The sequence below is a fragment of the Bos grunniens genome, chromosome X, assembly GCF_055505025.1.
Source record: "Bos grunniens cultivar Pamir isolate PY7600 chromosome X, Bosgru_T2T1.0, whole genome shotgun sequence".
Classification (NCBI taxonomy): Eukaryota; Metazoa; Chordata; class Mammalia; order Artiodactyla; family Bovidae; genus Bos; species Bos grunniens.
In genome coordinates this window covers 62,771,684-62,915,862 of record NC_141194.1, presented here as the reverse complement: position 1 = coordinate 62,915,862, position 144,179 = coordinate 62,771,684, and the positions used below count along the sequence as shown (strand labels likewise).

Sequence of the window (144,179 nt, the reverse complement as noted above, 5' to 3'; positions counted from 1 at the left end):
TCTAGTCTTCTCCAATCTATGACGGTTTCTTGGTCTTTCCTTGTCTTTTACGACTTTGGCATTTTGTAAGAGTTTAAGTCTGTTTTAGTTTCCAGTTTCCCCGTCCATCCATTTCTTTTCCTGACCATTTTGACCTAGAGAATCTCCCACAGTCTAGATTCTGCCTGCTGTGTGTCTGTACTTCCCCCAGATTGGCAGCTGGATTCAAACACTGGATCAGACTCAGGTTTGAGCCCTTCAGCAAGATCTTCCTTTATTTTTAATACAGAACAATCCTACTTCCTATTTTCCTTTACCCCCTGCCATTGACCTGTCAAAGACTATTTCCCTTGGAGTAAGCCAGTCTTCCAGACCTCAGAATAAGCTCCCAGGAGCAGGAGTGAGGGTGTAAAGCCTGGTGCATTAGTGATCACCACATACAGGCCAAAGTGAGGGACGCAGCAAAGCCCTCATTCTTCTTTCTGATTTTCATCTCTTGCCTTGTTATAATTTCATGCCTGCTGAAACAAATTGAATTGTTGGTGTTTTGTTTTCATTTGATTTTCACTCTTAGAGTTGGTATGCTTCTAAAGGGGTAGGGACCATATCTTATTTTTTAGTGCATCTGCCAATAATGCCTGGAAAGTCCTAGGCCCTCAGTATTAAATGAACAGTGAATGAGTATTTTAGTTTGAGGTCTGTGATTTCTTATGGGTAATGAGATCATAGGAATCCTATGGAGGAGTGTGTCCTGGGTAATGAATTGGGGGGACAAAAAGTTATATAGAAATAGAGGACAAGGGACACGTTGCAAAATAAGAATGAGAGGAAAGAAGGTGAGTGCTGACCTTTGAGTCATTTTGGCAAAAGACGGAGTTCTGCATACTTTGCCTTCTCTGCACCTGGAGGGCTGTTCCCACTTCAGCTCGTCCTGCTAATTGAACATCAGCCTTGCCCTGGAGCAAGCTTGAGCATTCAGGTATTGCAGCATCTCTTGCAATCCTTGTTGACATCCCTGTACTTGGGGGTGAGGACTAGCCCCTGGCAACATAGGGGAGATTAGCGTTCTGCCTTTCCAGAACAGAATTTTCTAGGCCAACATCAACTCCCTGTCCATGCCCTTTCGTCCTTGTAAATTATCTTTTTTCAGAACTCTTCCTGGATTAACTTTTAATAATTTGTGCATTTTTAGTTTTTCCCTTTTATCCTCCTGCCAAAAGGAGGTAAGTTGTTGAGAAGACCCTCAAGCTACAGAGAGTATATGTGTACATATATTTTTCCTTTTAGTAGCAGATCACATTCTTTATTTTCCTATTTTAATGTTTATAATATCATGGACTTCCACAACTATTAAAAATAGATGTATTTTTAACATCCATTGATTGATATAGATAGATACATAAAACAAATGACAGCTCTATGGCTATATATCATGACAGTATACATCAGGACATTTGAAAAAAAGTGTGTAAGCATATTTTTTATTCATTCTAGACAGTGCTTGGGCCATATAGGAATTTCCAGAACCCTTGTAATATAAGTTAGTACCCCCACCCTCACCTACCCACAGTGGTTTGCTGCTTACAGGTTAGAAACAATGGTTTATTTGCTTTTTTCAAAATGGAAATTGATTTATTATTTTCCCTGATTATACAAATAATCCATGTAATTACTAAAAATTTCACACTATACAAGAAAACATAAGGGAAACAAAAGTCACTCATAACCTCACAATCCAGAAATAACAACTGTTAACTGTTCTTATCCTGGTATCTCTCTTTCTTGACTTTTTCCTGTATGAATATAGAGATAAATATTGTGTCACTGTGAAGAGTTTAGGCTCTTGAGTCCAACATATCCAGGTCTGTATCTCAGCTCTGCCACTTAAGGGAACTATGACCAATTACTTAACTGTTTAGTGCCTCAGTTTCCTCATCTGTAAAAGGTGAGTATAATATCTATAGATACCATTGATTTGTCAAGAGGGTAAGTAATTAATGTAAAGCATTTTCTTCAGTTCCTTGTTTATTTATATGGTCATATTTAAAGCTCAATAAATGTTAGTTATTATGTATAATTTCGTAATCAAAAGAGAATCATAGTCTCTGTACTGTTTTTTTAAATTAATTTATTTTTGGTTGGGGTGGATCTTTGTTGCTGTGTGTGGGCTTTCTCTGGTTGCAGTCAGTGAGGGAAACTCTTTGTTGCAGTGCTTGGGCTTCTCATGGCAGTGGCTTCTCTTGTTGCAGAGCACGGGCTGTAGGTACGAGGTCTTCAGTAGCTGCAGCTCCCAGACCCTGGAGCATAGGCTCAGAATCTGTGGCACATAGGCTTAGTTGTTCCACAGCATGTGGAATCTTCCTTCTGCATTGGCAAGCAGATTCTTATCCAACGCTCCACCAGAGAAGACCCTCTATACTGGGTTTAATCTGCCTTTTCACCTACAGTATATTATGGACATTTTTCATGTCAATTTTCTTCTATAACTTCATCATTTCATTGTATGGCTATGCCATGATTTGTTTAACCAATACCCTATTATTGAGGAAGCAGTCATTTTTAGATATGCCTCTTTTACTAATCTGGTCAGATTTCTAGGTCTTTTAATGGTGGGTGAAAAGTCACTGGTCAGAAACACTCACTTACCCACAGCCCTTTCAGTGGGCACTGCTCAGTTTCCTCTCTCCCAGTTTTTAGGATTTACTGGTGCAAAAAGTGGGCCACTTCCTCAAGCCTCGGTTAACCCAGGTAAGGTCCAGTGACCAGGTAGTGTAGTCAGCAGAATCAGCCTCTCTCTCTCCAAAGAGACAACTAGGTCTGAAGAAAGGGCTTGACCCTCTTCTCCAAACGGCTCAGGAAACAGATTTCTTGAAGGCTTCCAATGTACTAGACCTAGCAGGGCTGCTGATTAGTTTCACTTCCGCTCAAACTCAGTAATGTTTAAACACAAGCCAAGTCCAGGGCTGAGGTGAAACATGAAGAAATGGGTCTTGAAGGCTGTGGATCACTGAGATCAGCCTAAACTTAGGAAAGATCAGGGAAAGAAATCTGCCGTGTCAAATCACGTTGTTTGCTTTCATATTGTTTTCTTTTTGAGAAAAAAAAAAATCTAGTCTCGCCTGAACTAAGGAGAGTGATTGCAATTCCCTAGGCTGGGGACTTTTGGTATATAGGTGGTCCTGGCCATTATGAATTGTATCAGAGAAAATGAAGTAATGGATAAAAGAAATTAGGGAACTTGGGAATGTGAGAACTGACTGTTAGTAAATATACTGATCCTTTCTTTTCTACTCCCACCATTTTTTAAACATGACCTCACAGAATTGTACTAATTAAAATTCTTGGTTGATTAGACATTCTCATTGTTTACAGATGTCCCCCTTCCCTAATTATCCACTTACCTATGTAGGTATGTATGTATGTATCTACCTACTCACCTTTGCAGTAGGAATTGCCCTCTTGAGCACTACACATGAGAAGTACTACCTTGCCCCTGGGTCACAATTTAGCAACTAATTATCTGCTCTTGCCCTTCACTTCCTTCTCAGATGTCCAAAGGTATTTTCGTCTTTTTTAGTTTATTTTATTAAAGTATAGTTGATTTACAGTGGTTTGCCAATTTCTGCTATGCAGCAAAGTGAGTCAGTCATTCATATATATTTTTTCATAGTCCTTTCCATTATGGTTTATCACAGGATATTGTTCCTGTGATAATTAGTCCCTGTGCTACACAGTAGGAGCTTCTTGTTTATCCATTCTATATATTGAAGATATCTTCTTGATACTACAGCTTTGGTAATAGAGCTCCTCTTTTCCATATCTTCAGTCCCTGGCCTGGTAAGGTTTCATGATAGCAGCATCAAATCCTTAAGTGAGCTCTCTCACAATAGGAAGTGGACAGCATATAGCCAAAGCAGGTCAAGGGGAAAGATGGACAGGTGTCAATATTCCCCAAAGCTAAGCCTGGTCCTATGGAGAGCTGGATGACAGAAACAAGTTGAAGTGTTAAGATCTGGAAAGTCAGCAAGGTGTGGAGGTCAAAGCAAGAATAAACCAAAAGATAAGTCCATTCCATAAGGTGACACGGCCAGTAGAAACCACCCAGGGCTAGGCTAGGTCAGAGGTGAGTGGAGGTCAGAAGTTCAAATGCTCTCCATCTTTCTTTTCATGTGCTAAGAACAATCGGACTGCAGCCTTGTGCTTTCCCTACCTTCTTTGGCATTCAGTGCCACCAGTCAGCCTCAGTTTATTCCCCAAGTGACCCTGCCTGCCTCTGGCTATCTGCCTAGTCCTTTCTAAGCCTATTGCATGCTAAACAATTGTATGCATTCATGCTGTGTGGTGTGTGTGCAGAAATAGGCAAGCTGGGGGTGGTAGGAATCAAGGGTTTGTTTAGTGCAGTGTGAGCGCTGCGGGAGTGAAAACCAGAGTTTGCAAAGAAAAAACCTGTCATATCACCAAATATGGCTGGGCAGATACTAACTTGGAAGCTGCTTCAGTTTTCCCGGTGCCACTAGACTCTATGGGGCTAAAAACTGATCAGTCTGAAGAAGAACAGTTTATTGGCTGCAGACTCTCTGATGCCTAAGAACCTTCAAGGGATTTTAACTCACAAGTCAAGGCACAGGTTACAGGCAATTATCTCATACTTTATATCCCTGATACAGTTGTTAACCTCACAGGCCCCTTGATGTTGCTGGAAGATTTTCCTTTCCCATCCTTTTCACCTTTGATGCCAGAGAGTCATATAGACTCATTGATTTATTCCTCTTATCTTCTAGGAGAAACTAGCTGGCATGGCTAGACTTTTTCAAGGCCCCACCTTTTTTCTCATAAGGTATAGTTCACTTGCTGAAATTTCTGTAACTGCTGGGAGGAAGGTGAAGAGGGCTTCCTTCCCTATTGCAGGGTACTGGAGAATTACATTAGCTTGTATTGTCCTCTCCTAAAACCCAACCTTCACATATGGTTTGTTCAGGCTGTGGGAATGGCCAAACCAACCATGTACATGCAGGAGACAAGGAGATGCAAGAGGGACCAAGACCTACAAGCTGAGCTACCAGTTGCAAACTCAAATGTCTCTAGGTACCAGATGTACTAGAAATGAGGGAACAGGCTAAAGAGTTATAATAGAGAATGGTGCGAATTATGGTGAAATAGACAAAGCATGCTTCTTCTAAAGGCCTTCAAAGTTAGTTTTTCCAGTTAAAAAAAATTCAAGCATACAGGACAGTTGAAAGAATAGTATAATACACATTTGTATATCATCTATCTCTTCAAGTCAGTAGTTGTCAGTATTTTGCATGTTTATTCTGTCTCTCTCTATAGGAATGTATAGGGCTTTCCTGGTTGCTCAGATGGTAAAGAGTCTGCCTGCAATGCAGGAGACCTGGGTTCGATCCCTGGGTTAGGAAGATCCCCTGGAGAAGGGAATGGTAACAGACTCCAATATTCTTGCCTGGAGAATTCCATGGACAGAGGAGCCTGGTGGGCTACAGTTCATGGCTTCACAAAGAGTTGGACACTACTGAGCACTCACAGACTTTTGTGTATATTTATATATATATACACACACACACACTTATATATGGTATTTCTCTCTGACTTGACTCTTTCCACTCAACCACTAAGATTTTGAGTTTCATCTTTGTTGACATACGTAGCTCTGCTTTTTTGTATTCCATTCTATGAATATGGATGGATGTACTGTGGTTTATTTATCCATGGTCTTATTTGATGGACATTTGGTTTGTTTCCAGCTTATTTTTGCTATCATGAACCCTGTTTCTAGGACATTCTTAACCATGTGTTGTAGTGCTCATGTATAAAAGTCTCTCTAGGGCATATGCGTAGGAGTGGAACTGCTGAATCATAGGTTCTGGGCAGATTCTGTTTTACTAGGACATGCTAGATTGTTTTCCAAAGTGATTACATCATATGCTTTCAGCAGGGTGTGGGTTCACGTTGCTCCATATCCTAACACTTGGCTTTAACTTTAAAGTTTTTGCCAATTTAGTGTAAAATGCTACCTTTTGCAGTTTGAATTTGTATTTCCCTATTTACTAAAGAGGTTGAGCATTGGTTCTTATACTTATAGGTCATATTTCTTCTGGAAACTCCTTGCTTACATCTTTTACTCATTTTCCTAATAGTTAGCTTTTACTTGTTGATATGTAGGATCTCTTGACAAATACTAATCCTTTGTCAGTTGGGTACTGTGAATGTCAATATAGTCTCTGGAACCAGATTAGGTTCAACTCCCAGCTCCTCCCTTCAATAACTGTGTGATCTCCGGCAGTTAATCTCTCTGTGCCAAAGTTTTCTTAACCTCTTTGATCTACATTTTTCTCATCTGTGGAGTACTTAACTCATAAACTTGTCATAGACACACATATATACGCATGTGTGCCAATTAAAGGAGTTAATATATATATATATAAAGCACTTAGGATAGTACCTGGGCCCTTTTGCTCAACATATTATGCATTTCAATAGAATGCTCCTTAAAGGCAGGAATTTTGTTTTGACTTGTCTACTAATTTATCCTAAGGACCATTACTGTCCTGTTATTGTTGCTCAATAATATCTGTTGAATAGATGATCTTTATCCTTGTTTGTAGACGGTCTTTTCTCTTTTTTAGAGATTTTTTAAAGTTCTTAATTTTAGTGTGAATGTATCAATCCTTTCCTTTAAGGTTTGCATGTTTGTGTGTTGTTTTAATAAAAATTTCCCCGAGATTATGAAGAATTTTTTCTATACTTTATTCCAAAATTTGAAAACTTTGTTTTTTTTTTTTAATTTTTATAACTTTGGGAAAAAGACAGAGATGCAAAAATGGCAGGTTTAGTTAGTTACAGAAAACATTAAAATCATCACAAAAGTTGATTTGAGTGCTTTTCAGTCTATAAATGGGATTGAGCTAAGCTTCTTAGCTCCTTTTCAAGCTCATTCCTCCATGTTCTTCGCCTCAGGGTTGACCATTCCATCCTAGGCCTTCCCTCCTCACCTCTTTTTTTTTAAGAAATTATTTTTTACTGGAGTACCCCTGCCTGCAAAATCCCATGGACAGAGGAGCCTGGCAGGCTACAGTCTGTGGGGTCGCAACGAGTCAGACATGAATAAGTGTGCATACACATACACACGTGCATATAGCTGCTTTACAACGTTGTTAGTTTCTGCTATACAGCAAAGTGAATCAGCCACACGTATACACATATCCCCCCTCTTTTTGGGATTTCCTTCACATTTAGGTCACCATAGAGCACTGGCCTTCCTCACCCCTTTTGCCTCATGTTTTCTCTAAAAATTTTTAAAGTCAGTTACTAGTATAAGGGCTTAAGTAAATCTATTTTACTTATCTCATTCATTCATTCATTCAACAAATATTTATTGTGTGCCAACTATTGTATGCAGTGTTCTAAGTACTAGGATTTCAGCAGTAAACTAAACAAGGTCCTTGTCCACATGATGCTTATATTCTAGGGAGGGATGACACAACAAAGGAATATATAATGTCAAATGGTGACATATTCTGTGAAGTAAAATAAATCAGAATAAAGGGGATGGGAGAGAAGTGCCATTTTAGGTAGATTGGTCAGGGAATGTATATAGATATCAAGGGGAAGAGCCATTCTAGACAGAGGGATCAGCAAGTATAAAGGCCCTGAGGTAGGAGCATATTTGTTCAAGGAATTTATTTCAGTTCAGTTCAGTTCAGTCGCTGGAAAAAAACATAGCTTTGACTATGCCACATTTGTTGGCAAAGTAATGTCTCTGCTCTTTAATATGCTGTCTAGGTGTGTCATAGGTTTTCTTCCAAGGAGCAAGCATCTTTTAATTTCATGGCTGCAGTCACCATCTGCAGTGCTTTTGGAGCCCAAGAAAATGAAGTCTGTCACTGTTCCCATTGTTTCCCCATCTATTTGCCATGAAGTGATGGGACCGGATGCCATGATCTTAATTTTTTGAATGTTGAGTTTTAAGCCAGCTTTTTCACTCTCCTCTTTCACTTTTATCAAGAGGCTCTTTAGTTCCTCTTAACTTTCTGCCATAAGTGTGGTGTCATCTTCATATCTGAGGCTATTGATATTTCTCCCAGCAATCTTGATTCCAGTTTGTGTTTCATCCAGCCTGGCATTTTGCATGATGTACTCTGCATATAAGTTAAATAAGCAGGGTGACAATATACAGCCTTGACGTACTCCTTTCCCGATTTGGAACCAGTCCCTTGTTCCATGTCCGGTGCTAACTGTTGCTTCTTGACCTGCATACAGATTTCTCAGGAGGCAGGTAAGGTGGTCTGGTATTCCCATCTCTTGAAGAATTTTCCACAGTTTGTTGGGATCTACACAGTCAAAGGCTTTGGCGTAATCAATAAAGCAGAAGTAGATGTTTTTCTGGAACTCTCTTGCTTTTTCTATGATCCAACAAATGTTGGCAATTTGATCTCTGCTTCTTCCTCCTTTTCTAAATCCAACTTGAACATCTGGAATTTCATGGTTCACATACTGTTGAAGCCTGGCTTGGATAATTTTGAGAATTACTTTACTAGCGTGTGAGATGAGTGCAATTGTGCAGTAGTTTGAACAGTCTTTGGCATTGCCCTTCTTTGGGATTGCAGTGAAAACTGGCCTTTTCCAGTCCTGTGGCCAGTGCTGAGTTTTCCAAATTTGCTGGCATATTGAGTGCAGCACTTTCACAGCATCATATTTTAGGATCTGAAATAGCTCAACTGGAATTTTTTCACCTCCACTAGCTTTGTTCATAGTGATGCTTTCTAAGGCCCACTTGACTTCGAATTCCAGGATGTCTGGCTCTAGGTGAGTGATCACACCATCGTGGTTATCGGGGTCATGAAAGTCTTTTTTGTATAGTTCTTCTGTGTATTCTTGCCACCTCTTCTTACTATCTTCTGCTTCTGTTAGGCCCATACTGTTTCTGGTCTTTATTGTGCCAATCTTTGCATGAAATGTTCCCTTGGTGTCTCTAATTTTCTTGAAGAGATCTCTAGTCTTTCCCATTCTATTGTTTTCCTCTATTTCTTTGCACTGATTGCTGAGGAAGGCTTTCTTATCTCTCCTTGCTATTCTTTGGAACTCTGCATTCAGATGGGTACATGTTTCCTTTTCTCCTTGGCCTTTAGCTTCTCTTCTTTTCACAGCTAATTTTTAAGGCCTCCTCAGACACCATTTTACCTTTCTATTTCTTGGGGATGGTTGATGTTGCCTCCTTGTATATAGATATCAAGGGGAAGAGCCATTCCAGACAGAGGGAACAGCAAGTACAACAGCCCTGGCGTAGGAGCATGTTTGTTTGAAGAATTTATTTAAGGAACAGCAACCTGGTCCTGTGGCTGGAGTGGAGTTAGCAACAAGTAGAGGAAATATTGGAGAAGGCAATGGCAACCCACTCCAGTGCTCTTGCCTGGAAAATCCCGTGGACAGAGGAGCCTGGTAGGCTGCAGTCCATGGGGTCACTGAGAGTCGGACACAGCTGAGTGACTTCACTTTCACTTTCGTGCATTGGAGAAGGAAATGGCAACCCTCTCCAGTGTTCTTGCCTGGAGAATCCCAGGGACGGGGGAGTCTGGTGGGCTGCCGTCTATGGGGTTGCACAGAGTCAGGCACAACTGAAGCGACTTAGTAGCAGCAGCAGCAGCAGCAGCAGAGGAAATATTAATAGTAGGAAGTAGAGACAGAGAGATGGTGGTAGGGTTAACCATGGTAAATCACTGAAAAAGTAAGTTATCTTGGATCATCAATGACTATGTGTTGGGTAAAAGCAAGACCTAAGGCTGGGTTCCTATTCTGGTCTCCTGGTCTTTGGTTTCTTTTCCTTTCTATACTACTACCCACTTTATCTTTTGAGAATTCCTTCTGTACTATCACTTTCAGGGATCCTCTATTGCTCATGAGAGAAAAGCCAAATTGCACAGCCTCTGAAACCTTACTGATGCTGTTCATCTACCCAGAACACTCTCTCACCCCTTTGCTTAAGGTCATATGACCAATACAGTCAAGACAAAAAGCTAGTTGTCTTGATTCCCAGTCATAATAATCAGAGCATGTTAGAATAAGAACGATTTGTTAATTAGGATGTAGGTTCCGTGAATGTGACAGAGATCCAAAATAAAATGTAGTTTAAAGAAGATAAAGATCTGTTTACCTCTGTTTCAGACACCATGAGGTAGCTATTGTGCTGGGCTACTCGGTGAAGTTATCAGGGTCCCAGGCATTTCCATCTCTAGGATGTTGCTTTTATTTGCATGATACGAGATGGCAGCATCTTAATGATCTCCCTGCTTTGGTATGTGAACTTTTAAATTCTGTTTTTTTCAAGGCAGCTAGAGGAAGGCTTCTAAACTATTAATATGTCAGAGTATGTTGTTACCTTGCTCAAAACTAATAATGAGGAAGACACATATGAAGTGATTTCCAGGATATATTTTAAGTGAAAAAAGCAAGGTACAACAATGCAACCTTTAGTCAAGAAGAGGAGGAGGGATATGGATATATACATGTACATACAAATATATCATATAAACGCTTCTAATTGGAAAAAAACCTCTAGAAGAAAAAAAAAAGCAACAAATTACCCATTCCTGTTGAGAAAGGGAAGGAAAACATTAGAGGGGGTAGAGTTGGAAGTGAGGCTTATCAATATACTGCATTATATGAGCTAATAAGTGTAGATGGAATGATAGAAATAGAAAAACATCATTGTACAACTTATGATGAAATAATTGTGTCTTGCAAGGATTATCATTGATTGCTTTTACCATGAGGTGAAGGTTGATGTGGAATATTACCCTGAAAAGATCAGGCTATCACCAACTATATTTTAATCTCAGTAGCATGAAAAAAGGGATAACTCCAATATGAAGCACATACCCATCAAGTTCTCTTACCTTCAAAACTGAGCCAGAATCTAAACAAGCCTCTGGCTGACTTCCAGTTTACAGGAAATAGGAAGGATAAAGGAACAACTTCAAAGATCCCATGAAAAAGCTAACAGACAAATTCAGGTAATGGGACTTTTTGTAAAACAATGGTCTAGGGTTTTCAATAAGTCAATGGTTTGAAAAAAGTGAAAGAGGGGAGAGAGAGAACTTCGTGGATAAAAAAATTGAACTGACATCATAAACCAAGTATAAAAAAAAAAAAACTATTTTGAAAGGAAGGAGGAAAATTTGACTAAAGACTGAGTATTAGATGATACTAAGGAATCATAGTTAATTTTTTAGGTGTGATGATGGCTTTATTGTTATATAAGAAAAGAGTGGACTTCCCTGGTGGTGCAGTGGAGAAGAATCCACCTGCCAATGCAGGGGACACAGGTTCAGTGTCTGATCTGGGAAGATTCTACATGCCGTGGAGCAACTAAGTCCATGCTCCACAACTACTGAACCTGTGCTCCAGAGCTTAAAAGCCACAACTACTGAGCCCCTGTGCTGCAACTACTGAAGCCTGAGTGCTGGAGCTCCGTGGTCCGCAACAGAAAGAGCCCGCAGTGAGACCTGCACACCGCAGTGAAGAGTGGCTCCTCCTCACCGCAGCTAGAGAAAGCCTGTGCAAAGCAACAAAGATCCAGTGCAGCCAAAAATAAACAACAAAACAACAAAAGAAAACGGTTATTCTTTTTTACAATAGAGAGAAGACAGCCTCTTCAATAAGTGGTACTGGGAAAACTGAACAGCTACATGTAAAAGAATGAAATTAGAACACTGTCTAAGACCACACACAAAAATGAACTAAAAATTGATTAAACACCTAAATGTAGGGCTGGATACTGTAAAACTCTTAGAGGAAAACATAGGCAGAACACTCTTTGACATAAATTGCAGCACAATCTTTTTTGACCCACCTCTTAGAATATTGAAAATAGAAACAAAAATAAATAAATGGAATCTAATTAAAATTAAAATCTTTTGCACAGCAAAGGAAACCATAAACAAGACAAAAAGACAGCCCTCAAAATGGGAGAAAATATTTGCAAATGATTTGACTGACAAGGGTTTAATTTCCAAAATATAAAAATAGCTCATAAAACTCAATATAAAAAATATAATATGTATACCTATGGCTGATTCATGTTGAGGTTTGACAAAAAACAGCAAAATTCTGGAAAGCCATTATCCTTCAATAAAAAATAAATCAATTAATAAAAAAAACTACAAACAACCCAATCAATTAAAGGGCAGAAAACATAAATAGACATTTCTCCAAAGAAGACTGCCCCAAAGCACATGAAAAGATGCTCAAGGTCATTAATTATTAGAGAAATGCAAATCAAAACTACAATAAGGTATCACCTCATACTAGTTAAAACAGTTATCATCTGGGAGGGAGGTTCAAAAGGCAGGGGATATATGTATACCTATGGCTGATACATGTTGAGGTTTGACAGAAAACAACAAAATTCTGTAAAGCAATTATCCTTCAATTAAAAAAATAAATAAATTTTAAAAATTAGTTATCAAAATCATACAAACAATAAATGCTGAAAAGAGTGTGGAGAAAAGGGAACCCTCCTACACTGTTGATGGAAATGTACAACCATTATGGAGCACAGTATGGAGGGTCATTAAAAAAACAAAAATAGAACTACCATATGACCCAGCAATCCCACTCCTGGGCTTGTACCCTAAGAAAAACATAATTCAAAAAAGATACTTGCACCCCAATGTTCATTGCATCAGTATTTACAATAACCAGGACATAGAAGCAACTTAAATGTCCATCAACAGAGGAATGGATAAAGAAGATGTGGTACTGCCGGGGTCCAGCCCCGGCTGATCCAGGGTATTCGAAGGAGAGATGGCGTAGGCGAGGATCAGGAAACAACTGCTTAATTAAATGTTAATTAAGGATATAAAGAGTAATAGAATGAGGATAGCTCAGTGAGGAAATTCAGTGGAGAAAAGAGGCTGAGTAGCTTGGTTTACGCGGGAGACCAATAAAACTTCAAGACAAGAAGTTTGCACCACTTACGTAGGCCACAGGCGTCCTTCCGCTCTCCCGAAGGAGAGGAGACACTGAGGCCTCCCTGGTCGGATCTTAGAAGCCCAGGCATAATTAGCAAGCATGGCGGGTTCCGCGCTCCAGATGGAGACTCAGCCAGAATTTGAGAGAGAGAGCGACATGGGGAGACCAAGTTTCGGTGAACAAGGCCCGCACTTTATTTTCCAAAGTAGTTTTTATACCTTAAGTTATGCATAGAGGATAATGGGGGAAGGGGTAGAGTCATACAAGGATAGCAGTTCCTGGTCCTAATCGAAGCCAGGCTTTCAAACTTATCATATGCAAAAGTTCAGGTGATTTGCATCATCTTCTGGCCCGGAGGCCTGTTAACATTTTAAGAAACTTATTTTTCTCTAAAGGTGATTATTCCAAAGTCAGGCGCCAGCCTCCAAAAAAGCATTGGACAAAGCTGCATTCCTATAGGGCAAAGGTGAGGTGGGCTCAATCAAGAAAAGAATTAACTCAAGGGCCCAAGGTTACAAACATTGAGGCTACTACTTACATTTCTATACACCCATTATATCAATCAATACACTGCCAAGGACACAGTAGGTAAGGAGTATGGAGACTCAGCAGCAAACATTGGCCCAATAAGTGAAAAACCCTTCACCAATACAATTTCTAATCAATCTTTTAACTACTCAAAGGAATCTGTGTTTAGACAGTTTAGAACATCTCCTGCCTCTCACAGTTGGGAGGCTCTGAACAATCACATGTGGCCGGAAAAACCTATTCAGGCAGGCTAGAGGACTTCCAAAGGAGTTTGCAGGTTGAAACACTGTCACACCCAGGAATTGTTAACTGGAGCTGTAAGCTAACTCTTTTTTCAGAGAGAGCCCCCGTAAAGTCAGAGGTGTAGGTGAAAGCACAAAGCAGAAAGTAGGCAGACTCTGGTTTTGGGGGTAGATGCTCGAGAATTTCCAGGGGGACTCCTGAGGCTCAATCCCGCCTTTATGTATGCCAAGCCTCCTTCCTCATGACCTTTGCCACGGGCGGAGCTCACTCCCCGCATGGTACATATATACAATGGAGTATATTCAGCCATAAAAAGGAACAAAATTGTGCCATTGGAGAGACGTTGATGGACGTAGAGACACAGAGACACTTACACAGAGTGAAGTCAGAAAGAGAAAAACAAAATATCATATAATATCACTAATGTGAAATCTAGAAAAATGATACAGATGAACTTTTTTGCAAAGCAGAAATAGAGAGACAGATGTAGAGAACAAATATATGGAAACCAAGGTGGGGCAGAGGGGATGAATTGGGAGATTGAGATTGACATATGTACACTACTATGTATAAAATAGATAACTAATGAGAAACTATGATATATCATGGGGAACTCTATTCAGTGCCCTGGAGTGACCTAAATGGGAAGGGAATCCAGAAAAGATGGGTTATATATATACATATAGTTGATTCACTTTGGTGTACAGTAGAAACTAACACATTACAAAGCAACTATACTCCAATAAAAATTACTAAAAAATAAAAAAGGAAAGTTGACATAGATGAAGCAAATGCCATTATCTTAATAGTTGCAAATCCAAATGATATGTTTATGGAAGTTCATGATTATTAATACTATTCTCTCTAGTTTTGTGTATGTTTAAAATTTTTTATACTAAAAATAGCAAGGCTTCTAACAATTCCTCATCTCACTTAGAAAATCCAAAGCTATCACACTGTCTTATAAGGGCCTGCCTGATTAGCCTCTGTCTACTTCTGTCACCTCATCTTTCACTCTCCTCTTGTTCATTCTACTTCAACCAGTTACCAGACAATCTGTACAAAATTTTTTAATTGAAGTATACTTGGTTTATGATGTTAGTTTGTATTAGTTTCAGATGTACAGTAAAATGACTCAGTTGTGCCTCCATCTGTGTATTTTCAGATTCTTGTCCCTTTCAGGTTATTACAAAATACTGAATATAGTTCCCTGTGCTATATACTAGGTCCTTCTTGGTTATCTATCTTATAGTGGTGTATAACTGTTATTCCTAAACTCCTAATTTGTCCCTCCCCTCTCCCTTCCCCACCCTGCTTTTCCCTTTGGTAACCATGAGTTTTTTTTCTATGTCTACCAGACAATCTTGCTGTTGCCTTAACATGCGAGTCTCTTTGTCCTTGGTGGTTCCTATACTAGGACTGCTCTTCCCCCTGTGCTAAGATGACTGCTGCCTCACTTCATTCAAATCTCTATTCCAAGAACACCTTTCCAGGGAAGGCTTCTCTCACCACCTTAGCTGAAATAGGACTTCCTATCACACACTGGTCCCTTATTTGCTTTTTTTCTTCATGGCACTTATCACTATCTGAAGATGCTTGTTTGCTCATCTGCCTTTTCCAGCTACAATGTAAAGTCTGTGAGAGCAAAGTCTCTGTTTTATTGAGTGCTCCAATCCCAGCATCTAGAACAGTGCTTGTCCTGTAGTAGGAATGCCATAGTCCAGTTCAGTTGCTCAGTTGTGTCTGACTCTGTGCGACCCCATGGACTGCAGCATGCCAGGACTCCCTGTCCATCACCAACACCAGAAGCGTACTCAAACTCATGTCCATTGAGCTGATGATGCCATCAAACCATCACATCCTCTGTCGTCCCCTTCTCCTCCTGCCTTCAATCTTTCCCAGCATCAAGGTCTTTTCAAATGAGTCAGTTCTTCACATCAGGTGGCCAAAGTATTGGAGTTTCAGCTTCAGCATCAGTCCTTCCAATGAATATTCAGGACTGATTTCCTTGAGGATGGACTGGTTGGATCTCCTTGCAGTCCAAGGGACTCTCAAGAGTCTTCTCCAACACCACAGTTCAAAAGCATCAATTCTTTGGTGCTCAGGTTTCTAAGCACCTGAGGTTTTTTTTTTAGTCCAGGTTTTCTTTATAGTCCAACTGTCACATCCATACATGACTACTGGAAAAACCATACCTTTGACTAGACGGACCTTTGTTGATAAAGTAATGTCTCTGCTTTTTAATATGCTGTCTAGGTTGGTCATAGCTTTTCTTCCAAGGAGCAAGCATCTTTTAACTTCATGGCTGCAGTCACCATCTGCACTGCTTTTGGACCCCCCAAAAATAAAGTCTGTCACTGTTTCCACTGTTTCCCCATCTATTTGCCATGAAGTGATGGGACCAGATGCCATGATCTTAGTTTTCCAAATGTTGAGCTTTAAGCCAGCTTTTTCACTCTCCTCTTTCACTTTCATCAAGAGGTTCTTCTTCACTTTCTGACATAAGGGTGGTGTCATCTGCACATCTGAGGTTATTGATATTTCTCCCGGAAATCTGGATTCCAGCTTGTGCTTCATCCAGCCCAGCATTTCTCATGATGTACTCTGCATATAAGTTAAATAAGCAGGGTGACAACATACAGCCTTGACGCACTCCTTTCCTGATTTGGAACCAGTCTGTTGTTCCATGTCCAGTTCTAACTGTTGCTTCTTGACCTGCATACAGATTTCTCAAGAGGCAGGTCAAGTAGTCTGGTATTTCCATATCTTTAAGAATTTTCCATGGTTTGCTGTGATCCACACAGTCAAGGGCTTTGACTGTGATCCACACAGTCAAAGGCTTTCAATAAAGCAGAAGTAGATGTTTTTATGAAATTCTCTTGCTTTTTCAATGATCTAACGGAAGTTGGCAATTTGATATCTGGTTCCTCTGCTTTTTCTAAATCCAGCTTGAACATCTAGAAGTTCATGGTTCACGTACTGTTGAAGCCTGGCTTGGATAATTTTGAGAATTACTTCGCTAGCGTGTGAGATGAGTGCAATTGTGCAGTAGTTCGAACATTCTTTGGCATTGCCTTTCTTTGGGATTGGAATGAAAACTGACCTTTTCCAGTCCTGTGGCCACTGCTGAGTTTTCCAAATTTGCTGGCATATTAAGTGCAGCACTTTCACAGCATCATCTTTTAAGATTTGAAATAGCTCAACTGGAATTCTATCACCTCCACTAGCTTTGTTCATAGTGGTGCTTCCTAAGGCCCACTTGACTTAGCATTCCAGAATATGTGGCTCTAGGTAAGTGATCACACCATCGTGGTTATCTGGGTCATGAAGATCTTTTTTGTATAGTTCTTCTGTGTATTCTTGCCACCTCTTCTTACTATCTTCTGCTTCTGTTAGGTCCATACTGTTTCTGGCCTTTATTGTGCCCATATTTGCATGAAGTGTTATGCAAAGATACCTTGGTACCTCAATTTTCTTGAAGAGATCTCTAGTCTTTCCCATTCTATTGTTTTTCTCTATTTCTTTGCATTAATTGCTGAGGAAGTCTTTCTTATCTCTCCTTGCTACTCTTTGGAACTCTGCATTCAAATTGGTATATCTTTCCTTTTCTCCTTTGCCTTTCCCTTCTCTTCTTTCCTCAGCTCTTTGTAAGGTCTCCTCAGGCAAACATTTTGCCTTTTTGCATTTCTTTTTCTTGGAGAAAAAGAAATTGTACTGATTCCTGTACAATGTCACAAACCTCCATCCATAGTTCTTCAGGCACTCTGTCTAATAGAGCTAATCCCTAGAATCTATTTGTCACTTCCACTGTATAATTGTAAGGGATTTGATTTAGGTCATACCTAAATGGTCTAGTGGTTTTCCCTACTTTCTTAAATTTAAGTCTGAATTTGGCAATAAGGAGTTCATGATCTGAGCCACAGTCAGCTCCTGGTTTTGTTTCTGCTGACTGGAGCTTCTCCATCTTTGGCTGCAGAGAATATAATCATTCTGTTCTCAGTATTGACCATCTGGTGATGTTGATGTGTAGAGTCTTCTCTTGTGTTGTTGGAAAAAAGTGTTTACTATGACTAGTGCGTTCTCTTGGCAAAACTCTGTTAGCCTTTGCCCTGCTTCATTCTGTACACCAAGGCCAAATTTGCCTGTTACTCCAGGTATCTCTTGACTTCCTACTTTTGGATTCCAGTCCCCTATAATGTAAAGGACATCTTTTTCGGGTGTTAGTTCTAGAAGGTCTTGTAGGTCTTCATAGAACCATTCAGTTTCAGCTTCTTCAGCATTACTGGTAGGGCATAGACTTGAATTACTGTGATATTGAATGGAACTCCATAAGCATTTGTTAAAATAGTAAAAGAATAGTGTTGTGATAGCTTGAGTGCCCTGAGTGATGCAGCACAGATAGCAATTCATGCTGACATTTGCTGAACTGCTAATCCTCTAGGAACAGTGTGTCCTGTGATGCTCTGTATATGTCATATGGTGGGAGAGATCTTGGGGATAAAGAGTGAGGCATCTCCCAGACTCTGGATATCCTCAGGGAGGATGTATTTGCACAGATGCTTTGGGGCTGTGTCTCCAGACTGTTGGGTTTGTCAAGGGGGTGGAGTTCCCCTCCAGCTATAGGCGTGACTGCTCTGTCTTCTGACTCACCAGTTCCCAGTCCTGGGCCATCCCTAAACTCAGTTTTCTGCCAGTTACTGGGGCAGGGGTGGGGGGTGGAAAGCAAACTGGTTATTGAAAAGCAATACTGGAAAGCAAACTGGTTATTGAAAGTTTGGAAAGCAAACTGGTTATCAGGTCATCAGAGCCAGAGATTAGGCTCTAAAAACTTCTTAGTTTTTCCTCAGACATTATACCTTGAGGTGGTTTCTATGTGTGTATGTGTGCGTGCTCAGTCATGGAGGGTAGCCCACTAAGGTTCTTCTGTTCATGGGATTCTCCAGGTAAGAATTCTGGAGTGGGCTGCCATTTTCTTCTCCAGGGGCTCTTCCCAACCCAGTGATCAAACCTGCATCTACTGTGTCTCCTGCACTGGCAGGTGGATTCTTTTCCACTAGCACCACCTGGGAAAGTGGTGGCTTCTGTACGTGTTCAGTTCAGTCGCTCAGTCGTGTCTGACTCTTTGCATCTCCATGGACTGCAGTACGCCAGGCTTCCCTGTCCATCACCAACTCCTAGAGCCTACTCAAACTCATGTCCATTGAGTCGGTAATGTCATCCAACCATCTCATCCTCTGTCACCCCCTTCTCCTCCCACCTTCCATCTTTCCCAGCATCAGGGTCTTTTCAAATGAGTCAGTTCTTCGCACCAGGTGGCCAAAGTATTGGAGCTTCAACTTCAGCATCAGTCCTTCCAATGAATATTCAGGACTGATTTCCTTGAGGATGGACTGGTTGGATCTCCTTGCAGTCCAAGGCACTCTCAAGAGTCTTCTCCAACACCACAGTTCAAAAACATTAATTCTTTGGTGCTCAGCTTTCTTTATAGTTCAGCTCTCACATTCATATATGACTACTGGAAAAATCATAGCTTTGACTAGATGGACTTTGTTTGCAAAGTAATGTCTCTGCTTTTCAATATGCTATCTAAGCTGCTCATAACTTTTCTTCCCAGGAGTGAACATCTTTTAATTTCATGGCTGCAGTCACCATCTGCAGTGCTTTTGGAGCCCAAGAAAATGAAGTCTGTCACTGTTTCCATTGTTTCCCCATCTATTTGCCATGAAGTGATGAGACCAGATGCCATGATCTTAGTTTTCTGAATGTTGAGTTTTAAGCCAACTTTTTCACTCTCCTCCTTCACTTTCATCAAGAGGCTCTTTAGTTCTTCTTTGTTTTCTGCCATAAGGGTGGTGTCATCTGTGTGTGTGGGGGGGCCTAAAAAAGGGGGGTTTCCCTGTGACAGCCTTGGACCTGGGGATAGCAGTGAATCTGAAGATCTGTTCCAACCCCTAACAAGGCACTCTCCTCTTCATCTGTATCCCTTCAGACCTCTTTGTCCCTCTTGATACCCTCTTGTTATGCAGCCATTGGATAGAAGTGAGCGAGGGCCTGTGGCACACTTGAGCAAAGACTTTTCAGAGATATCTGTGCACAGATCCTATTCAATTCTTCAGTTGAACAAGTTCTGAGGGACCTTGGCCACTGATTTCGCTATGCACTCAGATAATACTTTCATGCTGTGGAATGTGGAACCACTGGGTTGTGGTCCTGTTTTGGTCTAGAAAACACCAGGGTCAAGGACAAATCTTTGTAGGTGCTGAGGAAGCCCTCTCCATTTTCTCCGGAGGGAAGAACCCATGAAGGAACTATAAAGAGAGACTCTTAATCCTGTCAAAAGCTGAAATTCAACTGAGTTAATTTGAAAATCTAATTTGCTTTATTTATTAGGCAATTCATTATTCAGTCAACATTCCCCCTAACAACTAGAAGGACCCTCCCAGTAGCAGTGCAAAATGGAAGGTTTTTAAAGAAAGGAAGTTGGGGAGAGGAAGTTATTAACAAAATAAAAGTAAGGGTTATTTTAGGCCAAGACATCTTTTTATGGGAAAGGAAATTAGGAGATTACCTCTTCCTACTCTTAGGGAGAGGAAGTGGGCAGATAGAGTGGTCCCAAGTGACAGGTTACCTCCTTGGTACTGACTAAAAATTTCAGATTGGTTGATTAGATTACATTTCTGGGGAAGGTCAAAACTGCTATCTTGGGCTTAGGATTGGCATCATGGGTTTTAGCACAAGTGATGCCATTTTGGCCTGTGGTTTTTCTCTTTAATATTTCTCATTGGTTATTATTAGTATACAGGAAAATTTGATTTTTGCATATACTATCTTGTATTTAGCCACCTGATCAAACTCTCTTGTTAAGTCTAACAATTAGTTTATTCTCTTGAGTTTTTATTTTAAAAATTAACTCATTTGCTTCCTGCTGCATGTGGGCTTTCTCTAGTTGTGGTGCATGGGCTGCTCATTGTGGGGGCTTCTCTTGTTACCGACAGAGCACAGGCTCCAGGCACATGGGCTTCGTCAGTAGTTGTAGCACACGGACCCTAGAGTGCTCAGGCTTCAGTAGTTGTGGCACATGGGCTTAGTTGCCCGGTGGCATGTGGGATCTTCCCAGACCAGGGATTGAACCAGTGTTCCCTGTGTAGGCAGGCAGATTCTTCCACTGTCTGAGCCAGTAGGGAAGCCCCTGGCAGGCAGATTCTTAACCACTGGACCATCAAAGAAGTCCCTCTCTTGAGTTTTTCAATTAAACAATCATTGTTTGCAAATAACTTGGAGCCTATTGGTTCCTGAACCAAGTTCAGGCATTAAGCTATTCATATCCTAGTGCAATATAATGCATTTTAATTTGTTCCCGAAAACTCATTTGATACTTAAAATACCAAAATTGATAGTGAAAATAAATGAACAAGAAAACCCAAATATATGCTTTTAAAAGATCCTTATTAATTATGTAATAAAAATATTAAATAGAAATGCTACAGCATAAATGCTTCTTTTGGGGAGAGGTTATTTTTCCTCATGAGCTGACCTAAGACGACCACTGTGAATATATGAAAGACCACTGAACGGTACACTTTAAAAGGATAATTATGTGGTATGTAAAGTACATCTGAATATTTTTAAAAAGAATAAATATAGTTCTTGAAGTTTGGGATGGTGATGTCATATTTTTCTGCTAAATATTCCCCAAGTGAACATAGGCATTCTTTATTACTCTTAGGACCTTCCAAGTGCATTTTAAAATAAGATCATCTCTCTGGAAAGTTTTCATTGCCAATGAGCTGAGTATATATTGGTAAATATTTGAAGAGGGATAATTTCTATGGCAACTTGAACAATGACCCCTTGCTCTCCTATTTCAATAAAATCTTCATGGCTGAGTTCCTCTGAGAATCTAACAATCTAACAATTCAACCACCTCTGCTTTATAGCCAGGTCTTGATTTATATTTCTTGACAGCAGAGATTTGTGACAGCTGTAGATTACAAAAATTCCTGCTTTATTGATATTAGACACCCATATGGAAATAGTAACCTTCCTCTTCAATGAATTCAGTTAACTTTTCCAGGAATTCCTTCAATGCTTTTGTGCCAGGACCTGCAGATATTCCCTCCCCCGATTCTGATTTTGTAGCAAAATTTATTTCTCTCTTGAAAAAAAGGTCCATCTAGTTAAAGCTATGGTTTTTCCAGTAGTCATGTATGAATGTGAGAGTTGGACTATAAAGAAAGCTGAGCACCGAATAATTGATGCTTTTGAACTGTGGTGTTGGAGAAGACTCTGGAGAATCCGTTGGACTGCAAGGAGATCAACCAGTCCATCCTCAAGGAAATCAGTCCTGAATATTCATTGGAAGGACTGATGCTGAAGCTGAAACTCTAATACTTTGGCCACCTGGTGTGAAGAACTGACTCATTTGAAAAGACCCTGATGCTGGGAAAGATGGAAGGTGGGAGGAGAAGGGGGTGACAGAGGATGAGATGGTTGGGTGGCATCACTGACTCAACGGACATGAGTTTGAGTAAATTCTGGGAGTTGGTGATGGACAGGGAGGCCTGGCGTGCTGCAGTCCATGGGGTCGCAAAGAGTCGGACACGACTGAGCGACTGAACTGAATTGAACTGAAATAGAAGTATACTTTGGTCAGGATGAAATGCTCTCTTTTAATTGCTCACTCTATTTTTATGTGTCCTTACGAGAGACAATGTTTTTGTCAAAAATTATTGCTTGGCTCATTATGCATTAATGGAGTCAAAGTATCTTATTTATTTATTTATTTTTGGCTGTGCTATGTGGCTTGCAAAATCTTAGTTCCCCAACCAAGGATTGACCCTGGCCATGGCAGTGACAGCCCTGAGTCCTGGACCACCAGGTCATTCCCTAAAATATCATTTTTTAAGTTATAGTCTTTCTTGATTCTTTATTGATTTGGCATTACTTTTCTCATATATTGGGGAAAGTGAAAAATTTTTTTTTCAAATTTGAAGAAAACTGATCAAAAAAAGTGAAGAGTGTTGTAAAGAGGATCAGATATTGTCACTACCTTATTCAAAACTTTTCAGTGCTTTCCCATCTCACTCAGACTAACATCCAAAATATTTACCATGACTTCAAAGACCTTATGTAATTGAATCCTTGCCTAACTTTCCCACTCTGTTTTTATTCTTCTCCTTGTTCACTCATACCTCAGCTTATTATCAATTGATGTTGCTATTGTTCAATTGCTAAGTCGTGTCCAAACCCATGGACTGTGGCATGCCAAGCTCCTCTGTCATTCCCCATCTCCTGGAGTTTGCTCAAACTCATGTCCATTGAGTCGGTGATGCTATCTACCCATTTCATCTTCTGCTGCCCACTTCTTTTGCCTTCAGTTTTCCCTAGCATCAGGGTCTAGGAATAAGTCAGTTCTTCGCATCAGGTACTCAAAGTATTGGAGCTTCAGTTTCAGCATCAGTCCTTCCAATGAATATTGGAAGGGTTGATTTCCTTTAGGATTGACTGATTTGATCTCCTTGCAGTCCAAGGGACTCTGAAGAGTCCTCTCCAGCACCACAGTTCAAAAGCATCAGTTCTTTGGTGCTCAGCCTTCTTTATGGTCCAACTCTTACATTCGTAAATTACTACTGGAAAAACCATAGCTTTGATTGCACAAACTTTTGTTTGCAAAGTGATCTCTCCTTTGTAATATTCTGTCTAGGTTTGTCATAGCTTTCCTTCTGAGGAGCAAGCATCTTTTAATTTCATGGCTGCAGTCAACATCCACAGTGATTTTAGAGCCCAATAACGAAAATCTGTTACTGTTTCCACTTTTTCCCCATCTATTTGCCATGAAGTGATGGGACCATATGACATGATCTTAGCTTTTTGAATGTTGAGTTTTAAGCTAGCTTTTTCAACATCATTAGCCATTAGGAAAATTGTAGTGTAAGTGCCTGACAATTAGCTTTTTAAAATTATAATGTAAATGCCTGTCATCAAGCTTTTGATTACTGAAGTGTCCATTTCAAAAACATTCATCTCGAATAAACACATTGCCAGCTACACAAAGAGATAAAAAGCCAGGCTGTCCCACTCCTGAAGTTCCCCTTTTAGAAAGCTCTGGACGACCTAGATAACTGAAAGCATGAGTGACCCTGTTTTTTCCTTCCTGTGCTTTAATCCGCACTTTTAAGTTTTAAATTCACCAATAAAGAATGAACCTGTGAAATCCTGAGTACTCCATCCTCGATCCCAATAAGGGCAGAACTCCAGATTCACATTCTGTCTCCCTACCCCATCCCCAACTCCCCATGACCTCTCTGTGCGGCCATTATGTGCTACGTACCATCCAGGACTTAAGAGTAATGAACACTGGTTTTCTAAAGTTCCCTGATGGTTCTTGCTAAGGTTCATCTTACAATTATAATAAGAGCCACAAGAGCTGGTCCAGTCTAGCCACAACATCAGCTCTGCTTAGGGAAATGTCCTTGCAGGCTCGTTCTCAATAGTAGGGCCCAGGTGAGTGCCCCTAGACATCTTAATTGAAAACATCACCATTGGTGTGCTGAAACTGATCCTCCCAATTTCAAATTAAAACTGCAGTGAGATATCACTATACATGTGTCAGAATGGCTAAAATAAAAACAGTAACAATACTAAATACTGGCTAAGATGCAGAGAAGCTTACTCCATATATTGCTGATGGGAATGTAAAAATTATATAGTGACTTTAGAAAATCATGTGACAATTTCTTATAAAACTAAATACGCAATTACTTATATAGCCCATGATTGCACTCCTACCATTTATGACATAAAAATAAAATATGTTCCCTCAAAAACTTGTACATGGTTGTTTATAGAAAGTTTATTGATAATACCCCAAACTGGAAGCAATCCAAATATTTTTCATTGGGTGAGTGGTTAAACTTTTGCACATTCAGACCATGGAATACAACTCAGCAATAAAAAGGAATGAACTGTTGATATATGACACCTTGGGTGAATGTTAAAGGCATTGGCTTCAGGACCACTCCCCACTTAATCCCCTTGCAAATATCCAAATCTGCAAATATTCAAGCCCCTTATGTAAAATGACATAGTATTTGCATATAACCTATGCATGTGTGTGTGTGTGTTAATCGCTCAGTTGTGTCTGATTCTTTGGAACCCCATGCACTGTAGCCTGCCAGGATCCTCTGTCCATGGAATTCTCCAGGCAAGAATACTGGAGTGGGTTGCCATTCCCTTCTCCAGGGGATCTTCCCAACCTAGGGATCGAACCCAAGTCTCCTACATTGCAGGCAGATTCTTTACCATCTGAGCCACCAGGGAAGCCCAACATATGCACATCCTCCTGCCGGGGTCCAGCCCCGGCTGATCCAGGGTATTCGAAGGGGAGACAGCTTCGGCAACTATTTAAATATTCATCAAAGATATAAAGAGTAATAGAATGAGGATAGCTCAGTAGGAAAATTCAGTGGAGAAAAGAGGCTGAGTAGCTTGGTTTACGCGGGAGACCAATAAATCTTCAAGACAAGAAGTTTGCACCACTTACGTAGGCCGCAGGCATCCTTCCGTTCTCCCGAAGGAGAGGGGAGACACTGAGGCCTCCCCGGTCGGATCTTAGAAGCCCAGGCATAATTAGTAAGCATGGCGGGTTCCACGCTCCAGATGGAGACTCAGCCAGAGTGAGAGAGAGAGCGACATGGGGAGACCAGTATTTCGAGGAACTGATCCACATTCTTTATTTTCCAGAGTCTGTTTTTATACACTGAGATGTTATACAAAAGTCACATGGGGACAGCAGTCCTGACTTTTATCAAAGTCAGGTGCTTCATACAAATGTATACAGAGGTCTTAGGGGTGTTACATCATCTTCTGGCCAGGGGGGCCTGTTGACAATTTACGACCCTCTCCTTGTGACAGTGGTCAGTCAACCAGAACACTTTTTTTCTCCAAGGGTGATTATTCTTAAAACAGACGCCATCCAAATAAAGTTACATTCCTATAGGGTGAGGGTGTAGTGGGTTTTAGTTAAGGAAAGAATTTACTTAGCCTAAGGTCTAACGTGATTAATATCAAAGGTTAAGGGGGAAGAGCCAAGATGGCGGAGGAGTAGGACAGGGAGAACACTTTCTCCCCCACAAATTCATCAAAAGAGCATTTAAACGTCGAGTAAATTCCACAAAACAACTTCTGAATGCCGGCAGAGGACATCAGGCACCCAGAAAAGCAACCCAACTCTTCGAAAGGAGGTAGGAAAAAATATAAAAGACAAAAAAAAAGAGACAAAAGAGGGAGGGATGGAGTTCCATCCCGGGAAGGGAGTCTTAAAAAGAGAGAAGTTTCCAAACACCAGGAAACCTTCTCACTGCCGAATCTGTGCCGAGCTTTGGAAGCACAGAGGGCAACATAACAGGGAGAAAAAATAAACAATAAACTCGCAGATTGCGAGCCCTACGGTAACTCCCCCAGCGGAGAAGCAGTGCAGACGCCTGCACACGCCATTAGCAAGCGGGGGCTGGGCAGGGAGGCACGGCCCGGGCTGCATCGCTCAGAGTAAGAATCTGGCCTGAATACCCTGAGCACTATCTGAGCGAAATAATTTGGGCTAGCAAACCAGACTGTGGGATATCTACCACGCGAAAAGCCAGCCCCAACCTAAGACACCGCCAGGCCTGCGCACGGAACAAAGGACTGAACAGAGATAGCCGGCTGCAGACCTTCCCCCTCCGGTAACAGGCAGCCAGAGCCGGAAGGGGACAATCGCAGCCCCAGAGAGACATTATCTATAAAACTGTAAGCAGGTTTCTTTGCTAACTAAAACTTCTTGGGGGTCTGGACAGTCAACATCTGCCTGAGAAGGTGCGCCGGTTTTACACCCAGATAACTGAGTGGCGGGGAGGCGATAAGTCGCAGCATTGGCGTTCACCAAGCACCTCATCACCTGAGCTGCTCGGACCTGGGAAGAGCACAAAATGCAGGCCCAACTGAGACTGCGCCTCTGAGGACTACCCGAGTGCCTGAACCTGAGCGGCTTGGACCTGGGAGGTACATGCAGCCCAGGGCCGGCCTCGGATTGTTCTCGGCGGAACAACCTAGAGCCCGAGCAGTGAGGGCAGGGAGGCTACACGTGCCGTGAGTGGGGGCAGACCCAGTGTGGCTGAGGCACTGCGAGCGCACGCCAGTGTTATCTGTTTGCAGCATCCCTCCCTCCCTCCCCACAGCGCGACTGAACAAGTGAGCCTAAAAAAAAAAAAAAAAAAAAGTTTCCCCTACCGTCCCCTTTGTGTCAGGGCAGAAGCCAGACACTGAAGAGACCAGCAAACAGAAGAAGTTATAACAGAGGGAAACGCCTTGGAAGCTACAGGCAATAGATTAAAACCCCGTGGTTACTACGGACTACATAGGAAGAGGCCTATAGATCTTCAGAAATATAAGTCGGACCAAGGAACTAGCCAAAAATGAACTGAACCCACCATACAACAAAACCAGAGAAAGTCCTAGATATATTTTTACTATTTTTACGATCATTCTTTCTTTTTTTTTTTAATTAAAAAAATTTTTTTAAGTCCTCTATTGTTTCTTTAATTTTTACTTTTATAACCTATTACTTTGCAAAAAAAAAAAAAGACCCTATTTTTTTCTTCTTCAGCAAACTTCATATATATATATTTTATCATTTTTGATCTTGTTTTTTTTTTTTCCTTCTTCTTTTCTTTAACATTGTATTTTTGAAATTCCAAACTCTACTCTAGTTTTTAAATTTTAGCTTTTTGGTATATGTTATCAATTTTGTACCTACAGTTTTTTTTTTTATAATTTCTGTGACTTTTTTTTTTTTCTGTTTCATTCTCTTCTTCTTTTATATAACATTGTATATCTGAAATTCCAAACTCTACTCTAGATTTTTAATTTATGCTTTTTGGTATTTGATACCAAATTTGTACCTGTATCTTCTTTATAATTTTTGCGACATTGTTTTTGTTTGTTTGTTTTCTCTCTTTATGTTTCTTCTTCCTTTTTTTTAACATTGTATTTTTGAAATTCCAAACTCTACTCTAGATTTTTAATTTTTGCTTTTTGGTATTAGTTATCAATTTTGTACCTGTATTTTCTTTATAATTTTCGCGACCTTGTTTGTTTTTCTTTGTTCGTTTTTTCTCTCTTTCTTTTCCTTCTTTTCTTTAACATCGTATTTTTGAAATTCCAAACTCTACTCTAGATTTTTAATTTTTGCTTTTATGTATTTGTTACCAATTTTGTACCTTTAAGAACCCAATGTTCAGGACCCATTTTTCACTACGGACCGAGATTACTGGTTTGACTGCTCTCTCTCCCTTTGGACTCTCCTTTTTCTCCACCAGGTCGCCTGTGTCTCCTCCCTAACCCCTCTCTACTCTACCCAACTCTGTGAGTTTATGTGTGTTCCAGATGGTGAAGAACACTTAGGGAACTGATTACTGGCTGGATCTGTCTCCTTCCTTTTCATTCCCCTCTTTTATCCCTCTGGCCACCTCTGTCTCCTTCCTCCTTCTTCTCTTCTCTGTATAACTCCGTGAACATCTCTGAGTGGTCCGGTTGTGGAGTGCACATAAGGAAGTGACTACTGGCTACCCCACTCTCTCCACTACTGATTCCACCTCATCTCAATTGGGTCACCTCTAACTCCCTCCTCCCTCTTCTCTTCTCCATGTAACGCTGTGAACCTCTCTGAGTGACCCTCACAGTAGAGAAACTTTTCATCTTTAACGTAGATGTTTTATCAATGGTGCTGTATAGAAGGAGAAGTTTTGAAACTACTGTATAAATAAGACTGATAACTGGAAGCAGGAGGCTTAAGTCCAAACCCTGACTCCAGGGAAATCCTGACTCCAAGGAACATTAATTGACAGGAGCTCATCAAACGCCTCCAAACCGACACTGAAACCAAGCACCACACAAGGGCTAACAAGTTCCAGGGCAAGACATACCAAGCAAATTCTCCAGCAACAAAGGAGCACAGCCCTGAGCTTCAAGATACAAGCTGCCCAAAGTCACCCCAAAACCATAGACATCTCATAATTCATTACTGGACACCCACCAGAACACCGACACAAGCTTCCCTAACCAGGAAACCTTGACAAGCCACCTGTACAAACCCACACACAGCGAGGAAAAGCCACAATAAAGAGAACTCCACAAACTGCCAGAATATAGAAAGGACACCCCAAACGCAGCAATTTAAACAAGATGAAGAGACAGAGGAATACCCAGCAGATAAAGGAACAGGATAAAAGCCCACCAAGCCAAACAAAAGAGGAAGAGATAGGGAATCTACCTGATAAAGAATTCCGAATAATGATAGTGAAATTGATCCAAAATCTTGAAATCAAAATGGAATCACAGATAAATAGCTTGGAGGCTAAGATTGAGAAGATGCAAGAAAGGTTTAACAAGGACCTAGAAGAAATAAAAGAGAGTCAATATAAAATGAATAATGCAATAAATCAAATTAAAAACACTCTGGAGGCAACAAATAGTAGAATAACAGAGGCAGAAGATAGGATTAGTGAATTAGAAGATAGAATGGTAGAAATAAATGAATCAGAGAGGATAAAAGAAAAACGAATTAAAAGAAATGAGGACAATCTCAGAGACCTCCAGGACAATATTAAACGCTACAACATTCGAATCATAGGGGTCCCAGAAGAAGAAGACAAAAAGAAAGACCATGAGAAAATACTTGAGGAGATAATAGTTGAAAACTTCCCTAAACTGGGGAAGGAAATAATCACCCAAGTCCAAGAAACCCAGAGAATCCCAAACAGGATAAACCCAAGGCGAAACACCCCAAGACACATATTAATCAAATTAACAAAGATCAAACACAAAGAACAAATATTAAAAGCAGCAAGGGAAAAACAACAAATAACACACAAGGGAATTCCCATAAGGATAACAGCTGATCTTTCAATAGAAACTCTTCAAGCCAGGAGGGAATGGCAAGACATACTTAAAATGATGAAAGAAAATAACCTACAGCCCAGATTATTGTACCCAGCAAGGATTTCATTCAAGTATGAAGGAGAAATCAAAAGCTTTTCAGACAAGCAAAAGCTGAGAGAATTCTGCACCACCAAACCAGCTCTCCAACAAATACTAAAGGATATTCTCTAGACAGGAAACACAAAAACGGTGTATAAGTTCAAACCCAAAACAATAAAGTAAATGGCAACGGGATCATACTTATCAGTAATTACCTTAAACGTAAATGGGTTGAATGCCCCAACCAAAAGACAAAGACTGGCTGAATGGATACAAAAACAAGACCCCTACATATGTTGTCTACAAGAGACCCACCTCAAAACAGGGGACACATACAGACTGAAAGTGAAGGGCTGGAAAAAGATTTTCCATGCAAATAGGGACCAAAAGAAAGCAGGAGTAGCAATACTCATATCAGATAAAATAGACTTTAAAACAAAGGCTGTGAAGAGAGACAAAGAAGGTCACTACATAATGATCAAAGGATCAATCCAAGAAGAAGATATAACAATTATAAATATATATGCACCCAACATGGGAGCACCGCAGTATGTAAGACAAATGCTAACAAGTATGAAAGGAGAAATTAACAATAATACAATAATAGTGGGAGACTTTAATACACCACTCACACCTATGGATAGATCAACTAAACAGAAAATTAACAAGGAAACACAAACTTTAAATGATACAATAGATCAGTTAGACCTAATTGATATCTATAGGACATTTCATCCCAAAACAATGAATTTCACCTTTTTCTCAAGCGCACATGGAACCTTCTCCAGGATAGATCACATCCTGGGCCATAAAGCTAGCCTTGGTAAATTCAAAAAAATAGAAATCATTCCAAGCATCTTTTCTGACCACAATGCAGTAAGATTAGATCTCAATTACAGGAGAAAAACGATTAAAAATTCCAACATATGGAGGCTGAACAACACGCTGCTGAATAACCAACAAATCACAGAAGAAATCAAAAAAGAAATCAAAATTTGCATAGAAACGAATGAAAATGAAAACACAACAACCCAAAACCTGTGGGACATGGTAAAAGCAGTCCTAAGGGGAAAGTTCATAGCAATACAGGCACACCTCAAGAAACAAGAAAAAAGTCAAATAAATAACCTAACTCTACACCTAAAGCAACTAGAAAAGGAAGAAATGAAGAACCCCAGGGTTAGTAGAAGGAAAGAAATCTTAAAAATTAGAGCAGAAATAAATGCAAAAGAAACAAAAGAGACCATAGCAAAAATCAACAAAACCAAAAGCTGGTTCTTTGAAAGGATAAATAAAATTGACAAACCATTAGCCAGACTCATCAAGAAACAAAGGGAGAAAAATCAAATCAATAAAATTAGAAATGAAAATGGAGAGATCACAACAGACAACACAGAAATACAAAGGATCATAAGAGACTACTATCAACAATTATATGCCAATAAAATGAACAATGTGGAAGAAATGGACAAATTCTTAGAAAAATACAACTTTCCAAAACTCGACCAGGAAGAAATAGAAAATCTTAACAGACCCATCACAAGCACAGAAATTGAAACTGTAATCAAAAATCTTCCAGCAAACAAAAGCCCAGGTCCAGATGGCTTCACAGCTGAATTCTACCAAAAATTTAGAGAAGAGCTAACACCTATCCTGCTCAAACTCTTCCAGAAAATTGCAGAGGAAGGTAAACTTCCAAACTCATTCTATGAGGCCACCATCACCCTAATACCAAAACCTGACAAAGATCCCACAAAAAAAGAAAACTACAGGCCAATATCACTGATGAACATAGATGCAAAAATCCTTAACAAAATTCTAGCAACCAGAATCCAACAACACATTAAAAAGATCATACACCATGACCAAGTGGGCTTTATCCCAGGGATGCAAGGATTCTTCAATATCCGCAAATCAATCAATGTAATACACCACATTAACAAATTGAAAAATAAAAACCATATGATTATATCAATAGATGCAGAGAAAGCCTTTGACAGAATTCAACACCCATTTATGATAAAAACTCTCCAGAAAGCAGGAATAGAAGGAACATACCTCAACATGATAAAAGCTATATATGACAAACCCACAGCAAACATTATCCTCAATGGTGAAAAATTGAAAGCATTTCCTCTAAAGTCAGGAACAAGACAAGGGTGCCCACTTTCACCATTATTATTCAACATAGTTTTGGAAGTTTTGGCCACAGCAATCAGAGCAGAAAAAGAAATAAAAGGAATCCAAATTGGAAAAGAAGAAGTAAAACTCTCACTATTTGCAGATGACATGATCCTCTACATAGAAAACCCTAAAGACTCCACCAGAAAATTACTAGAACTAATCAATGATTATAGTAAAGTTGCAGGATATAAAATCAACACACAGAAATCCCTTGCATTCCTATACACTAATAATGAGAAAACAGAGAAATTAAGGAAACAATTCCATTCACCATTGCAACGGAAAGAATAAAATACTTAGGAATATATCTACCTAAAGAAACTAAAGACCTATATATAGAAAACTATAAAACACTGGTGAAAGAAATCAAAGAGGACACTAATAGATGGAGAAATATACCATGCTCATGGATTGGAAGGATCAATATAGTGAAAATGAGTATACTACCCAAAGAAATCTATAGATTCAATGCAATCCCTATCAAGCTACCAACAGTATTCTTCACAGAGCTAGAACAAATAATTTCACAGTTTGTATGGAAATACAAAAAACCTCGAATAGCCAAAGCGGTCTTGAGAAAAAAGAATGGAACTGGAGGAATCAACCTACCTGACTTCAGGCTCTACTACAAAGCCACAGTTATCAAGACAGTATGGTACTGGCACAAAGACAGAAATATAGATCAATGGAACAAAATAGAAAGCCCAGAGATAAAACCACGCACATATGGACACCTTATCTTTGACAAAGGAGGCAAGAATATACAATGGATTAAAGACAATCTCTTTAACAAGTGGTGCTGGGAAAACTGGTCAACCACTTGTAAAAGAATGAAACTAGAACACTTTCTAACACCATACACAAAAATAAACTCAAAATGGATTAAAGATCTAAACGTAAGACCAGAAACTATAAAACTCCTAGAGGAGAACATAGGCAAAACACTCTCTGACATACATAACAGCAGGATCTTCTATGACCCACCTCCCAGAATATCGGAAATAAAAGCAAAAATAAACAAATGGGACCTAATTAACCTTAAAAGCTTCTGCACATCAAAGGAAACTATCAGCAAGGTGAAAAGACAGCCTTCAGAATGGGAGAAAATAATAGCAAATGAAGCAACTGACAAACAACTAATCTCAAAAATATACAAGCAACTCCTCCAGCTCAACTCCAGAAAAATAAATGACCCAATCAAAAAATGGGCCAAAGAACTAAATAGACATTTCTCCAAAGAAGACATACAGATGGCTAACAAACACATGAAAAGATGCTCAACATCACTCATTATCAGAGAAATGCAAATCAAGACCACTATGAGGTACCATCCCACACCAGTCAGAATGGCTGCGATCCAAAAGTCTACAAATAATAAATGTTGGAGAGGGTGTGGAGGAAAGGGAACCCTCTTACACTGTTGGTGGGAATGCAAACTAGTACAGCCACTATGGAGAACAGTGTGGAGATTCCTTAAAAAACTGGAAATAGAACTGCCTTATGATCCAGCAATCCCACTGCTGGGCATACACACTGAGGAAACCAGAAGGGAAAGAGACACGTGTACCCCAATGTTCATCGCAGCACTGTTTATAATAGCCAGGACATGGAAGCAACCTAGATGTCCATCAGCAGATGAATGGATAAGAAAGCAGTGGTACATATACACAATGGAGTATTACTCAGCCATTAAAAAGAATACATTTGAATCAGTTCTAATGAGGTGGATGAAACTGGAGCCTATTATACAGAGTGAAGTAAGCCAGAAGGAAAAACACCAATACAGTATACTAACGCATATATATGGAATTTAGAAAGATGCTAACAATAACCCTGTGTACGAGACAGCAAAAGTGACGCTGACGTATGGAACAGTCTTATGGACTCTGGGAGAGGGAGAGGGTGGGAAGATTTGGGAGAATGGCATTGAAACATGTAAAATATCACGTATGAAACGAGATGCCAGTCCAGATTCAATGCACGATACTGGATGCTTGGGGCTGGTGCACTGGGACGACCTGGAGGGATGGTATGGGGAGGGAAGAGGGAGGAGGGTTCAGGAGGGGGAGCACATGTATACCTGTGATGGATTCATTTTGATGTTTGGCAAAACTAATACAATTACGTAAAGTTTAAAAATAAAATTAAAAAAAGAAATATCAAAGGTTAATACTTATTTCTTCTATATATTCATTAATGTGTGTAAGGGCAGGGGATGTGGAGACTTAGCAACAAACATTGGCTCAACAAATGAAAAACCCTTCACCAATACAATTTCTAATTAGCCCATTATACTTATACTAATAGTTTTCTAACTTTTCTAAGGAACCTGTTTTTAGAAGATTTAAAGCATCTCATGCCTCTCACGGTTGGGAGGCTGTGAGCAATCCCATGTGGCTGGACAAGCCTGTCAGGCAGGCCAGAAAACCTTCAGAGGAGTTTGTAGGTTAAAACACTCTGGTCACGCCCAGGAGTTTTTATTAACTGGAGCTCTAGGTTAACTCCTTCTCCAAAAGAGGTGGTGGGGGACAGCCCCCCGTAAAGTCAGAGGTGTAGGGGAGAGCACAAAGTAGTAAAGTAGGCAGGCTCTGGTTATGGGAGTAGATGCTCGAGAATTTCCAGCGGGACTCCTGAGGCTTGATCCCGCCTTTGCATATGTTGAGCCTCCTTTCTCATGACCTTTGTCATGGGTGGAGTGCCTCACGCCAGCCCCCAACATCTTCCTTTATATATTATTATTTTAAATTTTATTTTATTTATTTTATTGAGGTATAGTTGATTTCTAATATTATATTAGTTCCTGGTGTACAACATATTGATTCAAAAATTTTATGGATTATATTATTTTTATAGTTATTATGAAATATTGGCTATATTCCTTGTGATGTACAATATATCCTTGTAGTTAATTTATTTTATGCACAGCAATTTGTATCTCTTAATCTTCTACTTCTATCTTTCCCCTCCCCTCTTCTCTCTTCCTATGGTAATCACTAGTTTGTTCTCTATATCTGTGAATCTGTTTCTTTTTGTTATATTCACTAGTCTGTTGTAGTTTTTAGATTCCACATACAGGTGATAACATACAATGTTTGTCTTTTTCTGTTTATTTCACTAAGCATAATACCCTCCAGGCCCATCCATGTTGTTGTAAATGGCAAAATTTCATTATTTTTTATGGCTGAGTAGTATTCCATTGTGTGTATATACATAGATGTAGGCTTCCCTGGTTGTTCAGTTGGTAAAGACTCCACCTGCAATGGGAGAGACTTGGGTTCCATCCCTGGGTTGGGAAGATCCCCTAGAGGAGGGAATAGCAACCCACTCCAGTATTCTTGCCTGGAGAATCCCCATGGATAGAGGAACCTGGCAGGCTACAGTCCATGGAGTTGCAAAGAGTCAGACAAGACTGAGCGACTAATCATAGCACTATTTGCATACACACACACTATATGTTGGACTTCCCTGGTGGCTCAGCAGTAAAGAATCTGCCTGCCAATGCAGGAGACATGGGTTTGATCTATGGGTTTGTTGGGAAGATCCCCTAGAGGAGGACATGGCAACCCACTCCAGTATTCTTGCTTGGGAAATCTCATGGACAGAGGCTCCTGGAGGTCTACAGTCCCTGGGATCGCAGAGTCTGACAGGACTGAAGCCACTTTGCATGCATACACAGGGCAGTTCTATTTTTAGTTTTTTGAGAAAACGTCATACTATTGATATTTTTCCTTAGTGGCTACACCAAATTACATTCCCACTAACAGTGTACAAGGATTCCCATTTCTCCACATCTTTGCTGATGTTTGTTATTTGTATTCTTTTTGAGGATAGCCATACTGACAGGAGTGAGGTGATATCTCATTGTGGTTTTTATTTGCATTTATGAGGAGAAGGGGATGACAGAGGATGAGATGGCTGGATGGCATCACCAACTCGATGGATGTGAGTTTGAATGAACTCCGGGAGATGGTGATGGACAGGGAGGCCTGGCGTGCTGCGATTCGTGGGGTCACAGAGTCGGACACAACTGAGCGACTGAAATGAACTGAATAATTAGCCATGTTGAACACCTTTTCATGCACCTGATACATCAGCTCAGTTCAGTCGCTCAGTCTTGTCTGACTCTTTGAGACCCCATGGACTGCAGCACACCAGGCCTCCCTGTCCATCACCAATTTCCAGAAATTACTCAGAGTCATGTCCATCGAGTCAGTGATGCCATCCAACCATCTCATCCTCTGTCATCCCTTCTCCTCCCACCTTCAATCTTTCCCAGCATCAGGGTCTTTTTCAATGAGTCAGTTCTTTGGATCAGTATTGGATCCAAAGTATTGGAGTTTCAGCTTCAGCATCAGTCCTTCCAATGAATATTCAGGATTGATTTCCTTGATGATGGACTGGTTGGATCTCCTTGCAGTCCAAGGGATTCTCCAGAGTCTTCTCCAACACCACAGTTCAAAAGCATCAATTCTTTGGCACTCAGCTTTCTTTACAATCCAACTCTCACATCCATACATGACTATGGAAAAACCGTAGCTTTGAGTAGACAGACCTTTGTCGGTAAATTAATGTCTCTGCTTTTCAATATGCCACCTAGGTTGGTCATAACTTTTTTTCCAAGGAGCAAGCATCTTTTAGTTTCATGGCTGCAATCACCATCTGCAGTGATTTTGGAGCCCCCACTCCAAATAAAGTCTGTCATTGTTTCCATTGTTTCCCCATCTATTTGCCATGAAGTGATGAGACCAGATGCCATGATCTTAGTTTTCTGAATGTTGAGTTTTGAGCCAACTTTTTCACTCTCTTTCACTTTCATCAAGAGGCTCTTTAGTTCTTCTTTGCTTTTCACCATAATAAACCTGATACATAATACCTAATATATAATACCTAATATAATGCCATGTAAGTAGTAAAGTAATGCTCAAAATTCTCCAAGCCAGGCTTCAGCAGTATGTGAACCGTGAACTTCCTGATGTGCAAGCTGGTTTTAGAAAAGGCAGAGGAACCAGAGATCAAATTGCCAACATCTGCTGGATCATCGAAAAAGCAAGAGAGTTCCAGAAAAACATCTATTGCTGCTTTATTGACTATGCCAAAGCCTTTGACTGTGTGGATCACAATGAACTGTGGAAAATTCTGAAAGAGATGGGAATACCAGACCACCTGACCTGCCTCTTGCAAAATCTGTATGCAGGTCAGGAAGCAACAGTTAGAACTGGACATGGAACAACAGACTGGTTCCAAATAGGAAAAGGAGTATGTCAAGGCTGTATATTATCATGCTGCTTATTTAACTTATATGCAGAGTACATCATGAGAAACGCTGGACTGGAAGAAACACAAGCTGGAATCAAGATTGCCGGGAGGAATATCAATAACCTCAGATATGCAGATGACACCACCCTTGTGGCAGAAAGTGAAGAGGAACTAAAAAGCCTTTTGATGAAAGTGAAAGTGGAGAGTGAAAAAGTTGGCTTAAAGCTCAACATTCAGAAAACGAAGATCATGGCATCTGGTCCCATCAGTTCATGGGAAGTAGATGGGGAAACAATGGAAACAGTGTCAGACTTTATTTTTCTGGGCTCCAAAATCACAGCAGATGGTGACTGCAGCCATGAAATTAAAAGACGCTTACTCCTTGGAAGGAAAGTTATGACCAACCTAGATAGCATATTCAAAAGCAGAGACATTACTTTGCCAACAAAGGTCCGTCTAGTCAAGGCTATGGTTTTTCCTGTGGTCATGTATGGATGTGAGAGTTGGACTGTGAAGAAGGCTGAGCACCAAAGAATTAATGCTTTTGAACTGTGGTGTTGGAGAAGACTCTTGAGAGTCGCTTGGACTGCAAGGAGATCCAACCAGTCCATTCTGAAGGAGATCAGCTCTGGGATTTCTTTGGAGGGAATGATGCTGAAGCTGAAACACCAGTACTTTGGCCACCTCATGTGAAGAGTTGACTCACTGGAAAAGACTCTGATGCTGGGAGGGATTGGGGGCAGGAGGAGAAGGGGACGACAGAGGATGAGATGGCTGGATGGCATCACTGACTCAATGGAAATGAGTCTGAGTGAACTCCAGGAGTTTGTGATGGACAGGGAGGCCTGGCGTGCTGCAATTCATGGGGTCGCAAAGAGTCGGACATGACTGAGCGACTGAACTGAACTGAAGTAGTCTTTTGCTTGTGGCTAATTCAAGTTTTTCCTTTTGGAACTTTCTGGAATTTTTCTCTGACTGTTTCAAATATTTTTGACCTGACAATATTTTTGATCTGTGGTTGAATCTGTGGATGCAGAAATCTTGGATACAGAAGGCTGACTGTAATATCCTTGAAGTGACAAAGCAATATAAATGGAGAACAGGTCAGTCATTGCCAAGAGACAGGCACGAAAGTGGAGGTGTGTGATTATACAGGTGTATTATGAGGGAGTTCCTCTATGGTGGTGAAACAGTTCTATATCATGATGATCATGGGGTTACACAATGTATATATGGGATCAAATTGTGTAGATACACATACACACACACAATTGTGTATGTATAAAAATTGTGAAAACTGAATAAAGCCTGTAGTCTAACATGGGTGTCAATTTCCTGTTTTGATATTGTCCTACAATTATATAAGATTACCATTGTGGGAAGCTGAGTAAAGGGCTAAATGGACTCTATTTTTTGCAGCTTCCTGTGAATCTAGAGTCCTTTCAAAATAGTAACTGTTAACATTTTTAATTGTGATTTTCAAACTTTAATACAGCTCATACTTTTACCCTTAAAATAAAGGTTATTTTTTCGAAGTATAATTCCTATTACAACCAAGCAGAACTGTGTGAGGCCCTCTGGGGAACAGACCCTCCCTTCTGCCAATGTCCACTGCCTGCATCTTGTTTGTAGGAGAAACTTGGCATCTCTGACTCCATAATGTAACTATGTTTTCTGCTGCTTAAATCCCTGAGTCATAAATCTCTGCTTAGCCCTGCATGTAGACATGTTAATCACTAAAGGAATTTTGCTTACAGCTTAGGATTTGTGCAAACATTGTCTTACCTGAAACTTGTCTCCCACAGGGAAATAAGAAAGTATGAACAAAAATTGTCTTATCAAGATTTACAGGAACATCATGACCAGACTCACATCAACCAAAGTCAACTGGCTAAGAGCTAAGAGTTTTCACAACCATCCTTGGACCTTTCTTGGCTCCTGGATGTTACTTATTGATCGTAATCCCCTCTGCATCCCCTTTCTTGAGAATAAAAAAAGTTTGAATTCTACCAAGAATTGAGATGGTTCTTTAAGACACCAATTAGCCACCTTTTTGGTTTGCTAGTTTTCTGAAAAAATAAGTTTTCCTTGCCCCAGCACCTTGTCTCAGTTTACTGGCCTGTTGAGTTGTATGTAACTTGGTTACAATATATCATAAAATACACCATTTTTTTTTTCTTCTGAAAGGATGGACATATTAAGAGAGTTGATTTTATAGATTATATAGCTCAAAGCTCGAACTTAGGTACCAAAAAAGTCTTCTTTATTAAACTGTTATTGAATCACTACTAAAATCACTACTAAATTCTACCCTAGTCTCTTAGGTATTTCTCTTGGCAAGGTTCTGTAGCACTTTATATTTGACAAGAGATCAGAATTTAGTAGTGATTCGAAATACACCATTTTAAAGTGTAAAATTTAATGAATTTTAGCATGTTCACAAGGTTGTACAGCCATTGTGCATGTGTGCTCAGTCACTTCAGTCACGTCCGACTCTTTGTGACTCTGTGGACTGTGGCCTGCCAGGCTCCTCTTTCCATGGGATTCTCCAGGCAAGAATACTAGAGTGGGTTTCCAGGCTCTCCTCCAGGAGATCTTCCTGACCTGGGGATCGAACCTGAGTCTCTTACGTCTCCTGCATTGGCAGGCGGATTCTTTACCCAATGAGCCACCTAGGAAGCCCTGTGCAACCATCACTTCTATCTAATTGCACAGTATTTTCATTACCTCAGAAAGAAACCCTGTACCCATTAGCAGTCACTCCTCATCACTTCTTTCTCCAGTCCCTGACAATGACTCTCTGTTTCTCTTTCTGTCTCTCACTGTATCTGTATATTTGCCTATTCTGAACATTTCATGGAAATGGAATATGCAATATATAGCTTTGTATTTCTGGCTTCTTTTTCTTAGAAGATGTTTGTAAGGCTCATCTTGTGGCATGTATCAGTACCTCATCCCTTTTATGGCTGAATGATATTTCATTGTATAGCTGTACCACATTTTGTTTCTCCATCCATAAACTAATGAATCTATGTGTTGTTTCCACTTTTTTGCTGTTAGAGGCTCATGTTGGAGATGTTGTGGGTTCAGTTCCATACCACTACAATAAAGCAGATGTTGCAGTAAGGTAAGTCACATGAATTTTTTAGTTTCCCAGTGCATGTAAAAGTCATGTTACACAATTTATTAAGTGTGAGGTAGCATTATGTCTAAAAAAATGTACATACCTTAATTAAGAAATGCTTTATTGATGAAAAAGGCTATCTGACCCTTCAACGAGTTATAGTAGTAACCTCAAAGATCATTGACCACAGATCACCATAACAAGCATAATAATGAAGAAAAAGCTTGAGGTATTGCAAGAATTACCAAAATGTGACACGGAGACAGGAGTGAGCAAATACTGTTGGGAAAATTGTGCTGATAGATTTGTTCCACATAGTGTTGCCACAAACTTTCAATTTCTACAACTTGCATTATCCACAAAGCACAATAAATTGAAACACAATAAAATGAGGCATGCCTGTGTAAATAGTTGTGCTGTAATCATCCATATACAAATGTTTGTGTGACCATGTGTTTTCAGTTCTTTGAGTATATATGTGGGAGTGGAATTGCTGGATCATATGATAACTGACTGGATGGACATGAGTTTGAGTAAGCTCCGGGAGTTGGTGATGGACATGGAAGCCTGACATGCTGCAGTCCATGGGTCGCAAAGAGTCAGACACAACTGAGAAACTGAACTGACTGATGATAACTTTGTTTAAATTTTTGATGAACTGCCAAGCTGTTTTCCAAAGGGGCTGTACTATTTTATGTTTCTATCAGCAATGCCTTAAAGGCTCCAGTTTCTCCATATCCTCACAAATACTTGTTACTGTCTCTTTTTTTATTAAAGTCATCCTGACCCTCTTACACTGTTGGTGGGCATGCAAACTAGTACAGCCATTATGGAGAACAGTGTGGAGATTCCTTAAAAAACTGGAACTAGTACTGCCATACGACCCAGCAATCCCACTGCTGGGCATACACACCGAGGAAACCAGAATTGAAAGAGACACATGTACCCCAATGTTCATCACAGCACTGTTTACAATAGCCAGGACATGGAGGCAACCTTGATGTCCACTGGCAGACAAATGGATAAGAAAGCTGTGGTACATATACGCAATGGAATATTACTCAGCCATTAAAAAGAATGCGTTTGAATCAGTTCTAATGAGGTGGATGAAACTGGAGCCTATTATACAGAGTGAAGTAAGTCAGAAAGAAAAACACCAATACTGTATACTAATGCATGTATATGGATTTAGAAAGATGGTAATGATAACCCTGTATGCGAGACAGCAAAAGAGACACAGATGTAAAGAACAGTCTTTTGGACTCTGTGGGAGAAGGCGAGGATGGGATGATTTGAGAGGGCAGCGTTGAAACGTGTATATTATCATTTGTGAAGCAGATCTGCGGTCCAGGTTCGATGCATGAGACAGGGTGCTCAGGGCTGGTGCACTGGGATGACCCTGGGGGATGGGATAGGGAGGGAGGTGGGAAGGGGATTCTGGATGGGGAACATGTGTACACCCGTGGCTGACTCATGTCGATGTATGACAAAAACCACTACAATATTGCAATTAGCCTCCAATTAAAATAAATAAATTAATTTAAAAAATAAAGTTATCCTGAAGTAAAGAAGTGAAGTGAAGTAAAGAAGTGAAGTGAAGTGAAGTGAAGTCAGTCATGTCCAATGAGGATGTAAAATGGTATCTCATTGTGGTTTTGTATTGGTTATGTGAAAGTCATTCAGTTGTGTCTGACTCCTTGCAACCCCATGGACTGTACAGTCCATGGAATTCTCTGGGCCAGAATACTGAAGTGGGTAGCCATTCCTTTCTCCAGGGGATCTTCCCAACCCAGGGAATGAACCCAGATCTTGCACATTGCAAGCAGATTCTTTACTGTCTGAGCCACCAGGGATGCAAAAAGCCCAAGTTTTGTATTACCTGTCTCTGCTGCTGCTGAGTCACTTCAGTCATGTCCGACTCTGTGCAACCCCATAGACGGCAGCCCACCAGGCTCCCCTGTCCCTGGGATTCTCCAGGCAAGAACACTGGAGTGGATTGCCATTTCCTTCTCCAATGCACGAAAGTGAAAAGTGAAAGTGAAGTCGCTCAGTCGTGTCCGACCCTCAGCAACCCCATGGACTGTAGCCTGCCAGTCTCCTCTGTCCATGGGATTGTCCAGGCAACAGTACTGGAGTGGGGTGCCATTGCCTTCTCCTACTTGTCTCTAATAGTTATTAATAAGTGAGCATCTTTGTATGGGCTTCCCTGGTGGCTCTGCAAGTAAAGAATCCCCCAACAATGTGGGAGACCTGGGTTCAAGACCTGGGTTCGAGACCTGGGTTCGATCCCTGGGTTGGGAAGATCCCCTGGAAAAGGGAAAGGCTACCCACTCCAGTATTCTGGCCTGGAGAATTCCATGGACTGTATAGTCCATGGGGTCACAAAGAGTCAGACATGACTGAGTGACTTTCACTTCTTTCATCTGTTTATCTTCCTTGGAGGAATATGTCTATTCAAATACTTTGCCCATTTTTAATTGGATTGTCATTTGTTGTTGAGTTGTGATCTATTTACATGTTCTGGATATTAGATTCTCATCAGATACATTATTTGCAAACTTCTCCTATTCTGTGTATTGACTTTTCACTTTCTTGATAGTGTCCTTTGAAGCACAAAAGTGTCTAATGTTAGTTTCTTATATAACTTTATTTATTTATTTTGGCTGTGCTGGGCCTTCCTTGCTGTGTGGGCTTTTCTCTGGTTGCAGAGAGCCGGGGCTACTCTCTAGTTGTGGTGCATGGGCTTCTCATTGCTGTGGCGTTTCTTGCTGTGAAGCATGGGCATAGGGTGCACAGGGTGTGGGCTCAGTAGTTGTGGCTCCTGGGGTCTAGAACACACACTCAGTAGTTGTGGCACATGGGCTTAGTTGCTCTGAGGCATGTGGGATTTTCCTGGATCAGGGATCGAACCCATGTCTCCTGCACTGGCAGTTGGATTCTTTACCACTAAGTCACCAGGGAAGCCCTAATTTTAATTTTAATGAAGTTCAACTTATCTGTTTTTTTTTTTTTCTTGTACTGTTTGCGTTTTTCATGTCATATGTAAGAAACCATTGCCAAATCCAAGGCCAGCAAAGTACCCTAGGTTTTCTTCCAAGAGTTGCAGTTTAAGCTCTCACTGTAGGTCTTTGATCCTTTTTGAGTTAATGAGGTAGGGTTCCAACTTCATCCTTTTCAATGTGAATATCCAGTTGTACCTGCATCATTTATTGAAAAGACTACTCTCCCTGCACCATTGAATTTTCTTGGCACCCTTGGCAAAAATTGACCATAAATGTAGAGTTTGTTTCTGGACTCTCAATTCCATTCTGTTGCTATAAAAAGTTTATTTCATTAATACATTATTTTCCATGAGGCTTAACCTGGGACCACTTGGAGTAGAATCCATGTCATTTTACCCACACTTATGATCTAATTTAAGTAGGGTGCAATGGGACCTAATTTAGGGAAATGAAGCTGATTGATTAATAGGTCTCCAGGAAATGAGGAATAGGAAGTGTGGTGGGTTTTGTATTAAAAACAGCTTTACAGTGGCTTTGGGCAAATTACTTCACCTCTACGAGTTTTGTGTGTGTGTGTGTGTCACTCAACCATGTCCAATTCTTTGCGACCCTATGGGCTGTGTAGCCCACCAGGCTCCTCTGTCCACGGGATTCTCCAAGCAAGAATACTGGAGTGGATTGCCATTTCCATCTCCAGGGGATCATCTCAACCCAGGGATCGAACATGGGTCTCCCGCACTGAGGGCAGATTCTCTACTGTCTGAGCCACCTGGGAAGCCCCAGCTACTGTGAAATGGAGATCATGGCAATCTCGAGGGGTGTTAGCATTCAGAGACAGAGGCTGTGAAAATGATGGCATAGTCTCTGGTACATGGTAGGTTCTTTATTATTACTATTTTTTTGTTATTAGTACTATTATTACTATTTTATTATTACTATGCCACGTGGCTCATGGGATCTTATTTCCCCAACCAGGGATTGAAACTGGGCCCTTGGCAGTGAAAGGGCTGAGTACTAACCACTGGACCACCAAGGAATTCCTCTTAGTAGGTTCTTGACAATAAAGTACACTCACAGCTGGTACGTGGTCTTGTAAGTGCCCTCCTTCCTGACCCAGGGTGGTTATGTAGGATCAGCAGAGATGGGCTACTCAGGTTCTCATGGTTCTACCCTGTGTCCTACACTGTGCAGCAGTTTTGATTCCATCCCGCCACCTTTCTACCAGGTGCAGAAAAAAATGGGCTTCCCAGGCAGTACAATAGTAAAGAATCCACCTGCCAATGCAGGAGATGTAAGCGACGCAGTTTCGATCCCTGGGTTGGAAAGATCCCCTGGAGAAGGAAATGGCAACCCACTCCAGTATTCTTGCCTGGAAAATCCCATGGACAGAGGAACCTGGCAGGCTACAGTCCATGGGGTCGCAAAGTGTCAGACATGACTGAGTGACCGAGAACATACACACACACACAAGAGGAAAAATGTTCTCCACAGACCAGCTTTCGGGTTAGGTTTCAGGGAATCCCAGTAGTGAACCATACACAGTAATTAAGAAATAATTATATCCAGTTTTATATATCTAGAGCTTTATTTCGTAGAAGAAACAGCATCAGATCAGATCAGATCAGATCAGTCGCTCAGTCGTGTCCTACTCTTTGCGACCCCATGAATCGCAGCACGCCAGGCCTCCCTGTCCATCACAAACTCCCGGAGGTCACTCAGACTCACGTCCATCAAGTCAGTGATGCCATCCAGCCATCTCATCCTCTGTCGTCCCCTTCTCCTCCTGCCCCCAGTCCCTCCCAGCATCAGAGTCTTTTCCAACGAGTCAACTCTTCACATGAGGTGGCCAAAGTACTGGTGTTTCAGCTTTAGCATCATTCCTTCCAAAGAAATCCCAGAGCTGATCTCCTTCAGAATGGACTGGTTGGATCTCCTTGCAGTCCAAGGGACTCTCAAGAGTCTTCTCCAACACCACAGTTCAAAGGCATCAATTCTTCGGCACTCAGCCTTCTTCACAGTCCAACTCTCACATCCATACATGACCACAGGAAAAACCATAACCTTGACTAGACAAACCTTTGCTGGCAAAGTAATGTCTCTGCTTTTGAATATGCTATCTAGGTTGGTCATAACTTTCCTTCCAAGGAGTAAGCATCTTTTAATTTCATGGCTGCAGTCACCATCTGTAGTGGTTTTGGAGCCCAGAAAAATAAAGTCTGACACTGTTTCCACTGTTTCCTAATTTTAAAATTTATTTTTGTTATTTTTTTACCAAGTGGCACAGCACATAGGATCTTAGTTCCTTAACCAGGGATTGAACCCATGCCCCCTGCATTGGATGTATGGAGTCTTAACCACTGGACTCCCAGGGAAGTTCAAGAAATGGTATAGTTTTTAATAAACTTTTTGCCAGTGTAGAACTGTATCACAGCTGAGGGAATCATGCCTGCTTGGATTAGGGAATCACAGCTCAGGTCACCGGTTTACTTTGTGGTAGCCCCTAAATTGTAAGGAAAGGGCCTAAAAGGAAACAAAGCATCCCTGTTCTTAAGAAGGTTTCTCCGTGGATTGCCACAAAATATCATGGAGGACAAATGCAAGTTTCAGAAAAGTATGCTTCATATGATCCCATCATCCTTATTTTAATTAAAACAATGACAAAACTATTGGCATATAAATGTATATGTATATGTTTAAAATTCATAGACAAATACAAAATAGCCAAACATAAAAATAGGAAACAAGATTGACAGTGATGGGAAAAAGTATTTATTGATGTAAATGAGATGGTTTTTAATTAATGAAAATAAAAATTAAAATCTTAAATAAAAAAATGCTTCTAAGCCTCAACCTAAACAGTGATGGTGCGGTGTTATCAAGGCTCAGGAGGAAGGACATGGTATTCTTTAGCTTCTTATTCCTCTGATCAGAGTTGGTTGGAATTAGGAAGCCAAAATAACTGGCACACACAGAGACTCACAAGACTCTGTGTACTCACAAGAGACTGCTTGCTAAACTGGGTTGTTGCCCAGTCTTCCCCATAACTCTGGTTCCTTCCTCAGACTGACTCATTAAGTACTTTTTGGCTTCGCTGGCCTCATCATTCAACCCCGAGTTCCTCCCCTCTTCCCAGATTCTCCTTTCCTTGTGGCCCTGCTTGGATCCCTCAATGCTTTGGGAGTTTAATAATGGGGAAATCCAACTCTTGTTAGATGACTGTCAGCTCCTGGGTCTCAGACAGACCATACTGAACTTTGTGCTCATCAAACAGCTTCTGGAGGGCATTGATGTAGAGTGCATGGTACTTGTCCACTGTCTCCTCGTTTGGCTTCTTTATCCTGGGAATTGGCAGGGGCTCCCCAACTGTGGGGCAGGAGAAGAGACAAGCATCAAACCTTCCCCCGCAACTCAAATTAGCATCTCTCAGAGGAAGTCACATACTGAAACTCGGTATCTTTGTCCCCTCTACCTCCTTTATTCTTTCTCCCTGCTCCAACCCCACCCTGTCCCATGTTCTCCAAATACCTAATCTCATGCATGCTTAAGAGAATGAGAGTAAACTTAGGAGAGTGCTGAAGGCACGTGTGTGAATAATGATGCCCTCATGGCAGCAGCTGAACTCTGTCTCTCCTGTGAATGGCCACAATTCTTATCTGCGTAGTTGTCCTCCCTGCCCTACCCTCAACCACAACCACCGAAATTCCCATTGCCCATTCCAGCTGTGTGCCAGGCCCCCTGGGACTTGAGGGCTGGATGGGGGGCATCAAGGACCAGGGTGGTCCAAAGATGCTGGAAAGCTTACCAACTGTGGTAATGGGATGATTGAAAGGCAGGAATCCCCAGGATCCTCGAGTGAGGCCCCGTCCATGGAAGGTACAGACACTTAGTCTCAGGAGTTTTTTCAACGTGTCCTGGAGGGCTTTTTGGAAGAACCTTTTCCATGTGCCCTCAGGGAAGGTCTCTTGATTGTGAACTTCATTCTGTCCAAAGGAATAGGAAGGGACAAGGTATGCTCTGCAAAGAGACAGGCAGAAGTGTGAGTTCTTCCAGGAAGCTCCCCACAGTGAAACCCTCTCCAAGGTAGGAAAGCTTTACAATGGCCCCATTATGGGACAAGAGTCCAAGCACCCAAGCATCTCCAGCCTTGTGTATTATCCTTGCTATGCTCCACATCCCTCCAACTGAACATTTTGAGTGGAGTTGCTGCACTTTGTCCTGTGATGGGAGGAAATGAATCACTAATCTCAGGAAATCTAATTGCCTAAATTGTACACATCCAGAAGATCTTCCTAAACTGTGTGTCTGGACACGTCACTCCTCTCTTGAAAACTCTTCCCAGAACTCCTCACTTTGTACCAGGCACTTAGCGTGGCCTACATGCTCCAGCCTTGCCTACCTGGCTAGCTTCTTCTCTCCCCAGCCCTTTGTCACAGTCCGCTTAGCCATACTAAGTGTGCTAAGTTCACACTCATCTATGCGTCTTTGTACGTCCCACTCCCTCTGCCAAAAATGCCTTCCCCCTGTCTTCATGTGGCTTACTCTATTTCACCCTTCACTACTCAGCTCCAGTTTCATCCCCTTGAGTCACCTTCAGTTCTTTGACCGCCTCCAACTTCTCCCACCCCCAACCCCTGCATCTAGTGCTTGCTTCTTTCCTATACTAACACTACCCCAACTCTGTACTCCTTCCTGGCTGACTCCCAGTAGACAGCAAGCCATTTGAAAATGTCTTATTCATCTCTAAACTCCTAGGGCCTGGCATAGTGCCTGACATATTGTCATAGGCCCTTGCTGAATACCTGAGTTCTTTCTCCCCTTTGGTTGGACTGGCAACTCCTACTAATATTTCAATTCACAATTCAGATGTCACCCACTTATGAAACTTCTACTTTGGGTGAAAGGCTTTCCATCAGTTGGTGCTCTCATAGTGCTTTGTACATGTCCATCATCACACATTTTTCATTCAATAAATATTTATTGAGTTCCTTCTGTGTGCCAGTGCTGTTTTCAAGCCCTCGGGATACATAAGTGAACACAGTGGATTAAAAAAATAATCTCTGTCATCATGGAACTTATCTTTTGTTAAGGGAAGACAGACAATAAATAATAATAATGAACAAATAAAAAGCCATATATGTAAAGAAATAAAACTGATGACATATGAGAAGATAATACGTACAATGGGAAAAAACAGAGCAGCATGATCAAGATAGACCTTATTGAGAATAGACATTTGAGCAAAGACCTGAAGGAGGTAAAAGAATGAGCCAAACATCTATTTGGAGGAATAATGTCCCAGACAGGGGAAACAGCTAGGGCAAAGACCCTAAGGGAGGAGCATGTGGCTTGTTTGAGGAAGAGCAAGGAACAGCTCTAACGGAGGGAGCAAGGGGGATGGCAGTGGGTGAACAGATCAAAGATGTTGCTAAGGACCAGAACATTTAGGGTCTTGCAGGCCCTTTAAAGACTTTGGTTTTACTCAGAGTGAAATGGGAGCCATGGGAGCACTTGGAGTAGTGACATGATCTCATCTGACTCATGGTGGATAGGATCATGCTGGCCACAGTTGAGAACAGACTCTGGAATGTGAGGGAGGCAAGAATAGAAGCAGGGAGAGCTCTTAGGAGACTTGCAATAATCCAGGGGAGAGACGATGGGGTGGAAAACCAGGGGGTGATAGTTGAGATGGTAAGGGGTTGACTTCTGGATATATTATGTAATTATACATGACTATGTCTGTTTTCCATTGGACCATGAGACCTTTAAGGCAAGGACCAAGTCTTATTTATTTTTACATCCTCAATGCTTAGTACTATGCCTGACACACAATAGCTGTTCAATAACTGCCTTCTACTTTTCAAACCAGATTATGCTCTGTTTGGAGGCTATATCCATATCTTCTGCATCTTTGCAAACCCCACAGCATCAAGTCTAGTGCCTTCCTTGCCCTGGGTAGTTTCTCTGGGCCTTACGGTGCATGGGGTGATATAGTCTAAAGTCCCACTTCTCCAGACCCCCAGCCTACCAGGTAATGTGCAGAAGATAAAGGTCTTTTACTGTTCTTTCTCCAACTTCAAGTTTTAACAGAACCCATCATAATGTGTCTGGAGGCCCAAACACCCTTAAGGCACAGTGTAAGGGAGTAGAAAGAAGCAATGAGGGTGAAGAGGGAGCCCCTTCTAACACATTTCCAAGAGAAGGCACCATTTTGGAGAGGTGCTACAGAGAACCTAGGATGCCCTGACGATAGGGCACTAGAACCTGGGGACCCACCCTGTCTCCAGTGCCACCTTCACAAAACCTTTACGCTGTTTAAGGAGGACAGTAGTGGCTCCTGGGTGGCACAAGAGGGCTTCAGCACCTCCACCCACCATAATAACCACAGCATTGCCTGAGCCTTTCTGGGTCAGCAAATACTTCAAGGCCAACTCACTCACTGGGCACACACCTGCAAAACCAAAGAGGCAAATGACATACAGATATGGTGCTTGAGGAGGGGGTAAGGTGTTCCTTGGGGCTCTTCCTGCTCAAAACAGTTCTTCTGTCTCCTGACTGTGATTGTTTCCAATCTTCTGTCTTTAACCTGCCCTCCACATCTTGGGTTAGTCCTAGCCTGAGGTCGGTCCTTAGGGCCAGCTGCTTGCCTTGGGGCTCTGTGCTACTTCAGTGGGACCTACATTGAGTTCTTCTGCCTGCTTTCTCTTAGCTCTATAGCTTGTAAGCCCATCCTTTCTTCTCTACCCCGGGAACCACAGTGGTCTCCCACTCTCGCCAGGCTGATGTCACTTGAGACTCTAGAGTTCTCTTTCCTGAGGGTAATCAGGAATGGCCACCACCAAACTGCTTCCTCCTTAGAGTAACCTGGTAAAAGTAAGCCATTCCCTGGGGTTTCTAGAGAGTAGGCAGACCCAGGATCCCGTCCAAGCCAAACTGGCATGTAGATGAACCATGGAATGAGGATGACATCCTGTTGCTCAACAACAGTCACAGAGTCTTTCCTCACCTCTGCTTCCCATCTCTGCCCTGTGCTTACTTTCTGTTCTCTCCTGGGATGGCAGACATTGGCTCCAGGCCACAGTCTTTAAGATCCAGATTCATGCCAACCTGAGAGGTGAGCAGAATTATCCCCTGGGACTCCAGTGGTCCTGCTTGGCCCCTCCAGATATAAATGTATCTTACCTTTTAATGTTTGGCTTCTGTTGTTTTCTGGTGTCCAGAGGATGGATATTCACCCAGAGAGAAGGACATTTGGCACAGTACCCTGGCTTGAAGCCTGGAATGGGGAAGTTGCCCTGGATTCCTTTTGATGCCTATCCTTTTATCCCTTGATATCTTATACAAATTTGAAGGGATCAGGAAATGAAGGTCATGGGCCAGGAGAGTACCAGCTAGTATGAAAGTCTCAAAAATGTCTTTGAGTTGCTCCTGGATGAGACCTGCTACATAAATGACTGCCCCAAATAAGCCAATTGACATCGCCGAAACAGTCTGGCAAAGTATATCTGAGCTGTTCCATTCATGCCTGATTTTCCCTACATTTGGTTTTGATATTTGACTTTTGCCTTTTCCTTTCCACTTTGGCTTTGATCCTGAACCCCAGGCTTCTGCTTCCTCCTCTGAAAGGATTTTTGGCAACTCTTATGAATGCCTATAACTTACCCTCCTACCTAATCAAACCCTGCCTCCCAGATTAAACCTGAGGCTCGGCCACATATTCCTGTCACTGGCCCAGTGTGCTCGGGACTCATTTTCTACTAAGTGTTCTTCCAGCAGGGAGTGAGTACTGGACTGACTGTCAAGGCTTATTAAAGTTGGAGCCCCAAGGTAGGTCAGAGAATGGAATGATCTCTTATACTCACCCATTGACATCACATATTCTCGCACAATTGGGATCCAGAAGATCCCTTCCAAGGTCGCTACATAAGGAGTGATGCCTGGGAAAATCCGAGCAAAGCCAGTGGTCTCAGTGGCAAAGTTGATGAAGGTACCATAAGGGAGTACGCCATGGGGGTGGCTGGCAATGATATAGTTGTGTCTGGGAGAGAGGTCATGAGTCTTCACCAGCTGTTAGTGGGAGATTGAGTCAGAGCAGTAGATAGAAGGAAGAGAGGACATGTGGACTCAGAGGCCAGCAGGTAGCCTGTGTTTCCCTTGAGGAGCCCCTAATCCCTATTCACTGGGATATTGTCACTCTCATAGAATTGCCAGGGGTTATGATGCTCGGTGAGGCTGACCTGAGTTTGCCACTGTGAAGCAAGGTGCTATTCATTCATTTCCCCACTTGCCCATCCATCTTGGGACCATACTCTATATTATGCCTCTGGGCTTTGACCTCCACTGTTGGCCACAAAAGCCTTTGAAAATATGGGGCTGAGTGGGGAGGGAAGAATCTGGGCAACAGGGACTGAGGCCCTTCAGAGGAAGGGTCGTTACCTTTATTGGGAAGTAATTTTGGAAATATTTCCAGATTGTCCAGTTTCGTACCCAAGCTGAACGTCTACCACCTGCAAGTACAGAGGGAAGGGAAGAGTGGTTGAGATCTTGCCAATCCCTCTACTTCTTCTGGAGGTGGAGGGATCTTCCTAATGTCCTCGGGTCACAGGAGGGGGCTCCTTTTCACATTTCCATGTTTCTTGGGCATAGAGCTATAAGGTCTACCCCTGAATCCAATCCCCAAGAAGACACAGGCAGCCCCTGCTCTTCTGGAGCCACCAGAAAGGTGAGAGAGAAATAGCATGAGGCTGGGAGCACCCACTCAGAAATCAGCCTCTTAATTCTTCCTGGGCAGCCTGGCTGAGCCCTCTGTTCCTGCTGAGCTTTGCACCCCTGTCTCTCTTCTCTTCCCTCTCTCCTTTGCCCTTCCTCCTCTCTCCCTAACTTCCACTCTTTGCCCTCCTTTCCCTTTCCCCTTCTTTCCTCTCCTCACCTCTTCTCCCCCTGCCTCTCTCACTCTTCCCTTCCACCCTCACTCCATCCCTGTGGTTCCCTCCTTGGCACAGACAGGGATCACTGCTCTTCCCCTGTTTCTTACCTTGACTGTGGGTGTTCCAGTCATAGGCGAGCCAGGCTAAGGCGAGCACAGACACCATCCAGAACTTAGTGAACACCAGAAAGTAGGGTATAAGGATAATAGGAATAGCTCCTGAGGGGACACAAGGGGTTCATGCCCTTTAGTTCCCTTCAAGTTTAATACACATCTCATTATCCCAGTCTCTGCTCTGTAGTGAGGAAGCAGGTCAAGGCCAGTGTGAGACTGTTCTTCCCTCATCCCCCCAACCCCCCATCTCCCTCTTAGCGCTGCTGTGGTCCAAGATGACCGCTGAGTCCCTGAATCTGGGCCCCCTTGATGGCTGCGATCTTAACTGAGAAAATGGCAGAACCATGGCATTCTCAGAGTAGGTCCTCACCTGGGGTCAAAGGACAGCACTGCTTGGCAACTGAAAGGAACAGTATCTTGTGCCAATGGCTGACATCCCCATTCTGAGACCTCAGGAAGTCCTCAACCCTCCTTCCTTTGTCAAACTGCTCTGTCAGCACATGCCAGTGGAGAGGGCTGCCTGCACTGTACAGGCTGTTTGATGCTGAGAGGAAAATACATATTAGAAACAGCTTTTCTGTGTTCAATTCCATCCCATTCAAAATGGGTCAAAAGTTCAGAAGGGGGAAAAATCACCTCTGTTAGCAAAGGGTCACAGCAGACTGTGAAATGTGAATGTGATACATCTTACAGCTGTGGGAGTTGAATTCCATTTTAAAATCTGCATCCATGAGACAGAAGGGCTCGTACCCATATTGTGAATTTTAAAAATTTCAGCTAAAAGAATGACTTTGTTGACCAGATAACCATATCACAGTAGATAAAAAGTTTCGGAGAAGGGAAAGAAACTCAAGAGTTACCAAACAGCAGATATGTCTGTTGCATCTTGGACTCTGATGGAAATAACAGGAAAAAGATGGAATGGACATTTCAAAAAAAGAGATCTGGCTGAGATGACTGTTGTAAGCATGCTAATTAAATAAGAAATAGTAGGGGGAGGAATTTTATGGGAAGCTTGCCATGGAAAAACATCCTGCTACCTCTGACTCTAATAAAAGATGAGAGTAAATTTGTTGGGTAAGCCTCCGAAGAAAACTCAGGTAAAAGTAAATATGAATCTTTATTAATTAAAGGGAGCCTAGGTATATAATTTCTTTTATATCTTACTTCTAATAAACTTAGTTTGTATCACCAGCAATTAGAAGAGTGCTTTGCATGCAGTAAGTATTCAACAAATATCTATAGATTGACTGAAAGATGAGGAAATGTTTTCTCTTTTCAATATTAGGTAAACTTAAATGATTAGTGTTTAGTCAGCATTTGTGTTGTTTAAATCCAATGTTATTTTGAAAGTATAGATGGGTTAATTTCATGTCTTATATCTAATGATTTTCAGTAATCCATCAGTCCTAAAAGTAGTTTACTGAACTGGTCTATTCCAGTTGAGCTATTTCAAATTCTAAAAGATGATGCTGTGAAAGTGTTGCATTCAATATGCCAGCAAATTTGGAAAACTCAGCAGTGGCCACAGGACTGGAACAGGACTGGAGTTTTCATTCCCATCCCAAAGAAAGGCAATGCCAAAGAATGCTCAAACTATCACACAATTGCACTCATCTCACACACTAGTAAAGTCATGCTCAAAATTCTCCAAGCCAGGCTTCAGCAATATGTGAACCGTGAACTTCCAGATGTTCAAGCTGGATTTAGAAAAGGCAGAGGAACCAGAGATCAAATTGCCAACATCCGTTGGATCATCAAAAAAGCAAGAGAGTTCTAGAAAAACATCTACTTCTGCTTGATTGACTATGCCAAAGCGTTTGACTGTGTAGATCACAACAAACTGTGGAAAATTCTTAAAGAGATGGGAATACCAGACTACCTGACCTGCCTCCTGAGAAATCTGTATGCAGGTCAGGAAGCAAGAGTTAGAACTGGACATGGAACAACAGACTGGTTCCAAATAGGAAAAGGAGTAGGTCAAGGCTGTATATTGTCACCCTGCTTATTTAACTTATATGCAGAGTACATCATGAGAAATGCTGGGCTGGATGAAGCACAAGCTGGAATCAAGATTGCCAGGAGAAATATCAATAACCTTAGATATGCAGATGACACCACACTTATGGCAGAAAGCGAAGACCTAAAGAGCCTCGATGAAAGTGAAAGAGGAGAGTGAAAAAGTTGGCTTAAAACTCAACATTCAGAAAACTAAGATCATGGAATCCAGTCCCATCACTTAATGGCAAATAGATGGGGAAACAGTGGAAACAGTGACAGACTTTATTTTGGGGGCTCCAAAATCATTGCAGATGGTGACTGCAGCCATGAAATTAAAAGACGCTTGCTCCTTGGAAGAAAAGTTATGAGCAACCTAGACAGCATATTAAAAAGCAGAGACATTACTTTGCCAACATAGGTCCGTCTAGTCAAAGCTCTGGTTTTTCCAGTAGTCATGTATGGATGTGAGAGTTGGACTATAAAGAAAGCTGAGCACTGAAGAATTGATGCTTTTGAATTGTGGTGTTGGAGAAGACTCTTGAGAGTTCCTTGGACTGCAAGGAGTTCCAACCAGTCCATCCTCAAGGAAATCAATTGGAAGGACTGATGCTGAAGCTGAAACTCCAATCCTTTGGCCACCTGATGTGAAGAACTGACTCATTTGAAAAGACCCTGATGCTGGGAAAGATTGAAGGCAAGAGGAGAAGTGGACGACAGAAGATCAGATGGTTGGATGGCATCACAGACTCAATGGACATGAGTTTGAGTAAACTCTGGGAGTTGGTGATGGACAGGGAAGCCTGGCATACTGCAGTCTGTGGGGTCGCAAAGAGTTAGACATGACTGAGCTACTGAACTGAACTGAGAGTCATATCTCAATAAACATCACTCCCCTTGTGAAATCTGTTAGAACTGCAGATGTGGCACCTCAGAGGACCAGAAGTGTCCTTTGAGGGCAATCTTGCCAGACCCAACCTGTTTGAGTATCATCGGTGTCACTTATGGTGACAAAAGGGAGATTTAAAGAGATAGGAGAAACACAGGCCAAACATGGAAGGGTTTGACTTTGTGAAACAAGGAGTTCCGTGAAAGAAAGCAAGGGTGTCTGAGGCAAAAATAAAGGACACATTTGTGCATGTGTATGTGTGGCGCTATCTTAGACATTATGGCCTTGACACAAAGAGATGCTTCCAACATCTTGTCCATGTTCAAGTGAGTAGTTTTGGAGTGGATTATCAAGGAGGAATTTCACATAAGGCAGGCTCTTAATTTAGTTTGTACTGAAGATGGCTAAACCATTCTAATAGATATGTAGCATGGTATCTCATCATCATTTTTATTTCATTTCCCTTATACCTAATCATGCTTAACAGTTTTTTATGTGTTCACCTGTCTTTTGTATATCCTTTTTGGTGCAATATCTATTAAAACATTTGGCTCATTTTTAAACTGGGTTGTTTGTTTTTTTGTGTGTGAGTTTCTTTATACAATCTGGATATAATTTCTTTTATTTGGATACAAGTCTCTTATCAGATATGTGATTTGCAAACATTTTCTCCAGTTTGTGTTTATCTTAAAAAAATTTTTTTTCTTTGGCCACACAACAAGGCTTGTGGTATCTTAGTTCCCAGACCAGGGATTGAACTCAGGCCCTCAGTGAAGCACAGAGTCCTAAGCACTGGAATGCCAGGAAATTCCCTGTGTTTATTTTTTTATTCTCTTAACAGAGTCTTTCTTAGAGCAAAAACTTTTAATTTTGATGAAGTCCAATTTATCATTTTTTTTTCTTTTACAGATTGTGCTTTTGATATTAAATCTAAGAACTCTTTAGTTAACCTCAGGTCATGAAGGTTTTCTCTTACGTTTTTACTACAAGTTTTATGTTTTACTGTTTGGATCTGTGATCCATTTTGAGTTCATATTATAATAAAGTGTGAGGTTTTGGTCAAGATCCATTTACTACATATGGATAACCAATTGTCCCAACATTGTTTGTTGAAAATACTATCCTTCCTCCACTGAATTGCTTTTGCTTGTTTGTCAAATATCAATTGGCCATATTTGTGCAGGGCTGTCTGGACTCTATTCTGTTCCATTGATTCATGTGCTTATCTCTTCACAAATACATCACTGTCTTGATTACTATAGTTTTCCACTAAGTCTAAAAACCAGATAGTGTGATCCTCTATTCTTTTTTCAAAATGGTTTTAGATATTGTCGTTCTTTTGTTTTTCTATATAAATTTTACAATCATCTTGTCGATGTTCATAAAAACACCTGATGAGGCTTTTCAAATTAAACTTTTTATTTTGAAAAAGACTTAAAAAGAAAATTTGCAAGAATATTTTAATAAAATCCCATATAAGCTTCACCTAGATCTCTTTTTTGTTAACATTTTGCATTTGACTTATTCCTAAATATAAATATATGTTTGTATTTATAGTCCATTGCAGAGATTACAATGCTTTGCTCCTAAGTAACTGTGTATTTTATAAAAATTAAGGCAGTCACAGTGCCATTATCAAATTTGGGATATTTAGTATTTAGGAAAAAATGTTATCAAATGCAGTCTGTTGGAATTTTTATTTGAGCTGTGTTACATTTATAGATCAGTTTTGGGAAGAACTGACGTCTTTGACAGAGAAGGCAGTGGCACCCCACTCCAGTACTCTTGCCTGGAAAATCCCATGGACGGAGAAGCCTGGAAGGCTCCAGTCCATGGGGTCGCTGAGGGTCAGACATGACTGAGCGACTTCACTTTCACTTTTCATTTTCATGCATTGGAGAAGGAAATGGCAACCCACTCCAGTGTTCTTGCCTGGAGAATCCCAGGGACGGGGGAGCCTGGTGGGCTGCCGTCTATGGGGTCGCACAGAGTCGGACACAACTGAAGTGACTTAGCAGCAGCAGCAGACATATTTGAGTTTTCCAATCCATGAACACAATATGTCTCCATTTAGGTCTTTAATTTTATTACCATGTTATAGTTTTCAGCCTACAGATGCTGTACAGGTTTTATTAAATATATTCATAAGTATTTTATTTTTGGAGGCATTTAAATGGTATTGTTTTTAAATTTTTATTTTCAATCGTTCTCTGCTAGTATATAGAAACGTGGTTGACTTTTATGTGAGATCTTGTGACCTGGGACTTTGTTAACCTCATTTGTTAGGACTTTGTTAACCTCATTTGTTAGTTCTTAGAGGGATATTTTTTAGCATATTTTTAAAATAGATTTAGAAATATGTAATCTAATGGGATTTTCTACACAGATGATCATGTCATCTGTTAATTAGTACAGTTTATTTCTTACTTTTCAATCTGTATGCTTTTCTTTCTTTTTCTTCTTGCTTTATTGCTAGGACTTTTAGTATGATGTTGAATACAAATGGTGAGTGTGGACATCCTTGCTTTGCTCCCCATCTTAGGGAGAAAGCTTTCAGTTTTTCACCATTAAATAGCTGCAGGTTTTTTTTTTTTTTTTTTTTAATATAGATGCTCTTCATCAAGTTGAGAAAGTTGCCTTCTATTCCTAGTTTGCTGAGAGATTTTGTCATGGATTAAAGTTTGTCAAGTGCCTTCTCTTTCTTTTTTGCTTAAATCCAAGATAGCAAATTTTATTAAGAAAAAGTTTTTTTTCAAGTGCTTTTTCTACAACAATTGATATAGTTGTGTATTTTTCTCCCTTCGGTGGTTAATATGGTTAATATGTTTTTCAAATATTTACATGTACAGTCCTGGAATAAAGCCTACTTGGTCATGGTATATTACTCTTTGTAATATATTGCTGGATTTGATTTGCTAGTAGTTTGTTGAGGATTTTTGCATCTATATTCATGAGGGATATTGGTCTGTAGTTTTCTTTTTTGTATTGTTTTTGTCTGGTTTTGGCATCAGGGTCTGGCCTCATAAATGAGTCATTAAGTGTTCCTCCCTCTTCTATTTTCTGGAAAAGATGATGTAGAATTTGTGATATATCATCTTTAAAATGTTTGGAAGAATATGCCACTGAAACCATCTGGGTCTGCAGATTTCTGGTTCGGAAGTTTACAACGCTCCAAAATTAAAATTTAATTTAATTAGTAGTTGTAGGTTACCTATTTCATTTTGGGTGAGTTTTGGTTGTTTGTAGTTTTCAAAGAAGTCATCAAATGTAATTGTTAACTTGTTTATTTATTTTCTCAGTTTCAGAATTTTTCACTTTGAAGCTTCATTGTTAGGTATGTAGACATTTGGGATAGTTATGTCTTCTTGGTGAATTGACCCTTTTACCTTGGTTGTGACTTTACCTTGGTTGTGACTTTAAAAAGATAAACATGTAGAGCCTCAAGTTACTAATGATTACTAGCTTTGGTTAAAGATGATACCAGTATGAATCTAAGTGGGTCCTTTCTTCAAATCATCTCTGATTCACCTTTCTTACTAACTTTCCCATATAGTAATAGCAACATTTATTGTATACTCATCGTGTAAAACTAAGTATTGTACATGCGTATTTTATTTAATCTTCATAAAGACCCCATTAGGACAATAAGCATTCTCATTTTGTGGACGAGGGACCCAGGTTCAGAGAGGTTCAATAACTACTTAAGGTTACACAGCTAGCTGGTGGGTGAGCCAGAGTTGAGAACTCACACTCTTCCTCCAGAGACTGAGCTCTCCCAAAGGCCTCCATCTCAACACTAAGACCAGGAGACTGTACTCTTAACTACTGAGCTCGAATCATTGCTTTCCTTTAGTCAAGTATTAATTTCTGTCAGTTCTGTGCTTCAAACGTCTTTCAAATTATTCTGTTCCATACCTCCATGCTACCACCGGTCCAAGTTACCACTCTCTCTTTCTAAGCCAACTGCCAATGTCTTCTAATAGGTTCCCTGCGTCCATTTGAGTCATGATGCAACCAGAAGGCTAAATGCAGATCTCTGTCCTTCTACAGCATATAACCAAGAGCATGGCTGGCTTGTCAAAGAGACATTTCTGTGGCTCAGTGATTACTTAATGGATCAAAAGTGATGATAAATATGGGAACTGATGGGGTTGGTGGTAATTTAAGAATTCAATAACTCACATGGCTTCTGGTGACTCAGGATCAAGTCCAGTCTTGTAACCTTGGTTCTGAAGGTCCTCCGTGATGGAGCGCCTGGCCACCCCCTTGCACTCTGCATGCCACCATACTGTTCTACTGTAGATTTCTTCTACCTATTCTGTTCTCCAGCCTCTGGCTTCTGTGCATGTTGTCCCTTTTGCCTGGAAGACTCTTCCCTCAGCTTTTTGCCTGGCTAGTTCTTATTCATATTTCAGGCCTCAGGATAAACGTCAGTTTCAACATTTTGGAGATATCTTCAACTTCTCTCCCTTTTCAAAAAAAAAGAGAAAATCTCTCCCATTCATCCTTCTGCCTCTGTCTCCATTGCTACTGCCATGGTCCAGAACTTGATCTCCTCTGGTCTAGACTGCAGTCTTTTGTCTATTCTTGCCTGCTGATCTCTTCCCCCTACTCTGTTTTCCATGCTGCTGCCAGATTTATTTTTAACTAAGCACAGTTGTAGAGTTGTCTGCCTCCTATGAAACCTTCAGTACTGTCCTACTGCTAACAGGATAAAGTCTGAACATGTTAGTCAGGCATTTAAGGCCCTCCATGGACCGGCCCCACTCACCTTCCTAGCCTCATCTCTCAGCACCAGCACTCATACCCCATATGATCTAGCATGTGGTCCCCAACCACTGTAGGGACATGGGGTGATCTGAAGTGGTTCATAGATGGAAAGTTATTTTAATATGTACTGAATCAAAGTGAGTTCATGGTAGTGGTATAAAGTTTCCTATTAAAATATATTAATTTAGATTATAGGAGTGAGTCAGTTTGGGGAAAATGTTAAGTAATAATAGTATAGGTGGTACTTAGCTGTGGAAAGAACCAGAAGGTGGGATGCAAATGACTGAAGAATGGGAAACCGAGGTTCAACCACCTTAGTCTACTCTCCATTCCCTCAACCCACCATGCAATTTCACATGTCCATGCCTTTGGTGATGCTGTTCCTGGTTTCATTTGCTGTTTGTGTGGTTAGCAACTTACCACACAGTAGGCCCTCTGCCTACTACACAGTAAGCTTCTTGAAAACAGCCTTTAGCAACGTGCCAAGCACAGGGAGATGACTCACAAGAAATATATTTGTAACATTCAATTGAAGTGCACAGAAGTTTGGTTTCAACATTCTCCTAGTAGCAAGTGAATGTTAACTGGGAGAGAAACCACCAGTGCCCTGTTCTAAATTAGGAAAGGAGTTTCTGATGTTCCAGGGTGTGCATGAGTGTGTAAGGTTATGGAAGCCTGTCATTTCCAGAATAAAATGAAAACTAAGATTCTTAATCAGTTGGCTCAAAGCCTTCAGAAATCCAAGAACATGACTGGTTTGTCAAAGATGAATTTCTGTGGCTTTACAATTACTATACTGGATCTGTATAAGAACCAACAGGAGTGAAAAAGATAACTTGATTCAACACACATAGACTGAGCACACATCATGTGAAATCCCTGTGCTGGAGGATGAAAAATATGGAAGTGATGAAAATAATGTGGGTATGGTCACTGATGCCTTGTATGGAGCATTTATTGTCAACAAGCACTCTGTTCAGCACCTAATGTGCATTATTTCATTTAATACTCTCACGACCCTGAGAAGTAGATAATTTTATTATCTCCATTTTACATATGAAGAAACTGAGGCTCAGAGAGGTCATGTATCTTCAATCCATGATTTGGGAGAAAAAATAGGTAGCATTTGTTGAGTCTTTAAGAACCAAAAACTATTTTAAGCACTTTAAATATACTTAATTTTAAGTCATATTAAAACATAAAAATAAACTTCCTGCCTTCCAGAAACTCATAGTCTAGAGGGGAAGATTGATACCATAAATAATGGATATATCCCAGAGGGTGAGAATGATACAATCAGGGTTCAAATGTCATTATATGGGAACCATTCTTTACTACAACCTAGAAAGGTTTATGGGCAACCTAGAAAGGTTTCTTGCAGAAGGTGAGACTTAAATTGAATCTTGGAGGAAAAGTAGGATTTTGACAGATGGATTAGCGGCAAAAGGGCCTTCCACAAGCAAGGAAGAGCTCCAACAAAGGCCTAGATATGGAAGAGTTCAAGGTCTGTGAGTAACATCATAACTTGCAAAAGTACAGGGAGTATGAGAAACCATGGAGTAGCAGATGATGCTGGGAAAGAAGCAGAGGAGCTCAGGTCTGATGCTTAAGGGAATGAGAACCCAGATTCTCATCAGAGGAAGAGCATGATCATATTTGTGCATCAGAAAGATTGTTTGAAATGACTGTGGGAGCAGGAGAAACTGAGGGAGGGAGGTCAGCTAAGAGCTGCAGTGTCTTAGATGAGAGATAGTGAGAACCTGAAATAGGCTACTATTTCTGAAATCAATTTGAAAGATACTATGGAGGCAGAATTTTCAGGGTTTGGCAGTTGAGTGGATGCAGGGGAGTGAAGAAGAGGTAGTAGGGAGTGATGCCTTGAAAGGGCCTGTTTAAATGCTGGGAAGGTATCAAAATTTCTATTTGCCTCATTTTCTAGGATCTGGTTACTCATTCTTCTTGAAGGTGCAATGAAATCAGAGTCTAGGGTGCCTGTCTCAGAAGTGGTAGTCACTCTTCTGCTGATCAAATTGATATATGGCAGAAACCAATACAACATTATAAAGCAATTATCCTTCCATTAAAAATAAATACATTTTAAAATGACCAATAAACACATAAAAACATTAAAAAAATGTCTTATGAGGTGGAGTAGTTGGACTCCAAGTAATGTCAATTCCTATAACCCCCCAAAATAAAATGAACACCTGTTGAGGGTTTTCTTTGATTGTCAGAGTGGTCTTGGGAGCCGTGTTCTACAGTGGTGGGGGGTGAATGACTTACTTGCACAAGGTCACATAATAAGTAAATGGCAGACTTGGTCTGTTTGACTCCCAAGACTATGTTCTATTTTTTGTAGTATCAGCAACCAGAGAAAGGAGGCAAGCCCATGAAAAAAAGGATTTCCAGGAGAGGGAGAAAAGAACAAGAGGTAGACGTGTTTTACTGAGGAGAGGTCTTTACTGAGGAGAAGAAATGTGGAAGAATCAACTGTGTCAAGCCTGGTCTTGCAAGAAATATAATACTGACAAGGCATGACTCCTGTTTTCATGAAGCCTATTGGGTAGAGGAGACAAAGGGTGTAAAGGCTGCTACTCAACCAATTTTTACAAAGTGCAGAGATTTTCAAAGACAATGTAGTCTCAGGTTACCAGGAAAGGGTTGCAGAGAAGGTATGACTTGAGCAATATCTCAAAGAAGGGATTGTCCATAGATAGTCCAGGAAGGGTGATCAGGAAATTTTTTAAGTGGAGGAAACAGAGCAAGAGTAAAGGAGTGGAGGGTAAGTATCCTTCCCATTTGTTCTGTGAATAAGATACCTGGAATACAAGCTTCAAGTAGGGGGATGAGCTGGCAGAGAGTTAAAACCAGAGAGTGGAGGAGGTCCTCGAATGCCCCAGATGACACATTTTTACTTCATCAAGTAGGCAAGGGAAAATCAGTGACTATTTTTGAGCAGTAGAGGGCTATAATCAAAGACGCATTTGAAAGACTCTTCTGGATGTAAGCAGTGGAATATATTGGAGAGGGTGGAGAGTAGAGGGCCAGGAAAGAGGATATTGCAGTAGTTTAGATAGCTGGTGATACAAGCCCAGAAAAAGAGAGACAGATGGAGAGCCATCCTTTAACTGGAAGCTGGGCCTCAAAGAGGCTCTCAGGAGCATTGCTGAGTTCCAAAGGTCATGGACATTTGCATTCCCCCAAACCATCTTTCCATTCCTCTCTTCTCACTTGTTTCCTCCTTCTTGTCCCTCTGCCTTTTCTCTTTTCCCTACTTCCGCCCCCAGCCCACTTTCAGTAGTGCTCAGTAATCAGTCATGATTCTGACCATCATTCAGGAAGGAGGAGAAGTGCTCAGAACGACTCTGAGCAAGACAGAAAGAATGAAGGAAAGAGTGAGAAAGAGAAGACAGAAGGGAATTAGGAAGGAAGAAGGGAGGGAGGAAGGAAGGACACTTTTTTGTATGGAGGGTTTATTGTGAACCAGGCTTGAGAGGATGGGGATATGGAGGCTTAGAAGGGTTACAGTACCTGTCTAAATTCACACAGCTAGTTGTTAACCAAGTTTGACAAACTGCAGAACCTATGTCCTGTTCACTGCGTCACATTGCTGCTCTTTCCTGCCTTCCCTGATCCTGTTAACCTTGTGTAATATTTTCTAGTGGCTTCACTGTGTCTGTTCATTGCACTTAACACAGTCAATCTTACAATGTAATGATTCACTTATGTGTTCAGCACTGACACCTGGAATGGTAGAATGGTGGAATGAATGATTATTTTCTCTTTGTTAACAGAAGGAGCCTATACTGGACTCATTCTTGTAGTGTCACAAGAACAGCCAAAATCTTATACTTTGTAATTGCTCTGTAACTGTTGGACAGATTTGACTGTCTTAGGCATCTCTGTGGGTATCATACACTGTTACATGTTTTAGCTACCTTGATAACCTCCAAGATCCAGGATTTGTGTTGTAATTTCTAGCATAATCACTAGAAGAAGGGAAACAGGATGTATAGCAACCTAAACTAACAGAAGGCAAGTGGAATGATAATCAATCTAAAAGAAGTCAAGACAAATGGCCAATCAGTACACGAAAAATGCTGAAGTTCACTAGTCATTATGGAAATACAAATCAAAACCACAATGAGATATCATCTCATTTCATTAAGATGGCTACTAAAAAAACAGACAATAAAGTAGTGTTGGTGAGGATGTGGAAAAATTGAAACTCATGTACACTGTCAGTGAAAATGTAAAATGATGTAGCTGCTATGGAAAACAGTATGACAATTGCACAACAATTTTAAAAATGGAATTACCATATAACCCAACAATTCTACTTCTTGGTATATAGCCAAAAGAATTGAAAGCAGGCTCTCAAGGAGATATTTGAACACTCATGTTCATAGAGCATTATTCACAATAGCCAATACTCTTGCCTGGAAAATCCCATGGACAGAGGAGCCTGTTGGGCTGCAGTCCATGGGGTCGCTAGAGTCGGACACGACTGAGCAACTTCACTTTCACTCCACTTGCACTGGAGAAGGAAATGGCAACCCACTCCAGTGTTCTTGCCTAGAGAATCCCAGGGACGGGGAAGCCTGGTGGGCTGCCATCTATGGGGTCGCACACAGTCAGACACGACTGAAGTGACTTAGCAGCAGCAGCAGGAGGTAGAAAAAACCAGAGTCCATTAATGGATAATGAATAAACAAAAAATGGTACATACATATAATACAATATTATTCAGCCTTAAAAAGGGAGGAAATTCTGTCACAACATGGATGAATCTTGAAAACATTGTGTTAAGTGAAAGAAGGGAATCACAAAAGGACAAATAGTATTCCACTCATCTGAAGTGGGACAGAGAGTTTTCCGCTCAAGACACATAGGTGTCATAGCTCTTCTAGGATGGCTGGAAGCTGGTGAGATTGGAGGAGGGGGTGTTACCAGGAGGCTAGTCCTTATCGTTTGGATCTTTATATATTCAGTGCTGAACATACCCTTTATTCTAGTTCATGTCCTTTGAGAGGGGAAAAGGAAGAAAGAGAAAAAATACTCAAGAAATATGATTTTCTGGGAGAAAAATGAGAACATTATATTGAGAAGCTCTCTCCAGAAGAGCCAGAACAATCTAGGCACTTGTGTTCGAATACCATACAGAGGTTTCCCAGGGTGGGACTGACCCCACACCTAAAAGGCTCAGCTCATACAGCTCTTCTCTGAACCTCTTTTCCTTGCTCTCTCTGCCCATCTTTGCCTACTCTTTCTGGGGTCCAGATTTGAAATGACAGATGCCACCACGATGTCAAGTCTCTTAGGACATTCTGGTGACCCCCACTTTCCTAACTAAGGGCTGGAACTTGTTAAGGGGTCTTTTTGAGGAAGTTAAACATAGATGCAAAGGACAGCAACAATAAAAAATGAAACATTAAAAACAAATAAATTTATAGAAAAATCACTTCCTTCTCTTAATGCAACTAGAGTCAAGTTATTGATAGGCTAAGGGCTTAGCATGATTAGATTTCTATAAGGCTCACTAAGTTTTCATCTTTGGGTGGCCATGAACTCTTTTGTTAGTCTGGTGAAGCCTATAGATCACTTTTCTGAATATTATTTTTAAACGCACAAAATAAAATACACAGACTCACAAAGGAAACTCATCATAGTAAAACACAGTTATCAAAATATTGAAAAAAATGTGGTACAGTAACATGAATTCTTGATTTATGCAGTAGACAACCACACCTAATGGTAGTTCCAATAACTATTGGGATTCGGAAGTGGTAACAAGCATAAATGAACTTTTGAGATGCCTGCAACAACCGGCATGTGAAATTTAAATCTCTGTGATGTCTGTTACTGACAAACTGTGGTTTACTGCCTACATTCATCTATTCAATATGAAGTTAGTGAAAATTCAACATTGTCCCTCCCCGTCTCATTCTAGGTCTATGTGCATGCTAAGTCGCTTCAGCCGTGTCCAGCTCTTTGTGACCCCTTGGACTTCAGCCTGCCAGGTTCCTCTGTCCACGGGATTCTCCAGGCAAGAATACTGGAGTGGTTGCCATTTCCTTCTCCAGGGGATCTTCCTGACCCAGGGATCGAACCCTTGTCTCTTAACTATCCTGCATTGGCAGGAGGGTTCTTTACCACTAGTGCGACCTGGAAGGCACTAGTGTCTCTAGGTCTCTAAGAACCTCTGCTCTACGGGACATATATCCTCCTACAGATTGGACTGGGCAGCCTCCTATCCTGTCCCATCCTTCAGGATGAAATTTCTCCATGTCCAGTTTCCAAACTCGGCCCTATAATCGGCTGCCCACAAAGACCTGGTTTCTGACTGGGAAAAACTTGGAATTCTCAGCCCATTTGCCCAGCACTGATGACTGTGATTTTTTGAGTCCGTTGAAGAACTGGCCCTTTCTCAAAATTCCATCTAATGAGTCACTCAGGCAGCCCCCAGCTTTTCCATAATTCTCTCATCATAATAAAGAAAATCACCTTACCTCTGCCCAGTACCAATTCTGCCCCTGTCCCCAAATAAGACTCTTTTCAGCTAGTTCACAGAGGGGCAGTCCTGAGAGAAGGCCGGGGTGGACTTTAAACCAGAACAACTGCAGCTTCACTCCTGGCCTTCGTGTTCCTCAGTTGGGAGGAGAGAGATCTAGTGAACTCAACAATAGCCATCTCTCTGAGTGGAGAGGCACAGTCCTTCCCAGAGAGAGGGGACCGACCGAATGATCTCTTTAGAACCCTCCCAATCATCTGGAGATTCCTGCTCTCTTTCTTCATCTGTTCTCTGTGGTCTCCAGGCCCTGGGGTTCACTCACCTAAAAAAACGTAGACTGGCATCCACTGCAAAACAGAGAGGGTCTGGAGGATTTCCTGAAGATTCAGCTGGGAGAGGAAGGCCATGGCCATAGTGCTGTTCTGTTGTGGCAAGAAGCCCAAACAGAAGGCCAGTGCCTCTAAAGCTGAGCTGATTATAGGTGCTTTGCTTTAATCTCATTACTGAGTCCTTTTATCTGCTGGAGGTTTTAGTCTTGACCTAACCTTTTCTCCAGTCTTCCCTGTTCTCTGCCCCACCCCAACATCCTACACACACATTCATCTCCCTATCATTCATCCTTTCCCCACGGGTACTCAATTGCCTTGCCTTGGGGTGGTTCTAGCTCTGTGTGTGTGGGAGGGGGTCCCTGATAAATTAGTGCAGGAAAAGGGAATGGCTTAGGCCTCAAACGGGATCTCTGAAAAGGAGTCTGCTACTTTCCCCTGCTTAAGGAAAAGCATCTGGTGATCACACTTGTTTCTGCCCTGGTGGATGCTCTTTGACACTGCCTGGCTTCTGCTGAGAGCTACCTAGTTGACTAGAGCCTTTTTCTGAGTGAATATCTAGGCTTCTCAGATTCCTCCTTGCGCTTCTGTTCCCAGTGATCAGTGGTACATCTCTGTACCAGTGATCAGTGGGAGAAACACTGCACAGAGTGCAGACCTGGCTTCCAGTCCAGGTTCCACCAAGTTCCTCCCAGGACACTAGGGGGAATCACACCATCTCTCTGTTGTTGGAAGGCAACCCAGCAGTTAAGGGCATGGACTTTAGAGCCAGATTGTTGGCGTTCAGGTCTCAGCTCTTCCACTTACAAGTTGGCGAACCTCTGTGTTTCAGTTTCCCCACCTGTAAAATGGGGATAATAATAGTACCTACTTCATCAGGTTGTTCTGAGGATTGAGTGAGTGAATGTAAAGCGCTTGGCACAGGGCCTGGCACACGGTAAGTACTATTATGTTTCCTGTTATTATTCTTCTCATTAAATTAATGTCTATTAAATATCTATTATGTTTAAGGCTAAAGGGGTTAGTTCTGTGCACTAGCCTTTGCAGAATTAAAGATTATCTCTAGATCCCAGACCTGTGGATCATCTTTTGGTAACTTAAGTGATTATTGTTTGCCAGGTACTGTTCTATGTGTTGAGGATTCAGTGTGGAAGAAGATGGGCATCATTCCTGCCTTTACTGAACTCACAGTCTAGTGGAGGAAACATATTAAAAAATCGTGAAACTGTCTATACACTTGAATTTGTGATAAGTGTTCTACTGGAAAAGGCCAGTAATTCTCAACAGGAGGCTTTGAATGTAGGCTCTCAAAAATATCTTTGAATGTAATAGAAAAGGTTGCTAGGAATACCAAATACAAAGATAGTATCAAGTGTCCTACTAGTGCAGGGAAATGTTAATTCCTTAGCCTTGTCCAGAAAGGTTAGTGGAACTGTGTCTCCTTCCCCATATCCCACTCTGGTTTGGGGTTCTTGATTAGACTGACTAATATCAGTCTTCAGGGTTGGGCTTAGGGAATGTCTCTGATGCACTGTGGGATGCACTGCCTTTCCCAATGTACTCTCTATGGCCATGTACCCCAGTGTACCCTCTATACTCCCTTCCTCTTTCTCATTTTTTTTCCCTCTCTGTCTAGCTGAGTTTCTCAAGCTGCTTCTTGGGGCTATTAATACTTGGCCACATACAGAGTGAGATGTGTTAGAGCACATCTGCTCAGAATTTGTAGGGGAGGAGGGAGCGAGGTACAACACAGGCCTGGGCTCTTCTGGGGGAAAGCACAGATGTGGGGAAGGTGAGAGCAACTTGTATAGATGAGTTCCCAATGTTGACAGATAAGGCTGCTTACAAATCAGGTCTCTACTCCGCTTTACTTTCAGATGGGCAAATGAAAGAGACATAGAAAAGGCTCACATGAGGTGCTAGAGGCAGGGCAAGGACACACGATTTCCATCTCTGTCTCTCTAATGTCTGGCTCAGGGCCTGGTACCGTGTAGTCATTCAAGTAAACACTCGTGGAACAAATAATGAGGTCTGGTCTCCTGGTTTCCTAGGCAAGATGGACTGGCAGGGCTGGGCCATGACCTTGATTGGCCAACACTTCCCCCAACAAAACAAAGAGCATAATGTCTGAGCTGGAACCTTCCTGAGCCAAATGGATAAGTGCAACATAAACACCAGTGAATGCAGTAAAAGCAGGAAGAAGAGAAGTAGGTGAGTGACAAATCCTGAACAACAAGCACTCACGATTTCCCAATGACAATCCAACCAACCAACAAGCAAAACCTTAGCTGTCCTGGAGTAAGCAAAGGAGAGGCAGCTGAGAAGCACAAAATGGTCTATAAATTTCATTCCTAAACATTTAGGGCTGATATGATTCTAACCATCAAGAAACACACAGTCCAGCATGTGAGGTGGGCGTAATCACAGACACCCATATGGGGTGCTGTGGGGTGTGTGGATGCAGGTAAGGGAAGCATCCACCAGCCTGAGGAGGGCAGGGAAGGCTCTGTGGAGGCGATGGTGGTGGGATTGTTGCGGTGAGGAGAAAGGGCAAAAAGGGCATGGGGAGGAGTAGTCCAGCAAAGACTGCAGTTAGCTTGCCAAACCAGAAGCTAAGAAGCTTTGTAGGAACAACAGAAAAACAAAGCAGACTGGAAGAAAAAGAAAATCAAGGGGACCAGGTAGCTCAGAAGGTGGGGAGTGGAAGCCAGGGAATCTCTGAGAAAAAAGCAACACCTCTAGGATTCTTCTTCCTGATTTCTGAAGGTTCACCCTCAGCCTTCAGAATGATTCATTTCTAGAAAGCTTTGGACAGCTGAGGTTTTGCCATAACAGTATCTCTTCTGATTGTTCCCCTTCAGTCATGCCCTTATTTGGTACGGTACTGCAATTTCAGCAATATCAGAATTGTTGTTTGGTCACTCAGTCAGTCTGACTCTTTGCGACCCCATGGACTGCAGTATGCCAAGCTTCCCTGTCCTTCACCATCTCCTGGAGTTTGCTCAAACTCATGTCCATTGAGTCGGTGATACCATCCGACCATCTCATCCTTAGTCGTCTCCTTCTCCTGCCCTCAATCTTTCCCAGTATCAGGGTCTTTTCCAGTGAGTCAGCTCTTCGCATCAGGTGGCCAAAGTATTGGAGCTTTAGCTTCAGCATCAGTCCTTCCAATGAATATTCAGGACTGATTTCCTTTAGGATTGACTGGCTTGATCTCTTTGCAGTCCAAAGGACTCTCCAGAGTCTTCTCTAGCACCACAGTTTGAAAGCATCAATTCTTCAGTGCTCAGGCTTTATGGTCCAACTCTCACATCTGTACATGACTACTGGAAAAACCATAGCTTTGACTATATGGACCTATGTTGGCCATGTGATGTCTCTGCTTTTATATACGATGTCTAGGTCTGTCATAGCTTTCCTTCTGAAGAGCATCTTTTAATTTCGTGGGGGCAGTCACCATCTGCAGTGATTTTGGAGCCCACAAAAATAAAGTCTGTCACTGTCTCCATTGTTTCCCCATCTATTTGCTATGAAGTGATGGGACTGGATGCCATGATCTTAGTTTTTTGATGTTGAACTTTAAGCCAGCTTTTTTATTCTCCTCTTTTACCCTCATCAAGAGCTCTTTATGTCAGCTTCCAAAACATTTAATAATTTTTATATTTCTATTATTATTTTAAAATTTTGGTTCTGCATTTTCTATACCTTCTGATTTTTATTTTATGGATGTGATAGCTTTGCACATATCTTTCAGTATAGTATTTATAATTTTTTGATTCTTCTATTCTCAGTATCCTTGCAATTATTTCTGCATTGTAATATGTATTTACTTTGGTTATTGCTTTTCATGATGAAAATTTTACAGAAATATTTGGTGATGAGTATTTTGATTTCATAAAGACTTCATAAAATTCTTATTACAAAAAAAAGAGGCTCTTTAGTTCCTCTTTGCTTTCTGCCACTAGAGTGGTATCATCTGCATATCTGAGGTTGTTGATATTTCTCTTGATTTCAGCTTGTGATTCATCCAGCCCAGCGTTTCACATGATGTACTTTCATATAAGTTAAATAAGCAAGGTGATAATATATAGCATTAACATATTCCTTTCCCAATTTTAAGCCAATTTGTTGTTCCACATCCAGTTCTAACTGTTGCTTCATGACCTGCATACAGGTTTCTTAGGAGACAGGTAAGGTGATATGGTATTCCCATCTCTTGAAGAGTTTTCCACATGTTTTTGTGATCCACACAGTCAAACTTCATTTAGTGTAGTCAATGAAGCTGAAATAGATGTTTTTCTGGAATTCTCTTGCTTTTTCTTTGCTAAATAGGAGATTCTATCTAATACCAGGGATTGTGTTAGGTACTACACAAGGGACATATTGATACATAGTCCCTTCTTTCACCAACTTTTTATTGGGGTTCTCCTATAAGCATGGCATTGTTCTAGGTTGACAGTTGTGTGTCTGGTGGGTCATGGGGCTGGCAGGGTGTGAGAGAAATGCACACATCATCAATACAAGGATTAGGGCCATCAGAGAATTATGAAGAAGACAGAGAGGAAAGCTAGTAGCTGTGTGACCCTGGACAAGACATTTCCCCTCTCTGAGTCTCGGTTTTCCTCCTCTGGAAAAAGGGACTAATCATATTTATTTGCTGTGAGGACTAGTGGTAATGTTTGAAAAGTTCTCAGGCAGTGTGACACCCAGGAGCTGCTTCATGGTACTGGTGTTCAGCTACGGGGAGGTGCATTTGCAACGGGCTCTGACAAGCAGAGAAGCAGGGAGCACGATCTGTCTTGAGGTGGCCTGGGAGACCCAGAGTCTGCAGGTTTGCTTTGGCACAGGGACTACTTTCATTTGGTGGGAGCCTCAGGTTTGTGGAGGGGAACAGAAGGAGAGAAGACTGGACTTCGGTGAGTGGGGATGTTTTCCTTATAAATCACTTTATGTCTGGAGATCAGCAGCTCTAGAAAGAACCTGTATGTGTGTTAGTCGCTCAGTTGTGTCCAACTCCTCCTGACCCCATGGACTATAGCCCACCAGGCTCCTCTGTTCATAGTATTCTCCAGGCAAGAATACTGGAGTGGGTTGCCATTCCCTTCTCCAGGGATCTTCCTGACCCAGGAATCAAACCTGGGTCTCCTGCACTGTGGGTAGATCCTTTACCATCTGAGCCACCTGGGAAGCCCAGAAAGAACCTACTGAAAGTAAATGAACCCAAGAGCAGTGGCTGGAGAAGGGGACCGAGGGGGCCAGAGATTGGTATTTCAAAATCTCTTGGAAGTCATGAGATCACTTCTCAGAGCAGGCAGGCTGTGGAGAATGCAGTATCTAGTGCCTTGATTCAGGCTAGAATGACCTAACATGTCTATTTGCCAGAGACTGAGGGGTTGCCCAGGACACAGGACTTTCAGTGCTAAAACAAAGGCTCACTGGGACAGCTGGTCTCCTAGATCAGCCCTTGGTCACTGTCTCCTGGACTTCAGCAGGCTGCTCCCTTCTGCTCTCCTTTCCTTTGGTCCTTTGCTGCCAGAGGATTGCTATCAAACACAGCTCTTACCCTCTGCCCTGTTTCCAACCCTCCAAAGGCTCCCATGGCCTCTGAAATCAAGTTCGAACCCCAGAGCCTGGCCTCCAAAGCTCTTTCTACACTGGTTTCTGCCCTCCTTGAAAGACTCATTTCCCATAACTTTCACAACACACCGGATACAGTCTCTTTTTCCCATCCAGGAAGTGCCCTTTGCTATTCTGGGCCTTGGCCCATGGTGCTCTATTTATCAGCCTGACTAACTCTTACCCATGCTTCAAGGTTCAGTGAAAATGTCATTGTCTGAAATTCTCCACTCTGTTCTTTCCTCTGGATTCCCAAGGTACATTATACATATTTTTTGGGAGAACACATATTAGGAAGTTAGTGTAGATTCCAGTGCTATATCAAGCTTCTAGTGGGATGCTCCATGTACAGTAAGTTTTTGGCATATATATCTTGGATTATCAGCATATTCACATGATTCAAAATTTTAAAGGGCCTATAGGGAAATTCACTGAAAAGTCTCCTTCCCACTCCTGGCCTCTAACAACCCCACATCCCTCCTCCTCCAGGGATATTTTGTGTGAATCCAAGCAAATAAGGTAATTTGCTTTGTTAAATGAATAAAGGAAATAGCGGGAGAAACCTGGAAACAATCCAAATGTTCAAAATCTGGGCCTGGCTAAGTAAGCTATTATATAGCAGTCTTATAGACTAATCAGCAGTCATTAAAATTATTATAAGGCAGACTCTATAGTATATGATACACTAAAATTTCAAAGTCAAGTATAAAGCAGACCTCTCCACTGATTATACTTTGTGAAAATGTGGTCCCTTCAGTGATAGGATGAAAGGAGGTCTGAGAGAGAAATGATTGCTGCTTTAAGGTGAAGGGATACTAGGTTTTCTTTTATGGAAAGTTGTTTGAATATGAAAAGAAAGAGGCTGCATTATGGTGAATCTGCCTGACAAAGAAGCATGATTCATGATGGGATTCATTCATTCAGCAATTCATTCTGCAGACACTGAATGCCGGCTTTGTCAAGGGGAGAAGGCCAGACACAGTGCCGAGCTTCTCAGAAAGAGAACTAAATAGGCAAAGGGGCCCTAAGAAGCTCTAATGGAGCCAGAAGGGTGGGGACTGAGGAGTGGAATGAGTTCATCACCAGGCTGTTGAATTTGCATTTTTGATCATCAAGAGGCACTAGGATATAGGTCAGGGAGCTCAGCAGAAAGATCAGGGCCATCAGCACACATGTGGTCAGTCACGGAGGGTGGAGGCGGGGTGAGCTCACCTAGGCAGAAGGTAGACAGAGAAAGGAAAAGACAGGTTCCATAAAGCTGGTGACGAGCCTTTCTGCCAATCTCTCAATGTCTGAGCCCAGGACAAGGGCAGCAGGATAGCAGACGTGCTATTTGTCGCTGAGTGTGGAAGGGCCTCAGAATTCAGGCAGAAATCTGCCCTCCTGGCCCCTGGCTGAAAAGTCACATGCTCATGGCCTGGGACTGGTCTAAGTTGTCCAGGAGGGCCTGGTAGATCAAGAAGGGGGGGCTTTGACTGGCTCAGAAAATATGTAGGAACCCCTAGGTGAAAGGGTGGAAAGATTGACTTGTACCAACATCAGTTAGGGGCTGGGAGGGGACAGCAGGTGGGCCTGGCCTTGGGAGCAGGAATATTCTACAGGCTGAGGGATGTGGGGCCCCAGGAAGGGGAGATTTATGAGTCAGGGATGTTCCCTTGGTATGTAGGTCTCAGATGTGCCCTTGAAGGGCCTGGCAGGCAAAACTGATGGAATTGTTGCTCAAAATTTAGAGAGAGGAGGGGAGTGGTTATCCCTAGAGCAGGGTGTCTCACCCACCTTCATATGTCCCCCCTGCTTCGTACTTCCTAGGGAGCATGGTGGACTGGAAGGATGTGGCCTGTGGAGTCAGGCCCACCTGGAATCCAGGCCCAGCTCAACTCTGAGGACCAAGCGATCTTTGAGAAATCCTGTCTCTGAGCTTCAAGTTCCTCATTTACAAATTGAGGCAATAATATGATCTACCATGGGCTTTTGTTGTATTAACTCCTTGTATACAGTAGGTACTCAATACATGGCAGCTATTCTTTTTATTCGTGCTCCCACACAGGAATAGGCTAGCCTAAATCATTGCCGTGTTGTACTCTCTTGGAGGGATTTATTGCCAGTTGGAACAAGAAACTGAAATTAAGACTTTGTTTACCATCCTTTCACATACATTTGTCAAGGGTGACCTGGTGGGCAGATAAGTAAAAACCAGTTCTCAATTTCCACTGCATGTAACAATTCTTTCCTATGCTGGTCATCTCCAGCATACAAAGAAAAGCATGTCACAAACCTTTTTGCTGGTGGTGATATATGTGTGCTGTATCGCTCAGTCATGTCCAACTCTTTGTGGCCCCATGGACCACAGCCCACAAGTCTCCTCTGTCCATGGGATTTTCCAGGCAAGAATACTGGAGTGAGTTCCCATTTTCTCCTCCAGGGGATCTTCCCAACCCAGGGATTGAAACTGCATCTCCTGTGGCTCCTGAATTGACAGGCTTCCCTTGTGGCTCAGCTGGTAAAGAATCTGCCTGCAATGTGGGAGACCTGGGTTCTATCCTTGGGTTGGGAAGATCCCCCGGAGAAGGGAAAGGCTACCCACTCCAGAGTTCTGGCCTGAAGAACCCCATGGACTTATAGTCCATTGGGTTGCAAAGAGTCGGACACGACTGACTTTCACTTCACTTCACTTCACTTTACTTCTTTACCACTGAGCCACCTGGGGAACCCCAAAGCAATGGGGGCATAGGGGTTATAGCTGTGAAACATTGAATAAAAAAAATACATTCCCTCCTCTGGTTTCCAAATTTAGAAATAATTGTGCCATGTTTTATAATTGTTCAAAGTGCTTTTCCATATTTGATTTCATTAACTCCTCATTCTGGCCTGTGAGGTAAGTAGGCCAGATACTCTTAGCATCTGACAAAACCCACATCTCCTTTCTATGGAGTGTGAGGGAACTGAGCCGAGGTTAAACTTTACCTTGGATGAATGGGTGAAAAGTAATGTGAGGAAACAACGTGCAGGTGTTGGAAGGAGCTGTTTCGCAAGGAGGCAGCGGTCACAGTGCTGTCTTGGCTGTCCGACAGAACCAGGTGGCAGTGTGTCTATTGTGCTGATGAGCAAACTGGAGGCCCACAGTAAGCAGGGGAGGATTTTGGCTTTCAGATGACACAGAGAGGTGGATTAAGTTTCAAAAGCTCTATCCTTTACATGTTGTTTTAAATGACAGCAGTGACCCTGCTGACCTGGGTGGCCTGGGTCACCTGGCTAGGGAGCAGCGGAGCCCAGAGGATAGACTCTAACTCAGAACACTTAACTCCAATTTCTTGAGCTTGAAATCTGCTCACTCAGTCCCCTGCCCTGTCTTTCTTACAGGGGTGTTGAAAAGAATGAGTGGAAAGGACAAATCACCACATAATGGCATTAAAAGAAATAGTGCTCAGTTTTCACCTTTTCTAAATAACTGTCCTCCATGTGAGAGCTACAGAGGGCAAATACTTGGGCTGCACTGATGTTTGCACAGTCCATGTATTTATTTAGCTGTGTTACTGAACTAAGTCACTCACTGCATTTCCCCAAGCCGGTTTCCTTCCCTGTAAAATGAAGGCATCATCTCCTGCCCGCCAGACTGTGAGAATGAAATAAGCAGCGTACATGAAATAAACATAGTGCAAACTATTATTAATATCTGTGGAATGCTTTGAGTCCTGGCTTCACGGAGTGCACCAAACCCAACTCACTCTAGGATCCTGAAATGCCTTATGATGAGAAGGTGGTTCTTTTTTGTTTGTTTTTGGCAGCCCGGTTGGCAGGAGCAGAGGACTGGGGAGGAAAATGGAGGAAGATGGGTTTGCTCACCGCCTCCGTCTTCTTATCCTCCATCTGAGGGGGAAATGGCAGGGGGGAGGCAGGCTGGCATAACCTTTTGTTTGGTGAGTCAGCTAAAAAGGAATTTCTAGAGCTCCAATAACGTGTAAGTGGTGGTTTGGGCTTGGATTTTTAAAGCTGCTCCCTTTTTAAGCCCTTTAAAAGCACAAGCAATTGGGAAGCACATGGAAAATGACAGAAGCAGAGCTTCTTACTCAGGTGAACTTGAAGAGATCATTCAGCTTCTCTGGGCTTGTTTTCTCACCTGTAAAATGGGGACAATGCCACCTATTTTGCAGGGTCATTGTGAGTGTTAATAGCATGTGTAAGTGCTGGCTCCAGTACCTGGCACAGAACAGAGTTTCCCATATTTATCTGTCCATTTCCTTTCCCTTCCTAGTGGACAGACTGTAGTCACTGGGCTCAGATGAAAACACTTTAGTCTGTTATACATTGAACTCTTACAAACAATCCCATGAAACAGCTCACCTGCAAATGTAAAGAAAACAGAGGAGCAGTTCAGAGATTATATTGCCCAAGGTCACACAGCTTTCAACTTTTAAAGCCAGGATTCAAATCCACCTTGTCTAGTTTGCCTCTTAGATATCAGAATGTGAGGGGGCTTAATCAAGCTGATCTTCTGAAAAGACCATCTTTAAATAGACTCGGACCAAGGGGAAAACCCTAACCTGGCCCATTTGGGGAATGAGCTCAGGGTGGAGTTTGGAGGGCAGGAAATAGGCCATTGCTAGAGGCAGCCTGGCAATAATTGGAAGAGAACTAAAAAAATGAATGTTTGCTTCTCAAATCCTTGGAGAAGTTAATCTGTGCTCCACCAGTTTCAGGAGCTTATGTTGTGAGGGTGACACGAACCGTTTATTAAGCAATTTACAAATGTATTATTGGTAGTTTTCTGTCATCTCACTAAACACAACCTCCTACTCATCGCCTGACAGCACTCCACATAACACCCTGCAAAGGAAAGGGAACTAAGTCTCCTTTTCAAACCCCTCTTCTAAGCTAGAGTGCAGGAGCTAGAATAGGAAGGCTGAGTCATCTTCTTAACAGAAAATCTAAGTGTACCAAAGCCACATAGAACAAAAGTATGTTTTCTATACAGATCATTTGTTTCAACACATGGTTGCTGTTCTAGGGTATCAACTCAGGAGCTGAGGGAGCTGAGGACATGCTCGGGAGCTGAGGAGCTTTACTGCAGAAAGCAGGTACTTTTCCTTGTCATCTGTGCCATCCCCCCTTGTCCACTCCCAGTTATTGGCATGACTGCAGGTACCTTATTACCAGCAAAATGACCACCACAGCACACTGACTGCTTGGGACCATGCCAGGTATGCACAGAACAGGCAAAGAGGGCCAAAATGATCTTCCAGCAGCCCGCTTAAGAGTTAGGCTATAGCCTCAACTATTCTTTACCCTAAGGGTTTCAGATAATTCGAGAATAAAGGCCCCAGTCTCAGATGCACACACAAGGATGGCTCTCATAGTGCTTTATCTGTTTCCTCATTTCTCATGGCTGAGGCAAGGAAGACTGGGTAGATAGGATTATTATGGTCAGTTCCTTTATAGCTATAATTCCTGAAAACAGGGTCATATGACAGGAAAAGTCCTGGCTTTTGTGCTCATTTTGGTAAAGCAAGTGTTGGGTTAGTTCACAGTACCAGGGTAAGAAGGAGAAAGCAAGCTCCAGCTAGCCTGGGCAGCTCTGACGCTGGGTAACTCACTGGCAACATCAAAGAGAGATGACCAGGATCTTGCCATAAGGCCAGGGACCCATAGCTGACCCCCTTCCCCCTAGTCTCCCAAAAAAGCAGCTGATACCATTATTTCTGCACAGGCGCATGTGATAGAAGGGACCTTTATTTTTATTTTTTCAAGATAATTCATACAGACATTGATTGATTATACAGAGCCATTTCTCTGTCCTCTTTTCTTTCCACTTAAGAAAATTAAAATATACCATGATGAGAATGATTAATGCCAAAACAAGATTTCTGGCTTATCATTTAGGGTACAAATACACACTTCATTGCTTGACATTTTATTGAACACTAAGCAAGACTAAGCATCTCTGCCTTCGTTGTACAGAGCTGAAGCAGAAGACCAGGGAGGGGGAGACAGCACAGTTGTCCTTGGCGGGGAAGATGTAAGCCCCTGTTCTCCTGTCTTGTTGTGGGAAGGCTAACCCATGTTCTGCCGGTTGCCGTAGCCTCTAGGATGGGTGTCCTTCCAGTCATCCCACTCCCGAGCTCTGCGGACTGCCTGATCATCCTCTTCCTCCTCATGCTCCTGATCTTCTTGTTGCTGAGCTGTTCTTTTAAACTCTGCCCAATCATAAAAATGAGAAAGCAGGGGTGAGGAAAGGAGGGACCATCATGGGCCCCAGCTCCACTCTGAACACGACCACATAACATGAAGACAAGGAAAATATAGCTAGCTGTCTACCCTGGGACAAGCAGAATTGGGGACAGTACTTAATATTACTTAACAAGTGACATGTAAGACAAAATTGTCTGAGCTGTTTTCATAAGAAGGCAAACACATAAAAGTTGCCCCTCAAAATGAATTCTATTTTGGGAAAGAATTCTTGCTAAAATGGCTAAGCCCTCACAACATAAAACAGAAATGCCAACTGACCAACAAAACCCCAGCAAACCAAAAACACTGAAGTATTTCCGTAGCATAGTGGTTATCCCACTTGCATGACAAAACATTAAAGTAAAAAATATTTGATTTTATGATTTGTGATTTGACTATAGGTGACTGCTCCTCCTCCTTCCTTTATTACAGTTCTACAATTTTACGTGTAAAACTGGATATCACAGGGCAGTTGAACCCACCAGAAAAGAATGTATGTTATTTTGCACATGTTTGGAACAGGGTGTGAGGTCCAAATGGCACTTGTCATGCAGTGTACACGCAAAAGAAATGAAACAAAATGCTCCATTTCTCTTTTGCACTGACTTTTTCTTTCTGCTGTGAGCTAAGGGGAACATTTCCTAGCTACCTTGAATTTGCCCACGAGAAATACTCTCATCACTATGATAAAGAATGAAATATGTAGGGAACCTGATCTGTCTTAATAGCTTAAGAGTCTTGTGTTCTATTTAACCCTTTTATTGTAAAATAAAAGATATTGGAAATCACACAAAAATATATATAACTTAAACTTTCAGAAGGAGGCTATACCTTTATAGCCTCCTCTTGGCTCAAGAAATAAGATTTTCTGTACCCATCCACAAGGTTTCTCTATGAGCATCCAAATCATATCCTCACCCTCCAAAGGTAACCGCTATATTGCCTTTTATAGTAATAACTTCTTCAAGTTTATTATCCAAGCATGCATCCCTAGACACCAGAGCTGTCCATTTCTACACTGATTTTTCACTCAAAGATCTTTAGTACAGAGTTGTGCAACCATCACTACAATCCAATTTTTAAAATTTCTACCACCCCGGACTTTCCTGGTGGTCCAGTAGCTAAGGCTCCACGCTCCCAATGCAGGGAGCCCAGGTTCGGTCCCTAGTCGAAGAACTAGATCTCACATGCTTCAACTAAGACCCAACACAGCCAAATAAATATTAAAAATTGCTGTCTCAAAAAAATTTTCTATCACCCCTAAAAGATTCCTTGTACTCATCTGCAGTTAATTCCCATTACTTCCTTCCCTGGAAATCATTAATCTACCTTCTATCTCTATAGATTTGCCTATTCTGAAGATTTCACATAAATGGAATCAAGTAACATGTGGTCTTTTGTGTCTGACTTCTTTCACTTAGCATTATGTTTCTGAGGTTAGTTTTACCCATTTAAAAATATTTTGATATATTTTTAATTTACAGGTTTCTTCTTCAACCCCTTTCTTTCTTTACAAGTTATCTATCGAAGAGGCTGGAGCATTTGACCTGTAGTTTCTGGAAAAATCTGGATTTTGCTGACTACATAGTAGTGATGGAGTCCAACATGTTCTTCTGTATTTTTGCAGATTGGCAAGTGGTTACAGAGCTTGATGTGACTCAGGGTCGATCCCTCCCACATGAAAATAGGTGGTGTTGGCACACAGTATTGTGTCTCACATGTTGTGATGTTAGCAGCTGTTGATGCTCAATGTCTAAATTCATTAATTTTCCTGGGGTTTCAAAAAGGTGATACTCTTAACTTTAACATTTCTTTTTTATTAAGTAGAATGCTTTTATAAAGAGAGGCTTCCCCTCATCTACTACTAGTCACCCAGAAAAAAGGACAAGATAAATGCCTGATTCTTTCGCTCTAATTTACCATTTCTCAAGGCAATAAATTAGCTCCTTACCATCCTTTGAAATTGAACAATTTTTCTTTTTAAATACAGTTATGGACTCATGGATTTGGTGGGACTCATATTTGGTGGGTTTCAATGAATTGCAATGACTTCTAAAAGATGTTCCAACTTTTAAATTTTAGAATAGTTTTACAGAAAAATTGTGATAATACAGAGTTCTTATACATCTGTACCCCAGTTCCCTTTATTGTAAACATCTTACAGTACTATGGTTTGTGTGTTATAACTAATGAACCAATACTGATACATACATAATTAACAACTAACTGCTGCTGCTGCTAAGTCGCTTCAGTCGTGTCCGACTCTGTGCGGCCCCATAGACAGCAGCCCACCAGGCTCCCCCGTCCCTGGGATTCTCCAGGCAAGAACACTGGAGTGGGTTGCCATTTCCTTCTCCAATGCATGAAAGTGAAAAGTGAAAGGGAAGTCGCTCAGTCATGTCTGACTCTTCGCGACCCCATGGACTGCAGCCCACCAGGCTCCTCCATCCATGGGATTTTTCCAGGGAAGAGTACTGGAGTGGGGTGCCATTGCTTTCTCCGAATTAACAACTAAAGCTCACACTTTATTCAAATTTCCTTAGGTTTCACCTAATGTCCTGTTTTTTTTGTTTTTTTTTTTCTCTTGGTTCCAGGATTGCATCAAGTATTCCATATTACATTTAGTCCCCTGTGTCCTTAGTCTGCTCTTGGCTGTGACAATTTCTCCCTTTCCTAGTTTTTGATGACTTGGACAGTTTTGAGGTATACTCAGGTATTTTGCAGAATGTTCCTCAACCTGGCATTGCCTGATATTTTTCTCATAATTAGACTAGGGTTATGACTTGGAGAAGAAAAACACAGTGAGGCTCCCTCCTCATCACATCAAATCAAGGCTATACACCTTATTACATGACTTATTACTGCTGATGTTAGCTAGGATCACTTAAGGTAGTGTTTGTACGGTTCCCAACTGTGAAGTTACTGCTCCTCCCTTCTTCTACATTATAGTCTTTGGAAGCAAGTAACTAAACACAGCCTCCACTTATGAAGTGAGGAGTTATGCTTCACCTCCTTGAGACAGGTGTAGACAGGTGTGAGTGAGTGAGTAAGTGAAGTCGCTCAGTCGTGTCCGACTCTTTGCGACCCCACGGACTGTAGTCTATCAGGTTCCTCCGTCCACGGGATTTTCCAGGCAATAGTACTGGAGTGGGTTGCCATTCCCTTCTCCAGGGGATCTTCCTGACCCAGGGATTGAACCTGGATCTCCCTCATTGTAGACAGACGCTTTACTGTCTAAGCCACCAGGGAAGTCCTTAGACAGGTGTATACACACAAATTATTTTGAATTTTTCTGTACAGTTTAGTCATTTATTTCTATCACTATACGCTCATGGATACTTGTTTTATACCTTTTGTTATAATCTGATACTGTTATTTTTCTGCTCACATTCTTCTAGTTTTGGCCAGTGACAGTTCTTTCAGCAGGCTCTGTCACATTAACACCTCAAAAGTTTGTTTGCTCTAAAGAGCCCTTGGTTCCTTTAATTGGAAAATGGTATTAGAAACCAAGGTTTGGGTACTAGATGTGCTCGTTGCTACTGGCAATTATCCTTTTTGAAGCCAAACTGTCTGGCCTGTGGAAACACCTTCAAATTGGTTTCTGAGACTTTCTGATATGACTGTAGTAGTCTTTTAAAGCTTCTTTCCTATCTTCTATAACAAGATGTTCCAAGTTAATCTTCTTTATTTCCGGGCCTGGAATTAGCTCTCTTTCAAATACATCCTGGTTTCTTTGAATGGGAACGGTATTTCAAGAACACAAACTGAGTTACTACATGTGCTCACTGCTTCTGGGCTGTTCATTATTTCTAAGTCTTTTCAGTGGATAAAGCAAAAGTGTGTCTGCGTATGTTTACTTTTAAATAAAATTCCTCATGAGTTCATATTCAAGACTACAGGGCTGTTTTGTTTCTAACTTAAATTCTTTTGAAGTACATCTGTATTCTTCCACACTAAAAGTCTTAGCCCTCAAAGACAGAGGATGATGGAATTTGAATAATTACTCATAATTACTCGGTTATATTATCTCACAGTACACAGTCTTGGAATAACTAATACTGCTACCAATATAACTGCTGAGAATAGTTCATTTTTTTTTTTTTTGCATGTGCTTTCCCCATTTCTTCATTGAAAAAAGTTATGCTATATCTGTGTTATCAGAGCACAGGGCATATAGGTATTAATACTCTACTCTCTCCCTTGTAAATCTCATTTAGTCTTAGTTCTATATGTAACTAATGTTAACCACCAGTCCTGGTATCAGTGTCTCTTATTTTGGTTGTCTTATGTTCATTCTTCAGCAAATTTCTCAGTAAGGGATTATGGAACCAATATTTCCTGAGTTCTAGCATGTTGATAAATACCTGTGCCATTTATACCTAAAAGTCATTTTTACCAGATATAATGTCCTTGACTTACATTTTTTCCCCTCGAGTATCTTAAATGTTACTCCATTTTCTTCTAGTACAAAGTATTGGTGTCAAAAAGTTTGAAGATGATCTAATTTTCCTTCCTTTACAAACTACCTACTGTTTTTGCTGAAGTATCCAAGACATTTCTCTTTAGAAAGAAAAATCTAGTAATTTTATTAGAATGTGGATTTTGTTGTTAGTCATTCTGGGTCAAAATTCTCAGGTACATATTGTGCTTTTTAAAATCAAACCTTTTTTTTTAGTTCCAGGAAAGTTTCCTCAATGTTATTTTTGAGCATTTATTTATTTTCCTTGCTTTAGTTTTCTTTTCAGATAATCTTATTCCATATGTCTCTGCTAACTTTTCATGTTTCACTTTTTCTAGAATTCTGTTTATCTTTGTTTCTTTTTGATTTAAAAGTTTCTTACTTTAGAAAGGTATTTTCTGTTGTGTTCACTCACTTGTTTTGTTTCTTTTTTCTTATTCAAATTGAAGTACAGGTGATTTACAATATTATATTAGTTTCAGGAGTTTAGTTCAATCACTCAATTGTGTCTGACTCTTTGTGACCCCATGGACTGCAGCATGCCGGGCCTCTCTGTCCATCACCAACTCCCGGAGTTTACTCAAACTCATGTCCACTGAGTTGGTGATGCCATCCAACCATCTCATCCTCTGTCATCCCCTTCTCCTCCTGCCTTCAATCTTTCCCAGCATCAGGGTCTTTTCAAATGAGTCAATGTCAGGAGTACGAAATAGTAATTCAGTATTTTATAGATTATACTCTATTTATAGTTTAAAAATATTGGCTGTATTTCCTGTGCAATTCTATATATTCCTATAGTTTATTTGTTTTATCCATAGTAGCTTGTACCTCATAATCCCCTACCACCTTGCCCTTCCCTCCCTTTCCTCTCCTCACTTGTTACTACCTGTTTGTTCTCTGTATTTCTGACTCTAGTTCTCACAGATATATTTATTATTAGATTACTTATGTTATTATATTATTATATTTATTAATATATGTTGGGGGCCAGCGTGAGGCCATGGCAAAGGTCATGAGGAAGGAGGCTCAACGTATGCAAAGGCGGGATCAAGCCTCAGGAGTCTCCCTGGAAATTCTGGAGCATCTACCCCCATAACCAGAGCCTGCCTACTTTACTACTTGTGCTCTCACCTACACCTCTGACTTTACGGGGGGCTGTCCCCCACCACCTCTTTCAGAGAAGGAGTTAACTTAGAGCTCCAGTTAATAATAATTCCTGGGCGCGATAGGAGTGTTTCAACCTACAAACTCCTCTGAAGGTTCTCTAGCCTGCCTGACAGGCTTGTCCGGCCACATGTGATTGCTCACAGCCTCCCAACCGTGAGAGGCACAAGATGCTTTAAACCTTCTAAAAACAGGTTCCTTAGAAAAGTTAGAAAACCATTAGTGTAAGTATAGTGGGCTGATTAGAAATTGTATTGGTGAAGGGTTTTTCATTTGTTGAGCCAATGTTTGTTGCTAAGTCTCCACATCCCCTGCCCTTACACACATTAATGAATATATAGAAGAAATAAGTATTAACCTTTGATATTAATCACGTTAGACCTTAGGCTAAGTAAATTCTTTCCTTAATTAAAACCCACTACACCCTCACCCTATAGGAATGTAACTTTATCTGGTACCTTTGGAAGGTGGAGTCTTTTTTAAGAATAATCACCCCTGGAGAAATGAGTGTCCTGGTTGACTGACCACTGTCACAAGGAGAGGGTCATAAATTGTCAGCAGGCCCCCTGGCCAGAAGATGATGTAACACCCCTAAGACCTCTGTATACATTTGTATGAAGCACCTGACTTTGATAAAAGTCAGGACTGCTGACTCCGCATGACTTTTGCATAACATCTCAATGTATAAAAGTAGACCATGGAAAATAAAGAATTGGGATCAGTTCCTCGAAAGACTGGTCTCCCCATGTCTCTCTCTCTCTCTCTCTCAAACTCTGGCTGAGTCTCCATCTGGAGAGCGGAGCCCACCATGTTTACTAATTATGCCTGGGCTTCTAAGATCCGACCGGGGAGGCCTCAGTGTCTCCTCTCCTTCGGGAGAGCGGAAGGACGCCTGCGGCCTATGTAAGTGGTGCAAACTTCTTGTCTTGAAGTTTTATTGGTTTCCCGCGCAAACCAAGCTACTCAGCCTCTTTTCTCCACTGAATTTTCCTACTGAGCTATCCTCATTCTATTACTCTTTACATCTCTAATTAATATCTAATTGAAGCTATTGTATCCTGATCCTCGCCGACGCTGTCCCCGTTTCAAACTCCCTGAATCAGCGGGGGCTGGACCTCGGCAAATATATATTTAGATTCCACATATAAGTGATATCATATAGTATTTGTCTTTCTTGACTTTTTTCACCAAGCATATTACCCTCTAGGGGCCATCCATGTTGTTGCAAATGGCAATATTTCATTCTTTTTAATGGCATTGAATATATATATATATATCACATCTTATCGCATATAAGATATAATACATTGTATATATTTATCACATCTTATCTATTCACTTATTGAGACTTTAGGTTGCTTCCATATATTGGGCAATGTAAACAATGCTGCTATGAACATTGGGGTGCAAGTATTTTTTTGAATTAGTGTTTTCATTTTCTATGGATTAAAAATCCAGGAGTGGTAGCCATAAAAAGGAATGAATCTGAGTCAGTTCTCATGAGCTGGATGAACCGAGAGCCTGTTAAACAGAGTGAAGTCAGAAAGAGAGAAACAAATTATCATATATTAATGTAGATATATGGAATCTAGAGAAACAGTACTGATGAACCTATTTGCAAGGCAGGAATAGACATGCAAACATAGAGAACTGACTTGTAGACACAGTGGGGGAAGGAGAGGGTGGGACGAATTGAGAGTAGCACTGAAACATATATATTACCGTATGTAAAAACATATGTAAAACAGCTAGCTAGTCTGAAAGAGATGGGCATACCAGAACACTTGACCTGCCTCTTGAGAAACCTGTATGCAGGTCAGGAAGCAAGTTAGAACTGGACATGGAACAACAGACTGGTTCCAAATAGGAAAAGGAGTAGGTCAAGGCTGTATATTGTCACCCTGCTTATTTAACTTCTATGCAGAGTACATCATGAGAAACACTGGGCTGGAGGAAGCACAAGCTGGAATCAAGACTGCCAGGAGAAATATCAATAACCTCAGATATGCAGATGATACCACCTTTATGGCAGAAAGGAAAGAAGAACTAAAGAGCCTCTTGATGAAAGTCAAAGAGGAGAGTGAAAAAGTTGGCTTAAAGCTCAACATTCAGAAAACTAAGATCATGGCATCTGGTCCCATCACTTCATGGTAAACAGATGCGGAAACAGTGGCTGACTTTATTTTTCTGGGCTCCAAAATCACTGCAGATGGTGATTGCAGCCATGAAATTAAAAGACACTTACTCCTTGGAAGGAAAGTTATGACCAACCTAGACAGCATATTAAAAAGCAGAGACATTACTTTGCCAACAAAGGTCCGTCTAGTCAAAGCTATGGTTTTTCCAGTGGTCGTGTATGGATGTGAGAGTTGGACTATAGAGAAAGCTAAGCACCAAAGAATTGATGCTTTTGAACTGCAGTGTTGGAGAAGACTCTTGAGAGTCCCTTGGACTGCAAGGAGATCCAACCAGTCCATCCTAAAGGAAATCAGTCCTGGGTGTTCATTTGAAGAACTGATGTTGAAGCTGAAACTCCAATAGTTTGGCCACCTGATGCAAAGAGCTGACTCATTGGAAAAGACCCTGATGCTGGGAAAGATTGAGGGCAGGAGAAGGGGACGACAGAGGATGAGATGGTTGGATGGCATCACCGACTCGATGGACATGAGTTTGAGTAAACTCCGGGAGTTGGTGATGGACAGGGAGGCCTGGCGCGCTGCAGTTCATGGGGTCGCAAAGAGTCGGACACAACTGAGTGACTAAACTGAACTGAACTGAGTGGGAAGTTGCTGTACAACCCAGGGAGCTCAACCCGTGCTCTGTAACAACCTAGAGGGATGGGATGGGGTGGAAGTAGGGTAGGAGGGAGGTTCAAGAGGGAGGGGACATAGATATATACTTATGGCTGATTCATACTGCTGTATGGCAGAAACCAGAACAATGTAAAGCAATTATCCTCCAGTTTAAAAAAATGAAATAGAAAACCCAGGAGTGGAATTGCTGGATCATATGGTAGTTCTACTTTAATTTTTGAGGAACCACTACACTGCCTTCCATAATAGCTGCACCGATTCATACTCCTACCAACAGTGTACTGGGCTTCCCTGATGGCTCAGCGGTAAAGAACCTGCCTGTAGTGCAGGAGACCTGGGTTTGATCCCTGGGTTGGGAAGATCCCCTGGAGGAGGGCAGGGCAACCCACCCCAGTATTCTTGCCTGGAGAATCCCATGGCCAGAGAAGCCTGGCAGGCTGTAGTCCATAGGGTCTCACAGAGTCGGACATGACTGAAGCAACTAAGCAGCAGCAGCAACAGTGTACTAGAGTTCCCACTTCTACACATCCTTACCAACACTTGTTATTTGTACACTTCTTGATGATAGGCATTCTGACAAGTGTGAGAGGGTATTTCATTATGGTTTTGACTTGCCTTTCCCTGATGATTAGCAATGCTGAGCATCTTCTCATGTACCTGTTTGTTATCTGTATATCTTCTTTGGAAAAATGTCTCAGGTCTTCTGTCCATTTTTTTTAACAGGCAGATAATTGCTTTAGTGTTGTGTTGATTTCTGCCATATGTGAATCAGCCGTAAGTATATGTATATCTGCTCCCTCTTGAACTTCCCTCCCACTTCCCACGCCAGCCCACCCCTCTAGGCCATCACAGTGCCAGGCTGAGCTCCGTGTTACACAGCAGGGAGCTGTCTATTTTACACACGGTGGTGTACATATGTCAGTGCCGCTCTCAACTTGCCCCACCCTGTCTCTCCCCTGCTGTTTCCCAAGTCCGATCTCTACATCTGTGTCTCTATTCCTGTCCTGCAAATAGGTTCATCAGTACCATTTTTCTAGATTCTGGAAGTATGGGTTAATATAAATATTTGTTTTCCCCCTTCCGACTTCCCTCTGTATAGTTCCTTACTTCTTTTTTAAAAATTTATTTAATTGGAGGATAATTGACTTATAATATTGTGTTGGTTTCTGTCATACATCAACATGAATCAGCCATAGGTATACATGTCTCCTCCCTCTTGAACCTCCCTCCCACCTCCCACCCCTCTAAGTTGTCACAGATTACCAAGTTTGAGCTCCTTGCATCTTCTGTCTATTCTTCAATTATTTTTTCCATATTGATTATATGAGCTGTCTATGTAGTCTGGATATTAACCCCTTATTGGGCATATCATTTACAAATATTTTCTCCCATTCTGTAGGCTATTTTTTCATTTTGTTGTTGGTTTCCTTTGTGGTGCAGAAGTCTTTAAATTTAAATCAGTTTCATTTGTTTATTTCTGCTTTTGTTTCCTCTGCCTGAGGAGACAGAGCTTTTAAAATATTGCTATGATTTATGTCAGAGAGTGTGCTGCCTTATCCTTCATTTCTGAAATGATTCTTTCCTCTTATTGGCCCAAGTTGTCACTACATTTCTGAATTTTTCTAATCCTGCTATCTATGGTTCTTCTATGTCTTCTTTAATTTTATTAATGTCTTCTAACTAATTTTTAAACAGTATATTTTAGATTTACTGTTCTTTGAGTGTGTCTTTCTGGAATGCTTTTTTTCCCTTTTTAAAAAATTGAAATATAGTTGATCTACAAAATTGTTAGTTTCAGGTGTACAGCAAAGTGATTCACTTACATATATCTATATATTTTTCAGATTATATTCTTTTATCTAACTTACATGTAGAATCTAAAAAATAATACAAATGAATCTATATACAGAACAGAAACTGACTTACAGACATAGAAAACAAACTTATGGTTACCAAAGGGGAGAGGGAGGGACAAATTAAGAGTATGGGATTAACATACATACTACTTACATAAAACAGATAAGCAACATGGAATGCTTTTGATTCTTTTTTCTCCTTATAATAATTTTGTGTGGCATTTGATCTTGGTAATTTTCCATTCATTTTTCTTACAGCTTTATTGAGATATTATTCACATACCATAAAATTCACCCATTTAAAGTATACAATTCAGTGGTTTTTAGTATATTCAGAGTTGTGCAACCATCATCACAATTTGTTGCTCATTCTTAGGTGTACTAAGCTTTCCTGAACTTTCAGAAAGAAGTATGGTTCAGGGTGGCTTTTCTAACTTCACAGAGGCACCCTTTCTGTTTTTAATGTATGTTAAAGGAATATAATGACTTACTTGATTACAGTCTTGGTTGTGGTCCTCTCTCCCATTCTCGGACCTTCTCTTTCCTCCTCCTTTACTGTCCCTGTTCTGCTCATTTGAATTCTATTCTCAACAATTTCTCCTCAGTGTGGGACTGTGTGAGTAGGGAGATCTGGTGCCTCATTTTCAAGAGTTCATTAAGGGTTAGACAGCTCCATCCCTTTCAGACCTTCTGACAAGAGATTCCTTGTATTCATTCAGTTTTTATTGGAAGGTAAAACCCCTCCCATTTCAATTACTGTTCTTAAAATGAACTGCCACACTTATTTTTTTTTTTTCATTAAAATTTTTTAATTCAAGTATAGGTGACTTACAATACTTGTTTCAGATGTACAACACAGTGATTCTATATTTGTACAGGTTATGCATCATACAAAGGTATTATAATATTATTGACTGTAGTCTTTGTACCATAAGTTACATCCTTGTGACTTATTTCTTTTATAACTGGTAAATTGTATCTTTTAATCCCCTTCACCTATTGCACCCTTCCTCCCATTCTTCTCCCTTCTGGCAACCACTAGTTTGTTCTCTGTATCTATGAGTCTGTTTCTGGGTTTTGGGGGGCTCATTTTTTTTAATATTTTAGATTCCACATATAAGTGAAAACATACAGTATTCATCTTTCTCTGACTTATTTCACTTAGCATAATACCCTCCAGATCCATCCATACTGTCACAGATTCCAAGATTTCATTCTTTTTTATGGCTAAGTGGTGTTGGGAAAACAAGGTAGCTATATGTAAAATAAAACTAGACCATTTTTTCACATCATTTACAAAAATAAAGTCAAAATGAATTAAAGACTTAAATATAAGACCTGAAACCATAAAACATCTAGAAGAAAACATAGGCGGTATGTTCTTTGAAGTCAGTCTTAGCAATATTTTCTTTTTTGATCAGTCTCCTCAGGCAAGGACAACAAAAGCAAAAGTAAACAAATGGGACCATATGAAACTAAAAAGCTTTTGCACAGCAAAGGGAACCATCAGCAAAACAAAAAACTACTGAATGGGAGAAGATATTGGCAAATGATATGTCTGATAAGGGGTTAATATCCAAAATATATTAAGAACTCAGACAACTCAATACAATTTGAGACAGACATTTTCCAAAGAAGACATACAGATGACCAACAGGCACATGAAAAGATGCTCAACATCACTAATCATGAGGGAAATGCGAATCAAAACCACCTCAAATGCAATGAAACAGCACCTGTCAGAATGCCACACTTTTTTAGTGAATACTGTTTGCTGTTTTGGAATTCTCCCATTTTCAGCTCTTTCAGATGGTCAAACTCTTTCTGCTTACACAGATGCCCATTACTAGTTGATCTTGTGGTTATGATGATCTTCCCTTACCTGTTTTTGAATTTCATGGGGATACACTGTCACTTAGTTTTGTTATAAATATTGTCTATGAATTTTTTCTTTTGTGTTTTTATTGAAGTATAACAACATACATGCAGAAAAATACACAAACACAGGATAGCTAAATCAGTTTTCACATCTGAACATATATCCATATCATCAGTGCCCAAATTAAGATACAAAACATTACTAACTCCTCAGAAATCACCCTCAGGTCCAATTTCACTCATAATCTCTGACTAAGGGTGAACATCATACTGGCTTTTAACCAGCATACACAAGTTTCACCTGTGTCTGAACTCTATGCTCTTCTGTGTTTTTTCCCCCTCAAATTGTATTTGTAAAATTTAACAAATTACTATTTGTTATTACTTATAACTGAAGAACTATAGTCTGTTTAACCTTATTGCTAACAGTATTTCACTGTGCAGATACGCCAAAATTTATTTATCCATTCTATTATGTATGGGCATTTAGAGTAGTGTTCACTCTGGGGTATTGCAAATAATTCTGGTATGAGCATTCTTGTACAAACCTTTTGAAGACAGAAGGCTCTCATCCCTCTTAGGTATATACTTGGGAGTGAAACTGTCATGGGAGTATATATATGTTCAACTTTTGTGCAACACTACTACCACCAACCCTGCCTCCCAGGCTGTCTTTATTGTTTCCTTTCTTTTATATACTTTAGGCTTATTTTGTTCTTGTTTTCTCCAACTTCTTAAGGTAGTATCTTAGAGACTGATTTTACCTTTCTTTTTTCTAACATAACTACTGAAAGCTATACACTTCCCTCTCAGCACTGCTTCAGTTGTATCTCACAAGTTTTGATGTATTTCACTATTATTCAGTTAAAAATACTTCCTAATTTTCTTTGTGATTTCTTCTTTGATGTGGGTTATTTAGAAGTAGTTGTTTAACTTTAAAAAATTTAGGGACTTCCTAGGTATGTTGTTGTTATTTAGTCACTAAGTTGTGTCTGACTCTTGTGATCCCATGGACTGTAGCCCACCAGGTTCCTCTGCCCATGGGATTTCCCAGGCAAGAATACTGGGGTGGGTTGCCATTTCTTTTTCCAGGGGATCTTTCTGACCCTTGGATTGAACCCATGCCTCCTGCTTGGCAGGTAAATTCTTTATCACTGAGCTAGCTACCTGGGAAGCCTGGTTTAGTCGCTAAGTTGTGTCTGACTCTCCCACAACACCACAGACCATAGCCTGCCAGGCTCCTCTGTCCATGGGATTTTCCAGGCAAGAATACTGGAGTGGGTTGCCATTTTTTTCTCCAGGGAATCTTCCCGACTCAGGGATTGAACCTGCATCTCCTGCATTGGCAGGTAGATTCTTTACCACTCCAGGGAAGCCCCAGGTATGCTGTTATTGACTGCTAATTAAATTAGATTGTAGTCAGAGAACACAGTGTGATTTCTATCTTTGAAATTTATGGACACTTATTCGGTGGCCTAGAACATGATGTAAGTTGGTGAACATACCATGTGCACTTGAAAAAAAGTGTTATCTTGCAGTTATTGGATATATTTTTCTGTAAATGTCAAAGAGGCTAAGGTGGCTGCCAGTGCTGTCCAGATCTTCTATGTCCTTACTGATTTTCTGTCCAGAAACTTTTTCAGTTACTGAAAGAAAAGTATGAAAATCTCCAACTATGGTTGTAGATTTGTCTATTTCTCCATTTAATTCTGTCAATTTTTCCTTCGTGTAATTTGAAGGTTGTTATTAGACACAAACACATTTAGGATTCCTATGTCTTCCAGATAAATTGACCCTTTTATTAGCACTAAACGTGCTTTTGAGAATCCAATAACACCTTTTGTCTTGAAGTCTACTTTATCTGACATTACTATAGCTATTGCAACTTTCTTATGTCTGTTGTTAGTGTGGTATTATTTTTTTAATCGTTTTATGTTTGACCAAACTGTACCTTTATATTTAAAATGTATCTCTTGATAGGAGATCAAGAGGGTGGAGAAAGATGTGGAGCTCACCTTTCCCCATGAACACATCAAAAATAAATCTACACGTGGAACAATTCTCACTAAAAACTGGAAATTGGCAGAAAGACTCCTGTACAATCAAGGTTGTAAGTAAAGGTACACGGAAGTCCATAAGGAAGCCTGGACTCCACTCATGAGTAGAGCACAGGTGGACTTCCCCCAGGCAGGACAGAGAAAAGTGTGGCTTAGGCTACTGCTTCCCTGCAACATGCTATGCACAGCCATGCTATGCTCTCCAGCCAGAGCTGAAAGAATGCTCCAGCCCTGTTCACTTCATGCCACAAGTGTGGTACTGGAACTAGGGTGGCCAGGATCTGGGAAAAGACTTGACTTTGAGATGGAGAGGTTATCTGGTCCTGGGGCAGAGCCCCAGGCTGGGCAGCAGTGGCAGAATTTACTCAAGAGGCATCTCAGAAGCAGCCTAGGCTTATGATGGCAACACAGCTGCTGGGTTGCCCACAACCACTTTGCCGCATGGGTGCCCCACTCCAAGCTGAGAGAATGCTCTGGCCATGCCCACTCCATGTCACAGTGTGGCACTAGCCCTAGGGTAGCCACAATTGGGGAAAAGACACAACCATTGACTGCATCTTAGGAAAGCTGCAGACCTCTACAAAGGCAGAGCATTGGATCTCTGTAGGCACACAAGCCCTACTTGGCTTGGCATTCTCATCCTTTATGGCAACGGTCCCAAGTATGGGGAGCAGGGAAAACACATACTTAATGGGAATGGAGCCAGCTCAAGCTCATCCCTCAGGACTTCCGCTCCCACAACTTGGGATCAGACTCAGTACTGACAGGGTGGTGACAGACACTGAGCAGAGAGGAAGTTCCACTTCCCACCCTGTGCTAGCACCTCCATCTCCAGCCATACCCTCTATCAAGGTGATAGCTATGAGCACACCCTGAGGAAAGACATGACTGGTGTCCACATCAAATCCATCTCTCCCATGAAATGCAATGGGCATACACAGTCTGAAAAGGGATGCTCCCACATAGGAACACCCCTTCAAGAAGTACCTGTTTCACCTAAATTCAGAGGCATAGAAAGTTAGGTAAAATGAAAAGGCAGAGTAATTGCTCTCAATTGAAAGAGGAAGAGTAAATCCCCAAATAAATAATGAAACAGAAACAATTTACTAGAAAAAGAATTTGAAACATTGGCAATAAAAAATATTAACTGAAATAGGGAAAATAACTGATCTAAACACTGATCATTTTAACAAGGAATGATCCTATATTAATGATCACAGATTATATTTAAAAGATTCAATCAAAAACAGATAATTTCATATCTGAAATAAAAACACTACAAGGAATGAATATCAGACTAAGTGATAACACAAGAAAACACAAATGATCTGGAAGATAGAATAATGGAAATCGCCCAATTAGAAGAGCAGAAACACAAACAAAAAAAAAGAAATGTAAGGAATCTACAAGATCTTTGGGATAACACCAAGCTCACCAATATTCACGTTATAGGAATTCAAGAAAGGAGACAGAAGGGGATCAAAAATGTACTTGAAGAAAAGTATGGCTGAAAATGTCCCCAACCTGAAAAAGGAAACATATTCAGGTACAGGAAGCACAGAAGGTCCCCCCGCAAATGAAACCATACAGACCCACACCAAGACATATCACAATTAAAATAGCAAAAGTTAAAGATAAAGCAAGAATTTTAAAGGCAGCAGCAAGAGAATAATAGAGTCACATACAAGGGAATCCCCAAAAGGCTATCAACCGATTTCTCCACAGAAACTTTGCAAACCAGAAGGGAATGACATTATATATTCAAAGCCTTGAAAGGGAAAAACCTGCAACCTAGGACACCCTACCCAGCAAGATTATTCCACTTATAATTATTCCATTTAGAAGGAGAAAGAACTTCTTAGACAAGTAAAAACTTAAAGAATTCATCAATATTAAACCTACCCTAAAAGAAACAGTGAAAGATCTCTCTAAATGGAAAAGAAGAATCTATAGGAAAGAGAAAACCCCACTAGGAAAGACAATATATAGTAACAATCAAAGATTAGTTAAATGAGCCAGTGTGTAGATTAAAAAACAAAAAAATTGTAAAAGCAACTACAACTACAATAAACAGATACGTATGAAGATGAAAAACATGACATCAAAAACACAAAAGGTGAGGGAGGAGAGTAGAAATGTAGATCTAAATGACTACCAGTTTAAAACATGTAGATATAATTACATGTTAACTAACATATATGGTAATCACAAATAAAAAATCTAAAACAGATAACACAAAAAACAAAAAGAAGGAACCCAAGCATAGTACAAAAGAAAGTCAAACCACAACAGTAGAAACAAAGAGAAGAAATGAGTAGAGAAGAACTACCAAAAAAAAAAAAAAAACCTGGAAAATAAGTAATAAAATGGCAATGAGGTACATACCATAATCATAGGACTAAATGCTCCTACCAAAAGACATAGGCTGACTGGATAAAAAAACAAGACATTTCAATATGCTCCATGTGAGAGACTCACTTCAGGGCTAGTGAGTACACAGACAGAAAGTGAGGGGATGGAAATAGATACTTCACGTGAATGGAAATGATAAGAGAGGGAAGTAAGACTCATTTCAGACAAAATAGACTTTAAAATAAAGCTATACCAAAAGAGAAAGAGCAGCATTATAAAATGCTAAAGGGATTAATAAACGAGGCTATTACACTCATTAACATATATACACCCAATACAGGAGCACCTATATAAATGAAGCAAATACTAACAGACATAAAGGAAGAAAATAACAATAATACAGTAATAGTAAGAGACTTTCACAACCCACTCACATCAAATGGACAGAGCATCCAGACAAAATCAATAGGGAAACGGTAGTTTTAAATGACACAATATACCAGTTAAACCTAATAGATATCTATAGGACATTATATCCAAAATCAGTAGAATACACATTCAAGTACACATGGAATGTCCTCCAGGAGAAATCACATACAAGGAGAGGTCACAAAACAAGCTTCAACAAATTTAAGAGGACAGGGGACTTCCCTGGTGGTCCAGCAGTTAAGAATCCACCTTCCAATGCAGGGGGTGCAGGTTTGACTCCTGGTCAGGGAACTAAGGTCCCACATGCTACAGGGCAACTAAGCCTACATGCTGCAATTCCTGAGCCTGCTGCATGCCACAACTACTGAGCCCACACACTGCGGGGCCTGTGTGCCACAACTAGAGAGAAGTCCATGCACCACAGCAAAGGGTCCATGAGCCACCAAGAAGAGACTTCGTGCCGCAATGAAAGATCCTGTGTGCTGCAATGAAAGATCCCACATGTTGCAACTAAGATCCGATGCAGCCAAATAAATATTTTTTTAAATTTAAGACGACAGAAATTAAATCAACCATTTCTTTCACCACTACAGTATGAAACTAGAATCAATCACAGAAAGAAAAATGGGAAGAGAACAAATACGTGGAGACTAAACAATATACTACTAAAAAAATAAATGGGTCAACGATGAAATCAAAGTGGAAATCATAAAATACCTTGAGGCAAATGAAAATGGAAACACAACTTTTCAAAATCTATGGGATATAGCAAAAGCAGTTCCAAGAGGGGTGTTTAAAGCTATACAGGTCTTCCTCAAGAACAAGAAAAATCTCAAACAACCTAACCTATGACCTGAAAGAATTAGAAAAAGAATAACAAAGCCCAAAGTCAGCAGAAGAAAGGAAATGATAAAGATCAGAAAGAAAATATATAAAACAGAGACCAAAAGAGCAGAAAAGATCAAAGAAACCAAGAGCTAGTTTTCTAAAAAGACAAAATTGATAAAACTTTAGCCAGGCTCATTAAGAAGAAAAGAGAAAGGACCCAAATAAACAAAATAAGAAAAGAGGAGAAATGAAAACCAAAACCACATATATACCAAAAGTCTTAAGAGGATACTGTGAACAGTTAAATGCCAACAAACTGGACAACTGACAAGAAATGAACAAATTTCTAGAAACTCTACACCTGCCAAAACTGAAACAAGAAGAAACAGGCAATCTGAACAGACCAATCATGAGACGTGAAGTTGAATCTGTAATTTAAAAACTCCCAGCAAGCAAAAGTTCAGGACCAGATGACTTCATAGGGGAATTCTACTGAACATAAGGTAGAACTAATACCTGTCCTCAAACTTTTCAAAAAATTGAAGAGGAAGGAACACTCTCAAATCATTCTACGATTCTATTCTACCAATATTCATTCTACCAATACCCTGATACCAAAACCAAAGACACTACAGAAAAAGGCCACAGGCCAGTATCTTTGATGAATATAGATGTAAAAATCCTCAACAAAATATTACCAAATCAAATCTAAAATATATATAAAAAGGATCATACACCATGGTCAAGTTGAATTTATTCCACGGTCACAAGGATACTTCAGTATATGCAAATTAATATGATATACCACATTAACAAAAGGCTAAAAATCACATGATCATCTCAATAGATGCAGAAAAGCCATTTGACAAAATTCAACAATAATAATAAAAACTCTGAAAGTGGGTATCAAGGAAACATATCTCAACATAATAAAGTCCATTTAAGACAAACTCACAACCAATGTCATACTCAGTGGTGAAAAGGTGGAAGCCTTCCCACTAAATTCTGGATCAGGACAAGTATGCCCATTCTTGCCACTTCTGTTCAACACAGTATTGGAAGTCCTAGTCACAGCAATCAGACAAGAAAAATTTTTAAAAAAGTATCCAAGTTGGAAGGGAAGAGGTAAAATTGTCACTATTTGCAGATGACATGTCATACCTAGAAAACCCTAAAGTCTTCACCCATTAGAACTAATACAACTATCAGAACTAATAAAGGAATTCAGCAAGGTTGTCAGATACAAGGTCAATACACAGAAATCTTTTGTTTCTACACACTAATAATAAAATATCATAAAGCAAAAGCAAAAAAAATATCCTGTTTAAAATTGCATCAAGATGAATAAAATACCAAGGAGTAAACTTAACTTAAAAGGGATAAGCTACCCACTCCAGTATTCTTGGGCTTCCCTGGTGGCTCAGATGATAAAGAGTTTGCCTGCAAAGCAGGAGACCTGGGTTTGATCCCTGGGTTGGGAAGGTCCCCTGGAGGAGGGCATGCAACCCACTCCAGTATTCTTGCCTGGAGAATCCCATGGGTACAGAAGCCTGGCGGGCTATAGTCCATGGGTTGCAAAGAGTCAGATATGACTGAGTGACTAAGCACAGCACACAAACTTAACCAAGAAGAGGGAAACATACTATACTCTGGAAACTACAAAACATTTATGAGGGAAACTAAAGATGATACAAAGAAATGGAAAGATATCCTATGCTTGTGGATTGGATGAATTAATATTGTCAAAATGGCCATACTATTTAAAACAATCTACAGGTTTAATGAAATCCCTATCTAAGTACCCAGGGCTTCCCCAGAATGGCTCAGTGGTAAAGAATCTGTCTGCAATGCAGGAGATGTGGCTTCGACCCCTGCTCCAGGAAGATCCTCTGGAGGAGGAAATGGCAACCCACACCAGTATTCTTGCCAGGAAAATCCCATGAACAGAGGAGCCTGGCAGGCTAAAGTCCAGAGGGTCATAAAGTGTCCCACACAACTGCCTGAGTGAGCACACACATCAAAATACCCATGATATTTTTCACAGGATTAGAATAAACAACCTTTAAATTCATATGGAACCACAAAAGACCCTGAATTGCCAAAGAAATCTTGAGAATGAAGAACAAAGCCAGAAGTATAACCCTCCCAGACTTCGGTCTACACTACAAAGCTACAGTAATCAAAACAGGATGGTACTGACACAAAAACTGGCAAATAGACTGATGAAACAGAATAGAGAGCAGAGAAATAGACCCATTCACCTATGTTCAAATAATCTATGACAAAAAAGGCAAGAATGCACAATGAAGAAAAGACAGTCTCTTCAATAAGTGGTGCTTGGAAAATTGGACAGCTACATGTAAAACAACGAGATTAGAACATTCCCTCACACCATATACAAAAATGAACTCAAAATAGATTAGAGATGTAAATTTAAGACCTGAAACCATAAACCTCCTAGAAGAGAATATAGGCAGAACACTCTCGCATAAAAATCATGGCAATATTTTTTTTGATCTGTGTCCTAAGTAAAAAGAAATAAAAGCAAAACTAAACAAATGGAATGTAATTATAAACTTAAAAGCTTTTGCAAGGCAAAGGGAAATATTGACAAAACAACCTACAGAATGGGAGAAAATATTTATAAATGAGGTGACCTATAAGGCGTTATTATCCAAAATATATAAAAAGCTCATATAATTCTTCATCAAAAATAAACAACCCAATGGAAAAATGGGCAGAGACCTGAGTTTTCCAAAGAAGACATACAGACAGCTAACAGGCACATAAGAAGATGCTCAACATCACTAATTATTAGAAAAATGCAAATAAAAACCACAATGAGATATCATCTCCCACCAGTGAGAATGGCTATCATAAAAAAGTCTACAAATAACAAATGTTGGAGACAATGTTGAGAAAAGGGAACCCTCATATACTGCTGATAGGCATGTAAATGATACAGCCATTGTGTAAAACAGCATGGAGGTTCCTAAAAAACTAAAAATAGAACTACCATATGATCTAGCAATACCACTCCTAGGTATATATCTAGAAAAAATGAAAACATTAATTCAAAAAGATACATGCAACCCAATGTTCATAGCAGCACAATTTTCAATAGCCAATTATATAGAAGCAACTCAAGTACCCATCAACAGACGAATGGATAAAGATGTGGTATATACATATACACATACACAATGGACCCAGCCATAAAAAAGAATGAAATTCTGCAATTCGCAGCAACATGGATGGACCTGGGGGTATTATGCTTAGTAAAATAAGACAGAGAATGACAAACAATGTGCATCGCTCATATGTGGACTCTAAACAGTAATACAAATGAATGGATACGTAAAACAGAAACAGACTCATGGATATATAAAACAGAGGGACGGGGGCAGAGGGAGTGGGGAGGGACAAATTAGGGTTATGGGATTAACAGATACCAACTACTATGTATAATATAAATAACCAATAAGGATACACTATATAGCATAGGGAACAAAATTCATTATCTTGTAAAAACTTGTAATGGAGCATAATTTACAAAAATAATGAATACTGTACACCTGAAAATAATATAATATCACCTATACTTCAATTAAAAAAAGAAAATGTACCTCTTGTAGACAGTATACAGGTGAGTCTGATAATCTGATTTCTAATTTGAAGGTTTATTCCATTGATATTTAATATAATTACTGATCAGCTGAATTAGAATCTACCATTCTATTGGTTTTCTGTTCATTTCCTATATTTTTTGTTGTTTTGTTCATTCTTTCTTGCCTTCTTCCCTTTGAATTTCTCCATTGACTTTATATCTCTGTCTCTTTGCATTAATTTTCTTTTAAATAGACCTTATTTTTAGAGCAATTTTATTTTTTTTCTTGGTCATGCTGTGCAGCTAGTGGGATCTTAGTTTCCCAACCAGGGAGCAAAACTGTGCCCCCTGCAGTGGAAGCACAGAGCCCTAACCACTGGACTGCCAGGGAATTTAAAGCAGTTTAAGGGGCTTCTGTTTCAAGATAGCAAGTAGAAGGACATGCATTCATCTCCTATGAGAGCACCGAAATCGCAACTACCTGCTAAACAACCACTGACAGGCAGACACTGGAATCCAGCAAAACAAGTTACCCCACATCCAAAGACGAAGGAGAAGCCACAGTGAGACAGTAGGAGGGGCGCAATCATGATAAAAGCAAATCCCATACCTGCTGAGTAGGTGACCCACAAACTGCAGAAGAATAATACCAAAGTTCTCCCACTGTTGTGATGGTTCTAAACCCCACGTCAGGCTTCCCAGCCTGGGGATCCAACAAAGGCACTGGGAATCTCCAGGGAATCTGGCCTTGAAGACCAGTGGGATTTGATTACAGGACTTCCACAGGACTGGGGAAACAGAGACTCCAGTCTTTGAGGGTACAAACGAAATCTTGTGTGCTCCAAGATCTAAGGGAAAGGAGCAGTGACCCCATAAGCTGCTACTGCTGCTAAGTCGCTTCAGTCGTGTCCGACTCTGCGCGACCCCATAGACGGCAGCCCACCAGGCTCCCCCGTCCCTGGGATTCTCCAGGCAAGAACACTGGAGTGGGTTGCCATTTCCTTCTCCAATGCATGAAAGTGAAAAGTGAAAGTGAAGTCGCTCAGTCGTGTCCGACTCTTAGCGACCCCATGGACTGCAGCAACACCAGGCTCCTCCATCCATGGGATTCTCCAGGCAAGAGTACTGGAGTGGGGTGCCATTGCCTTCTCCTTCAGACCCCATAAGAGACTGAACCAAAACTACCTGCTAGTGTTGAAGGGCCTCCTGTGGAGGCATGGTTCGGCAGGGGATCACCACAGGGACAGGGCAATGGCAGCAGCAGGCTGGGAAAGTCCTGCTTGGTGTACACCCTCTTAGAGGAGGTCACCATTAATCCTACCATAGAGCCCACAGACCCCAGGGCTGGGTCACCTCAGGCCAAACAACTACCAGGGAGAGAGTGCAACCTCACCCATCAGCAGATAATTGGATTAAAGCTTTACTAAGCAAGGCCCTGCCCACCAGAGCAAAACCCAGTTTTTCCCATTGCCAGTCCTTCCCATCAGGAAGCTTACATAAGCCTCTTAGCCTCATCCACCAGAGAGCTGACAGAAGAAGCAGTCTCACAGCAGCTAAAACAAAAACCACATTACAGAAGGTTAATCATGATGAAAGAGCAGAAAATTATGGTCCAGATGAAGGGACAAGATAAAACCCCAGAAAAAAAAACTAAATGAAGTGAAGATAGGCAATCTTGCAGAAAAAGAAATCAAAACGATAGTGAAGATGATCCAGGATCTCAGGAAAACAATGAAGATGCAAGAAATGTTTACCAAAGACCTACAAGAACTAAAGAACAAACAAATGGAGATGAACAATACACTAGAAGGAATCAATAGCAGAATAACTAAGGCAGAAGAATGGATAAATGGCCTGGAGGACAGAATGGTGGAAATCACTGCCGTAGAACAGAATATAGAAAAAAGAATGAAAAAAAAAATGAAGACAGCCTAACAGATCTCTGGGACATTAAACATATCAACATTCACGTTATAGGGGTCCCAGAAAGAGAAGAGAGAGAGAAAGGACCTGAGAAGAAATAATGGCTGAAAACTTCCATAACATGAGAAAGGGAATAGTCAACCAAGTCCAGGAAGCAGTGTGTCCCAGGCAGGATAAACACAGGGAGGAACACACCAAGACACATAGTAATAAAACTGACAAAATTAAAGACAAAGATAAAATATTAAAAGCAATAAGGGAAAAATGACAAATAACATAGAAGGGAACTCCCATCAGGCTATCAGCTGATTTCTCAATAGAAATTCTACAAGTCATAAGGGAATGGCACAATATATTTAAAGTGATGAAAGGGAAGAACCTACAACCAAGAATACTCTACCCAGCAAGACTCTCCTTCAGATTTGATGGAGAAATCAAAAGATTTCCAGATAAGCGAAAGTTAAAGATAATTCAGCACCACCAAACCAGCTTGACAACAAACGCTAAAGGAACTTCTCTAGACAGGAAACACAAGAGAAGGAAAAGACCTACAGAAAATAAACCCAAAACAATTAAGAAAGTGGTAATAGGATCATACATATCAATAATTACCTTTAAATGAAAAGGGATTAAATGCACCAACCAAAAGACATAGACTGGGTGGGTGGACGAAAATATGTGCATGTACGCACTTCCACTTACCACGTCCCTTGGCTTGACCCCCTCACATTCTATGTAATTATTTTATATAGTTAAGTTAATCATATTCCCATTATGGCATGCAATTGTAATTATCTTTTATTTTTTTGTCTGGCTATTGATGTGAAAACTGATAAATATCTTTTACTATTGTGATTATGTAACTATTACTCACTTAATACCATTGTATCATGATTGGTCAACAGAAAAGTAGAACTCTGTATCACCAAAACTACAATTTAATGGAAAAACCTGTAATCACTTTTTAAAAGCCATCCAGATGCATATCAGAATTATCTTGAAATTTTTTGAAAAATACAAATGCCCAGGTATTGCTTTTTTTCTCCAGAGCTCCAGATATGTTTCTAATGAGCAGTCATGCTTAAAAACAACTGAACTATATGATGATCTTTTACTTTTATCTAGTTTCACTTTTTCTATTTCATATTCAGTGCTCCCATTTCATTTAGTTTATGTTTTCCAATTTCTCCATCTCTTTTTTTTTTGATGTTCTTTCTCAAGCCTTTATCAAGTATAGTAGAAAAGCTTTTGTATACATATATAAATATATATATATAGTATACATATATAAAATATATATATTTTACAAAACTTATGAATTTTTGCCTAACTAAAAAAAATTATGACATTTTGATTCCACTTGTTTGACTTAGCATGAATAGAATGCTAGATTTCTATTTAAAAAATAGATACGAAACACGCAACAAAGGTTTACTGCATAGCACAGGGAACTATAGTCAATATGGTTCCTGGTGGCTCCAATGGTAAAGAATCTGCCTGGAATGCAGAAGACCCAGGTTCAATCCTTGGGTCAGGAAGATCCCCTGGAGAAGGAAATGGCAACCCACTCTAATACTCTTGCCATGGACAGAGTCTGGTGAGTTACAGTCCATGGGGTCACAAAGAGTTGGATACAAAGTTACTAACTTTCACTTTTCACATGATGGAAAATAATTTCAAAAATAATGTATGTGTGTATGTATAACTAAATCACCTTGCTGTGTACCTGAAAAACAATGTAAATTAACTATTTCAATAAAATATATATATTAAGAAAAAGAATAAAGCAGTTTAATTACACAGTAAAATTGAATGCAAAGTACACAGTGTTTCTATATACCCTGTCCCACAGAGGCACAGACTCTCCAGACTATCAAGCATGACAGTGGTACATTTGTTATAATCAGTGAACCCACAATGATGCAGCATTATTATGCAAAGTCCATGGTATACATTAGGGTTCACTCTTCGTGTTGTACAATCTATGGTTTTGGGGAAATGTATAATGGCATGTATTCACCATTACGGTATCATTCTGAATAGTTTCTCTGCCTTAAAAATCCTTTGTTCTGCCTATTCATCCCTCCTTTCTTTTAATCCCTGTCAACCACTGATCCTTTTACTGTCTCCATAAGTTTTGCCTTTTCTAGAATGTCATATAATTGGAATCACACAGTATGTAGACTTTTCACATTAGCTTCTTTCACTTAGTAATATGCATTTAAGATTCCTCCATGTCTTTTTAGATCTTGAAAGTTCATTTCTTTTTAACAATGAGTATTATTCCATTGTCTGTATATACCACAGCCTATCCATTTGCCTACTGAAGGCATCTTGGCTACTTCCAATTTTTGGCACTTATAAATAAAGCTGCTATAAACACTTGTGTGAAACTTTTGTGTGGACCTATTAATAACTTTTCAACCCATCTGGGTAAAAAGGAGCATGATTGCTGGATTGCAGGATAGGAGAATGTTTTTGACAAACTGTCTTCCAAAGTGTCTATACCACTTTACATTCTCACCAGCAATGAAGGACAGTTCCTGTTGCTCCATTATCCATGCTAGCATTTGGTGTTGTCAGTGTTCTGGATTTTGGCCATTCTTTTAGTGCTGCAGTGGGATTATTGTTGCTTTAATGTGCAATACCCTAATGACATATGATTTTAACATGATTGTGCCCCTCCTACTATCTCCTTGTGACTTCTTTGTCCTTGGATATGGGGAGATGCTCTAACACAGTGAGCAAAAACAAGACCTGGAACCGACTGTGGCTCAGATCATGAGCTCCTTATTCCAAAATTCAGACTTAAATTGAAGAAAGTAGGGAAAACCACTAGGCCATTCAGGTATGACCTAAATCAAATTCCTTATGATTATACAGTGGAAGTGACAAATAGATTCAAGGGATTAGAACTGATAGACAAGAGTGTCTGAAGAACTATGGACGGAGGTTTGTAACATTGCACAGGAGGTGGTGACCAAAATCATCCCAAAGAAAAAGAAATGCAAGAAGGCAAACTGGTTGCCTGAGAAGGTCTTACAAATAGCTGAGGAAAGAAGCAAAAGGCAAAGGAGAAAGGGAAAGACAGACCCAACTGAATGCAGAGTTCCAAAGAATAGCAAGGAGACAGAGGAAAGCCTTCTTAAGTGAACAGTGCAAAGAAATAGAAGAAAATACTAGAATGGGAAAGACTAGAGATCTCTTCAAGAAAATCAACTCCTAGAGGAGAACATAGGCAAAACACTCTCTGACATACATCACAGCAGGATCCTCTATGACCCACCTCCCAGAATATTGGAAATAAAAGCAAAAATAAACAAATGGGACCTAATTAACCTTAAAAGCTTCTGCACATCAAAGGAAACTATTAGCAAGGTGAAAAGACAGCCTTCAGAATGGGAGAAAATAATAGCAAATGAAGCAACTGACAAACAACTAATCTCAAAAATATACAAGCAACTCCTACAGCTCAACTCCAGAAAAATAAACGACCCAATCAAAAAATGGGCCAAAGAACTAAATAGACATTTCTCCAAAGAAGACATACAGATGGCTAACAAACACATGAAAAGATGCTCAACATCACTCATTATCAGAGAAATGCAAATCAAAACCACTATGAGGTACCATTTCACACCAGTCAGAATGGCTGCGATCCAAAAGACTACAAATAATAAATGCTGGAGAGGGTGTGGAGAAAAGGGAACTCTCTTACACTGTTGGTGGGAATGCAAACTAGTACAGCCACTATGGAGAACAGTGTGGAGATTCCTTAAAAAACTGGAAATAGAACTGCCTTATGATCCAGCAATCCCACTGCTGGGCATACACACTGAGGAAACCAGAAGGGAAAGAGACACGTGTACCCCAATGTTCATCGCAACACTGTTTATAATAGCCAGGACATGGAAGCAACCTAGATGTCCATCAGCAGATGAATGGCTAAGAAAGCTGTGGTACATATACACAATGGAGTATTACTCAGCCATTAAAAAGAATACATTTGAATCAGTTCTAATGAGGTGGATGAAACTGGAGCCTATTATACAGAGTGAAGTAAGCCAGAAGGAAAAACACCAATACAGTATACTAACGCATATATATGGAATTTAGAAAGATGGTAACAATAACCCGGTGTATGAGACAGCAAAAGAGACACTGATGTATAGAACAGTCTTATGGACTCTGTGGGAGAGGGAGAGAGTGGGAAGATTTGGGAGAATGACATTGAAACATGTAAAATATCATGTAAGAAACGAGTTGCCAGTCCAGGTTCGATGCACGATACTGGATGCTTGGGGCTAGTGCACTGGGATGACCCAGAGGGATGGTATGGGGAGGGAGGAGGGAGGAGGGTTCAGGATGGGGAACACATGTATACCTGTGGCGGACTCATTTTGATGTTTGGCAAAACTAATACAATTATGTAAAGTTTAAAAAAAAAAACAAACGTGAAATGAAACCAAAAAAGTCGACGATAAAAAAAAAAAAAAAGAAAATCAGAGATACCAGGGGAATTTCATGCAAAGATGAGCATGATAAAGGACAGAAATGGCAAGTACTTAACAGAAACAGAAGAGATTCAGAAGAGGTGGCAAGAATACAAAGAACTATACAAAAAAGGTCTTAATGATCCAGACACCACAATGGTGTGGTCACTCACCTAGAGCCAGACACTCTGGAGTGTGAAGTCAAGTGAGCCTTTGAAAGCATTACTACAAAGTTAGTGGAGGTGATGGAATTCCAGCTGAGTTATTTCAAATCCTAAAAGATTATACTGTTAAAGTGCTGTACTCAATATGTCAGTAAATTTGGAAAACTCAACAATGGCCACAGGACTGGAAAAGGTCAGTTTTCATTTCAATCCCAAAGAAGGGCAATGCCAAAGAATGTTCAAACTACCACACAATTGCACTCATTTCACATGCTTGTAAGGTAATACTCAAAATTCTTCAAGCTTGGCTTCAACAGTATGTGAACCAAGAGCTTCTAGATGTACAAGCTGGATTTAGAAAAGGCAGAGGAACCAGAGGTCAAATTGCCAACATCTGTTAGATCACAGAAAAAGGAAGAGAATTCCAGAAGTAGGTGGAAGAGAATTCCACTTACTTCTGCTTCATTGACTATGCAAAAGCCTTTGATTGTGTGGATCACAACAAACTGTGGAAAATTCTAGAGATGGGAATATCAGACCACTTTACCTGCCTTCTGAGAAACCTGTATGCAAGTCAAGAAGCAACAGTTAGAACTAGATATGGAACAATGGACTGGTTCAAACTGGGAAAGGAGTATGTCAAGGCTTTATACTGACACCCTCCTTATTTAACTTATATGCAGAGTACATCATGCAAAATGCAGAGCTGGATGAATCACAAGCTGGAATCAAGATTGCCAGGAGAAATATCAACAACCTCAGATATGCAGATGATACCACTCGAATGGCAGAAAGCAAAGAGGAATTGTTGATGAGGGTGAAAGAGGAGAGTGAAAAAGCTGGCTTAAAACTCAACATTCAAAAAACTAAGATCATGGCATCTGGTCCCATTACTTCATGGCAAATAGATGGGAAAAAAATGGGAACAGTGGCAGACTTTATTTTTGGGGGCTCCAAAATCACTGTGGATGATGACTGCAGCCATGAAATTAAAAGATGCTTGCTTCTGGAAGAAAAGCTATGTCAAACCTAGACAGCATATTAAAAAGCAGAGACATCACTTAGCTGACAAAGGTCCATATAGTCAAAGCTATGGTTTTTCCAGTAGTCTTGTAGGGATGTGAGAGTTGGACTATAAAAAAAGGCTGAGTGCCAAGTGATGATTTTGAATTGTGGTACTGGAGAAGGCTCTTGAGAGTCCTTTGGACAGCAAGATCATACCAGTCAATCTTAAAAGAAATCAACCCTGAATATTCACTGGAAGGACTATGCTGAAGCTGAAGCTCCAAAACTCTTGCCATCTGATGTGAAGAGCTGACTCATTGGAAAAGACTCTGATGCTGGGAAAGATTGAGGGCAGAAGAAGTGGGTGAAAGAGGATGAGATGGTTGGATGGCATCACCGACTCAATGGACGTGAGTTTGAACAAACTCTGGGAGATAGTGAAGGACAGGGAAGCCTGGTGTGCTGCAGTTCATGGGGTCACAGTCAGACATGACTTAGCAACTGAACAACAAATGACATACAATGTTGAGCATTTTTTCATATGCTTATTTGCCATCTGTATAATCTTCTTTGGTGAGGTGCCTGTTAAGGTCTTTTGCTCATTTTTAAATTGAGGTGTTTAATTGAGGCAGTAGTTCACTATCTCTGGGACCCACTGTTCCAAATGGGAAGGTGACAACAATCCATATCATTGCTCTTCTATGTGTAATATGTACTCTGACCACTTTCAAAATTTTCTCTTTTACTATGTGTAATATGTACTCTGACCGCTTTCAAAATTTTCTCTTTTACTTTTGTTTCAGCAGTCTGACTACAACATGCCTATGTGTGGTTTGCACTGTATTCAACATACTTGCTTGGGGCTTACTGAAATTTCTGAATCTCTAAATTTGTTTTTCACAGATTCGGGGAAAATTTCAGCCATTATTTCTTCACAAATTTTTTTATGGCCCCTTCTCTCTCTTTCTCCTCTTATTGGTATTCCAAATGTACACATGATAAACCTTTTTATATTTTTCCACAGGTCATTGAGACTCTTCATTTTTTTCTAATCTTTTGATTTTCAGAATGGCTAATTTTTATTGATCTATCTTCAATTTAACCCTTTCTTCTGTCATTGCCAATATGCTATTGTTGTTTAGTCGCTTAGTCCTATCTGAATCTTTTTCGACCCAATGGACAGTAGCCCATCAGGCTCTACTGTCCATGGGATTTCCCAGGCAAGAATACTGGAGTGGGTTGCCATTTCCCTATCCAGAATTTGCTATTAAGCTTATTCAAATTAAAAAAAACTGAAATATAGTTGACATACAATATGTTAGTTTCAGGTGCATTACAGTGGTTTGACATTTGCATATATTATAAAATGATCACCGTTTAAGTCTGGTAACCATCTGTCTCCACAAAGTTATGATATTATTGACCACATTCCTTATTCTGTATATTACATCCCTGTGGCTTATTTATTTTATAACTAGAGGTTTGTAGCTCTTCTTTGTTTAAGATTAATTATCTGATTGTAGATTTGTGAATTTTTTTTTTACTATCTCTAGTTTCCAAATTTTATACAAGGAAGAATGCCCTTTTCTGCAATGAGAAAAAAAGAATCAATATTAATTAAACACCTCTCTTATCCCGTAGGGTAAGTTTGACCTTTAGACTATAAGATTATGGAGTTGGTAAGTCCATCTGTATGACAAAATTATTTACAGAGTCTTAGCTAAGACATAGACCTTACACCTATCACAAGAATTAACTTAAAATGGATCATAGACATAAATGTAAAATATAAAACTATTGAAGATAATGTAGGATAAAACCTATATTATCTTTGTTTCCCTCCAGTAGGTAATGAATACCATAGAAATTTGCTGCCAAGTGAGAGTCATGCTCAGACTGGTGTTGTGTAGAAGTTGCTTGGACAGATTGGCATAAGCAAAAATGGCCCAAGATCATGCAAGGGGCAGTCTCTGCAATCTCTTCTCTATGTGTGTGCACGTGTGAGGTTTGTAGCTCTTAATCCCCTTCACCTATTTCACCTCTGCAACCTCCCTCTCCCATGGCAACCACCCACTTTCCCCTCTGAATCTATGAGTCTGTTTTAATTTTTAAATTTCAGATATTATATTTTTCAGTTCTGGAATCTTTTGTGTATAGTTTCTACTTCTTTGAGATTTATTACCTTTTCATTCATTATAAGCATATTTTCCCCTATGCCCTTGAGCATAGAAATAAGCTGCTTTAAAGTCCTTGTCTGCTGATTTTGACATGAGAATCATCTTGGGATTGGTCTCCACTGACTGCTTTTCTTCTTGAGCATAAGTCACATTTTCTTTTTTTCCCTGTATAGTAGTTTAGAATTGAATCCCAAACATTCTGAATGATATGTTGTAGAGATTCCGAATTCTGTAAAAAGTACTGATTTTTTTGTTTTAGCTATTTTTCATTTAATTTCTCTAGAATGAAAATTCCAAGTTCTGTTTCTCTGCATTGGGTGAAGCTGGATTATCCATTCAGTTATTTTAGACTTACTGAGGGTGCTTGGAATCAATCCTGTGCATGCATAGTTTATCAGTCTGCCAGAGATTTGGGAAGGGTTTATATAGAGAATTAGGGCTCCTCCTCAGTGGTTTCTCTCCTGGGATATCTCCTTAGTTTTCAGTGGCTATAATCATCCTGAATCTGTTCTCTCATTCCTCAAACTATAAGACTGCAAGTTTCTATCCAAGTTTTATTTATCTCCATATTACAGCAACTGCAGCCTGCCCATGGATAAAACGCTATAAAAACACAGAAAACCCTTTCAAATGACCACTTTTCTCTGTGCTATAGTGGAAACGGCATTAGAACTGGGAATTTTAGGGCCTGTATTAAAGTTCTAGCTTGGCCACTTTCTAGCTATGTTTATTTTGGGTCAGTTCTCAGATACCATTTCCTCATTCTAAAATGGGAATAAGAATGTTTGCTTCATGGGGTTGTTAAGAATATAAAGTGAGATAATATACGAGATATTGAAAATAGGCTCAGAGGGGCTATGATTGTCCTATTAAGTGGTAGGAGTCATTGGTTACTCCAGATCTGACCATGCTTTTTCTGCTATATCATACTGCTTCCATCTAATGACTACCAACTCAACCTTTCCCTCCCAAAGACACCTGGAAGTACCTACTATGATCTAATTACCAAGGTGAGCTCAAAGAACACAGTAAGCTAAAGTTCTTACCCACAAGAAGGTCCAAGTACCACTGCCTTCTAATTGGTGACTGCCCTACAGTCTGTGTCTCCTTTTGGTCACTCTCAGGGCCTCCAGACAGCTGTTTTGTTATATTCTGCTCAGTCTGTAACTGTTATCTATAGGAGGGGTTGGCCTGATAACAACCTACTCTGCTGTTACCAGAAGCGGAACTGCTAACTATGGATTTTTGGCTTTGCTATCTATCTGTTCAGTCTGTTTTTATGCCATGATATATGGAAAAATTAAAAAACTATGCTGCTTCATTGCCTCCATACTCCCAGAATCACATGCTATTTACTTTAATAATAAATGAAATAAAATACTGACTAGAATTTGTTACTCAGAATCTTTGTCCAGATTTCTTTTGCTCTAAAGGGCAAAGATACTTGGTCTGAATTTAACTGCTAGAGAGTTAGGGACCAGTAGTGTAGTAGTATTACTACTCGCCTCCCACCCCTTCATACCTGACGTTGTCTTGGCTATTCCCTGATCTGGTAATGCTCCAAATTTCCGATGCTGTTCATACCAGTCATTCACTGTCATAGATGCCAGACTTGGATAACCAGCTCCAAATACTCTGTAAGAATCACACTGCGTTTAGAAAAGTAAACATAAATAGCACTATTAAAAAGTTTCTTCTCTTTAGTGGCAAAGCTTGTGTCTATTTCCTCCTTGCTCTCTTATCCAGCTATCCTCTGAGGAGTTGTGTAAATTTCTGTGAGGACAGTGAAAAGAGACATCCAGGGAGGAGAATTAAAGGCAAGAGCTTTCACAAGAAGATAAAGGCCCAGAGTTATCTCCCAATAAGCAATCTTAGAGGCTAATGCCCCACAGAATGATGATATAATGGAAGGAGTATTTATTCTTGGTGGGTCTAAAAGATACACAGAGGAAGGAGATTCTTCTGCAACCTTATGGAAAAGGTTAATCTTTAATCTCAGAATTAAAACTTAGATAGGCAAACATGACCATTTGAGAATTGCAGCTGAAGGAAACAATTTTAAGGGCTACAATTCTTCTTTAGATTCTTTTTTCCTTCTTTCTGTATTTAATTCATTATTTATTTATTTTTGTTGGTTTCCTTTTGAGCCTATTTTTAAGCTCAAGTTTGTAAGGGAAGTGTCTGATGATGAGAGATACAGAGAAAGTATTGGAAGAGATAATATTCCTTGGATGGAAGAACAGTCTTCCCAGGTGAAGCCATGACCTTTATTAACAATGCCCATTCTGTTACTCATGCACTGTAAATGAACCATAAAAATAGGGGCTTGCAAAGGCAATCCACTTTTTAATACCACCTACTTGGCTTGGGCCATGTCCCGAGTGAGAACAAACGGTTTCATTGGAGGCCTGTCCTGACGAGATGACTGAGAAGTTGATGCCTAAAAAGGAAATTAATTATCAGAAGTGTATTTGTCATTGTGCCCACCCCACTATGCAGGTTCTTAAGTCTTTAGGTGCTTGAAAAACCCTATTTATCAGACTCTAAGATATATTAGCAAAATACCAATGGTGGAGGTTGGTTAGCTCTCCTGAGATGGCCCAAGTATCATGCTGGGAAGGGAGGAAGAGAAAGCTCTTCCAGGAATCATTTCACAAGTGAAAAATTACTTGACTTTAAAACACTCCCCTCCAAAGAGGCAGATTCCAAAGCTTTCTTCCATGTTCCACCTAAACCTCTTGAGCTGAATTTGAAGCCCCTTTCCTCAGCCTGGCTTTCAGGGTTAAAGCTGAATTATTAAGACCTTTCTGCTAAAACCCTGTCCAATGTAATTATGCTATTTGTCAAGAGCTCCCTACGGTGTATTAGAAGTGGATGTTCCTAGGGGCTTCCCTGGTGGCTCAGTGGTAAAGAATCTGCCTACCAACGCAGGAGACACGGGTTTGACCCCTGCACAGCCACAAATAAATATAAAAAAAAAAGAAGTGGATATTCCTAAATGCAAGAGGGGGAGGAAGAACGGGTTAGTATCTCTCACATACAGGTGTATAGAAATGTTTCAAGGAATCTTGGCTGTTCAGGGGCATACCGAAACAAACTATGGTCTAAGAAAAAATGTTCACTTTGTAACTCTATCACTTACATAGCCAATCCCAATACCAAATGAGAGAGCATAAAAACAAAAAACAAAGAAGGAGACAGGAGGATCCAGAATAGTCCAGCCTCATAGTGTTTGAAACCCATTCATCTAGATATACTCAAAGGGCCTTAAAGCTTTAGAATATTAATTGCTCGTTCTTGGATCCCTTAACATAAAGAACTAGGTTGATGTTACCCTGAGGCAAAAGCTCCTGGGCTAATTAGTACAAATCAAATTAGCAAGAGTTCTCTGAGGACTTAAATGCCTGTAACTAGTTGATTAATTCAACTCAATTCATGTTACATCCTGAACCAAAAAGTAACCGGTAGCAGAGCCCGATATTTTTTTTTTTCTTTTCTATAATTCTTCCTTCTTCTTCTTCTTCTTTTTTTTTTTTTTACAAACCCTTGTGTTGAGGGCTGACTTTCAATAGATCACAGTGAGGCAGCTGCTCTGCTATGTACAAAACCCCGACACAGAGCCCAATATTTTGAAAAATCAGCTCCAAAACATAGTTATGGTCTTCAGGTACAGCCAAAGTGGTACTATACCAAATTTTCTTTACCATTATGCCCGACATTTTGTGCATACAGAGGTCCTTGCTGTGTCTCATACTTGGGTGACCTATGGTGTGAGTATATCACTGTGTAAGGTTAACTTTTGATTTCTCCCCCAACCAAAACATATTTCATGTCTTTTATATTCTTTTTAAGTTTTTTCTCTCTTCTCCAGTTCCACTTTTCTTCTTCATTCACATCCTATCCCTCTTCCTGTTTATTACAGTCAAGCACAGAGTTTCAAGGCACACCTCCCTATGCCTTCCTTCAGCAGTCATGATTGCGTGTGTGCTAAGTCGCTTCAGTCATTTCTGACTCTCTATGACTTTATGGACTGTGGCCTGCCAGGCTCCTCTGTCCATGGGATTCTCCAGGCAAGAATACAGGAGTGAGTTGCCATGCCTTCCTCCACAGGATCTTCCTGACCCACAGGTCAAACCTGCATCTCTTATGGCTCCTGCATTGGCAGGCAGGTTCTTTACCATTAGCGCCACCTGGGAAGCCCCCACAGTCATGACTGCTCGCAGCCAAAAGCAGTTTTCACTTCAGAGAAGACTCTCCCTCTCCTGGCATGTCACAAAATTACAAAAGACTAGAACTGTGTTACAGGTTAGAAAGCACTAGGGAACACTACTGAAAACTAGAGAGAAAGCTATCCTAGAGAACCTTCAGCCTTCCTCCACTAAGGTTAATGAAAGCAGTGATTTTATGGAAACATGAAAGGATTTTAATTTGATTACTCTCCTGTAGATTCAAATCTCTGACAGTAGCTTTTTGAGCTATTTAGGCAGTGACCAGGCTTACCTCTTTTGCGGAGTCTTTTTCTCTCAAGATCTTTATCTCCTGGTCAATGCTCTCAATCTCTTCTAAGCTGATACCAATCCACCTTCGAAGGTGAAGGAGGTAATATTCACGAACATGCTCATCATCTGCTTGACCACTTTCCACAGCAGATTTCAGTGCAGACAACCTATGCTCCACCTCCTTCTTCTGCTTGTATCTGTTCCACAGAAAAGTATTACCCATGAACTTAAAAATAAAGAGGTGCTCCTTGAAAAGAAGGCCAAAATACGATTTTACCTTTGCAAATGATCAGATAGTAAGGATGACAATTTTCACTTTGGCAAAAATACTGATTTTATACCTCAGAATTTGCCATCAAGGCCATTCTTGCAAGACTACAAGGCGAGGAAGGGATCAGTAGAGCTGGAGAAATACATTCTAAAGCCAGAGAAATATAGAGGAAACCTGATCTGAGCAACTCTTCCCATCATCTTTCAACATGGGAGTACTTTAGCAATTTTATGACATCAACCTTTATTAGGTCAGGTGCTTAGTATCATACAATGTCCATTTGGGAATTAAAGCTTCAAATAATCATAGAATTTTTATTTACCTGCCATTGATGCAGGAATTCCTAAAAAATGGTCATCTCTTCTTTTCTTCTGGTCAAAAATGTTTCCAGCTCTTCTGACTCATCCTATATAAAGACTCATATCCACCCTGCCTGCCTTTTCCAAGATGCATTCTAGTATGTCATCTATCACTCATTGGACAACTATTTACTGAGTACTTACTGTGTGACATGCACTGTTCTCAGTGCTTGAGCCACAACAGTACTTACAAGCGAGTCCTTGCTCTCCTGAGGCTTTCTTTCTAGTGTGAGCAGTCAAAAAGAAATAGATGTCAGGTGGTGATAAGTCCTCTGAACAAGCCAAAAAAAAAAAAAAAGGCAAGCTAAACTGGATAGAATGATGGTGTGAAAGTAGGGGTGTTCAAGAGAGACTTCTATAAAGAGGTGACACTTGAGCAAAGACTTCAAGGAAATAAGTACAGAAGCCATGACAGGATCTGGAAGTGTTCCAAGGGGGAAAAGCAAATATGAGTGCTGCCCTGACATGTTTGAGGAATAGCAAGGAGGCCAGTGCGGTTGGCATGGAGTGAAGGTGACAGGAAATGAGGGCAGAGAGATAGCCAGGGCCATATAGAACCCAACAGGCTAATAAGACATGAAATATCAGATGTCATAATGTTTTGAATGAGAAGAGAAAGTCACTGGAAGCTTTAAAATAGAATACATGACGTGAAAACTTTTTTAACAGACTACTCTGATTAGACTGTGGGAGGCTGAGAGGCAAGGGTGGAAGCAGGAAAATCAATTGAAGAGGGTACTGCCATAATCCAAGTTGAGAGTGACTTGAAATAGGGAGGTGGTAAGATCCAGATGTAATTAAAATATAAAGCAGTATTTGTTGATTTACTGGATGTAAGGGCTTGAGGGAAAGAGGAATAAAGGAAAAACTCCACAGTTTCCAAGAGAAGTATCTTGAAATACCTATGTCTAAAACTCCACTCCAGACCTCCAGGATCAGATGCTTCTCTGCAGGTGTTCACTCAAATCTGGAATTCTTGAGTTCAATGGACAGAATTTGAGGAGGAAGGGTGTCTTTGAACTCCCCACAATTTTGTATAGAACTCTATTTGTATGCTTTTTTTTTTTTTTTTTTGCTGAGAAGACGTTAAAGGAGGTCCATGACCCACAAAAAGTCAAGAACCACTGCTCTGGAAACATTTTTTATTATAAAAACTTTTAGGTTCTTCTATTCCTTTTAATTAACAAGTGGGCACTTTATGCAATGTTACAAATAAATGTCACAGCACCATCATAGGTGGCCTTCTGAGTAAAACACCACACATGTCAATTCCTAGTTCATGAATGCTATCACAGACATCGCTTGAGAACATTAAACTCTGATCCCACTCCTACCCCCACCCTCTTTCCTGATGTACCTGAGTCAGGAAAAAAAAGAATACCAGGACCTTAAATGTACATAACCTGGGGTAAATTCTGAGTTAGTCTGCTGGGCCTCTGAGTAAGGTTCTTATGCTTCCTTTCCTACCCTCCACATATATGCAGTCTAATCGTACTCTCTGGTCTTCTCTACTTCCTTTGCTCCTATGACTTTGTTCCCAGTCATCTTTGGGACTTCTAAGCTCCTGAATACCTGATCTCTGAGGCCAGTGTTTTTCAAATCTTTCTTAGCAGAAGAATCCTTTCTTCTTATGAGAGCTTATTTTGAATTCCAATAAGCAATAAAAGATAAAACTACCTTGGTTAAATCAGAGAAAGGCTCCCAACATCTCCCCTACCCAGGCACTGTGACGAAATCTTAGGGCTCCAGGAACAGACTGTAAACCACTGTCCTAGACCTTCATGACTGTTGTAGATTTCCTATGGTGAGCCACTACATGCAAACAATCCTTATCACCCAGTGCCTGTCACCCTTCTGACTCTGGGCAACTTTCATCATTGCCCTTTTCTGTTCCCAAGCTGCTGAAGAGAGCTAACCAATTACAAATTTGTTGTCAAACGAGTCAAAGACAAATTTGTATGATCAAACTTCAGTGCAACGGTCACTCTTGTTCAGTTATCATCTTCTTCATCTTTTGTGAACTCCATGCCACCATCATACTAATCAGATGACCAGTCAATGGGGAAATTGAATTTCCATTTTTACCTTCATATCTTTATAGTGTCAGCTTTCCTCCTCTTCTCTTGCCTTTAAGGAGGCACTGTTGTCTTTACCAAGGAAATGTCTTTACCATTCCACTATCAATCCAGTCCCCATCCACATTCTTCCAGGCCTCACTCAATCCTATCCTCCCTGTCATTTGCAGTTAGAATTTTTCACTCTACCAGTGCCTTTCCCCTAACCTGTTCTGTCTTTTCAAATGACTACTCTTCTCTCTTTTCTAAACAACACTAGAATTGGTAATTTGAAGACCTGAGTTTAAATCCTAGCCTGGCCACTTACTAGCCATGTAACTTTGGACAAGTCAATACTGAGGGCCCATTTCCTTATTTCTAAAATGGGATAATATCTGCTTCATGGCACTGTTAAGAGGATCAAATGACCAATACTCATGAAAGTGCTTTGTAAGCAGCAATATAAATAATGTTAGCAGATGAGAAAAATTAAAAGTTGAGAGGGGCTAGATGATGCCCCATCTATTAGGTGGCAGAAACTGGATGGGTCACCCCAGGTCTAACTCAAACGCCCAGGCTTTTTCTGCTATACCATATTGCGTCCATCTTTCTGATGACCACTCTGTCCTTCCCAAAGATACCTCAAGTACCTACCATGATCCCCAAGTACTGGGTTGGGTACCAAGGATATACAATGACATAATTACAATACTAGGGATACAATTAGTCATGGTCTCTGACCTTTAGAAGTTCCAAGTCTAGAGAATAACAGATAGTTATGCCCAGATAAGTGACAAAAACTAAATGCTATAGTATCTGGGAGGAGAGACAGGTAGGGAGAAACTTCAAAGAAGACATGACATTTGTTCTCTATCTTCCCCAGGATTCTTTCTATAAGTACTTCCATCTGTACCTTGTTGAGTCTCTTATCTCTGACTGCCCTTTTCTTTCTCATCCTTCTTCCTTAATTTGCCCCAAGGTTTTATCCTTGGATTTTTTCCCTCTGCATGTTTTTTTGTGGCAATCTATCCATACCCATCGATGCTCCTAAATTTTTATCACTAGCTGCAAAACAGTCTCATGACCTGCCTCTTGAGAAATCTGTATGCTGGTCAGGAAGCAACAGTTAGAACTGGACATGGAACAACAGACTGGTTCCAAACAGGAAAAGGAGTATGTCAAGGCTGTATATTGTCACCCTGCTTATTTAACTTATATGCAGAGTACATCATGAGAAACGCTGGGCTGGAAGAAACACAAGCTGGAATCAAGATTGCCGGGAGAAATATTAATAACCTCAGATATGCAGATGACACCACCCTTATGGCAGAAAGTGAAGAGGAACTAAAAAGCCTCTTGATGAAAGTGAAAGTGGAGAGTGAAAAAGTTGGCTTAAAGCTCAACATTCAGAAAACGAAGATCATGGCATCCAGTCCCATCACTTCATGGGAAATAGATGGGGAAACAGTGGAAACAGTGTCAGACTTTATTTTGGGGGCTCCAAAATCACTGCAGATGGTGACTGCAGCCATGAAATTAAAAGATGCTTACTCCTTGGAAGGAAAGTTACGACCAACCTAGATAGCATATTCAAAAGCAGAGACATTACTTTGCCAACAAAGGTCCGTCTAGTCAAGGCTATGGTTTTTCCTGTGGTCATGTATGGATGTGAGAGTTGGACTGTGAAGAAGGCTGAGCGCCAAAGAATTGATGCTTTTGAACTGCAGTGTTGGAGAAGACTCTTGAGAGTCCCTTAGACTGCAAGGAGATCCAACTATCCAATTCTGAAGATCAGCCCTGGGATTTCTTTGGAAGGAATGATGCTAAAGCTGAAACTCCAGTACTTTGGCCACCTCATGTGAAGAGTTGACTCATTGAAAAAGACTGTGATGCTGGGAGGGATTGGGGGCAGGAGGAGAAGGGGATGACAGAGGATGAGATGGCTGGATGGCATCACTGACTCGATAAACGTGAGTCTGAGTGAACTCTGGGAGTTGGTGACGGACAGGGAGGCCTGGCGTGCTGCGATTCATGGGGTCACAAAGAGTTGGACACGACTGAGTGACTGAACTGAAGTTTTAGTTACACATTTCCATCTGTTTATGGACACAGCTGTCCAGTTGTCACATCAGGACCTAAATTCAGTAAGTCCTAAACTAGACTCATTATTTACCCGGCTTCTACTTCTCCACTTCTGTCAAAAGAATGTAGGTTCAATTAATCAACAAGACTTACACTTACTCCTCAACGATGGGAATTAAGAGTAGAGAAGATACATGAAGAAACACGCTTTGAGCGGGAGAGAGAGGACATACTATTTAGGTGTTTTATGTAGGATGATCTCAGTGTGTAAATAAGGCAGAGGATGGAGGACTTACAGAAATTGAATAAGGATTTAAACAATTTGTTTTCTAATCATATAAATGCTTCTTGCAAAAGTAGTATCTCTGACAGTTGTAACTTCATTATCATTTCTTCCCAGTTGAAGTACTATTATAACACGTTAACTTGTCTTTCTGCATCTCTCTTCCCTTTCAGTGTTCTATACACATCACTTCCCTATAGTCCTCTGACCATACTACTTTTAGCTTTTGCCAAACCAGACTCTTCTCCATTTCCTGTACATATCTCAAACTACCTTGCCTTAGGCTTTTTTTGCTCATGTTGTCCCCACATGCCGCTTGTCAACAAGACATTTTTTGAGCACCTTCTATATGCCAGGACCTGTGCTAGACATACCACAGAGAACAAGAGAGAAATGGCTACTGCTCTCATGGAATATACATTCTAGTAGTGAAAAAAGACAAAAGCCCAGAAAGACATAAATGAAGCGCATTTCCCCCAAAGAGAACAACACGTACAAAGAGTCTGTAGAAGGAAAGAGCTGGATCTGTTCAGAACTGAAAGAAGGCTATTATGGCAGGAGTCCAGGGAACAGGGGAAGTACAATATATGGTGAGACCGGAGAGAGGCAGATGCAGATCATCCACGTCTTTACAGTTAACAGCTTAGATATTTTAGGTAAGACATGCTGCCGGCCTAGGTGAAGGTATGACAGTGGAGAAAGAGATAAACAGAAGGACATTAGGTATATTTTGTAGCTGGAACTGGTAGGCCTTGTTGATGGACTGGATGTGGCAATACAGAAGGGAGGAACTGAAGCCAACTCCTAGGTTTCTAGCTTAAAACAACTGGGTGAATGGCAGTCTCTTTATTGAGATCGTTAGGACTTGGGTGTGAGGGCACATTTGCAGATTAAAAAGCCAACAATTCAATTTAGGGCAAGTTAAGTTTGAGATGTCTGTGAAACATCCACAAACAGTGCTGGAAGCACCAGTCTGAAGGTCAAGGAAGGCCTGAGCTAGTATATAAATACAGGAGCCATTAACAAAAAGATAATGTTGATATTGCATCTGTTGGGCATTAAAAAAAAAGTTCAAAGATCAAGCTTTTTAATCAAAGAAATACAAATCAAAACAATGAGGTATCTTTCTTGTTTGCCCATCTGGTGTGGGGAACATACTTTGAAACTTTGTTACTATGGAAAGCAATATTGTTACCATCAAGAGTTTTAAAATATTCAAACCCTTTAATCTAGGCACTCACTGGTCCTTCTAGAAATCTATCCTAAGGAAACAGTGAGAGATACATTTATGTTTCTTTGTAGCATTACTTAGAATAGCAAAATCAAATAAAAACCTCTACCCTTTAACAGTCTAGGCATTTGACAAAAGATTAGCTTAAATAATTACAATATAAGACTGATACTATTTAACCATTAAATATCTTGGCTTCAAAAGACAAAGGGAAATCACAATAGGATGTTAGGTTTTAAAAAAGAATAGATGGTATTCCTCCAAATGTATTAACTAAAATAACTATATATCTGAAAGGAAAGACATAAGGAAGTTAACAAAGATCATCTCAGTGCTAAGATGAAAGCTTATTTTTAATTAAAAAAATATTCTGTTTTCCAACTTTCACAAGTATTAATTACTTTTACATTCAGGCAAACCTGTAATTTACATTTTTACCCAAGCTTCTCCTCTCATCTCAAATGCTACTACATTGTGAAATCTTTCCCTTATCCCTCCAACCAGATATGATCACTCCCTGGTCATTCTCCACAACACCATTTGTATCTCTCTATAGCATTTAGTTGTTGGTTTTGTTTTTTTGATATATTGCAATTATTTGGATACCAAATTCACTGTTTAAACTGGTATATGCCAACAGGCTACCTCTACCTTTTTACAGAGGACATGACACTGAATTCCACTTCATATCATTCTACCCCATTTCCTCAAAAATCATTCTGTTGCTCACTAGCTCTTAACCGTACTTTATTATTTAAAGCCCTTACCACCTAAAGTCACATTTTTATTTACTAGTTACTGTCTGTCTCCTCCACCAAAACAAGACCTCCATGAGGGCATGGACTCCATCTAGTTCTCCATTACCCAGAACAGTTCCTGGCACACAGCAAAGGCTCAATAAATATGTTAAATGAATCAATCAATTTTCAGCTCTCTAGACCAGGCCTCTCCTGAGTTTCATGCTACAGATACCTCTACTTGGATGTCTTCTAGGCACCTTAAATGCAACATGTCTCAATACAGAATTCATACTCTCCCCTATCTATTCTTCCTCTTCTATTCCCCATCTCAATGAGTTCCACAGCCTTCCACCTATGTCAGAAACATAGACATCTCCCATGCTGCTTCCTTCTACCCTACCTGCCAAAACCAACTGATCACCAGGTTTTCTGCAGATTCAACCCTATAAATATATCCCCCCATCCCTTCTGCCATTGGGATAGTAAGGCCTCCATCACCTCTGTGACCTAATTGGATCTAATCTTCTCCCTCAAAATGCTTCCTAACTACTGCCAGATTATGCAAGTTAAAGTGCAAATATGACCTTGCTACTCTTTGCAGTGGGGGGGGGTGGACTTCCAGTGGATCCCAAGTCACCAACCGAAGTTCAAGCTCTTTAGCATGGCCTAATAGTAGGTAACATAGAATATTCACTATGTGCCAGATACTGTGCCAGCTGTTTTACATGGTTTATTTTATTAATGCCTCTTAACCCTATGAGATAGGTACCATTGTTACTTATACTTCACATATGAGGAAACCTGAGGCTCAGACAGGTTACACAAGTTACCCAAAGTTCAATGGCTTATAAGTAGAACTGAGTCTCAAACCCAGGTCTCTGACTCCACCACCTGTACTTAGCTACAAAGATCTAACAATAGCTGACTGAGTGCTTACTGTATCAGACACTGCTGAGTTTTAAAAATTCATTTCTCTTCTAATCTTCCTAACTACTTTATAGGACCTATTATCATCCAGTGTTACACCTGGGGAAATTAAGGCAGTGAGAGGCTAAGCAATCTACCCAGTCAGAATGATTAAATGCTGGAGCTGGGATTCAAACCCCCTTCCCAAGTTCCCAGAACAAAGTTGTTCTTTCACCTTCCTCACACCCCAAGTTCTCCCTGGTTTGAACCCTACAACATTTTTCGGTATTCTTTCCCCCTCTTCACCACCCACTTTGTGTTTCAGCATCACCTAATTACTTACAGTTGTTCTTCACCCCAACACTGTGGTCTTTAATGCCCCTGTAGCTGTTCTACTGCTATTATCTCTGCTGGCTAAAGCCATCCTTTCCTCTTCCTCTAGATAATACTCCTATGCATCCTTAAGCAACTCATCACAGGAGTCACCTCTGCCAGGAAGCCTTCTCTTCTCTCCTGCTCCCTCTTTGGTTAGGTGCCCTTATTCTCGGCTCTCCCAATACTTTACACATTTTCTTATCATATCATTCTATAATTTATATCATTTCTATGCTTCTTTTCCTCACCAGATTGTATGCTCCTCCAAGGAAGAGACCACCCATATTCATACAAATGCCCATACCCAGTTTGAATCCCCACTGCCTAGCATAGCTCCTAAACACTGTGAGCACTTTCACATGATGAAGCTATGCCAGTATTAAGATTAGTTCAGGATGTTACACACCTGATCCAGTATTGTTAGAACAGAGCTTCTCAATCAATGGACCAAAAATGGACTATAGTTATAAGATATCTGGGCCTTTCAGAGATACTTACCCCACTGTGAAGTGAAGTGAAGTGAAGTGAAAGTTGCTCAGTTGTGTCCGACTCTGTGACCCCATGGACTATACAGTCCATGGAGTACCCCACTGTACCGTGTGAATATTGCTATGCTGTGATGTGGGAGAGATTGGGAAACACTGCTAAAACTACATTGTTGCTGTTGGCAACCATAAGGTGCTAGGAGTCTGACAGGTATGATCATTTCAACCAAGACAGAGGCTTCTTGAAAAACTGCGAGTTTGCTCTCACCAGGACCTATGCTCAATAAAAACCCAAAGAGTACATACACCATTGTTTCCCACCCCCCAGAAAAAAACATGCACCCTTCCCCAATAGCACTGCAATTAGGCAGTCCTCAAATGACCCACCTCTCTATTTTAGCCTGTCTGTGAGATGCCATAGCAACGATGCTAGGATAGGCCATGGAGGAATTAGCAGTGTTATTTTCAGCTGAGTTGGTCTTGGTTTTGGGCAGCTCAAACTCTGCCACATGATAGTACTGGCACTGCGTTAAGTAGTTTAAAAAGTGTTCTCGAGCCCACTGCAAATGATCTAGACGCTTGCTGGGATTGACTTGTTTCAGGGCGAACGCTCCTTGAAATGCTGGCACCATCAGGTACTTCAGGTCGGTGGACGCGATCTCCTCCAAATCTTCATTTTGGCTGCAAAGAGCAGAGTAGGCTGTAAAGTCTGGCTAGGCATTCCAACTGTGGCCCTTGATTCCTGGGGGAGGGGAGGGCTGGGATCGGGGTGGGACAAAGGGAGGCGGCACCTGGAACAGCTGCCGGCTTTCTTCAATGAAAGTGGCTGAGCACTCACATCCAATGCCTCTGCAAATAACCGAAACTAGGGAGGAGAGTCGTGGGAAATTAACTATCTTGGAAGAGAGGTAGAGAATGCAAACAATGTACACAAGATCGCAGGGGGAGGTAGGATAGAAAGGCTCCCAGTTTCAAAGGTCTCCTCCACCCAGGCTCAATGGCTCCACCTTTGGTGATCATCATTACCTACGTTCTCTGCCTTTGGTTACTACCCTCTCGCCCATACCTGAACAACTCGAGCTGCGACAACATTTCTGCAGCCTTCTTCAGGAGATCCAGTCCCTTGAACACTTTATCTTGGATTATTCGGGAGCCGGTGGGTTCAGTTGCGATTTCCACTTCGTCCAAAAGCTGCTTGCTGGTTTCGAACAGCTCGGGGAGCCGCGGTAACAGTAACTCGTCTTCGGCTGCTGCCATTTTAGGGAGGGAGGAACCCGGAAAACCTCACTTCCGGGGTTAAAGGCAACCCTGGGAAAGCTGAGCTAGGCGAGAGATGAAGAAACCGGAAGGGGTGCCGCATTGGTCCAGTAGCTCCATTGTTACCTAAGCGTCTGAAAATCTCCGTAGGCTGCTGTTAACTCACAGCCTAGCAACCGTTTCCATGGACTCATTTTGTTGTGCTGCCTATTACAAGTAGTAGACATCTGTTACTGATAATGACACGCAAATAAAAAAGCAAACCCCAGGCGCTGCTTTTAGCGTGACTCCTCGTCGCCGACCCGGGCCTGGACTGTGCCATCGGCTCTGAGGAGCGGGTGTGACGAGGCTGAATTCAGAGCTAGGGCGGGCGCGAGAAGGCAGGAGCAGGAGCACTCCAGGAGCCGGCCAGGCGAGCGCCTTACCTCGTGAGGCGCTCCCTGGCCACAAGGGCCAGGGCGCCCAGGGGCTCCGAACTCCGCGCATCTTGCCGGGTTCGCAGGTCTGCGCGCGTGAGAGCGAAGTGCAAGTAGCGCCCCCCTCCGGCTTCCGGCCACCCAGCAGCTCGAGCTTTGGGTTCCTATCGGCCAATCCTCGCCCTTCCTCTTCCCCGTGACGTCACGCCTCTTACACACACACACACACACACACACACACACACACACGTTACTGTCACCCCTTTACACACATACACAATCAAAAGTCACCCCTCCTATACACACGCACACGTTTTCAAAAGTCACTTCCTCTGAAAACTTCCTTGAGCCCCTTTCCCCTGCCAGATGAAAATTTTCGGTGCATCTCTATCAGAACACCTACCACGTTATATTACAGCTGCTGCTGCTGCTAAGTCGCTTCAGTCGTGTCCGACTCTGTGCGACCCCATAGACGGCAGCTCACCAGGCTCCTCCGTCCCTGGGATTCTCCAGGCAAGAATACTGGAGTGGGTTGCCACAGGTAGCAACTTACAAATCTATCTCCCTTACCAGTATGAGTCTGATTAATCTTTGCGCTCCTCTGGCTAGCCCAGTGCCTGGTACTTAGTACGTGCCCAGTGTCATCATATGAATAGAAAAATAAGTGTTCGGTTTGGAAAGCAGCTCTATTACGCAGAACGGCGCTGCTCAATACGGTAGCCACTTGCCACATGGGGCTATTGAGCACTTGAATGTGGCTATTTGAATTGAGATGTGCTGTCAATGTAAAATATGCACCGGATTTTGAAAACATTATGAAAAAATAATACAAAATATCTCAATCATTTTTACACTGACTACATGTTGAAATGCTAATATTTTGTGTATATATTGGGTTAAATATATTATTAAAATTAATTTAACTTGTCTTCACTTTTTAAATATGCCTACTAGAAAACTTAGAATTACATATCAAGTTCACGTTTGTGGCTCACATTATATATTTTTTTATTTTAAAATGTATTTATTTTTAATGGAAGGATAATTGCTTTATAATATTGTGTTGATTTCTGCCATACATCAACATGAATCAGCCATAGGTATACATATGTCCCCTCCCTCCTGAACCTCCCTCCCACCTCCCACCCTTTCCCGTTCTACTGCACTGATGTAAAAATATAATTCCAGGACTTTGAGAGAAGAGATCTCATTGTTTGAACAAATCAATATAAATATATTCCGATTACCTTAGGATTTCCTTGGTAGCTCAGCTGATGCAGGAGACCCCAGTTCGATTCCTGGGTCAGGAGGATCTGCTGGAGAAGGGATAGGCTACCAACTCCAGTTTTCTTGGGCTTCCCTCGTGGCTCAGCTGGTAAAGAATCTGCCTGCAATGCGGGAGACCTGGGTTGGGAAGATCCCCTGGAGAAGGGAACAGCTACCCACTCCAGTATTCTGGCCTGGAGAATTCCATGGACTGTATAATCCACGGGGTCACAAAGAGTTGGACACGACTGGAGACTTTCACTTCACTTCACTTCACCTTAGGACACACCCTGAGTTGTCCTAGGAGATTTAAGTTAAGTAAAATGCATATTGTCTGCCATGGAAAATAAGATTTTAAACTAAATATAGTTAACTGTCATTGAGAAGAAAAAAAGTTTTCATGTAAAAACAACTAGAGGGCAATATAGGACAGTATATAACTAGGGGATATGTTGTTTTGCCCAGATTGTTGGAAACCCAAGAAATGACAAATCATTCTATGCTAGGAGTAGTCTGAAAGCTTCTTTGATGTGACGTGCAGTCATACAATTTCAAAGTTGGAAGGGGATCTCAAAAATTAGAGGAAAAAAAACTTGAGATCAGATAAGTTAAGTGAGTTGCCCAACCAGTTGTGACAAAGCCAATGTCTTCTAAGTTCAGGTGTTTTTACTCCATCTACCCTAAATTGAGTAGGATTTTAAAAGATGGAGAGATCGTTTATGTGGGACAGAATGAAGCCCCAAGTTAAACCAGTGCTGCTGCTGCTGCTAGGTCGCTTCAGTCGTGTCCGACTCTGTGTGACCCCATAGACGGCAGCCCACCAGGCTCCCCCGTCCCTGGGATTTTCCAGGCAAGAACACTGGAGTGGGTTGCCATTTCCTTGTCCAATGCATGAAAGTGAAAAGTGAAAGTGAGGTCACTCAGTTCAGTTCAGTTCAGTCGCTCTGTCGTGTCCGACTCTTTGCGACCCCATGAATCGCAGCACACAGGCCTCCCTGTCCATCACCAACTCCTGGAGTTCACCCAGACTCACGTCCATCGAGTCAGTGATGCCATCCAGCCATCTCATCCTCTGTCATCCCCTTCTCCTCCTGCCCCCAATCCCTCCCAGCATCAGAGTCTTTTCCAATGAGTTAACTCTTCACATGAGGTGGCCAAAGTACTGGAGTTTCAGCTTTAGCATCATTCCTTCCAAAGAAATCCCAGGGCCGAGCTCCTTCAGAATGGACTGGTTGGATCTCCTTGCAGTCCAAGGGACTCTCAAGAGTCTTCTCCAACACCACAGTTCAAAGGCATCAATTCTTTGGCGCTCAGCCTTCTTCACAGTCCAACTCTCACATCCATACATGACCACAGGAAAAACCATAGCCTTGACCAGATAAACCTTTGTTGGCAAAGTAATGTCTCTGCTTTTGAATATGCTATCTAGGTTGGTCATAACTGTGTCCAACTCTTCAAGACCCCATGGACTGTAGCCTACCAGGCTCCTCCGTCCATGGGATTTTACAGGCAAGAGTACTTGAGTGGGTTGCCATTTCCTTCTCCAGTGAGTACTTGGCAAGAAGAAGGGCATAAGTGCGGGTTGAAAAAGCTCCCCAGGTGATTTTAATAAGCCTCCCCTTGCAACACACTTTAGAAGCTGAGGAGGAAAGGAAGCTCTGGTGAATTACCAGTCTGATTTGTCTGGCACTTCTAATGAGTCTGGTAAACTGAACTTTGAGGGTCTGCCTTGGCCAAGAATACAAAGAAGAAAGATACTGTACTTGTGAAGGAGACTTAGACACAGTAATTGTGAGGGTAAAGATAATTCATTCCTGTACATTTGTTTGGATTAAGACATAAATTTACTGTTGCCTAAGAGAAAAAAATATATACAGAATTTGAATTTGGTCTTGAACTTTGTAAGCCATTTTTCTATGGCTTTCAACATAGTCTTCATGAGAATTGTCAATCACTTTCAAAGTGCATATGATATATTCACGTCATCATTTTAAGTATTGCATTGCATCTTATTTTGAGATAATACCAAGATTAAAAAGTGGTTAGAAAAAAAGTAATACTAAAAATGAGCTGTTTATTGTGTTTCTGTGTATAAACATTTTATCACATTAAATCCCTGTTGTGTATGGGAGATTTTTTTTTTTTAAATCCCAGTTTAGGGGATCTATAAGGGCCCTTAGAAATCTTATAAATGTAATGTTAAATTTTGTGTAGTAGCAGAACTCTTTTTCCAAACCAAATTTTAGACAGGACCATAATTTCTAAAAGGGCTGCTGTATTTGAAGTGGATACACAGAAGCCTGCCAACTTAACCCATCTTTCCCCCAACTTGTGCAGTGGCACCCAAGGCACCAAAGCACCTCTGAGGGACTCAAGTGCATGTGAGTGTGCTAAGTTGCTTCAGTTGTGTCCGACTCTGTGTGACTCTATGGATGGTAGCTCCCCAGGCTCCTCTGTCCATGTGACTCTCCAGGCAAGAATACTGGAGTGGGTTGCCATGCCCTCCTCCAGGGGATATTCCTGACCCAGGGATTGAACCCACCTCTCTTACGTCTACCTGCACTGGCAGGTGGGTTCTTTACCACTAGAACCACCTGGGAAGCCTGAGGGACTCAAGGGCTCCAAGTAACACAGTTTAAAAAGCACTAATCTACTAATAGCATAGCATTTAGCAGATGAAGAAACTGAGACCCTGAGAAGTTAGGTAACTTGCCCAAAGTCACAGAGCTAAGATGACTAACTGGGCAACAGTATATAGAGTAAGTTGAAATCGGGAGAAACTAGAGTCCAGGAAAATAGTAGGAAGCATTTTAAGTAATCTATGCATGAATATAGAAAAGAGATGAACTTTTTAAGTATTCCCAGTTGTGACTCCCTGTTTGAAATGATGGATGTTCATTTGTCATGTTTGAATCAACACATGTTATCTTAGATTTGTGAGTCATGAGAGAAATGTTATAGTAGGCCTTTTCCTGCCTGTCTGAATTGGGGCACTTGGCAATTTATATCTTTGATCTACTGCTGTTTTGTCTTGAGTGAATAATAGTCCACTGATACTCGTACCTGTAATGCCAGCAGTAACACTAGATGAGATCAAATTGTGAGTAGCATAAAGCCAAGAGTAGGTTGTAATTTGCCAAAAATTATTTATGGAATAATGACTTAATCCTTAGTTTTCAAACTATCTTCACTAAGTATTTCTGAGGTCTGACTTTGCCTGACTAGTAGCAAGATGTTCATTGAGCCATGAAAGGAAGAACACCAGTATGATGAAGACGTAATTAAATGAAAGGTTGAAATTCCTACTTTTATATCCAACTCTGAGGAATGTGGTACAGCAGTTAAAAACACCCTGGAGACCGATATTTGAGACCTACCTCTGTGACTGAGTAGCTGTGTGACCTTGTAGAAGTCCCTTCCTTCCTCTTTCCACATGTGTTATGTGCTACCTGAATCCTGTGTATATGTGTGTGTGTTAGTCATTCAGTCATGTCCAACTGTTTGTGACCCTGTGGACTGTAACCTACCAGGCTCTTCTGTCCATGGGATTTCCCAGGCAAGAATACTGGAGTGGGTTGCCATTCCCTTCTCCAGAGGATCTTCCTGACCCAGGGATCAAACCCTGGTCTCCTACATTGCAGGCAGATTTTTTTTTTTTTAATCACAATTTTATTACTAGTAGTCAGTGAGGGGAAAACAAAAAAAAAAAAAAGCTTCAGGTTGTTACTTCTGCTTTTTCTGTGTCTTAGTTCGTCTACTTTTCTTCTGTCCTTTCTTTTTCTTCTTCATGAGAACAGCTTTTTCTCCAATAAACCTTTAGAATTCTGTGCACTTTTTGAAGCAAAGTTAAGTCCCTGCTTAGGTTTACTGACATTCTTCAAACTAGGATTTGAATTTTGTTTTAACTTTTCTTTATGGACAGAACGGATGACTCTGAGTCACGCAGGCAGATTTTTTACCATCTGAGCCACCAGGGAAGCCCACCTGAATTCTAGACGCTGAGAATTCAAAGAACAAGACACTGGATTTGAGCCCTTAAGGGATCCATAATTCAATGGAAAAGACCAGTAAACAAATAATCAAATAGGAATTTGGTAAGAATGTAAGGAATGACTTTAGCTCGGTGGGGGGCGGGGCACATCCTGTTAAAGGTCAAACTCCATCCCTGACTTTCTGATATCTCTGCTGCTGATATCCTTTTCATTCTGTTCACCCATGGATCCTAAGCTTCACCTTCAGCAGACCCTCGTAGTTCTCTAAAACTACCATGTCCTCTTAGGCCTTCATGCATTTACATGGTGCCTTCTGCCAGCAGCGTCCTTCTCTCCCTTGTCTGCCTGGCAAATTTTTATTTAGTATTGACAACTTAACTGAAGGAAGTCTTTCTTGATCTTTCACCTGCAGGTGAGGTGCCCTCCTCTGATTCATCTCCCTGTGATAGTACTGGACTCTGGTTTTCTTTATCCACAGCCGTGTTTCACTAGCCTGAGGTCAGGGAGAGGGTGTCATTCCACTTTGTTTGCCTCAGCGCAGCACCTGACACGTGTTAAGTAGGGACTCAATGTTAAATGAATTACAAAACAATGAAAACCTTACCTTCTCTGAGTGCTCATTTATTGTCAGGTGACTGTGCTAAGTGTTTTATATGCATTTTCTCAGTGAATCCTTACAACTGCCAAAAGAAATAGGTGTTGCTATGTCCTTATTTTACAGATGAGGAACTTTATGGCTCAGACAGATTAAAATAACTGGCTCAGTAGTGTTCCCTTATCATGGGATTTGAACCCAACTCCACTGAATCCAGATCCTATCTCAGAGCCCATGTTTTTAACCACTATCCTACACTACAAAAGAAGGGGGAAATTACATCCCTAGAGAAGAAGGAAAGGGGAAATGGACATGTAACAGATTGTGCTAAAAAGTAAAAGGAAGTAAGCTTGTATCAGTAGGCTGACCCACATTATGGAGGATGCAGAGTCAGCCAGAAGTACGTAGAACTCTATGTGCTGTAAGCAATAGGGAGGCATTTGGTTTACTTCAATACTTATTAAGGACCTATTATGTGCCAGCCACTGTGCTAGCTGCTGGGATAACAGTATGTATAGTCTGCTCCTGGGGCACTAACTGCTAAGTGAAGGAGAGAGACAATCAGTTCAGTTCAGTCGCTCAGTCGTGTCCGACTCTTTGCAACCCCATGAATCGCCACACGCCAGGCCTCCCTGTCCATCACCAATTCCCGGATTTTACTCAAACTCATGTCCATCGAGTCGGTGATGCCATCCAGCTATATTGTCTTCTGTCGTCCCCTTCTCCTCCTGCCCCCAATCCCCCTCAGCATCAGGGTCTTTTCCAATGAGTCAACTCTTCGCATGAGGTGGCCAAAGTACTGGAGTTTCAGCTTTAGCATCAGTCCTTCCAATGAAGACCCAGGAATGGTCTCCTTTAGGATGGACTGGTTGGATCTCCTTGCAGTTCAAGGGACTCTCAAGAGTCTTCTCCAGCATCACAGTTCAAAAGCATCAATTCTTCAGAGCTCAGCTTTCTTCACAGTCCAGCTCTCACATCCATACATGACCACTGGAAAAACCATAGCCTTGACTAGATGGACCTTTGTTGGCAAAGTAATGTCTCTGCTTTTGAATATGTTATCTAGGCTGGTCATAACTTTCCTTCCAAGGAGTAAGTATCTTTTAATTTCATGGCTGCAATCACCATCTGCAGTGATTTTGGAGCCCAAAAAAATAAAGTCTGACACTGTTTCCACTGTCTCAGTGTAAAGTGGTATATGATTTTATAGTGATACATGGTAGGTATGACAGAAACACCCAGAAGGGAAACTTATTCAAAGGGTTCATAGACAGACTCTCAAAAGAGATAATGCCCAGCCTGAGCCTTGAATCGTGACAGGATGTGTAGGGAACTTGAAGTATTTCAGTATTATTGGAACTTACAGTTTGAGGCAATGAGAAGTAGGTAATTAATTCATTCAACATGCATTCATTGGATGTGTGGATGTGCAAGACACTGTTCTAGGTGCTGGAGCGAATGAAACAGACAAAACCCCTGCTTCCATGGATTGCAAGGCAAGCAGGAGCTACTGCATGCCCATTTGTATGGCACTTATTTCCAAAAAACTTAGATAATGTCTTAACTGCCCCCCACACAGTAGCTCTGAAAGAGACTACAGTAGGTATACTAGTCAGTCTTTCCAAACTGTGGAGGCATACTGGTGATATGAGAGATGAATTTAGGTGGTATATGGAGAAACATTTAAAACATTTAAATAGCTCTAAGTGAACTCCTAGCAGCTTTCTAGCATGATAGAAAGCTTTACCACCCACTGTTCCCTGGGTGACTCCACCCCTTCCCCATCTGTTGCCATGGAGATGAGTGGCTTCATTTCTCTAATTCCCCTACCTCCATCCCTAGATGGGGCTCAGAGAGCCCCCACCCCATCTCCATGGAAAGAACTCTATGCTCCCTAACCTTTCTTCCAAATCACATCCTGCTTTTCAGGCAGTAACCATAGAAACAGAAATCTTGTCCCCATCCTCCCAGGCATCTCCATGGTGACCCTCAACCCTACCCCCAGGACATAACCAGGATCAATCCCTACTAGAGGTCTAGAAATCAGGGGGAACTGGAAGGAAGGTAAGGGTGACTCCCTGCTGTGGCTGTAATCTTTGTCTCTTTCCCTCTGGTTTTGAATGAAGGCATGGTGGCCCCCCTCTCAACAAAGGGAGTAAGGAAACTACAGTTTATAAAATACCAATTAGGTGCCAGGCACTGGGCTAGACACTTTACATACTCAAATCAGCCATTTTAAGTTAGAGTTTAAGGAAGAGAGGCCCACAGAAAGGGAGGCACTTGACCTTGTTTCCCCTGCTGAGCCTCTTATCATCCTCTCTAAAACTGGGAACCAAGAGGATTTAATTCTATCCTTCTTCTCTGCTGTATGACCTTGGCAAGTAGCCTCCTGTCTCTGAGCCTCATTTCCCCCATCTGTAAAATAAGAGTATTAGACTAATCATCATCTTGACTATCCCCTTATTAATGTCAGATCATAAGTAGTTCTGATCTTTTCTTGAGGAACTGACTTTTGTGGGTATCAATGCTATTAAATCTGTTAAGGTGTTTTTGTTTTTTTTAAAAGCTGACATAGTGGAGATCTTCAAACTTTTTTGATCAAATACTCTGAGTTTATTGTTTAGAATCTTGAATGGTTTCTTCTAAGATTTTTGTTTGTTTTGTGATCTCTATTTTGAAATCATTCACAGGAATCTGCAAGGAGGTCTTGTAGATCCTTTACCCTACCTCTGCTAATGCTGGCATCCTCTCTATCTACAATACAGTATCAAAACCAGTCAGTGGACACTGATACAATCCACAGAGCTTATTCAGATTTCACCAGTTTCACAGGAACTCATCTGTGTGTGTGTGTGTGTGTAGTTCTAATGCAATTTTATCAAATGTGGAGATTCATGTATCCACAGCCTGGGTCAAGACACAGGTGTTCAATCATTGCAAGGAATTCCTTGTGTTGTCCTTTTATAACCTACTTCCTTCCCTTCATTCTTAGTCCCTGGTGATCTGTTCTCCATGTCTATAATTTTGTTATTTCAAGAATTTTATAAAATGGAATCACATAGTATGTAACCTTTTAGAATTGGCTTTTTTCACTCAGCATAATTCTCTGGAGGTTCATCCAAGTTGTTACCTATATCAAGAGTTCATTCTTTTTACTGCTGAATAGTAAGTATCCCATGGTATGATGTATCAGTTTGTTTAACCATTCACCTGATGAAGGACATCTGGATTGTTTCAGTTTTTGGCTACTATGAATAAAGCTGCTATGAATATTCATGTCTTTTTGTGTGAATCAAACATGTCTTTCACATAGAAAAATGTTTAATTTTGATGAGGTCCAATTTATCATTTTTTACTTTTATGGATTGTGCTTTTATTGTCAAGCCTAAAAACTCTGCCTAGAGTCAAAAATGTTTGGTTCCAAACATGTTTGAGTCCTAAAGATGTTCTCCTTTTTTTTCTAAGAGTTTTATAATTTTATGTTTTACATTTAAGTCTGTAATCCATTTTTTTTGTAATCCATTTTTTTTTTTATAAAGTTGGGATTTATTTTTTTCCCTATGGTTGTTCAATTGCTCTACTACCATTTGTTGGAAAGACTATCCTTCCTCCATTGAGTTGCTTTGTACCTTTGTCAAAACTCAGTTGGAAAGATTTGTGGGGGTCTATTTCTGGGTTCTTTTTTCCCACTGGTCTATGTGTCTATCCCTGTCAGTTTGCAGAGCACCGGCTTTCGAGACAGAATGCCTAGTGCCACTTGCTAGCTTGGGTGATCCTGGGCAACTTACCCTTCCAGTGTCCCATCTCACTCAGTAGGTATATAAAGCAGGTCTTCAGCGCTACACCCGATCTAACCCCGCCTACCTCTCCATAAGTGAGTATGTGAGTAAGTGAAAGTTGCTCAGTCGTGTCCAACTCTTTGCTACCCCATGGACTATACAGTCCATGGAATTCTCCAGACCAGGATACTGGAGTGGGTAGCCTTTCCCTTCTCCAGGGGATCTTCTCAACCCAGGGATCAAACCCAGGTCTCCCACATTGCAGGCAGATTCTTTACCTCTCCATGTTTATCTCCTATTAGTGGTGGTGGTTTACTCACTAAGTCATGTCTGACTTTTGTGACCCCCATGGGCTGTAGCCCACCAGGTGCCTCTGCCCATGAGATTTCCCAGGCAAGAATACTGGAGTGGGTAGCCATTCCCTTCTCCAGGGGAATCTTCCTGACCCGACCCAGGGATTGAACCCACGTCTCCTGCATTGCAGGTGGATTCTTTATCACTGAGCCACCAGTGAAACCCCTTATTTCCTGTTACTCCTCCCCTTATTCACTCTGCTCCAGCCACACTGGCCTCCTGATTGTCCCTCAGTCACATCACATACGCTCCTACCTTAGAATCTTTCCTCAGAGAAGGCAATGGCACCCCACTCCAGTACTCTTGCCTGGAAAATCCCATGGACAGAGGAGCCTGGTAGGCTGCAGTCCATGGGGTCATGAAGAGTTGGACACGACTGAGCGACTTCCCTTTCACTTTTCATTTTCATGCATTGGAGAAGGAAATGGCAACCCACTCCAGTGTTCTTGCCTGGAGAATCCCAGGGACAGGGGAGCCTGGTGGGCTGCCGTCTATGGGGTTGCACAGAGTCGGACACGACTGAAGCGACTTAGCAGCAGCAGCAGCAGTAGAATCTTTCCTGGGCTGTTTCCTTATCTCAAAACCTTCTTTCCACAGACATCTCTATTGCTACCTCCCTTACCTCCTTGAAGTCTTTTCTGAAGTTTCATCTTCCCAGTGAGACTTTATTTAAAATGGCAAAGCCTTTGCTTCTCCCCTTTCCCTGTGTTTTCACCATAGTATTCATCACCATCCTGGTAGTTCAGCTGGTAAAGAATCCGCCTGCAATGCAGGAGACACTGCTTCGATTCCTGGGTCAGGAAGATCCCCTGGAGAAGGGATAGGCTACCCACTCCAGTTTTCTTGGGCTTCCCTGGTGGCTCAGCTAGTAAAGAATCTGCCCACAATGAGGGAGACCTGGGTTTGATTCCTGGGTGGGGAAGATTCCCCTGGAGAAGGGAACAGCTACCTACTCCAGTATTCTGGCCTGGAGAATTCCATGGACTGTATAGTCCATGGGGTCTCAAAGAGTCGGACACGACTGAACGACTTTCATTTTTCTTTTTTCACCACCATCTAATTAATACTCAATGTCATCTACTTTATTTATCTTTTGTCTGTCTCCTACAACTAAACTATGAGCTCAATGACAGCAGGCATTTTTGTTTTGTTCACTGCTATACTCCCAGTGCCTAAACTGTGCCTATTGTTGTTTTGTTCCTAAGTCGTGTCCGACTCTTTTGTGACCTCATGGACTGTAGCCTGCCAGGCTCCTCTGTCCTTGAGATTTTCCGGGCAAGAATACTGAAGTGGATTGCCATTTCCTTCTCCAGGGCATCTCCCTGACCCAGGGATCAAAATTACATCTCCTGCATTGGCAGGCTGATTCTTTACCATTGAGTCATAACATCACCAACTCAATGGACATGAATTTGAGCAATCTCCGGGAGACAGTGGAGGACAGAGGAGCCTGGTGTGCTGTAGTCCACGGGGTCACAAAGAGTTGGACACAACTTAGCAACTGGAAAATAACAACAAAACTGTGCCTAGTACAAGACACCTTTGTAAAATGAATGAAGAAATGAGTGGATAGATAGATGAATGAATGAGTGAGTGAAAGAATGCTTTGAGCCAGGACCAGCAGTCTTTCTGCCTCGTGGCTTGTGCCAAGACAGAACCCCAGCCAGCCCCATCCATTTGCCTCTCTAAGGTGACCACCAGGTGGCAGTTGGAGCCTGAACTCTGGCTTCATTTGCTCGCCCCCCTGCCTCTGCCCCTTGATTTTTCCCTGCCGGCTGTCAGTCTTGCCCAGGACTGTTTGACCTTCTCTGTCAAGTCTGGGCTAGGGGATTTTGTGTGAGCTGTTGAAGCAGGCAGTGTTAGTGCCTGAAGCCTTGCATCTTTTTCTCCTAAGAAAGGTACTCATTTCTTTCCAGAAGCCACAGATACTAGGCACTGGGCTGCTCCAAGGTCATTGTCTGCAGCCTCTAGGACGTCAGGGCATAGGGACCTAAAGATATTTTATCTCCACTTCTGCCCAGCTTCAGCAAGCCTCTGCCTTAAGGGATGTTTAGGGGTAAAGGCTAGGTGCTTTTAGTGCCAGGGTGAAGCCTTTTGAATCAGCCTGGGTTTGGATCGCCGCTGTATTAACCCTTATTAGCCCTGTATCCTGGGTGATGTTGGGTAATTGGCCCAGATTCTTCAAGCCTTAGTTTTCTCAGCTGTAAATTGAGGATAATAATAGTTCCAAACTCACAGGGTGGTAGGGAGACTTAATGGGATAATGCTGTATGTATACAACATTAGCAGAGTGCCTGGTATGGAAGAAGGCTCAAATGAAGAAAAATCAGGGTCAGGGATGGGGATAAATAAGACCAGACTTGACAAGAACTGACTAGTGAGTGTTAATAGGCTGCCGCTTAGGTGACTAGAAGACTGAAGCCAAGAGAAGGTGGGAGATCAAGGAAGGCTTCATATAAGAGACCATGTTTCAGCTGTAGCTCATAGGTCAGGTCAAAATATGCCAAGCAATCAAGCTGGAAAGAGAATCCCAGCAAGAAAGAATGGTAGGTGTAAATAGACAGAGCCATGAAACAGTATGTGTATATCCCAGAGTACCTGTAAGTAAAGTAAGACTGAATGATTGTTTTTTTGTGGCGAAGTGACAAGAAATAAAGACAGGGGCCAGATCACAAAGGGCCTCATGAGAAGGAGACTGGGACCTAATCTGGCATGCAATGGGGAGCCATCAGAGTTTAAAGCAAGGAAATGGATGGTTACACTTGCTGGCTTGGTGATCCAGCTACCTTGAAGAAGGGCAGAGACTGGAGGGAGGTGAGAGACAAGCTGGGCTCAGATGGGAGAAGTTGTAGTGGGGATGGAGACCAACAGATGAAGAGTATGGATTCTTTTCAGAGGAAGAAATCAACAACCAAGTTTTTCTAAAAGCCTGCCTGAAAAAAAGAAGGAGTGCTAGGGCCAGGGAAGGAAATTGTGGTACAGGTTGTTATTGTTGTTTTTAATATAGGTGAGACGAGGCGCCTCTATTCCCCACAGCACCTGATACTAATTAATGGAATAACTGGAGGAAGGGCCACCCAGCCGGAGAAGGCAATGGCACCCCACTCCAGCACTGTTGCCTGGAAAATCCGGTGGACGGAGGAGCCTGGTGGGCTGCAGTCCATGGGGTTGCTAAGAGTTGGACACGACAGAGCAACTTCACTTTCACTTTTCACTTTCATGCATTGGAGAAGGAAATGGCAACCCACTCCAGTGTTCTTGCCTGGAGAATCCCAGGGATGGGGGAGCCTGGTGGGCTGCCATCTATGGGATCGCACAGAGTCGGACACAACTGAAGTGACTTAGCAGCAGCAGCAGCAAGGCCACCCAGCCCTTTACCTGCCAAGTGGTAGGGGCCTATCCCAGATTCAACATGGCTCCCACCCTCTGACTTCCCTCTCATCTCGAAGCCAGAGTCCATGATACAGGGGCTGAAAGGCTGGGGAATTTACTCAGAGCCTGCATTTCCCTTCCACTTAAGGAGTTTCCCTATAGCAGTCCCCAAGGACTAGAGGGAAACTTATAGGCCAGTCCAGGAAGGTATCCCAGTTTGTTTATTTCCTGGCATTTGGAGAGGTTAGGAAAGTCCAGCGCTTCTCCTCTATTTCCTTTTCACTTTCAATCGCCTTCATCCTCTCCTCTGCATTACTTTTACCCAGGGCGAATTGTTGGTTCTTGCTTTTCCCATCTTTTATCAGCACTTCCTGCCCTGGCATGGGAGTATTTAAAATTACCCAAGGTCCAGCCCAGGTTCACGGTTTGGAGGAAAACTAAAGGAACCCAACTGCAAGGCCCAATTAGAACTCAGACTGCTTCTGGTCTGGCTGTCTCTGCACCTCATGGGCAGTAGTAGAAATTCTGCCCCTCTGCCCCAAGGCTATCTTCCCCGTACTGGGGACTTTTGCCTTTCTGGCCCACTCAGGGGTGAAAATATACGAGTTTGTCGTGGATAAGAAAAGGACAAATGAAAACGTATATGTGGGTACTTTGTGTTGAGTGCTTTATAGATGTCATTGCATTGTATCTCCACAACAACTCTATGAGGGAGGTATTAGTATCACTATTTTACAGATGAGAAAAGTGATGCTCAAGGCAATAACAGAATTTGCCTAAGATTGTTAGGCTAGTTAATGGTGAAATCAGGAATTGGACTCATGTGTTTTTACCCCAAGATGAATTTTTATTCAGTAAGTTATTTGGGGGAGCATTGGCATGGGGTGGGGGGTGGGAGGAGAACTTCCCCGGTTGACCTTTCTCCCAAGAGAAAAGGCTGGAAGTAGGTTTCTCCTGTCCTGGATGGGTGCCCCATCTCCACGAAAAGAGTAACCAGGGGAAGGCAGTGTCTATCCATGTATAAGCAATCTATACATGGATCCATTGTTGCCTCTCCCTCTTCTTTGCCCCCACTTGGTGAGTTTCTGGGGAACAGGGTGAGCGGTCAGATTCAGACTCAGGTTTGCTGTCACCTTAGACAAACCTGTTCCCCTCTCTGAGCCTTTCATTGTTCCAGCTATAAAATGACAGTGTTGTCAGAGAGAAATAGTCTCGAAGGTCTCTTCCAGCCCTAACATTCAAGGACTGTATTGATTGTATTGTACTGTAGGATCGCCTGATTCATTCATGGATGGAAACAAATTTCCTGTTGCCATAGAGAACAAGGGCTTTTTGAACTAGAAAAAGATACGCTCAAGGAGGCAAGATAAATAGTGGAAAGGGCATAGGTTTTGAGTCAGCTAACCACTCTAGTGTTCTTGCCTGGAGAATCCCAGGGACGGGGGAGCCTGGTAGGCTGCCGTTTATGGGGTCGCATAGAGTCAGACACGACTGAAGCGACTTAGCAGCAGCAGCAGCAGCAGCAGACTTGGGTTAAAATTCTGTGCACTGGGCAGGTCACTTTACTTCTCTGAGCTTCCTTCATTATCTATAAAATAGGAACCACCACTCCTATTTCTTGGAGTGAGGTAATGTACGTGACAATGCCAAAGGAAGTGCTCAAGGTTGTGTGTGCCTCTGTGTGTGTGTAAAAGGGGTTTAGCTCTTTCTCCCCAACTCCACCCTACTCTGTCTAGTGCACAGGATATTCTTTTCTCTCCTCCACCCTGACGGCCAGGCCGAGTGTTTCTTGCCAGGGTCTCGGCTTCCAAACTTTTCTGGCAGGGCTAACATAGAGTGTGGAACAACTCGACCTCTCTCACAACCTTGTAAAAGCCCTAGAGGGGATGGTGCAACCAAGGCTTGGACCTTAGGGGTAACCAGCTGGAGCTTCTAGCCTCAGAAGCCCTTGACCAGCTTTGTCAGCTCAGCTCCCTCACCCTGGCATCCAGTCTCTTGGACCATAACCATCTGGCTAATGACAGAGCACTCCAGTTCTTGTGTTACCCTCAGGTTCTGGACCTCTCAGTCAACTACCTCAACAGTGACATGACTGCTTACCAGGTGATCAAACTCAGCTCACTGGAGAGCCTAAATCTCTCAAACAACCACATGACTTGCCTGGCTCGGGGCATCTTCTCGGATCCCCTTTTCTGTTGGACATCAGCCTGAGCAACAGCTACACTCTGGAAATTTGCTGGCTTGCCCATGGTGTAAGAGCTCATCTCAGCCAGGAATTCTCTTCATTGCATTTCCATCTTCAGCCTCCCAACCTGTGGCAGCTCCACGGGAGCCCCAGTGGCCGCAGTTATCCATAGCTGAGGGCATACAAGTTTCAGGTATTAGACCTGGGTCATAACTGACTGAGTACTTCCTACTTATACTCATCCAACCTGGTCTTTCTAGAATCAAGTCCCCTATCCCCAGCTTAGGGGGGTTGCAGTTGGTACAATGATATAATGTTCAACCTGAAAGTATTATCTTGGCATATCACACTTGACCTAAGTAGGCAGCATTCCCCAAGAGATTTCCCTGGTAGGCTTCCTGCCCTTCAGCACCTCATAATGGCCTGGAACCATTTCCAGAATGTGACAACCCACTGCCCCATGGCACCACTAGTTCTGAGGCCAGTCCCTACTTCGCCACCATCCATTTGCCCTTGACATCTCTGGATGAATATTATTTATTTAGTCTTCACCCACCTGATTCTTAACCCACCTGATTCTTCACCCACCTGATTCTTTGAGATTATGTGGACTGGGGGAACAAGGGGTTGCACCTGTGTTGGGGGCACAGGGCCAGAGGGGAAGAGCCCCTCAAAAGCCCCCTCCACAAAGTCTTTTCAGGGCAGTCTTCCTAGTGAAGCATCTGGGCCTTCATGGAACAAGCCCAGGGTCTTACATTCAGGAGTCTTCCCTCACCACCATTTGCTCTCTGGCTCTCTCAGGCAACATGGAAAGTGAAAGTTTTAGTTTCTCAGTCGTGTCTGACTCTTTGTGACCCCATGAACTGTAGGTTTCTCTGTCCACAGAATTCCATGAAATTCTCTAGGCAAGACAGGCAAGAATACTGGAGTGGGTAGTCATTTCCTTCTCCAAGGGATCTTCCTGAGCTGGGGATCAAACTTGGGTCTCCTGCATTGTAGGCAGATTCTTTACCATCTGAGCCATGTGGGAAGCCCTCGGGTAACATGGTCGGGCAACATGGGGATGACTTTAACTACAGGGACCTTCTGAGGCCTGCACTTCTCTCCATGGAAGCTCTTTCTGAAGGGCATGAAGGACTTCCAGTCACAGCCTCCCTGCCGACAGGAGCTCAGTGCCTTGACTTCTCTGGCTTCAAGCAGAGTAGCCTTCCCAAGCAAGGGCCTTGGCTGCTCTCTCTTGGCCAGTCTGGACCTTCACTACCAGAGCTTGAAGGCTATGAAAGGGGTGACCCTGAGGGCCATGCCTGACCACCTCACAACTTGGCCGCTTCTAGCAATCTTCTCCACTGCCAGATGCTCTGCTTTGGGCCAGTCTTAGAGGAAGGCCAAGAGTATTTATCTTGGCAGTCAGAAGAGCACCTGGGTTCGATAAATGGGTAATCACAGTTCACCATGTATGAGGCATAAGGGTCTTTGGGCTATGTGGACCTGGCTTGTGGTGACTGGTCTGTTGGTCATCTGCTGTGGTCTGACCCCTGATTGAGAAAGAGTCACTGCTTGACTCTTGGCCTGCAGTTCCACAGCAACAATGTCAGCCAAAGGCCTGAAAGACTGTGGGTGGTATTCTTTTGCAAGACAGGGATGGCCCAAACTCCTTGAAGCGGGGTAAGAGAATTGGTAAACGTGTGAAGGCAGATGAGCACAAACAAGTCCACAGGGGCTTCCTGTGTACAGAGGGAGACACATTTCTCTTTGGCAACAGAAGTGTGGATCCCCAGAGGACTTTAAAAGTATCATGTTTGGATATTTAAGCCAGTGTGCAGCCAGGAAATGGAGATGTGCAGCCTGCCACAACTATGAGAGACCTTTAGACACGTTCCCCTGTCTTCCCTTCCTGAATGGTCATGCAGCCTCTGCTTAGACATCCCTCTTCCTCCCTGGGAGGCCTGTTCTAGCCATGGAGCACTCTGATTCCTAAGGCAGATTTTTTCCCTTTGTGTTGAGTCCAAGTGTGCATCCACTCCTGGGTTCCAGCTCTGCCCTCTGGAGCCACATACATCTGTTCTCTTGGGCTCTGACAGAAGTCTGAAGACAAGAGACCCATGAATCCTCTCTTCTCCAGGCTAGAGAGCCCTCTTTCAGTAAATCTTCATAGTATTAAACTGTTACAAAGTGTAACTTCTCTGTGTTTCCATTTTCTCACCTGTAAATGGGGACTAAACCAGATAATACATGCAAAAGTCTACAACAGCGTTAGACAGCAGTTGGTAAGTGTGGATTATTATTATTAAACTCCTATTTCTAGATTGGATCACTCTTTGAAGGCAAGAAGCTGTGCCTTATTAATCTATGCCTGGTACTTAGTCCAGCATCTGCACAGTAGGTACGTAATTCATGTCAGCTATGAGATGGTGATATGGCCTCGATTCCCTGTTCCATTCTACTCACTCTTCTCTGGACATAGTCTGGTTTGTTCCCTTTAATGTATGAAGCCCAGAATTAAATACTGTGATTCTTTCAGGTTCGAGTAAGTTACAAGCATAAAATCTCGGAATCTCACATCAGGGATAGATAGATTTTAAAAGTCTGTTATCTATGCCATGAAGTCTAGCTTCATCTCCCAACTCCTCCACCTGATTCTACCAGCCCCAGGAAGTTGTCCAATGCATGAATATCCCAGTTAGCCAGGTTCTGGGAGGACAGCAGTTTCTGTGGCAGCTCAAGCCCTGTGGCCTCAACACATACCAGAAGAAGAGTTAAGGGCTTAACATCCTGACTGGGCAGTATCTGTGCTTTGGGCCAGATTCCTTCCCCTTCAGTTCTAAGTGAAATGTGTGGGTTTGTCAAAGGGAAAGAGTGGTGTTTCTGTATCTGGGCCTGTGAAGTGAGCAGTGACGAAAGAGAGACAGAGAAGAGAGAGACACACACTCAAAGAGACACAGAGAGAGACAGAGACAGACAGAGATGAGAGAGCAAGAATCGGAAAGAGCAGACAGAGAGAGGAGTGAGGGGGGGTGGAAGAGAGAGGGAGAGAGGAGAGAGACAGACTAAGAGAGAGTGATACAGAGAAACCAAAAGAGACACGTGTACACACATAGAAAAGAAGTGAAAGAGGAGAGAGAAGGACTGAGGAAGAGAGAAAAAAGAGAAAGGAGAAACAGACCGTATCTATATATTAATACACACACATACACACAGAGTTGGAGCTAGGGCCTGAACATGAGAGACAGACACACACAAAGCCAGCAAGAGCAGGCGAGCATGAGATTCAGGCTGTATGTGGAGCCTGGAATCCTTTCCCACCTGAAGGATGGTTCTGAAGCCTTTGGGGCAACCCAGAGATCAGCAGCCTAGATTTTTCCACCTGGAAGAACTCCAAAGGTCAGTTGCAGGCCCTCTAACTAGCTAGTTTCTGATCTCCCTACTATTAGCTGGCCCCTGAGTGTGGTTCCTTCAAGTCTTGGTCACTGGGCTGGGGATCACAGAGAGCACCCATATGGTCCTTTTTCCAGCTACCCCATGGTAGAAATATATATACAGGCATCTCAAGTGATGCTGACCCACAAGGAGTGTGCCAGTCTCCCAGACCAGAGTGATGTTAAGGTGCTTGGACCCACTGTCCAGACAGAAATCACCTATGCCTACATTGTGGCTGAGCTTGGACTTGCTGCTACATATTGTCCTAGCCACCACCAGATCTGGTCTACGGCTCCCAGAGCTTTCATTCTCAAAGAATCCTTACTAAACATTTGGGCAGGAGCAGGGCTGCGGCCTACGCTGCATGAAT

At 41.4% G+C, this 144,179-nt stretch overlaps 2 protein-coding genes across 4 annotated transcripts; both read right to left on the bottom strand.

The window, feature by feature from the left end:
• Positions 1-46,060: 46,060 nt before the first annotated feature.
• DGAT2L6 (diacylglycerol O-acyltransferase 2 like 6) lies at positions 46,061-67,067 on the bottom strand. Its single transcript, XM_086389906.1, has 7 exons — positions 66,842-67,067; positions 52,346-52,456; positions 51,748-51,818; positions 51,174-51,378; positions 49,588-49,762; positions 47,117-47,328; positions 46,061-46,677 (listed from the first exon to the last, which is right to left on the bottom strand). Exons 1-7 carry the CDS (start codon positions 66,930-66,932, stop codon positions 46,523-46,525), a joined length of 1,020 nt encoding a protein of 339 aa, XP_086246032.1. The 5' UTR covers positions 66,933-67,067; the 3' UTR covers positions 46,061-46,522.
• An 11,087-nt stretch (positions 67,068-78,154) lies between these two features.
• IGBP1 (immunoglobulin binding protein 1) lies at positions 78,155-124,452 on the bottom strand. Of its 3 annotated transcripts, none has more exons than XM_086389903.1 (6): positions 124,243-124,452; positions 123,564-123,857; positions 114,392-114,587; positions 112,252-112,331; positions 111,414-111,526; positions 78,155-78,652 (listed from the first exon to the last, which is right to left on the bottom strand). In XM_086389903.1, the coding sequence occupies exons 1-6, from the start codon at positions 124,431-124,433 to the stop codon at positions 78,510-78,512; spliced, it is 1,017 nt and encodes a 338-aa protein (XP_086246029.1). In that variant the 5' UTR covers positions 124,434-124,452; the 3' UTR covers positions 78,155-78,509. The 3 variants fall into 3 exon arrangements, with proteins under 3 accessions (XP_086246029.1, XP_086246030.1, XP_086246031.1); XM_086389904.1 differs by lacking the exon at positions 78,155-78,652 and adding an exon at positions 89,763-90,860; XM_086389905.1 differs by lacking the exon at positions 78,155-78,652 and adding an exon at positions 97,464-97,586.
• Between the last annotated feature and the right edge of the window lie 19,727 nt (positions 124,453-144,179).

What these genes read in the sequence shown, in the direction of transcription:
- IGBP1 (XM_086389903.1), bottom strand. Translation starts at nt 124,433, where the DNA reads ATGGCAGCAGCCGAAGACGAGTTACTGTTACCGCGGCTCCCCGAGCTG. An exon ending in TCGCAGCTCGAGTTGTTCAG is followed by an intron (nt 123,858 to 124,242) that starts GTATGGGCGAGA and finishes TGCTCTTTGCAG; the next exon opens with CCAAAATGAAGATTTGGAGG. An exon ending in AATAGCCAAGACAACGTCAG is followed by an intron (nt 78,653 to 111,413) that starts GTATGAAGGGGT and finishes ATGATTGGGCAG; the next exon opens with AGTTTAAAAGAACAGCTCAG.
- DGAT2L6 (XM_086389906.1), bottom strand. Translation starts at nt 66,932, where the DNA reads ATGGCCATGGCCTTCCTCTCCCAGCTGAATCTTCAGGAAATCCTCCAG. An exon ending in AAAATTACTTCCCAATAAAG is followed by an intron (nt 51,379 to 51,747) that starts GTAACGACCCTT and finishes TCCCACTAACAG; the next exon opens with CTGGTGAAGACTCATGACCT. An exon ending in TCATCCCATTACCACAGTTG is followed by an intron (nt 46,678 to 47,116) that starts GTAAGCTTTCCA and finishes CCTGCCCCACAG; the next exon opens with TTGGGGAGCCCCTGCCAATT.